Here is a 144,179-nt window from a genome sequence, read left to right on the forward strand (position 1 = left end):
TATTTCTATAGAAAATTTTGTTAAAATTTTATTTCTATAGAAAATTTTGTTAAAATTTTATTTCTGTAAACAATTTTGTTAAAATTTTATTTCTAAAGAAAATTTTGTCAAAATTTTATTTCTATAAAAATTTTTTTGAACATTTTATTTCTATAAAAAATTTTGTTAAAATTTTATTTCTATAGAAAATTTTGTCAAAATTTTATGTCTATAGAAAATTTTGTCAAACTGTATTATATACGTATTTGATCGATCTTTTTATACCCTCCACCATAGGATGGGGGGTATATTAACTTTGTCATTCCGTTTGTAACACATCGAAATATTGCTCTAAGACCCCATAAAGTATATATATTCTGGGTCGTGGTGAAATTCTGAGTCGATCTGAGCATGTCCGTCCGTCCGTCCGTCCGTCCGTCCGTCCGTCCGTCCGTCCGTCCGTCCGTCTGTTGAAATCACGCTAACTTCCGAACGAAACAAGCTATCGACTTGAAACTTGGCACAAGTAGTTGTTATTGATGTAGGTCAGATGGTATTGCAAATGGGCCATATCGGTCCACTTTAACGTATAGCCCCCATATAAACGGACCCCCAAATTTGGCTTGCGAGGCCTCTAAGAGAAGCAAATTTCATCCGATCTGGCTGAAATTTGGTACATGGTGTTAGTATATGGTCTCGAACAACCATGCAAAAATTGGTCCACATCGGTCCATAATTATATATAGCCCCCATATAAACCGATCCCCCGATTTGGCTTGCAAGGCCTCTGAGAGAAGCAAATTTCATCCAATCCGACTGAAATTTGGTACATAGTGCTAGTATATGGTCTCTAACAACCATGCAAAAATTGGTCCAGATCGGTCCATAATTATATATAGCCCCCATATAAACCGATCCACGATTTGGTTTGCGAAGCCTCTAAGAGAAGCAAATTTCATCCGATCCGGCTGAAATTTGGTACATGGTGTTAGTATATGATCTCTAAGAACCGTGCGAAAATTGGTCCACATCGGTCCATAATTATATATAGCCCCCATATAAACCGATCCCCCGATTTGGCTTGCGAGGCCTCTAAGAGATGCAAACTTCATCCGATTCGGCTGAAATTTGGTACATGGTGTTAGTATATGGTCTCTAACAACCATGCAAAAGTTGGTCCACATCGGTCCATAATTATATATAGCCCCCATATAAGCCGATCACCAGATTTGACCTCCGGAGCCTCTTGGAAGACCAAAATTCATCTGATTCAGTTGAAATTTGGTACGTGGTGTTAATATATTGCCTCAAACTCCCATGCAAAAATTGGTCGAAATCGGTCCATAATTATATATAGCCCCCATATAAACCGATCCCCAGATTTGACCTCCGGAGCCCCTTGGAAGAGCAAAATTCATCCGATTCGGTTGAAATTTGGTACGTGATGTTAGTATATGGTATCCAACAACCATGCAGGAATTGGTTCATATCAGTCCATAATTATATATAGCACCCATATAAGCCGTTCCCCAGAGTTGACCTCCGGTGCCTTTTGGAGAAGCAAAATTCATCCGATCTGGTTGAAATTTTGTACGTAGTTAGTATATTATATTTAACAACCATGTTAAAAGTGGTCCATATCAGTCCATAATCATATATAGCCCCCATATAAACCGATCCCGAGATTTGGTTTTGGAGCCTCTTGGAGGAGCAAATTTCGTCCGAGTCAGTTGAAATTTAGTACATTGTGCTAGTATATGGCCGTTAACAACCATGCCTAACTAGATCCACATCGGTCTATAGTTATATATAGCCCTCAGATAAATCGATCCCCAATCACACAAAAATTGGTCCATATCAATATTTGTATATAGCCCCCATATAAGCGACCCCGATATTTCAATTCTGGCTCCCTACGTACCGTGCAAAAGTCCATATCGATTCGTAATTATTTGTAGACTTACCTACACATACTTTTTTTTGTCTAATCTATACCACGTATGGACTAACACACAATTTAGAAACTATTTAAGCTATCACAACCCAAGTAATTCGATTGTGGCTGACAGTCTTTCGTAGAAGTTTCTACGCAATCCGTGGTGGAGGGTACATAAGATTCGGCCTGGCCGAACTTACGGCCGTTTATACTTGTTTGATTTAATAAATACCACGTATGGGTTTACATACAATTTAGAAGGCGGTGTTACGAGGTTTTAAGATACCTTGCCATCGGCAAGCGTTACCGCAACTTAAGTAATTCGATTGTGGATGGCAGTGTTTAGAAGATGTTTCTACGCAATCCATGGTGGAGGGTACATAAGCTTCGGCCTGGCCGAACTTACGGCCATATATACTTGTTTGTCTTCACATAAAACCACGTGCCACTTCTGAATAAATAAATTAACACAAAACAGTAAAACCGTATTCTCCGTCCATTCCATGAAACAATCAACACACCACTGACGCGCAAAATGAAAATCGTGTGTACCTGCTCAATGTTTTTATAAAATTCTTTTCGCTGCAAAAAGTTAAAAAATTAAATGGTCACGAAAAATATGTAAATGGTCTTTATAGCCATGTAATCGGATGAAATATGCCACTCATATAGGTTACGCAAGCCAAATCTGGGGGTCCGTTTATATGGGGGCTATACGTAAAAGTGGACCATTTTCAATAACATTCGACCTACATCAATAACAACTACTTGTGCCAAGTTTCAAGTCGATAGCTTCTTTCGTTCGGAAGTTAGCGTGATTTCAACAGACGGACGGACGGACGGACATGCTTAGATCGACTCAGAATTTCACCATGACCCAGAATATATATACTTTATGGGGTATTAGAGCAATATTTCGATGTGTTACAAACGGAATGACAAAGTTAATATACCCCCCATCCTATGGTGGAGGGTATAAAAATTACAAACATGTATGGAACTGACATGGTAAATGCAACATTTGGTATGATGCAATCCTATCTTCCTAAAGTTTATTGTCTTTGGTTACGGTATCCGTTGCCACGTTTATCCCCATTGAAATATGCGTCCTAAGTAGGACAATAAATTTGCACAATATTATACACAAACTTCATTACTATAAAGAAAATGTTATCAAATGAAAGTTTATAAAGTTTGTCTTAAAACTTCACTTCTTTAAATTTGTGTGTAGGATTCTCGTTTAAGGAATCTGGATTTGAAGCCGCCTGTTACCCAGAAGTCAAAACATGAGATCAGTCTATATCAAGATCCCAAATCGACCGACAATCGATTTATGTGGTTGCTATATCGGAACCCATCTTCTAACTGCTGCTTTCAGACACAACCCGAATGTGTTTGAGTTTTTCAAATTCAGGATGATGGCGCAATTATTGCCGGCTATACTTTGTTTAGTCGGAAATCGATATTTGGATGTGTTACAAACGAAATGGCAAACTTATTACACCCCCTTTACCATTCGATACCAAAATCCTTCAAAGAAGGTCGAAATCTTTACATCCAAGTAAACTTTTTTAGTGTATCATGGAATTAGTTACAGCCAAAAACAATGGAAGATGAAGATGGGAAAATGGCAGCAGAGGATATCAAACCATTGACGGCGTTCGATGCAAACGTGTCGTTTATGGTTTTTTGTTCCACAAATTAAACTAAGAATAAAAAGAAATTTATATCAGGGAATGACGTAGAACAATCGGCCAAAAGTTTCTCATTATTATTTACACAAAATTTAACATCATTTGTGAGTTTTTAACAAAAAATATTGCAAATTAAAAATGAACGAACGTGTATGTATCGAACACCGTAAATGCAAATTTTGGTATGACGTCGCCCATTTTCCAATCTTCCTTTTCTATTGTTTTTGGTTACAGCATATGAAAAGCCTAATATTGGCTTAGGTAATTCCCAAAAATAGTAACAATGAACTAATAAGTGTGGTTAAAATGGTCATGATTTTGCGCCAATGATTTTGTTCTTTTGCTTTTAGTTAATTTTTTATCCACCACCATAGAATGTTGATGGGGGGTATAATATGATTGTCATTCCGTTTGTAACACATCAAAATATCGATTTCCGACTATATAAAGTGTATATATTCTACATCAGGGAGTAATTCTAAGACGATATAATAATGCCCGTCTGTCCATCTGTTGTAATCACGCTACGGCCTTCAATAATGGCGGTATCATCTTGAAATTTGTCACAGATTCGTTTTTGTTTTGAAGCAGGTCAAGTTCGATGGGCTATATTGGTCCAGGTTTTGATATAGCCCCCATATAAAATGACCTACCGATTTGGGGTCTAGGAGTTATAGAAACCGAAGTTTTTATCTAATTTGCCTGAAAGAGGTACCATAGCGAGGTGTGCTGAAAATGGGGATTAGAGGTCCATGTTTTGGTATAGACCCCATATAGATCTCCCGATTTTATTTCCTGGGCTTATAGAAACTGTGGTTTTTATCCGATTTACATGAAATTCAAAACCTAGAGGTATTTAGGGTCCATAAATAAGTACGCCGAATATGGTGCGTATTTGTGCACGTTTTGATATAACCCCCATATAATTTTATTTCTTGGGCTTGTAAAAATCGTAGTTTTTATCCAATTTGTCTGAAATTAGAAACTTAGCGGTATTTTAGGACCATAAAGAGGTGTGCCGAAAATGGTGAGTATCGATCCATGTTTTGTTATATATAGACGGATCTCTCGATTTGACTTCTTGGGCTTCTAGAACCCTAGTTTTTATCCAATTTGCTTGACATTGGAAATGTGGAGGTTTTTAGGAGTATAAATAGGTTTACCGAATATATTGTGCATCGGTACAGGTTTTGATATGGCCCCTGTATAACATGGTCTTTCGATTTGGGGTCTAGATTTTGTAGGTTTTTCAGGCCCACAATTAGGTGTGCTGAAGATGGTGTGTATCGCTCCATGTTTATACCCTAAACCACATAGTGGTCAGGGTATAATAAGTTTGATCGGCCAAAAAATGTGCCTACGAGAAATATTGATTTTAGACCCCATAAAATATATACCGATCGACTCAGAATCACCTCCTGTGTCGATCTAGCACTTGGTGTCCGTCTGTCCATGTATTTGTTGTTCACAGGATTCCGGTCGCAATTATTATATATTTTTATGAAATTTGGTACAGGGAGTTTTTGGGCACAAGGACGAACGCTATTGAATTTGGAAGAAATCGGATCAAATTTAGATATAGCTCCCATATATATGTATTGCCCGATTTCGACAAATGGGGTCACATTGCGCGATTTTTCAAACGGATCGTCACCAAATTTGGCAAAAGGTAATCTTTTCCATCGCCCTTCAAGTCTGCAAAATTTCAATTTCAATTCCAAATCGGTTCAGATTTAGATATAGCTCCCATATATATGTACCGCCCGATTTTTCTAAATTTGGCCATAAAACCATTATTTATCAACCGATCTTACCCAAATTTGGCTAAATGTAGTCTTATATAGCACTTACTATATGTGCAAAAAATCATCGAAATCGGTTCAGATTTAGATATAGCTCCCATTTATATGTATAGCCCGATTTTCCCAAATTTGCCCATAGAAACCTTATTTATTAACCGATCTTACTAAAAGTTGGCTTGATCCAGTCCTCTATAGTACTAACTATATGTGCAAAATTTCATCGAAATCGGTTCAGATGTAGATATAGCTCCCATATATGTATCACCTGATTTTGAAAAATTTGCCCCTAATAACCTTATGTTTGACCATAATGGCCTCATTTCTTAACTGATCTTACTCAAATTTTTCACAAGGTAACATTTTGTGGTATTAATCAAACCCCCAAAATATTATGCAAATTGGTTCAGATTTACATATAGCTTCCATATATATGCATCGCTCGATTTTCCCAAATTTGGCCATAGTACTCTTATTTATTAACCAATGTTACTCAAATTTCAAATTTTGATGTACTAGCCGATCGTATTTATACTAAAGGTGTGCACGTGACCCGAAATTGTCGTGACTCACGAAAATTTTTGTGACTCACGCGTGAGTCGTGAGTCACGCTGGCGGCAACGGTGTGAGAGTGCGTGAGCGTGATTAACCAACCAAATGTCGTGCGTGAGCGTGAGTCACGAAACTAATATCTTCGTGAGTTTGCGTGAGTACGAATTTCGGAAAAACACGCCCACGAAAATAATCCCGCTGACGAACATAAAATGCTTACGATTTGAATTCATTTATAATTTTAGTGATATCCTAGGCGGTAAGATTTTTATAGCGCAAACTCATGTTTTGAGACAGTTTCTAAAGGTAAATCACTCATAAAATTATTCGTGAGTCACGAAGTTTTTCGTGAGTCACAATATTTTTCGTGAGTCACAATATTTTTCGTGAGTCACGACATTTAAAAGATTTTCGTGTGTGAGTACAAATTTTCTTTTCGTGAGCGTGAGTCCTACCAAAAAATATCGTGCGTGAGTGTGCGTGAATAAGATTTCTCCGTCGTGAGTGTGCGGGAGCGTGAGCAAAATATTACTCACGTGCACAACTCTAATTTATACGTACTTGTAATTTTATTTCTATAGAGATTTAACAAAAAACAAGTATATACGGCCGTAAGTTCGGCCAGGCCGAAGCTTATGTACCCTCCATCATGGATTGCGTAGAAACTTCTCCTAAACACTGACATCCACAATCGAATTACTTAAGTTGCGGTAACGCTTGCCGATGGCAAGGTATCTTAAAACCTCCTAACACCATCTTCTAAATTGTATATAAGTCCATACGTGGTATATATTAAATTAAAAAAGATCGATCCAATACGTATATAATTCAGTTTGACGAAGTAGACATAAAATTTTTACAAAATTTTCTACAGAAATAAAATTTTAACAGAATTTTCTATAGAAATAAAATTTTCACAAAATTTTCTATAGAAATAAAAATTTTGACAAAATTTTCTATAGAAAGAAAATTTTGACAAAACTTTCTACAGAAATAATATTTTAACAAAATTTTCTATAGAAATAAACTTTTGACAAAATTTTCTATAGAAATAAAATCTTGGTAGGTTATTTCTGGCTCGAGTGGCAACCTGATTATGAACCGAATAAAATTTGAACAAAATTTTCTATAGAAATAAAATTTTGATAAAATTTTCTATAGAAATACAATTTTGACAATGATGAAAATTTTATTATGAACCGAATAAAATTTTAACAAAATTTTCTCTAGAAATAAAATTTTGACAAAATTTTCTATAGAAAAAAATTTTTGACAAAATTTTCTATAGAAATAAAATTTTGGTAGATTATTTTTGGCTCTAGTGGCAACCATGATTATGAACCGATATGGACCAATTTTTGTGTGATTGGACCAATTTTGGTATGGTTGTTAGCGACCATATACTAACACCACGTGCCTAATTTGAACCGGATCGGATGAATTTTGCTCCTCCATGAGGCTCCGCAGGTCAAATCTGGAGAATGTTTTATATGGGGGCTATATATAATTATGGACCGATATGGACCAATTCTGGCACGGTTGTTAAAGATCATATACTATCACCATGTTCCAAATTACAACCGGATTGGATGAAATTTACTTCTCTTTGAGGCTCCGCAAGCCAAATCTGGGGATCGGTTTATATGGGGGCTATATATAATTATGGACCGATGTGGACCAATTTTTGCATGATTGTTAGAGACCATATACCAACACCATGTACCAAATTTCAGCCGGATCGGATGAAATATGCTTCTCTTAGAGGCTCCACAAGCCACATCTGGGGATCGGTTTATACGGGGGCTATATATAATTAAAGACCGATATGGACCAATTCTGGCACGGTTGTTAAAGATCATATACTATCACCATGTTCCAAATTACAACCGGATTGGATGAAATTTACTTCGCTTTGAGGCTCCGCAAGCCAAATGTGGGGATCGGTTTATATGGGGGCTATATATAATTATGGACCGATGTGGACCAATTTTTGCATGGTTGTTAGAGACCATATACCAACACCATGTACCAAATTTCAGCCGGATCGGATGAAATTTGCTTCTCTTTTAGGCTCCGCAAGCCAAATCTGGGGATCGGTTTATATGGGGGCTACATATAATTATGGACCGATGTGGACCAATTTTTGCATGATTGTTAGAGACCATATACCAACACCATATACCAAATTTCAGCCGGATCGGATGAAATTTGCTTCTCTTTTAGGCTCCGCAAGCCAAATCTGGGGATCGGTTTATATGGGGACTATATATGGGGACCGATGCGGACCAATTTTTGCATGGTTGTTAGAGACCATATACCAACACCATATGCCAAATTTCAGCCGGATCGGATGAAATATGCTTCTGTTAGAGGCTCCACAAACCAAATCTGAGGGTCCCTTTATATGGGGGCTATACGTAAAACTGGACCGATATGGCCCATTTTCAATACCATCCGACCTACATCGATAACAACTACTTGTGCCAAGTTTCAAGTCGATAGCTTGTTTCGTTCGGAAGTTGGCGTGATTTCAACAGACGGACGGACGGACGGACATGCTTAGATCGACTCAGAATTTCACCACGACCCAGAATATATATACTTTATGGGGTCTTAGAGCAATATTTCGATGTGTTACAAACGGAATGACAAAGTTAATATACCCCCATCCTATGATGGAGGGTATAAAAAATACTATTTTTGGTAGAATTCTACCAACTGTGGCAACCGTGGTGGTAATACAAATTGATTTTCTAGGTTATATACGTTGCATTTTCACATTTAAAGATAATAAAGTACTTAGAACCATTTTGTAAAATTTGTTTAAATTTAACAAAAATATTGTAGGGAACATTTTTGGGAATGTATGGGAAAGTAGGGAACTTTTTTGTCCTTGTAGGGTAATCCGAATATTTTCCCTGCCAACACTGACTATGAGCTATAGTCAGATTGAGACAAAGCACCTGTAAACATCTACCCCTTAATTTTCTTAAATATGCAACTGCGGTTTATCTCCCAGTCCTATATCAATGTTACCCCACAAATGCTTATGTTTACTGATTCAGTAGTGGTGGTTTAGGGTATGATATAGTCGGCCCCGCCCGACTTTCTACTTTACTTACTTGTTTTATAATACAATCAACGATGCATCAACTACTGCGTTGGAAATTTATTTAAGGAAAAATCCTTCCCATTTCGTAGCTGGTGAACTAAAAAACATTTACTGAAATTTTATAAGTTTTCCTTTAGCTAAGTTAATTTTCGTTGTGGATACGAAAACTAAACTATATTACAGTAATTTTTTTTAACTATGTGGAAGTTAAAATGGTCTTTAAATTTACAAGACACTTTTTTTCTATGTACACAGAAAAAAATTTCACGAAAATTTTTCCAATTAAAATTTTAATTGAGTTTTATAAAATATTCAATTAAAAATTTAATTGATTCAACAAATATTTTAATTGAAACAAAAATCAATCACGAAAATTAATAGTATCAATTAATTTTTTAATTGACCATCAATTAATTTATTAATTGATACTATCATTTCTGTGATTGAAGACATTTCAATTAAAAAATTAATTGGATCAATTAATTTCGTGATTGAATCAGAAAAAAATATGTTTGTGTGTAGTTAAAAAGTCAAGTCATAAAATTTTCCTGGTTTTACCAACGCTTTGTGGAAATCTCACAACGTGGAGTATAATTTAGTTAAATTTTCTGTGTGGAGAGCACATAAGATTCGGCCTGGCCGAACTTACGGCCGTATATACTTCTTTTTTATTGGCGAGTGTATTGTATTTAATTAAAAGACCTGTAGTAACCCAGTCCATCCTACCTAAGCAATCTCATTCTTACATCATACTTCTTTTGAATTCTGCTTTTTCCATTTCAATTCCTAGTTTTACGTCTTACATCAGGCAAAGTCAAACCATTGTGCTTGGAAAACCAGCATCTTGTGAAAAACTTCTAACAACATTTAAAGACAAAGCAACTTACCACTTTAGGCATTCACGCAAAATCCCCAGTGATTTGTATTTTCTTCATGTCTCCCAAAATCAAAGCAAAAACTCTAAACCATATTTGTGTGAATTAAACCACAGCACCACCCAAAACAACAAGGAAAACAAACAACCAACTCCATTTCACAATTCCTTCGACGATGGTGATATTTTTGGTGTTTGATGTATTCGGAATTCTATTCAATGCACATTCCATCTATCCAGTGTGCTGACATACATGTCCTCTGGCTACTGGTTACATAATCGTTTTTTAGTTTGGGCATTTTTCTTTTGCCAACTGACGCGGGGGAAAAAAGGTAAAATTAACAATTCAGCCGTGACCAATAGAACAGCTAGTTGTTTTAATTCATCGAGAAGAAAGAAGCACTGTTCGTTCTATGCCTTCCATTCATCCATATTAATTGTTGTCTTGGGCAGTGGGTCAATAGGGAAAACATGATTTGGCCGAACATGTCAAGCTAAAATATTTAGTTTTGCCGTTAGCTTGTAGCACTTGCCTTAAATGGGCAAATATAGGTGAACCAATCATTCGCTGCGATACACTTAGATCAAAGCAATTCTCAAAACAAGTGGAGAATAGACATTGTCGGGTGGTGTCAATTATTTGATTCCCTACACTCCAAAAAAAAATTATTACTTAGCTCCAAAATTTTGACATTCACGTGGCTTTTTCAAAAGAAAAGTATTTTTTTTTTCACTTTCCTTTATGGATATCTTAAAAAAGTTATTCACGAACAGATAAATGCGAGTTGCAATCACTGTTGCCACAGTTGGTAGAATTCTACCAGATATACACCAAACCTAGCATATCTTATTATGGACCTAAAATACTTCTTGACATCACTTTTCAGAAACATCAGATAAAAATAGAAGCGTGTATATGGTAAAGAAGTCAAATCAGAGGGGTCGATTTATATGTGGGACCGATATATCCTATCTTCGAATTTTATTTGCCTGCGAATTTCAGCACAATATCTTCATATTGAAGGCCGCGGTATGATAACAACAGATAGCCAGCCAGAGTGACAAAGAGACGGACATCATCGGATCGTCTTAGAATTTCAACCTGATCAAAAATATATATGCATTATATAATATTTCGATGTATTACAATATTACTATAGCCCTATAACCATCCTATGTTATAGTGGTGGGCATAATATACAGGGAATTAGTTAAGAAAACCATTTCCTAAATTTTGACGGGGACCAAGTTTTTTAACTGGGAGAAAAACAGTTTTATTAAGGACCGCAACATCTACAACATGACAAAATGATTTTCATCAAGATCATACATAGCAAATGACAACCATTAGCACTATGTTCATTGGTCGAGCATGATTACGATGAAAATTCTACATCATTCACAGTCAAAACGGTCCAATCATATTATTATCCCCTTTGAATGGATGATGGCAGCCATGTTTCTTCTCAGAGCGTAGGCTGTGTTGTAGTCTATTTTAATTTGTATTTAATGTTAATTAACGGTCAATTCACACACAGTAAACATTGCAAATGATGTGGTTACTGCAAATGGAGTATAAACTATAACCCATTGTTAATATCCTATAATTTTCTTCACAAATATATATCGTAAGTTGGCATCGCAACATGTACATATTGCAAATGCATACCTATGATGTACAATAACGTAAATCCATCACGGGATAATTGACTCACAATACAGCCTTTGAAATGATCACGTTTGTGTCTTAAGTCTTTCGTTTTACCAAAGCAAAAACAGCAGCACCAATGGCAGACACAAACTTTTGAGATTTGTAAAGATAGTACTTTACGATTATTTTAATTTTCCATGATTTTTTAGTAAATAAATTAAACAATAAAATTATACTTAAATGTATTTCTCTGTAGCTCACAATGGTCGTTATTTAAATTCAGTAATAATAGCACTTAACCCAAAAGACTTACAGGTAAATATATTCCAAACTGCGACAAGTATTGCCAATCAATTTGAATAACTTTGCATAAAATAGAGGGGCTTAAAGGCTTGTAAGAATCTAAGCCAAAGGAAAAAACGTGACCAACATTACATAAATATCAGAATAATTTTCGTAACTTCAATTTGATTCTTTGCCTGTGACTAGAACACAAACGTTAGAGAGTTTTCATTTTTATTTCCAACTTTAGTTTGTTGCCTCCTGGCCACAGAATTCCCGATTTTTGTGTTGGTTTGTTTTGAATTTGTTAGCTGTTAATGTGAAAAGGTGGATGATGTACTTTTTTGTGCTTAGTGGTATTCAGGTGTATAGGCAATTTGCATATGGATTTAAGGCAAAACGACGTTATAATGATATCTGGAATTGAAACACCAAATGCTTGAAATAACAAAACAAAACACTTGAAAAAAGTGTTTGATAGACAGGGTGGCTATATTGAATTGTTCATTGAATTGTTCATTTGCGTCAAGAAAGGCCAGATTTGATCACAATCCCAGCTGCAGTGGGCTGAACATATCGCTAGAACGTTTGCAACACACATTGAAAAGTGAGCTTGGATTAAAGCCACTGGAGTTCCAAAAATTGCAAGAGCTCACCGAGGCACAAAAAAATTAGACTTAGGATTTGTTAGAGTTAAGAGTTGTTTCGCTTGCACGAGAGTGACCACATGCAAAAAAAAAAATAATTCTTTCCTCCCAAACGAAATTTTAGACAAACAAAGTTCGTTTCTCATTTTCTTTTTGCTGTAAGGAAGTTTAGTTTGAAGAGAAGTATATACTTTTTGTAATAAACGTTTATTTTTTTCCAGGATGTAAAAACAATTTCATAAAGACTAACTCAAAAAACAATCTTTTCTGGCTAATTGCATTTTCCCTCACATCTTTGTTACTTCCATGAGGTTAGCACCTTTTTCTGTAATATAAACAATGTAGAAGAAATTATTCGATTTAAAATTTTTTTTAATTTTACCTTTCGCCTGGACGGAGAATCGAACCGCGGACCATCCAATTTGTAAGCCAACACACTATCCACTGAGCTATGTAGCAGTTAGCCATATATGTTATATTTATATAGCATAGCTTGCGGCGCCCACGAGCCGGTTAAACATACATTATTTAACACAAACATACATTTAGTTGGGCACCGTGGAGCTGCTACGTCTGCCTTGCATGCCAAGGGTCGTGGGTTCGATCCCTGCTTCGACCGAACACGAAAGAGTTTTCTTTGTTGTTTTTTTTTACATATATTCCGAAAAGATATTCAACATTACATACTACTATATTAAATTTTTACTATGAACTGTAAAATGTGTCTTATTAAAGACTTAAAGTCAGAAAAGAACAGTGCTTGATATAAACGAAATGGGAAAAAGTATTTTTGCACCAATAACACGGTGCAAAAATATTTTTTTTTATTGAAAAAATAAAAATTTTGCAACAAACGATTTTTTTGGGTGATAAAGTTTAAAAATTTCGAAGCAATTCAAAAAACTCCAACAAAAGAAAAACGTTTTCGGTACACGTTTTCCAAACGTTACTTTTCTTTGCGTGCAGTTGCCGAATTTGCTTTTGTCCGATGTGAAGCTATTCTAAACGGAGCAGTTAATGAAAAAAGACGTCAGCAGAATACTGACACTTTCAATTGGCCACAAAAACTCAAGTGCCGTCGCTCATAGTCATCACCCGTGGGTTCAAAATAAATGCCGTATATTATCCTTAAAATGTTCTTAGGGCAGTATTGAAACCATGAGCAGACAAACCTCGCAGCCTCAGACCATGGACATTCCAACAACAATCACACTCAGCACGCGTTAAACAATTTGGCTTAAAAAGGGGGTTCCTTATACCGCACAATGGTCACCAAAATCTCCCATTCTAAATCCGTTGGACTTTTGCGCATGGGGAATTTTGGAAAGTAAGGTTTCGATCGTCTCAAGAACCGGAAATGGACCAAAATATCGAATCGTGTGATGGATTTGTCAGCATATTTTTTCTATTTGCTATACGACGAAGCTGCATACAACACATCGCCTCTTGTACCATGTTGTTCAACCAAACACTTGTCCTGAGGCACTATTTGCGCAGCTTTTATCGAATCAGGTCTCTTGAATGTTTTTATATCCTGAACCAATCTTTGGAATAGGGTTTTATAATATGGTGCATATATTTGGAACATCCGGAAATATTGCTCAGGTAACTCCTTGTCCGACGGAGTCCACACATTTTTGATTTTAGTTCAATGAGTTGCCCCTTCAGACGACGGCGCCTGGTTTGAAGCTTGCCCGCATAGTTCGGTACGTAAGATGATCTCCCTATTTCTGCAGATTCTCTTGCTCTAGATGAACAACCACATGCTCTCATTTGATTTTCTCACTGTTATGTTATCTTCCCGTCCTTCGTGAAATTTATTTTATACTAGCGTAACCCGGCCCGCTTCGCTGCGCCTTCCGAAGCGTATTTGGAGGAACATTTTGCGATAACTTAGTCAACTATATCCTTCGTGCTGAAAACAAATTCGAAAAGATTTGAATTCTTTTAAACAAATCGGACTACTTGATTTTTCGTTTATAGGTACAAATACGGCGGGAGAGGGTGTACTTTCTTCTATATTTCTTGTGAATTTTAAGTGTGGTTTGTCAAGGAAAGGTATCCTTCTCCTCAACATATCTGAAAATTAAGCATTATATTATAATAACATACAAAGAATTACTGTTTCCCATCCAATAAATCGGAAAAGGCAAAAGTAGTAAAAAATTTTACCACATTAACATTTGGAAAATAATTCACCCTCTACGTTGGCTGCCAATTTCATGTAAATTTAAGTTCTTTTAAAAAGAAGTCTAGCAGAAGCCTGTGCAAAAATCATAAAATTATGTACCGAGTTCCCATTTACGGACAACCCTCTACTTTCAACTTAAGAAAAAAAAAACGGACAAAAGGGAACCCTCTCTTTACTAATAGGAAGTCTGGAAGAAAGAAGCCTGTGCAAAAATCATAAAATTATATGCCGAGTTCCCATTTACGGACAACCCTCCACTTTCAATTTAAGAGAAAAAACCGACAAAAGGGAACTCTCTCCCCACCTTCGCTCCACTCTGACCTGATATCGGACTATCACGTACCCTATATTAATTTCGCAACTACTCAATGGTCCCTATAAATTCTATCGAAGTAAATCGACAAAGTTTATTTCAATTTTCCCCTTCCCCAACCAGATATCGAAAAATCATATATTAATTTAAAAATCATGTATAAATTTCATCACCTCCTCCCACGTTCCCTGTAAATTTCAAGTAGATCGGAGATGTTTAATTTTTGCTCTATTGTTTTAAAGGGACGTCACTTTCCCCGATACAATATCGACAAACACCGTAGTGAATAGCACCCCTAACCTTCCCTGAAAATTCTTGAAACTTTCCTTAAAGTGTGGGGCAATGAAGGTTGCCTCTTCATTTATAACCTTTTCCCCCGCTTCCTTTGTAAATTTCAAGAAAACTTAAATTTTTTTATATTTCATGTTAGCCTGATACCGAAACAGGCAATTGACGTCCAAATGCATTATATTTAATTATACAATTATTTTTCGAGCTTTATGGACAGATATAGATTAAGGAACATGGTTAATAGAGCCATTTTTTTTGCAGTTTTAGAGGAGGACCTCCTCCCCGACCCCGTATCTTTTGTAAACGTCCCAGAAAATGTCAAGCAAATTATAAGCCTAAAGGGGCGGCCTCTCTTCCGTCCAAAAATCACAAAATCAGGTATCAACTATTACGGTTGACAGAGGTTACGATCTCTCCCCAGTCCTCTGTAAATTTCAAGTAACTCGGTAAAGTTTAATTGTTTCTCTGTATGTACTTAAGAGAAGCGGATGTCTCCCTATGCCCTTTTATTTTTATTAAAAAATCAGGAACCTGATATAAATTTCATAACCTCACCCATTTTTCCGTAAAATTTCAGTCGGGGGAGTTTAGTTTTGTTTTCACGGTACTTTACAAAAAAGTCGGGCAAAGGGGTGGCCCCCCTCCCCGACCAAATATCGAAAAATAATGTAGCGGATTTTTGTCTAGATGCCAAACCCAACATTCAATGAAAATTTCATGCAAATCGCATAATTTTGTTCCAAGTTTCAAAAAGTAAGGCAAGGGGGAGGTCCCCCTCCCCGTCCGCATATGAAATCATCAGGTACCCCATATTAATTCCATAACCTCACCGCATGTTCTCTTTAAATCTCAGATAATTTAGAGAATTTTAGTTTTTTCACTGTACTTTAAAAAAAGTCGAACAAAGGGGAGGTCCCCCTCCGCCACCAAATATCGAAATATAAAGTAGCGGATCTTTGTCTAGTTGCCAACCCCAACCTTCAATGAAAATTTCAAGCAAATCGGTCAACTTTGGTCCAATTTTCAAAAAGTCCGACAAGGGGGAGGTCCCCCTCCGCGACCAGGTGTCAAAAAATGAGCTACCCTATTTTCACCACATGAACGTCCCCTACGATCTCTGAAAGTAAATCGGTTCAGCCGTTTCGGAGCCAACTCGGTTCATACAAACAAACAAACAAACATAGATTGAATTTTATATATATAGATTCTTCTTCTCTTTGTCTCTCTTCCCTGACAAAATGTTTCAAAAATTACGAAAATGTTTGATTCATTTTTATAAAAAAGAAAAATACACAAAAATAAAAATGACGGGCTAATCAGACAGATAATTTAGATGTTAAAAAATGTAATGTGTCGGATATAGAAAACAAACATAAACTGCCAAAAATTAGGGCGGCCGGAATTTTAAATAACCACTACCATACAACAGATGACAGGAATAGCTGGACAGTTACGAAAATTGTTTCTATAGATATAAAATGGTGAAACATCGATTTATAAATGGTCTATCAGTTATGGACACTAGAGGCCAGGGTTGATAAAGTTGACACTTTTGTGCTTTTTTGATACATTTCGACTGCCAAAAGCACCGTGGCACGACCGCGAGTCATTTGGTTCTTTCTCATCACAATTACTCTATATAGAGTTATTCTGCCCTAAATGTGAACGTTTCTCACATATAAACTCAACTCTATAAATTATAAAAAAAAAAAACGGACATTGAAGAAATGTACATATTCTCAAATTAGGATATCACAGGATCTCAACATTTTTGAGAGGAATATTGTCTATACCACATTCGTTTGGTAGATTTTGCAAAGGGGTACTTCTTTGTGACAAAATTTTCTATAGAAATAAAATTTTGAAAAAAAAAAATAAATTCTATAGAAGTTTTTGATATTTTCTATAGAAATAATATTTTGACAAAATTTTCTATAGAAATTAAATGTTTATAAAACTTCTATAGAAATTAGAGGTGTGCACGTGACACGAAATTGTCGTGACTCACGAAAATTTTCGTGACTCACGCGTGAGTCGTGAGTCACGCTCATGGCAACGGCGTGAGTGTGCGTGAGCGTGATTAACATACCAAAATGTCGTGCGTGAGCGTGAGTCACGAAAATATTATCTTCGTGAGTTTGCGTGAGTAAAGATTTACGCTCACGAAAATAATCCCGCTCACCGACATAAAACGCTTAAGACTTATATTCATTTACAATTTTAGTGACACCTGGGATGTTAAGAGTGTAATAACGCTCTCGATTTTAATAATGCTCATGTTTTCAGACACGTCGCTAAGGTAAATTACTCAAAAAATTGTTCGTGAGTCACGACATTTTTCGTGAGTCACGATATTTTTCGTGAGTCACGGTATTTTCGTGAGTCACGACATTTTCGTGCGTGAGTGTGCGTGAGTACACATTTTCTTTTCGTGAGTGTGCGTGAACGTGAGTCCTACCAAACAATATCGTGCGTGAGTGTGCGTGAGTAAGATTTTTCCATCGTGAGTGTGCGTGAGCGTGAGTAAAATACTACTCACGTGCACACCTCTAATAGAAATAAGATTTTGACATAATTTTCTATAGAAATAAAATGTTTACAAAATTTTCTTAGAAGTAAAAGTTTGATATACTTTCCTATAGAAATAAAATGTTGACAACGTTTTCTACAGAAATAAAATTTTGTAAAATAAGATTTTTTTAGAATTTTTTTTTTTAGAAAAAATTGTCCAAATCGGACTAAATTTTAATATACGTATACTTTTACAATAGTCTTTAAATTTGATATTATATAATTTTAGCACATTTTGGCTTCGAAAAGTACATTTTTAATACATTTTTAGTACTTTTTCGTAAACATAATTTATCATCCCTGTTAGTGGCCATGGCAGAGGTTTAATTTAAAATTACAGCTTTCAAGGACATCGGGAGTATTTGGAGATTTCTTAAGTAATTATCTCCATATACAAAATACGGATCTCAAATAACTCTAAATTCAAAATTTCTGACAAATCTTATAAAGATTTTAGACTGGGAAAAACTTCCTAAAACAAATCGGAAGATGGGTTTATATGTAGGTGCTATATCACAAAATTGTCCGGTATGGCCCATCTTCGAACTCGACATGCCTGCCAAAAAAATTAGAACGTTAGGTTCTACTGCTATATTGTCTTAAAATTTTACCTTTATCAAGAGTACATATATGGTCAAAAATCGATATTTTAATATGTTAACAAGTATATACGGCCGTAAGTTCGGCCTGGCCGAAGCTTATGTACCCTCCATCATGGATTTCGTAGAAACTTCATCTAAACACTGCCATCTAAACACGGCTCCGGAGGTCAAATCTGGAGAATGTTTTATATGGGGGCTATATATAATTATGGACCGATATGGACCAATTCTGGCACGGTTGTTAAAGATCATATACTAACACCATGATCCAAATTACAACCGGATTGGATGAAATTTGCTTCTCTTGGAGACTTCGCAAGCCAAAAATGGGTATCGGTTTATATGGGGGCTATATATAATTATGAACCGATGTGGAGCAATTTTTTCATGGTTGTTAGAGACCACACCCTCAGAAAAAATCGCTTCTCTAACATATGTTCCAAACATATTTTGCAGGAAGCACATATATTAGTGGATACTGCCGAAACATTAATATGTTTGTTTTATGTGAACATATATGTTGTGAAGCATTTTGAGCCCAAAAATATTATATGCTTGGAAGAATTTTCCCCAAAGAAAATTGTGCTTATTCCCTCACATAATTTTCACTTCCACGAATTTTTTTAGTTCTTGGCACCTTTTTCTGTAATACAAATAATGTTGAAGAAATTATTCAATTTTATAATTTTACTTTTCGCCTGGACTGAGAATCGAACCGGGAACCATGCAATTTGTAAGCCAACACACTACCACTGGGCTACGTAGCTGTTATAGTTACCAATAGACAATTACCGTTATAAGTTACATTTATATAGCATAGTTTGCAGCGCCCACCAGCCGATGCAAACAAAACATTATATTTGTTGGCCACTTGGAGCAGTGGTTAGCATGTCCGCCTGGCAATCAAAAGGTCCTGGGTTCAATCCTTACTCCGACCGAACACCAATTTCTTTTAATTTTTGTATTTATATTTTTATATTATTAAATGAAATTTTTACAATGAAACTTCGAAATGTGTGTTATTAAAGATTTACAGTCAGAAAAGAACAGTGCTTGATATAAACGAAATGGACTGAGCTTTTGGATAATTTATTTTTTTTTATTGCAAAAATAACAATTTTGTAGCAAAAAACTGTTTTTGGTATAAAAGCTTGAAATGTTGGAAGGAATTCAAAAACTCTAACAAAAGAAGAACGTGGAGTCGAGTATAAACATACATAAATAATTTTATAATATACACATAAATTTAATTAGCCGTGAACAGTTTTTTACTAGCATTTAACACCAATTTAAATGCATTTAAAACTTATCGTGTTTTGTACTTAATTTCATTTTTATACCCTCCACCATAGGATGGGGGGTATATTAACTTTGTCATTCCGTTTGTAACACATCGAAATATTGCTCTAAGACCCCATAAAGTATATATATTCTGGGTCGTGGTGAAATTCTGAGTCGATCTGAGCATGTCCGTCCGTCCGTCCGTCCGTCCGTCCGTCCGTCCGTCCGTCCGTCCGTCCGTCCGTCCGTCCGTCCGTCTGTTGAAATCACGCTAACTTCCGAACGAAACAAGCTATCGACTTGAAACTTGGCACAAGTAGTTGTTATTGATGTAGGTCAGATGGTATTGCAAATGGGCCATATCGGTCCACTTTAACGTATAGCCCCCATATAAACGGACCCCCAAATTTGGCTTGCGAGGCCTCTAAGAGAAGCAAATTTCATCCGATCTGGCTGAAATTTGGTACATGGTGTTAGTATATGGTCTCGAACAACCATGCAAAAATTGGTCCACATCGGTCCATAATTATATATAGCCCCCATATAAACCGATCCCCCGATTTGGCTTGCAAGGCCTCTGAGAGAAGCAAATTTCATCCAATCCGACTGAAATTTGGTACATAGTGCTAGTATATGGTCTCTAACAACCATGCAAAAATTGGTCCAGATCGGTCCATAATTATATATAGCCCCCATATAAACCGATCCACGATTTGGTTTGCGAAGCCTCTAAGAGAAGCAAATTTCATCCGATCCGGCTGAAATTTGGTACATGGTGTTAGTATATGATCTCTAAGAACCGTGCGAAAATTGGTCCACATCGGTCCATAATTATATATAGCCCCCATATAAACCGATCCCCCGATTTGGCTTGCGAGGCCTCTAAGAGATGCAAACTTCATCCGATTCGGCTGAAATTTGGTACATGGTGTTAGTATATGGTCTCTAACAACCATGCAAAAGTTGGTCCACATCGGTCCATAATTATATATAGCCCCCATATAAGCCGATCACCAGATTTGACCTCCGGAGCCTCTTGGAAGACCAAAATTCATCTGATTCAGTTGAAATTTGGTACGTGGTGTTAATATATTGCCTCAAACTCCCATGCAAAAATTGGTCGAAATCGGTCCATAATTATATATAGCCCCCATATAAACCGATCCCCAGATTTGACCTCCGGAGCCCCTTGGAAGAGCAAAATTCATCCGATTCGGTTGAAATTTGGTACGTGATGTTAGTATATGGTATCCAACAACCATGCAGGAATTGGTTCATATCAGTCCATAATTATATATAGCACCCATATAAGCCGTTCCCCAGAGTTGACCTCCGGTGCCTTTTGGAGAAGCAAAATTCATCCGATCTGGTTGAAATTTTGTACGTAGTTAGTATATTATATTTAACAACCATGTTAAAAGTGGTCCATATCAGTCCATAATCATATATAGCCCCCATATAAACCGATCCCGAGATTTGGTTTTGGAGCCTCTTGGAGGAGCAAATTTCGTCCGAGTCAGTTGAAATTTAGTACATTGTGCTAGTATATGGCCGTTAACAACCATGCCTAACTAGATCCACATCGGTCTATAGTTATATATAGCCCTCAGATAAATCGATCCCCAATCACACAAAAATTGGTCCATATCAATATTTGTATATAGCCCCCATATAAGCGACCCCGATATTTCAATTCTGGCTCCCTACGTACCGTGCAAAAGTCCATATCGATTCGTAATTATTTGTAGACTTACCTACACATACTTTTTTTTGTCTAATCTATACCACGTATGGACTAACACACAATTTAGAAACTATTTAAGCTATCACAACCCAAGTAATTCGATTGTGGCTGACAGTCTTTCGTAGAAGTTTCTACGCAATCCGTGGTGGAGGGTACATAAGATTCGGCCTGGCCGAACTTACGGCCGTTTATACTTGTTACCCTTAAGCCGGTATTAAGTTGGCATTATCGTTCTAAAATGACCCTGTTTTGCCTTTTACTTTTCTTTAATAATTCATTTTAAAGAAAATAACCTTTTTCAATTTTTTTAGCAAAACTGGAACTTAATGCCCGCTTCCGAATGTCTATTCTCTTTACACGAGTATTCAAATTAAATAACATTTAGACTTTCCGAAACAACATACAAGCAGTTTCACAGAAATTGCTCTCTTTTGATTCTCTCGCTGTGTTATGTTGATATCTTTCGTCAACCCTCCCGGTTTCCATCTCTATTTCTTTCTCTATACTCTCCCTCTCTCTCTCTGTCGCTCTCTGAATAAAATATCACAACATATATATGTTTACTCGAAATTTGTAAATTTATATATGTTTCCATTCACACATATTATTTTTATGAAACATTCATGCCCCAAACATAATATATTCTAACATATTAACATATGTGTCCCAAACATTTAGTGTTAGTTTAGGAACATTACATGTTTGCACTTAAATATATTGTGTTTAAAAATTGTGCCCGAAACACATTTTGTTTATATCGGAACATATGAAAAACATATTTTTCTAACAGTGCATATACCAAATTTCAGGTGGATCGGATGAAATTTGCTTCTCTTTGAGGCTCCGCAACCCAAATCTGGGGATCGGTTTATATGGGCGCCATATATAATTATGGACCGATGTGGACCAATTTGTGCACGGTTGTTAGAGACCATATACCAACACCATGTACCAAACTTCAGCCGGATCGGATGAAATTTGCTTCTCTTTTAGGCTCCGCAAGCCAAATCTGGGGATCGGTTTATATGGGGGCTATATATAATTATGGACCGATGTGGACCAATTTTTGCATGGTTGTTAGAGACCATATACCAACACCATATACCAAATTTCATTCTATGCTTCTGCTAGAGGCTCCACAAGCCAAATCTGAGGGTAACTTTATATGGGGGCTATACGTAAAAGTGGACCGATATGGCCCATTTTCAATACCATCCGACCTACATCGATAACAACTACTTGTGCCAAGTTTCAAGTCGATAGCTTGTTTCGTTCGGAAGTTAGCGTGATTTCAACAGACGGACGGACGGACGGACATGCTTAGATCGACTCAGAATTTCACCACCATCCAGAATATATATACGTTATGGGGTCTTAGAGCAATATTTCGATGTGTTACAAACGGAATGACAAAGTTAATTTACCCCCATCCTATGATGGAGGGTATAAAAATGGACAATACAATTGAACTATTCGGCCCGTATTCTAGTAAAACCTACTTTTTATATTAACGTGAAATTTCACCCATATAAATACACTTTGAATGGTCTGAAATCCATTACTTCGTTTTTCATTGTCCGATTAAAAACCCTAATTGAATCTAATTTGTCGAAATATTTTTTTAGTTACTAAAATAGGAAGTGTTTTTCAGTTTGTTTTGCCGGAGTCGGAGTCGAGCGAAATTTCTACGACTCCGGCTCCAGCAAAATCTTCAGACTCCGACTCCAAGACTCCGGCTCCGATTCCACAGCCCTGCTCTCCACCATAGATTGCGTACAAATACTACCATTCACAATCGCATTACTTCGGTTATGGTAACTATTGCCCATTGAAAGATATCGTAAAAAATACATGGTTGATAGAAGGTGTAGCAATTTCAACCGGATCTGATGAATTTTGATAATCAAAGAAGTCTATCAGGCTACTTGTGTAAAGTTTCAAGCGGATAGCCCGTTTCGTTCGGAGGTTATCATGATTTCAACAGAAATATGGACGAACATCACTAGATCGAATATATAAACTTTATGGAGTCTAAGACTAATACTTCGATGCGCTAAAGAACGGAATGACAAAGTTTATGTACAACCCAGGGCAGGGATCCGGAGCGGTCCATTTTTTTCGCTCCGCTCCGGAGAAAAAAAAATCGCTCCGCTCCTCGCTCCGCTCCGAGAAAAAAAAATCGCTCCGCTCCGCTCCACGCTCCGCTCCGCTCCTCTTCGAGAAAAATCGGGCGGTACATATATATGGGAGCTATAGCTAAATCTGGGAAAATCGGGCGATACATATATATGAGAGCTATATCTAAATCTGAACCGATTTGGATGAAATTTTGCAGACTTGAAGGGCGATGAAAAAGATTACCTTTTGCCAAATTTGGCGACGATCCGTTTGAAAAAAAGCACAGCGTGACCCCATTTGTCGAAATCGGGCGATACATATATATGGGAGCTATATCTAAATTTGATCCGATTTCTTCCAAATTCAATAGCGTTCGTCGTTGTGCCCAAAAACTCCCTGTACCAAATTTCATCAAAATCGGTTAATAATTGCCACCGAAATCCTGTGAACAACAAATACATGGACAGACGGACGGACGGACACCAAGCGCTAGATCGACTCAGGAGGTGATTCTGAGTCGATCGGTATATATTTTATGGGGTCTAAAATCAATATTTCTGGTAGGCACATTTTTTGGCAGATCAAATTTATTATACCCTAACCACTATGTGGTTTAGGGTATAATGACTTTAAAACAATGTGTTGAAACATTTTATTAATTTTGAAGATTTTTTCAGAAATATTAAATCCATTTTGATTTCATTAAAACGAAATTTTCATTCATGTTAGGATACACATTTTTATGTCGAATCACTTAGCTATAAGGACAAACTGACTTCATTGAAAAGTTTAGAGACTTTTAGACAAGGAAAAAACTTTATATCAGAGAAATACGTCTTCTATTCTAAGCAAAATTCGTATTCGTATTTTAAGCATGTGAAATATTTGGCCTCCCGACAATATTCTTTGCGGTGCACCATCTACTATTTAATATGTGATAGAAACCAAATTTATGAAAATGGACCAAAATGGACCAAATTTAAAAATTAGAAATCTTTTGGACCAATTTTGGTCCGATCGGACCAAAACGGCAACGCTGATTGGAATTGAAAGTCTATACACAGAGTAGAAGTAACTACTCTCCGAAAGTTTTTTTTTTTGTTTTGCAACAGACGTAGAGAAAAGGTTTTGTAATATTTGATGATTTGACTTAAAAATGGGTATCTTAACATGAAACAAAAAATTTATAGGCTAAGGTCAATTTGACTTTAATAATTCAGAAAAATTCTTTAAATTTAATGAAATTGTCTTTAAATTTGTTGTCTTTTTGCATATTGACTACAAAGCAAAAAATCTTTCAAATATAGGACATGTTTTTCAAAACTTTATTTTAAAGAAGTTTTTTACTTCAAACATAGCATAATTTCTACTGGAAGTCGAGTCCTAATTTGGAAAATAAAGTTGCCGTTAACTCGTTTTTAAAGGACTTTGATAGCATATGAAGAAAAAAAGCTGAGAAAGCGAAAAATTAAAATTTGCTTCCTAGAAGCAAGTACACAAAACCTAAATTTAAAAGAGAATTGTGTTTTAAAAGTGTCCTTGCTTGTATTCTCCGCTTCTTTGGCTCGGAATCAATACCAAATTTTTTAAAGTAAAGACAAAATCTTTGGAACCGAGTATGCTTTTTTTCAGTGTATGTTTGCAACAACCTCCATCGAAATCAGTCCGTGGTATACCTACGAATATTCTTACTCAGATCTAGTGTTACCTAATTTCGCTTTTTTCCCCTTTATTGTAAAAATACATTTTTGAACAGCGTTTTTAAGAAATGTTCGTTCTCAAAAACGTAGATAACATACAATAATAAAATCAAGTCATTAGTTTTCAATGTGAGAAAAAATTAAAATGAATGTATATGCGCATATTTTTCAACCAAAATTGAAACTATCCATAATTTTAATTAAATTTTCGAGAACTAATATCAGAAATAAGAGAATGCTAGGGTATAGTACAATAGTAAAGCAAATATGAATGTCCTTACACTGAAAAAACGCATGCCCGGTTCCAAAGATTTTGTCTTTACTTTAACAGTTTGGGTATTAATTCCGAGCCAAAGAAGCGGAGAATACAAGTAGGGATACTTTAAAGACGCAATTCTCTTTTAAATTTGGGGGTTATGTACTTGCTTCTAGGAAGCAAATGCTAATTTTTAATTTTTTTAGATTTTTTTCGTCAGTTGTTATCAAAATCCTTTAAAAACGAGTTAACGACAATTTTATTTTCCATATTAAGACTCGACTTCCAGTAGAAATTATGCTATGTTTCAAGTAACAAGCGTCTTTAATATAAAGTGTTGAAAAACTTGTCTTATTTTTTAACGATTTTTTGCTTTGTAGGCAAGATGCAAAAAGGAAACAAATTTAAATACAATTTTATTAATTTTAAAGAATTTTTCTTAATTATTAAAGTCACGTTGACCTTACCTCAAAAATTTTATCTTTCATGTTATGATACACATTTTTAAGTAAAATCACTTTATTATAAGGACATTACAACTTCATTCAAAAGTTTATTGACTTTTGGACAAGGAAAAAAACTTTATTTTAGAGAAATGCGTCTTCCATGTTAAGCAAAATTTGTATTCTTATTCTAAGGACATGAAATCTTTGACTTCACGACAATATTTTTTTCAGTGTAGAAAACTAAAAAATTAAATATAAATAAGATTGTTTAATTGCATTTATTTGGCGTTCCTTACAAACATCTTTGTAGTAATACGGGATGAAATTGATCGAAAGTACTGTTGTTACTTTTACAACACATACTAGAGATATATTTTGACATTTGCCGTTTTTGAAAACAATTACTAAAAAACACTTTGTGTTTTCCCCAATGTACGTACGTACAAAAATACATATCGTACATTTTAAACGTTTACTCACACTACGCTAAGTACTAAGTAATTTCAAAGTTACACATTTCATTCAAGTAATATTTTATTCGGAGCGGAGCGGTTTTTCATTTGGAAACCGCTCCGCTCCCGCTCCGCTCCGGATTTTAGAAATGCCGCTCCCGCTCCGCTCCCGCTCCGGCAAAAAAAGGGCTTGCTCCGCTCCGCTCCACGCTCCGCTCCACGCTCCGCTCCACGCTCCGCTCCACGCTCCGCTCCGCTCCGCTCCGCTCCGGATCCCTGACCCAGGGTATAACAATTGGCGCCAAATAATGACCATATTTATTGTGCAGTAGTTCATTATTACTCTTTTTTTTTAATAATACGAAAATTAACTTTTGCCTTAACTTACGTTGAACTTATTTTTATGGCCATTGAGTGTTATAACTGAAGTATAAGGAAATGGCATTGAACGGTCAAAAAAATTGAAAAGTCAAAAAAATAAATTCCAAATCGTGGCAGTTTTTAGATCATTCAAACGGTTCAACAACGCAATAAATATTATGTTACAATGTGCTTTTGAGGTTACTAATGCTTTTATTTTTTGAGATTGTTACTGAAATTACTTAATGCGTATCCTACAATAGACGCCATAGAGACGCTCAAGAAGTGAAATCTGGATATAGGACTATACCTACAAAGGTACATGCCCTCTTCTTATTCTCGTTTCCAGATGATATCTCTTATCGTTCAAAGTTAGCGTCTTTTTTTTATAAATATATAATCTATGGCATTTGACAATATTTCCATTTTTTACGACAATGAAAAAATCCTCTGTGGTACGGTCCATATTGCAGAAAAAGAGTGATAAATTGAAATGAACTTATCATTATTTCCACGCAAGTACCTATAAAACACAACGATTTTAAATAATTGTTTTATGTGTGGTCTTCATTGAAATTACTCCTGTTAGAATTCATGAATTCAATAATTATTCTATACCTCAACATCAATATGTTTATGCTGTTGTTGATGTTCTCTCAAAATCACATATTTTATTCCAAGTTATTTTTCAAGTCAAGACTGTTAAATGAAAGTATACACATTCATATATCACTTATCGATTGAATGATACGGCTGTCCACACTTGTGGCTTGAAACAAAAGACTTAAGAAACAAACATTATGGGTGGTAAATTGTCAATACTAATGACTTCAAATGCAAACTTGTTTGCAAAGTCATTTCGCTTGAGAATGTGTTCGCTTAAATGCCTAAGATTGAGTTTCTTCTCTGCAATTTTTCAATAATCACAACCGCACGCACCTGTTGTCTATTCTTTATCTTACATCATCGATTGACAAAAAAAAACAATAAAACTCCAAGGGAAAGCTACATTGAGGAAATTATAGACGGGAAATGTGGTTATGTCATTTAATTATGTAGCTAAAAATTCTTGTTTACATCACAGTAAAGTTATGCAGGTTTTTATTGCTTCTTGAAGTTTATTTGTTTGTTGCTCACCGCTTCTTATGAAATTATGAATAAGTCTCTGTTGGTTATATATTTTCTCAACTTTGAAAAAAGTTGATGTGTACATAGACACATATGTACATATTTCCAATTATTTTATATTTTACTTGCTTCTGGGATAATTTTGTAGTTTTTAATTGCTTCCACTTTTTTCTTTTTTTTTTAATTTTACGTTTGTATATTGCGTAATACTATTGAAAATTTCTTAAATGAGTGGTACTTCAAATATCCCAGTTAAAATATTGGTAACTCAATGTGAAAATCTGAATATTTAAAAAGTTTTCATTGGCTTCATTCACTCAAAAAAAGGGGCGCTAATGCCAACTTAACTTTATTTAACTTCATGAAAATTAGATTTTAAATTTTGCCCAATGTGGGTAAATACTCTTTAAATTTTTGCTAACTTTAATGACGTGAAGTAAAAATGAGAAATAAAGTTTTATACAAATGTGGTACACAATTTTACTAAAAAGTAAAAATGTTCATATTCTCCTAAAATGGGAGAATTTTACTAAAATTGAGTTCATAAGTCTCTTAAATGAGTAAATTTTTCTAAAATTTGACCTGTTTTAGTATAGCGATAAAAAACATTTTAAAAATTTTTAAATCCAAATTTTTCACACTGTGGAACAGGGTTTTATAAGTTAGTGTATATGTTTGCAACACCCAGAAGGAGACGAGATAGATACATGGTGTCTTTGGCAAAAATTCTTAGGGTGGGCTCCTGAGTCGATATAGCCATGTCCGTCTGTCCGTCCGTCTGTCCGTCCGTCCGTCTGTCTGTGAACACATTTTTGTGATCAAAGTCTAGGTCGCAGTTTTAGTCCAATCGACTTCAAATTTGGCACAAGTTTCTGTTTTGGTTCAGAATAGAACCCTATTGATTTTGGAAGAAATCGGTACAGATTTAGATATAGCTCCCATATATATCTTTCGCCCGATATGCACTTATATGGATCCAGAAGCCAGAGTTTTACCCTGATTTGCTTGAAATTTTGCACCAGGAGAACAATAAGTACTATAGTCAGGTGTGTCAAATTTGAGTGAAATCGGTTCAGATTTAGATATAGCTCCCATATATATCTTTCGTCCGATTTGAACTTATATGGCCTTAAAAGCCAGAGTTTTGCTCTGATTTGCTTCAAATTTTGCACAAGGAGTACGTTTAATAGCATCATTAAGTATACCAAATTTCATTGAAGTCGGTTCAGATTTAGATATAGCTCTCATATATATTTTTTGTCTGATTTTTACCTATATGGCAAAAAAAGCCAGAGTTTTATCCTGATTTGCTTCAAATTTTGCGCCAAAATATTTGGCTGCCCGAAATTTTGAGAAAATACGATTATAAATAGGTCAATTATGACCAGATCGGTGATAAATATATATGGCAGCTATGTCTAAATCTGAACCGATTTTTTTCAATACACTAAAAAAACAGTGAACCCATTTCCATTGCAAAATGAACTAAACTGTAGTAATATTGACCATGATTTAGCCCTTAAGATTTTTTTCAACTTGTCTAGTTTATAATTCTCTTAAATTGTAGTTCATCTATAACATTGTATTTTAGTTCATTTTTACAACACCATAAGATTTATATACCCCTACCAAGTTAAAAAGTCAATATTATTTTGGTTTACTTGCTTATTTTGTGGGAAACCCGATAATAAAAATTGGTTTACAGTCTCTTTAAAATGTCGACAACTAAACTATTTTTAAATCAATCTTTCCACAGTACAGAGAAATTAAATAATTAAAGGAACAACAAATCGTTTTATAATTATGAAAATGTTCATACATTAAAATTTAACTTTCTTTAAGCAAAAGTACTTTATTATAAAAAATTATGATGAAAGTTCTTAATACAATGTTTTTTGTGAATAAAAATTATGACCACGTGGAACAGAGAGTAGTTCATTTGAACTCACTGTTTGGACATTTTGACTTATCCTTTTTTATTCATCGTAGGTAATTTTTTCACATATCTTGCTGGAAAAAAATGGAAGCAATAATGAAAATTGTTAAAAATTTACACCATGTAATGAAATATAATTTTTTAATCCTTCATTTTAGCTTGTAACTTACCATATTTAGGGGCATTTTATCAAATGGTGTAAGGAATTCAACTTTTCTTTGGAAAACGTATCTCATAAAAGTTGTACCTGAAACAATTAGAGAAATAATGAAGTATTCTATATAAACTCATAAAACTGTGTTGTTATCGATGTGAAGGATATAATAAAATAAATATTCTAGTTGAAAGAAAGACAAAGTTTTAATATAAAACTTACCAATTCTCGATTAAATTGTACGCTGAGGGGAAATATAAAAAGTTGTCCAAATTTATTTGGGTTACTCTGAAATTAAATATATATTTTTTACATTAATTAAAATTATTAAATAGGTTTCCAAAAAATCTAATGAAAAAAATAATAATAATATCCATAAAAATATTATGGTTAAAAGAAAGTTAAGGAATCCTTACCAATTCACTATTAAATTACAAGCAAAGGAGTACTAAAAATTTTTCCAAATTTTTAAGGGGTTATTCTGAAATTAAATATTTGTTTTTTACATTAAAAATATAACATTGGTTTCCAAAAAATTTGATTAAAGAAATACTAACATAAGGTATTAAAAACCTGTAATTTTGATGATAAAAAGGTCATAAAAACGTAAATATTCTAGTTGAAAGAAAGCCAATTTTTAGCAAAACTTACCAATTCTCTATTTTTATACCCACCACCATAGGATGGGGGGTATATTAACTTTGTCATTCCGTTTGTAACACATCGAAATATTGCTCTAAGACCCCATAAAGTATATATATTCTGGGTCGTGGTGAAATTCTGAGTCGATCTGAGCATGTCCGTCCGTCCGTCCGTCCGTCCGTCCGTCCGTCCGTCTGTTGAAATCACGCTAACTTCCGAACGAAACAAGCTATCGACTTGAAACTTGGCACAAGTAGTTGTTATTGATGTAGGTCGGATGGTATTGCAAATGGGCCATATCGGTCCACTTTTACGTATAGCCCCCATATAAACGGACCCCAAAATTTGGCTTGCGAGGCCTCTAAGAGAAGCAAATTTCATCCGATCCGGCTGAAATTTGGTACATGGTGTTAGTATATGGTTTCTAACAACCACGCAAAAATTGGTCCACATCGGACCATAATTATATATAGCCCCCATTTAAACCGATCCCCCGATTTGGCTTGCGAGGCCCCTAAGAGAAGCAAATTTCATCCGATCCGACTGAAATTTGGTACATGGTGTCAATATATGGTCTCTAACAACCATGCAAAAATTGGTCCACATCGGTCTATAATTATATATAGCCCCCATATAAACCGATCCCCCGATTTGGCTTGCGAGGCCTCTAAGAGAAGCAAATTTCATCCGATCCGGCTGAAATTTGGTACATGGTGTTACTATATGGTCTCTAACAACCATGCAAAAATTGGTCTACATCGGTCCATAATTATATATAGCCCCCATATAAACCGATCTCCCGATTTGGCTTGCGAGGCCGCTAAGAGAAGCAAATTTCATCCGATCCGGCTGAAATTTTGTACGTGATGTTAGTATATGGTCTATAACAACCATGCGAAAATTGGTCCACATCGGTTCATAATTATATATAGCCCCCATATAAACCGATCACCAGATTTGACCTCCGGAACCTCTTGGAAGACCAAAATTCATCTGATTCAGTTGAAATTTGGTATGTGGTGTTAATATATGGCCTCAAACTCCCATGCAAAAAATGGTCGATATCGGTCCATAATTATATATAGGCCCCATATAAACCGATCCCCAGATTTGACCTCCAGAGCCCCTTGGAAGAGCAAAATTCTTGCCATTCGGTTGAAATTTGGTACGTGATGTTAGTATATGGTATCCAACAACCATGCAGGAATTGGTTCCTATCAGTCCATAATTATATATAGCTCCCATATAAACCGATCCCCAGATTTGACCTCCGGTGCCTTTTGGAGAAGCAAAATTCATCCGATCTGCTTGAAATTTGGTACGTGGTGGTAATATATATTCAACAACCATGTCAAAAGTGGTCCATATCAGTCCATAATCGTACATAGCCCCATATAAACCTATCCCGAGATTTGGTTTTGGAACCTCTTGGAGGAGCAAATTTCATCCGAGTGAGTTGAAATTTGGTACATTGTGCTAGTATATGGTCGTTAACAACCATGCCTAACTAGGTCCATATCGGTCTATAGTTATATATGGCCCTCAGATAAATCGATCCCCAATCACACAAAAATTGGTCCATATCAAGTTCATAATTGTATACAGCCCCCATATAAGCGACCCCCATATTTCAATTCTGGCTCTCTACGTACAAAAAGTCCATATCGATTCGTAATTATTTGTAGACTTAACTATATATAACTTTTTTGTCTAATATATACCATGTATGGACTAAATCACAGTCTTTCGTAGAAATTTCTACGCAATCCATGGTGGTGGGTACATAAGATTCGGCCTGGCCGAACTTGCAGCCGTATGTACTTGTTTAAATTCATTTGTATCCATCTGGAGTTGCTCTGAAATTAAATATTGCTTTTACAACAAAGAAAAACATTAAACTGGTTTCCAAAAAAAAATAATTAACAAATAATAATATACATAAAAAATATTATTTTTAAAAGAAAGCCATATTAAAAAAATACTTACCAATTTATGACTAAACTGTTCGCTGAGATATAACAAAAATTTTCCAAATTCATCTGGAATTGAATATTACTTTTTTTACATTGAATAATGAACATTTCAATACATATTTAATTTCAACATATTTTACTAAATATTCTTAATAACTTTTTTTCTAAACTACCGATAAAATATTAATAACTTTCATTTAAAAGGTTTAATAAACAAACACCAATATATGTCTCAAAAATCCAAAATATTCATGCCTTTATATTCCCTTGTTGCATACCTGCTTAAAAGATGCAACAACCCACGCCAACGCCAACTGTACAACTGAAGCATGCCAAACAAAATCAAGCAAAGCCAAGACATCCCTACAACAACAAAAACACATGTGCCTTTATTGAAAACAAGACCTCATCCAGCCAAAAACCATCAACGAATAACAAACACACACACACACAAACCACTAAATGAACAAAAATAAAAACAACCCCACGCTCATGTATACAAAACAAAACTCAAGTAACATCATCTTTACATTTATCACATTCCACTATGCCGATAAAGATCTCTGTACTATGCATTAGTTCATCGCATCTGCTGACAATTTACTCTAAGAATAATATTCGTAAAGGCCTACCAGTTTATGAACGATGAAACGTTTAACTTAAAATTTGCAAAATTTTCATGAAATGTTATCTACCATTTTTGACGAAAATGTCTATAAATTTAATTACATGTGAACTAAAAATATTTCATTGGGTAATTTTTTACCAACAATTATTAACTATAGGAATTGTCAGTAAGAAATTGCTATCCACTTTCAAGTTAATTTTTCGTAAAAAAATATTTTCTCATACAAAAAAATCTTATAGTAAATTGCACTTATTATTTAGAAAATACTTTACATTTCACAAGTAGTTTTATAGCATGACAAACGAATTTTTAACTACCAGTTAAGAAATTTTTTAAGGAAATTTCCATCGTATTTTGAACTAAACGTTTGCTACTTAGAATTTGTAAAATTTCCTTTCGAGTAGTTAATTTTCGTTGAAAATACGAAAAATGAACTAAAATTCTGGAAAATTCTTGTAATAAATTATTGTAAAAATCTTCTTAAATTTACGAGACACTTTTTTTCTGTGTAGCGATTGTCTTTGAGCCAATGTAATCCTCTGTGTCAAATTTGAGGACGATCAGACTTAGACTGCGAGCTGTACTTTGCACACAAAATTACATATACACTGAAAAAACAGTGAACCCTTTTCCATTGCAAAATGAACTAAACTGTAGTAATATTGACCATGATTTAGCCCTTAAGATTTTTTTCAACTTGTCTAGTTTATAATTCTCTTAAATTTTAGTTAATCTATAACATTGTATTTTAGTTCATTTTTACAACACCATAAGATTTATATACCCCTACCAAGTTAAAAAGTCAGTATTATTTTGGTTTACCTGCTTATTTTTTGGGAAACCCGATAATAAAAAGTGGTTAACAGTCTCTTTAAAATGTCGACGACTAAACTATTTTTAAATCAATCATTCCACAGTACAGAGAAATTAAATAATTAAAGGAACAACAACCCGTTTTACTATTATGAAAATTTTCATACATTAAAATTCAACTTTCTTTAAGCAAAAGTACTTTATTATAAAAACTTATGATGAGAGTTCTTAATACAATGTTTTTGTGAATAAAAATTATGACCACGTGGAACAAGAAAGTAGTTTATTTTAACTCGCTATTTGGACATTTTGACTTTTCCTTAGTTTTTTATTCATCGTTAGTATATTCACATATCTTGCTGAAAAAATGGAAGGAATAATGAAAATTGTTAAAAATTAACATGTAATAAAATATAATTTTTAATCTCTTTAAATTAGCTTGTAACTTACCATATTTGGGGGCATTTTATTAAATGGTGTAAGGAATTCAACTTTTCTTAGATAAACGTACCTCATAAAGTTTGTACCTGAAACAATTAGAGAAATAATGAATTAAGTAATATATTAACTCATAAAACTGTGTTGTTATCGATGTGAAGGACATAATACAATAAATATTCTTGTCAAAAGAAAGCCAAAGTTTTAATATAAAACTTACCAATTCTCTATTAAATTGTACGCTGAGGTTAAAAAGTTATCGAAATTCATTTGGGGATACTCTGAAATTAAATATTTATTTTTTACATTAAATAGAAAGCATCAAATTGGTTTCCAAAAAATCTAACTAAAGAAATAATATGCATAAAAAAACTAAATATTCTGGTGAAAAGAATGTTAAAGAAAGCTTACCAATTCATAAAAATGTTTCCAAATTGTTATTCTGAAATTAAATATTTGTTTTTTACAATAAAAATATTAAATTTGTTTCCAAAAATATTTGATTATTATAATACTAAAATAAGGTATTAAAAACATGTAATTTTGATAATAAAAAGGTCATACAAATTTAAATATTCTAGTGAAAAGAAAGCCAAATTTTAAAAGAAAACTTACCACTTCTCTATTAAATTATACGCTGAGGAGGAATATAAAAATATGCTCGAATCCATCTTGGGGTTGCTCTGAAATTAAATATTTTTTTACAACAAAGAAAAACATTAAACTAGTTTAAAAAAATAATAATAATTAGCAAATAATGATATAAATAAAAAATATCATTTTTAAAAGAAAACCACATTTTAAAAAGAATACTTACCAATTTATGATTAAACTATATGCTGAGGTGTAACAAAAATTTTCCAAAAATATTTGATTAAAGTAATACTAAAATAAGGTATTAAAAACCTGTAATTTTTGACAATAAAAATAAAAATGTCATTAAAACGTAAATATTCTAGTGAGAAGAAAGCCAATTTTTAAAAGAAAACTTACTACTTCTCTATTAAATTATACGCTGAGGAGAAATATAAAAATTTGCCCGAATCCATCTGGGGTTGCTCTTAACTTAGATATTTTTTTACAACAAAGAAAAACATGAAACTTGTTAAAAAAAAATAACAATAATAATTAGCAAATAATAATATACATAAAGAATATTATTTTTTAAAAGAAAACCACATTGAAAAAGAACTCTTACCTATTTATCATTAAACTATACGCTGAGGTGTAACAAACAATTTTCCAAATTCATCTGGAGTTACTCTGAAATTGAATATTTATCTTTTACATTGAATAATAAAAATTAAATTAGATAAAACATTTCAATATACTTTCCATTTCAGCATTTTTTTCCTAAATATTGAACATTCTTAATAAATTTTTTCTAAGCTACCGATCATCACTTCGCCATCGTACATCTCATCGCTAAAATATTAATAACTTTCATTTCAAAGTTTTAATAAACAAACACCAATATATGTCTAAAAAACCAAAATATTCCATACCTTTATATTCCCTTGTTACATACTTGCAAAAAAGATGCAACAGCCCACGCCAACGCCAACTATACAACTGAAGCATGCCAAACAAAACCAAGCAAAACCAAAACATTCCTACAACAACAAAAACACATGTGCCTTCATTGAAAACAACACCTCATCCAGACAAATAAACCATTCGCCAATAATAAACACACACACAAACCACTGAAAGAACAAAAACAACCCCACGCTCAGATATACATAACATCCCAATCACTCGCTACCATTTCTCATTATTGCATTGCATGCTCTCACTCTCAAAAAAAAAAAATTCAAGTAACATCATCTTTACATTAAACATATTCCACTTTGACGAGAAAGATCTCTGTACTATGCATTAGTTCATCGCATCTGTCCACAATTTACTCTAAAAACAATACTCTTAAATGCATATCAGTATAAGAACGATGAAACGTTTAACTTAAAATTAGCAAAAACTTCATGAAATGATATCTGCCCATTTTTGACGAAAATGTCTATAAATTTAATTACATGTGAACTAAAAATATTTCATTGGGAAATTTTTGACCAACAATTATTAACCATAGGAATTGTCAGTAAGAAATTGCTATCCACTTTCAAGTTCATTTTTCGTAAAAAAATATTTTCTCATACATAAAAATCTTATAGTAAATTGCACTTATTATTTAGAAAATACTTTACATTTCACAAGTAGTTTTATAGCATGACAAACGAATTTTTAACTACCAGTTAAGAAATTTTTTAAGGAAATGTCCATCGTATTTTGTAGGCCATGAACTAAACGATTGCTACTTAGAATTTGTAAAATTTCCTTTCGAGTAGTTAATTTTCGTTGAAGATACGCAAAATGAACTAAAATTCTGGAAAATTCTTGTAATAAATTATTGTAAAAATCTTCTTAAATTTACGAGACACTTTTTTTCTGTGTACAGACAGATGTACGGTCAGACAGACATCGCTAAATCGACTCAGAATTTAATTCTAAGACGATCGGTATACTAAATGATGGGTCTCAGACTTTTCCTTCTTGGCGTTACATACAAATGCACAAACTTATTATACCCTGTACCACAGTAGTGGTGAAGGGTATAATAAAAGCTCTTGACGAGTGCTATAAATGCAAGTGGTTGCTACTATTGTACACAGGGGCTACTGTGCAATACTTACTCTACATTTTGGTTTTTGTCTCGGCTTCAATTCAAACTTTATCTTCATGCACATTATGTGTATAGTATGGTCGGCTTTACCTGTGATGACACTTTTCGTATCTGTCTAATATAGAAACTCAGTCTCCTCCATGGATTCTCTAAGTTTCTTAAAATTTCTGTATTCAAGTAGATGCAAAAGGAAAATGTATCGATTTTATTTATATAAATATAAATTTACTTCCTAGATCCCTTCAAAAGTACTATAATAACCTCTGGATTACAGACAGTTTTAAATGTCATCATCGGCCAGATTTCCCATTAGATCGATTATATTAGTTATCACCCACAATAATGGGTGACAACTTACCGCATTACATTGCCCATTTCTCTTGGTTTTAGTTTTAAAAAAAGTTTGCTGACATCAATTTGGACCGCTTGTGAAATTTGACTTCTAATTTCTTTCTTTCTGCTTTCAACTAAAGATTACGAAAATTGGCTAATGATCTGCAGAAAAAATGATGGTAGTAAGAAAAAACAACGCTCTCTCTAAGACCACTCTGATACATGATGAGAAACGGAACTGTGTATAATTATGGGAACGTGCTGATACTCTAAACAAGACTCAACATTTTGGGGTATGTGAATAAATGAGATAATCAAAAAAAAAAAAACAAGTATATACGGCCGTAAGTTCGGCCAGGCCGAAGCTTATGTACCCTCCATCATGGATTGCGTAGAAACTTCTAAACACTGCCACCCACAATCGAATTACTTAAGTTGCGGTAACGCTTGCCGATGGCAAGGTATCTTAAAACCTCCTAACACCATCTTCTAAATTGTATGTAAGTCCATACGTGGTATATATTAAATCAAACAAGTATAAACGGCCGTAAGTTCGGCCAGGCCGAATCTTATGTACCCTCCACCACGGATTGCGTAGAAACTTCTACGAAAGACTGTCAGCCACAATCGAATTACTTGGGTTGTGATAGCTTAAATAGTTTCTAAATTGTGTGTTAGTCCATACGTGGTATAGATTAGACAAAAAAAAGTATGTGTAGGTAAGTCTACAAATAATTACGAATCGATATGGACTTTTGCACGGTACGTAGGGAGCCAGAATTGAAATATCGGGGTCGCTTATATGGGGGCTATATACAAATATTGATATGGACCAATTTTTGTGTGATTGGGGATCGATTTATCTGAGGGCTATATATAACTATAGACCGATGTGGATCTAGTTAGGCATGGTTGTTAACGGCCATATACTAGCACAATGTACTAAATTTCAACTGACTCGGACGAAATTTGCTCCTCCAAGAGGCTCCAAAACCAAATCTCGGGATCGGTTTATATGGGGGCTATATATGATTATGGACTGATATGGACCACTTTTAACATGGTTGTTAAATATAATATACTAACTACGTACAAAATTTCAACCAGATCGGATGAATTTTGCTTCTCCAAAAGGCACCGGAGGTCAACTCTGGGGAACGGCTTATATGGGTGCTATATATAATTATGGACTGATATGAACCAATTCCTGCATGGTTGTTGGATACCATATACTAACATCACGTACCAAATTTCAACCGAATCGGATGAATTTTGCTCTTCCAAGGGGCTCCGGAGGTCAAATCTGGGGATCGGTTTATATGGGGGCTATATATAATTATGGACCGATTTCGACCAATTTTTGCATGGGAGTTTGAGGCAATATATTAACACCACGTACCAAATTTCAACTGAATCAGATGAATTTTGGTCTTCCAAGAGGCTCCGGAGGTCAAATCTGGTGATCGGCTTATATGGGGGCTATATATAATTATGGACCGATGTGGACCAACTTTTGCATGGTTGTTAGAGACCATATACTAACACCATGTACCAAATTTCAGCCGAATCGGATGAAGTTTGCATCTCTTAGAGGCCTCGCAAGCCAAATCGGGGGATCGGTTTATATGGGGGCTATATATAATTATGGACCGATGTGGACCAATTTTCGCACGGTTCTTAGAGATCATATACTAACACCATGTACCAAATTTCAGCCGGATCGGATGAAATTTGCTTCTCTTAGAGGCTTCGCAAACCAAATCGTGGATCGGTTTATATGGGGGCTATATATAATTATGGACCGATCTGGACCAATTTTTGCATGGTTGTTAGAGACCATATACTAGCACTATGTACCAAATTTCAGTCGGATTGGATGAAATTTGCTTCTCTCAGAGGCCTTGCAAGCCAAATCGGGGGATCGGTTTATATGGGGGCTATATATAATTATGGACCGATGTGGACCAATTTTTGCATGGTTGTTCGAGACCATATACTAACACCATGTACCAAATTTCAGCCAGATCGGATGAAATTTGCTTCTCTTAGAGGCCTCGCAAGCCAAATTTGGGGGTCCGTTTATATGGGGGCTATACGTTAAAGTGGACCGATATGGCCCATTTGCAATACCATCTGACCTACATCAATAACAACTACTTGTGCCAAGTTTCAAGTCGATAGCTTGTTTCGTTCGGAAGTTAGCGTGATTTCAACAGACGGACGGACGGACGGACGGACGGACGGACGGACGGACATGCTCAGATCGACTCAGAATTTCACCACGACCCAGAATATATATACTTTATGGGGTCTTAGAGCAATATTTCGATGTGTTACAAACGGAATGACAAAGTTAATATACCCCCCATCCTATGGTGGAGGGTATAAAAAGATCGATCCAATACGTATATAATTCAGTTTGACAAAGTAGACATAAAATTTTGACAAAATTTTCTACAGAAATAAAATTTTAACAAAATTTTCTATAGAAATAAAATTTTCACAAAATTTTCTATAGAAATAGAAATGTTCACAAAATTTTCTATAGAAAGAAAATTTTGAAAAAAATGTCTACAGAAATAAAATTTTAACAAAATTTTCTATGGAAATAAACTTTTGACAAAATTTTCTATAGAAATAAAATCTTGGTAGATTATTTTTGGCGAGTGGCAACCATGATTATGAACCGAATAAAATTTGAACAAAATTTTCTATAGAAATAAAATTTTGACAATGATGAAAATTTTATTATGAACCGAATAAAATTTTAACAAAATTTTCTCTAGAAATAAAATTTTGACAAAATTTTCTATAGACATAAAATTTTGGTAGATTATTTTTGGCTCTAGTGGCAACCATGATTATGAACCGATATAGACCAATTTTTGTGTGATTGGACCAATTTTGGTATGGTTGTTGGCGACCATATACTAACACCACGTTCCTAATTTGAACCGGATCGGATGAATTTTGCTCCTCCAAGAGGCTCCGGAGGTCAAATCTGGAGAACGTTTTATATGGGGGCTATATATAATTATGGACCGATGTGGACTAATTTTTGCACGGTTGCTAGAGACCATATACCAATACCATATACCAAATTTCAGCCGGATCGGATGCAATTTGCTTCTCTTTGAGGCTTCGCAAGCCAAATCTGGAGATCGGTTTATATGGGGGCTATATATAATTATGGACCGATGTGGACCAATTTTTGCATGATTGTTAGAGACCATATACCAACACCATGTACCAAATTTCAGCCGGATCGGATGAAATATGCTTCTCTTAGAGGCTCCACAAGCCAAATCTGGGGATCGGTTTATATGGGGGCTATATATAATTATGGACCGATGTCGACCAATTTTTGCATGATTGTTAGAGACCATATACTAACACCATGTACCAAATTTCAGCCGGATCGGATTAAATATGCTTCTCTTAGAGGCTCCACAAGCCAAATCTGGGGATCGGTTTATATGGGGGCTATATATAATTATGGACCGATATGGACCAATTTTTGCGTGGTTGTTAGAGACCATATACCAACACCATGTTCCAAATTTCAGCCGGATCGGATGAAATATGCTTCTGTTAGAGGCTCCACAAACCAAATCTGAGGATCGGTTTATATGGGGGCTATATATAATTATGGACCGATATCGACCAATTTTTGCATGGTTGTTAGAGACCATATACCAACACCATGTACCAAATTTCAGCCGGATCGGATGAAATATGCTTCTGTTAGAGGCTCCACAAGCCAAATCTGAGGGTCCCTTTATATGGGGGCTATACGTAAAAGTGGACCGATATGGCCCATTTTCAATACCATCCGACCTACATCGATAACAACTACTTGTGCCAAGTTTCGAGTCGATAGCTTGTTTCGTTCGGAAGTTAGCGTGATTTCAACAGACGGACGGACGGACGGACGGACGGACGGACGGACGGACGGACGGACGGACGGACGGACGGACGGACGGACATGCTTAGATCGACTCAGAATTTCACCACGACCCAGAATATATATACTTTATGGGGTCTTAGAGCAATATTTCGATGTGTTACAAACGGAATGACAAAGTTAATATACCCCCATCCTATGATGGAGGGTATAAAAAAAGACAACGATGTTTCTGCTTTCAATTATAATCGTTAGTTATAAATTTAATTGAGGTGAATATTCCATATTTTTGTGAAGAAACAAGGAGAGTCGGGGATAAGTTATAAATGTGCCAATGACCAAGGCCGTAGCCAGGATTTTAATTCGGGGGGGGTTCAACTTAAACAAGTATAAACGGCCGTAAGTTCGGCCAGGCCGAATCTTATGTACCCTCCACCACGGATTGCGTAGAAACTTCTACGAAAGACTGTCAGCCACAATCGAATTACTTGGGTTGTGATAGCTTAAATAGTTTCTAAATTGTGTGTTAGTCCATACGTGGTATAGATTAGACAAAAAAAAGTATGTGTAGGTAAGTCTACAAATAATTACGAATCGATATGGACTTTTGCACGGTACGTAGGGAGCCAGAATTGAAATATCGGGGTCGCTTATATGGGGGCTATATACAAATATTGATATGGACCAATTTTTGTGTGATTGGGGATCGATTTATCTGAGGGCTATATATAACTATAGACCGATGTGGATCTAGTTAGGCATGGTTGTTAACGGCCATATACTAGCACAATGTACTAAATTTCAACTGACTCGGACGAAATTTGCTCCTCCAAGAGGCTCCAAAACCAAATCTCGGGATCGGTTTATATGGGGGCTATATATGATTATGGACTGATATGGACCACTTTTAACATGGTTGTTAAATATAATATACTAACTACGTACAAAATTTCAACCAGATCGGATGAATTTTGCTTCTCCAAAAGGCACCGGAGGTCAACTCTGGGGAACGGCTTATATGGGTGCTATATATAATTATGGACTGATATGAACCAATTCCTGCATGGTTGTTGGATACCATATACTAACATCACGTACCAAATTTCAACCGAATCGGATGAATTTTGCTCTTCCAAGGGGCTCCGGAGGTCAAATCTGGGGATCGGTTTATATGGGGGCTATATATAATTATGGACCGATTTCGACCAATTTTTGCATGGGAGTTTGAGGCAATATATTAACACCACGTACCAAATTTCAACTGAATCAGATGAATTTTGGTCTTCCAAGAGGCTCCGGAGGTCAAATCTGGTGATCGGCTTATATGGGGGCTATATATAATTATGGACCGATGTGGACCAACTTTTGCATGGTTGTTAGAGACCATATACTAACACCATGTACCAAATTTCAGCCGAATCGGATGAAGTTTGCATCTCTTAGAGGCCTCGCAAGCCAAATCGGGGGATCGGTTTATATGGGGGCTATATATAATTATGGACCGATGTGGACCAATTTTCGCACGGTTCTTAGAGATCATATACTAACACCATGTACCAAATTTCAGCCGGATCGGATGAAATTTGCTTCTCTTAGAGGCTTCGCAAACCAAATCGTGGATCGGTTTATATGGGGGCTATATATAATTATGGACCGATCTGGACCAATTTTTGCATGGTTGTTAGAGACCATATACTAGCACTATGTACCAAATTTCAGTCGGATTGGATGAAATTTGCTTCTCTCAGAGGCCTTGCAAGCCAAATCGGGGGATCGGTTTATATGGGGGCTATATATAATTATGGACCGATGTGGACCAATTTTTGCATGGTTGTTCGAGACCATATACTAACACCATGTACCAAATTTCAGCCAGATCGGATGAAATTTGCTTCTCTTAGAGGCCTCGCAAGCCAAATTTGGGGGTCCGTTTATATGGGGGCTATACGTTAAAGTGGACCGATATGGCCCATTTGCAATACCATCTGACCTACATCAATAACAACTACTTGTGCCAAGTTTCAAGTCGATAGCTTGTTTCGTTCGGAAGTTAGCGTGATTTCAACAGACGGACGGACGGACGGACGGACGGACGGACGGACGGACGGACGGACGGACGGACGGACATGCTCAGATCGACTCAGAATTTCACCACGACCCAGAATATATATACTTTATGGGGTCTTAGAGCAATATTTCGATGTGTTACAAACGGAATGACAAAGTTAATATACCCCCCATCCTATGGTGGAGGGTATAAAAAAAAATATTCATATAATCTCATGTGTAGAAAATTTTATTTATGCATAGGTATGCATACAATATTTTTATACCCACCACCATAGAATGGTGACGGGGGTATAATAAGTTTGTCATGTGTTACAAACACATCGAAATATCGATTTCCGACTATATAAAGTATATATATTATTGATCAGGGAGAAATTCTAAGACGATATAACGATGTCCGTCTGTCTGTTGTAATCACGCTACAGTATTCACTAATGAAGCAATCGTGCTGAAATTTAGCACAAACTCGTCTTTTGTCTGCAGGCAGGTCAAGTTCGAAGATGGGCTATATCGGTCCAGGTTTTGATATAGTCCCCATATAAACCGACCTCCCGATTTGGGGTCTTGGGCTTATAGAAATCGTAGTTTTTATCCAATTTGCCTGAAATTTGAAATCTAGAGGTATTTTATGACCATAAGGAGGTGTGCCAAAAATGGTGAGTATCGGTCCATGTTTTGGTATAGCCCCCATATAGACCGATCTTCCGATTTTACTTCTTGGGCTTATAGAAACCGCAGTTTTTATTCAATTTACCTGAAATTGGAAATCTAGAGGTATTGTAGGACCAAAAATACGTGTGCCAAAAATTGTGAGTATCGGTCCATGTTTTGATATGGTCCCCATATAAAACGACCTCCCGGTTTGGGGTCGTTGGCTTATAGAAACCGTAGTTCTTATCCTATTTGCCTGAAATTGGAAATCTAGAGGTATTGGAGGACCACAAATACGTGTGCCAAAAATTGTGAGTATCGGTCCATGTTTTGGTATAGCCCCCATATAGACCGATCTTCCGATTTTACTTCTTGGGCTTATAGAAACAGCTGTTTTATTCAATTTACCTGAAATTGGAAATCTAGAGGTATTGTAGGACCAAAAATACGTGTGTCAAAAATTGTGAGTATCGGTCCATGTTTTGGTATGGTCCCCATATAAAACGACCTCCCGGTTTGGGGTCGTTGGCTTATAGAAACCGTAGTTCTTATCCTATTTGCCTGAAATTGGAAATCTAGAAGTATTTTAGGACTATAAAGAGGTGTGCCAAAAATGGTGAGTATAGGTCCATGTTTTGGTATAGCCCCCATATAGACCGATCTCCCGATTTTACTTCTTGGGCTTATAGAAACCGCAGTTTTTATTCAATTTACCTGAAATTGGAAATCTAGAGGTATTGTAGGACCACAAATACTTGTGCCAAAAATTGTGAGTATAGGTCCATATTTTGGTATAGCCCCATATAGACCGATCTCCCGATTTTACTTCTTGGGCTTATAGAAACCGCAGTTTTTATTAAATTTACCGAAAATTGGAAATCTAGAGGTATTGTAAGACCACAAATACGTGTGCCAAAAATTGTGAGTATCGGTCCATGTTTTGGTATGGTCCCCATATTAAACGACCTCCCGATTTGGGGTCTTGGGCTTATAGAAGCCGTAGTTTTTATCTAATTTGTCTGAAATTGGAAATCTAGAGGTATTTTCGGGTCATAAAGAGGTGTGCCGAAAACGGTGAGTATCGGTCCATATTTTAGTATAGCCCCCATAAGAACGATCTCCCGATTTAACTCCTTGGGTTTCTAGAAACCGTAGTTTTTATCTGATTTGCCTGAAATTGTAAATATTATGGTATTTTAGGCTCACAAAAACGTGTATCGGATTAAGTTTTTATCGGTCCATTTGGTAATGCCTCCATATAAACAGACTTCACTTCTTCAGGGTGTAGAAGGCGCACTGATCATGAAAATTGGTTGAAACTCAATGTAAAATTTCCAGATTTTACTTCTACAGATTTAAGATTTCAAATCAAGACGTTATTTTATAATTTTCTTGCACACTTACAAGAGATGTTAATGATTCCTCTAAAACTCAAACAAAAATGGTTCTTATAAAACCAGAATCTGATATAGTCCTCATAGGTGAAATCTTTAAATTTATCTTCCGGAAGTGTCCTCAAGCCCTGCTGAAATTTCAAAGGAAACCCTAATATTTGGTTCATGGTGGTGGGTATTTAAGATTCGGCCCGGCCGAACTTACTGCTGTATATACTTGTTATAATATTAAATTGAGCCGACGGGCTTTTTGGCCAGCAAATAAATGAATGACTTCTTCAGTCGGCACATTTATTCGGCGATGAACCGACATTAATGCCAATCCTTTGAGTCTACTCTCGCTAGTCGAATTTCTAAGATACGTCTTTAATCTCTTCATTGTTGAAAATGAACGTTCGGATGAGCACGTAGTAACTGCAGGGATGGAAAATGCAGTTCTATAGTACTTTTTTCAAACCTTTTTCACCCCGGTCAGTACCATAGTACCCCCGCGAATGATTTAGTACCTTTTGTGTATACATTTTTGAGTCGATATCAGATTTATGGTACAATAGCTTTGACAAAATATTTTAATATTTTGAGAAATTACAAATTACAAATATGGCAAAACAGACCATGTGGGAAAAAAAATCTATTTCGTAAAAGACATAGTCAAAAACAGGATTTTATTGAACTTCAAAAATGTTTTAGTCGAAAAACGAATGCGATTCTACATTATCGATTTTTTATTTCGGTAGAAAATGTTGTCAAAATTTTATTTCTATATAGAATTTTTGCAAAATTTTATTTTTATAGAAAATTTTGTCAAAATTTTATTTCAATTGAAAATTTTGTAAAAGATTTATTTCTATAGGAAATTTTTGCAAAATTTTATTTCTATAGAAAAAATTTTGCAAAATTTTTTTTTCTATAGATTTTTTTTTGCAAAATTTTATTTCTTTAGAAAATTTTTGCAAAATTTTATTTATATAAAAAATTTTGCCAAAATTTTATTTTCTTTAAAATTCAGTCTCTTGACAATAATATTCCAGTGAAATTTTTGTTGAAATTTAGTAAAATGTACCTTTCCGATCAAAACCTACCTTTTTTGTACTTTCCTAAAAATTGTATTTTCCATCCCTGAGTAACTGGCAAAGTGACCAAAATTTTTAAAAGAATATGCACGTTTGGAAATATCTCTTTATTGCTTCCATCGCTAAATTAGGCAGGTTCTTTTCGCAGGTTTTGCCCCATTTCATTTACACATGTGTGTTTGGGTGTTTCGTTGTTGTTCTATGGCCAAACAAAGCGAGTCATGTTCACAAAAAGAACAACAAACACACATAAAAAGCAGAAATACATTTTCCAAAAATGAAATTTGTGGTGCGAAAACAAAAAAATTTGTTATTTTCGACCGTCGTTTGACGGACTTTTCAACTAGTATTCTATGATTTGTGCAAGTTTTATAGGTAAGCGTTTTTCAAAATAAAACCTCCAGCTTTTCTTCAACATCTTCGAAAAGATTTTTCTATGCAGCTAAAAATATATATTTATTTATATAAAAATATTCATTCATTTCGGGGGGGGTTTGATCCCCCTCATCCCCCCCCCTGAATACGGCCTTGCCAATGACCTTTTAAGTTTATATATTGTACATGGAATTTTAAGGAAAACAGAAAAATATCATCTAATTCATTTAAAATCTTAAATGAATTTCGAAAAACTTCGTTGAGTTTTCCAATTATTTTTATACCCTAAACCACATAATGGCCAATAATAAATTTGATCTGCCAAAAAATGTGCCTACTAGAAATATTGAATTTAGACCCCATAAAATATATACCGATCGACTCAGAATCACCTCCTGAGTCTATCTATATATAGCATCCATATATATATATATATGTATCGCCCGATTTTCCCAAATTTGGCCATAAAACCTTTATTTATTAACCAATTTTACTCAAATTTCAAATTTTGAGGTATTAGCCGATCGTATTTAGACTTACAAGAAGCTCTTAGATAAATATATTTCCCGATTTTCACAACTTAGGATTTAAACTAATTGAGCGATTTCATCTTTTCTAATAATGGAATCTATATTAGTGGCATACTAACTCTGTAGATGCAGAATCAGCTATAGCTCCTAATGTCAGACATTTTTGTTCAGGTTGTGATAAAGCCCTTAATTTTTTCAATTATGGAAATACGCTTTATCTCCCAAAGCTATTTCAATGATACGCAACAAATATTTATGTTGACTAATTAGATGTGGTTTAGGGTATGATATATTCGGCCCGCCTGACTTTCTACTTTACTTACATGTTTTAATCAAACACCAATACTGCAGAAATTTCACACATGGTTTTAGTGGAATTATTTCCTTTTTTATGAAACACAACTAAGGAAAGTATAAAGTCGGGCGTGCTGACCAATTTATACACTGAAAACAATATTTACATGATATTAAAGATTACACAATCTAAATATTAGGATGGGGAATTTACAAAATATTAATGTCCTTAAAATAACGAAATTTTAATTAAAATAAAGTTTATAATCTTTGCTTCAAATTTTTTTCATTAAGTTTAGGACACAAATTTTGTAAATTTGCGTCCCTCCGTTAAAGTCGCATATCTTTGGACCAATGCTAATTTTCCTTAAAGTAAAGTAACACATTTTTGATTTAAAGAAATTGGCCTTAAATTAATTGAAATATTGAAACTTTAGATTTAAGATAATAACGCTTCAAATATAGGCTAAGACTTAGTTTGAGGATAAAGCGTCTTTGGTTTAAAGTTTTTTTTTTTTTTGAATTAAGAAAACATTTTTTACTTTGAAGTATCCGTTATAATTTGGATTGGAACTGGCATATGTTTGTACGTGAGTATCTTTATTAATAAAACGCGAAAAGAGAATTTAAATTTGATAAATGAGGTCTGTATCCTAATTTTAATTTTATTGGTCCTAGATTTAAAGCCAAAAAATTTATTTATTTTAAAGAAGCCACATCTTTGGCTCGGAGCCACCGTGGTGTAATGGTTAGCATGCCCGCCTTGCATACACAAGGTCGTGGGTTCGATTCCTGCTTCGACCGAACACCAAAAAGTTTTTCAGCGGTGGATTATCCCACCTCAGTAATGCTGGTGACATTTCTGAGGGTTTCAAAACTTCTCTAAGTGGTTTCACTGCAATGTGGAACGCCGGTCGGACTCGGCTATAAAAAGGAGGCATATATATGGGAGCTATATCTAAATCTGAACCGATTCTGATGAAATTTTCCAGATTTGGTTGATACCACAGAAGGTTAGCTTGTGCTAAATTAGAGTAAGATCGGGTACTAAATAAGGCTTCTATGGTCAGAAATAAAGTTATAAGGAGTACATTTTTCAAAAACGGGCGATGCATATATATGGAAGCTATATCTAAATCTGAACCGATTTGGATTATATTTTGCAGGTTTTGTTGATATTACAGGAGATTAATTTGTGCTAAATTTGAGTAATCGGGCGCTACATATATATGGGAGCTATATCTACATCTGAACCGATTTGGATGATATTTTGCACATATAGTCAGTACTAAAGAACATTAGAGTAAGTCAAATTTGAGTGAGATCGGTTGATAAATAAGGCTTTTATGGCCAAATTTGTGAAAATCGAGCAATACATATATATGGGAGCTATAACCAAATCTGAACCGATTTCGATGATTTTGTGCACATATAATAAGTGCTTTAGAAAATTAAATTTGGCCAACTATGAGTCAGATCGGTTGATAAATAAAGGACTTATGGCCTAATTTGGGAAAAATCGGGCGTACATATATATGGGAGCTATGTCTAAATCTGAACCGATTTCGATGAAATTTGGCACACTTAAAGGGTGGTCAATTGGATTACTTTATGGCAATTTTGACGCCGATCAATCTGTAAATGAACGAAATCTGACCCCATTTGTCGAAATCGGGCGATAAAGGGTGATACGGTCAAAATTTGGTCAATATAAACTTGACGTATTTCTTTCAATTTTGCATTTAAAAACCCTGAACACCCCACATTTTGAAGGTGTGTGTGTGTAGAATGTTGCTCCTATCTTGATTTTGGAATTCATTCTTCAGTTGTCAAAATGCCGTCCAAGCAAGAAGAGCAGCGTATCAAAAGTTTGCTCGCGCATCGCAAAGCTGCCAAAATCGCTAAAATTTGCCAAATCAACCGTTACAAATGTAATTAAAGTGTTTGGGGAACGTTTGTCGACAGCCAGGAAGTCTGGATCGGGGGGAAATCGAAAACCGGAAGCCGCTGAGACGACAAAGAGAGTTGCCGGTAGTTTCAAGCGAAACCCTAACCTCTCTCTCTCCGATATGCCGGAAATAAGCTGGGTGTATTGTCTACAACCGTGCATCGAGCCAAAAAACGAGCCGGACTATCGACTTACAAGAAGGTAGTGACTCCAAATCGCGATGATAAACAAAATACGACGGTCAAAGCGCGATCCCGGAGGCTGTACACGACGATGCTGACGAAGTTTGACTGCGTGGTAATAGACGACGAAACCTACGTCAAAGCCGACTACAAGCAGCTTCCGGGACAGGAGTTTTATACGGCAAAAGGAAGGGGAAAGGTAGCAGATATTTTCAAGCACATAAAACTGTCAAAGTTCGCAAAGAAATATCTGGTTTGGCAAGCCATCTGTACCTGTGGCTTGAAAAGCAGCATTTTCATAGCTTCCGGGACTGTCAACCAAGAAATTTACGTGAAAGAGTGTTTGAATAAACGTCTGCTGCCTTTCCTGAAGAAACACGGTTGTTCCGTACTGTTTTGGCCGGATTTGGCATCTTGCCATTACGGTAAAAAGGCCATGGAGTGGTACGCCGCCAACAACGTGCAGGTGGTTCCCAAGGACAAGAACCCTCCCAACACGCCAGAGCTGCGCCCAATTGAGAAATACTGGGCGGAACCTAAAGAAGACAAAAAAATGCTAAGGACGAGCAGCAGTTCAAGGTAAACTGGCTTTCTGCGGCGAAGAAGGTGGACAAGGTGGCTGTACAAAATCTGATGGCAGGTGTCAAGCGTGAGGCCCGACAATTCGGATTTGGAAAAGCGAAAGCCTAACTGAATATTTTTCCTGAATTTTATACTAATTGAACTTGAAAAAGAAATTTAATTTGATTTTTTAAATAAACGATTTCACCGATTTACACGCGTTTTCCCTTGACCAAATTTTGACCGTATCACCCTTTACATATATATGGGAGCTATATCTAAATTTATTCCGCTTTCTTCCAAATTCAATAGCATTCGTCTCTGTACACTGAAAAAAATATTGTCGTGAGGTCAAAGATTTCATGTCTTTAAAATACGAATGCAAATTTTGCTTACCATAGAAGACGCATTTCTCTAATATAAAGTTTTTTTCCTTGTCCAAAAGTCGATAAGCTTTTCAATGAAGTCGTATTGTCTTTATAATTAAGTGATTACACTTAAAAATGTGTATCATAACATGAAAGAAAAAATGTTTTGGCTAAGGTCAACTTGACTTTAATAATTCAGAAAAATTCTTTAAATTTAATGAAATTGTCTTTAAATTTGTTGTCTTTTTGCATCTTGACTACAAAGCAAAAAATCGTTCAAATATAGGACATGTTTTTCAATACTTTATTTTAAAGACGTTTTTTACTTGAAACTTAGCATAATTTCTACTGGAAGTCGAGTCTTAATTTGGAAAATAAAGTTGTCGTTAACTCGTTTTTAGAGGAATTTAATAACATATGAAGAAAAAAAGCTGAAGAAATAAAAAATTAAAATTTGCTTCCTACACACAAAAAAATTTTACGAAAATTTTTTCAATTAAAATTTTAATTGAGTTTTAAAAAATATTCAATTAAAAATTTAATTGATTCAACAAAATTTTTTAATTGAAACAAAAATCAATCACAAAAATAATAGTATCAATTAATTTTTTAATTGGACCAATTAACTTTTTAATTGACCTTCAATTAATTTTTTAATTGATACTATCATTTCTGTGATTGAAGACATTTCAATTAAAAATTAATTGGATCAATTAATTTCGTGATTGAATCAGAAAAAAAATTTTTGTGTGTAGAAGCAAGTACATAAAACCCAAATTTAAAAGAGAATTGTATCTTAAAAGTATCCTTACTTGTATTCTCCGCTTCTTTGGCTCGGAATCAATACCAAAATTTTCAAAATAAAGACAAAATCTTTGGAACCGGGCATGCTTTTTTTTCAGTGTACCAAAGAACCGCCACATACCAAATTTCATCAAAATTGGTTAATAATTGCGACCGGAATCCTGCGAACAACAAATACATGGACGGACGGACAGACACCAAGCGCTAGATCGACTGAGGAGGTGATTCTGAGTCGATCGGTATATATTTTATGGGGTCTAAAATCAATATTTCTGGTATGCACATTTTTTGGCAGTTCAAAGTTATTATACCCTGACCACTATGTGGTTTAGGGTATAATAATAATAATTTTGTCTAATAACTTTTCTTGAATTTGTTGAAAATTATTTACTTATTTTTGTGAAATCGGCGTGACATCTGCGTTTCTAATACAGTTTAGTTCAAAATTTTCTAAAATTTATGTAATTTTTCTAAAATTAACAAAAAAATTTCTTTCCTAGTGGGTTCACTGTTTTTTCAGTGCAATATGATCTGTTCTTGGCCTGTCGCAGAAGCAATCATCCAAAGGATTATGAAATTACCAATACCAGATTACGATTTCCCTACTCAGTTTTTTATATATTGTGAACAATAGCTCCCTATTACATGCTTGATAATTCTTTCAACTCAAAGTGTTCGTTTTAATGAGTTACTCACGTTTTTTTATCTATTTTTAAACTCTGTCCCACCTTAGAGTGTCCAGCAGGATGGGAGATAGTAACGAGTGCATAACATCACATCTTCAATGGCAAAACATCATGTGAATAGCCTCCTGGTTCAGTTTCGAAGTGGATGATGACAACAACCTGGAACACGGAGAGACAGGCCATCCTCAGCATACAAAGTAGAGGGCTTGGCCATGATAACATTTCATGGAGTTTCTTATGGAGATATGATATATTTGGTCTGACTTAGTTAACAACTATGTGTGGTCACTAGAAAACTCTGAATGTTGCAAAACTTGTTACCCTCAATGGGATATGCGTGAGAGCCACAAAACCACAATGTCAGAATTTATCCAAAATGGCAGAAGAGGGTGGTGGATGTCTGACGTGGAAGAAGAATGAAGGTAGTAGTGTGACCACATTTAACCAAGCTGAGATTCACACTTGTGTGACCGACCGACCGTACGATAGACAGACGAACATTATATAGTTTAGTTTAGTTACCCAAAAGCCTATAAAATTGTTTAGTTTTTTATTTTGATAACAAAGTGGGTAAGTGGTGGTAGAGAAAACCAGACGGATACCAAATTCCAGAACTATGACAGTATGGAAACTATGTTCGTTTGTGCAAGCCACAGAATATCATACTTGGCAGCGTCAGCACTGAATAACGATAAAGGATCAAAATAATGAAAAGGAAACCTGTCACAGTGTAACATAGAACAAAATCTACACATCGTTCTTCTTAACTGCTAGTAATTAAAAATTAATTTCGATATGAATATGGAGTTTTTATTGCCACAATTTCCTTTTTTCTCTCATATATAGTAGAAATCATCATTACACTTGTCTTTGCTGGGAGTGCTGCCAATTGGGCTAGTTTTGTGATTGCTGTCTTGGTGTCATAAATTATCAGAAAATTACTTGTTACTTTTAAATGAAAAATAATTCGTTAATCTAACAATGTTGACTACACACAAAAAAATTTTTTTTTTTGATTCAATCACCAAATTAATTGATCCAATTAATTTTTTAATTGAAATGTCTTCAATCACGAAAATGATAGTATCAATCACAGTTTTAATTGGGCATAGAAAAAATTCTTGATTAAAAAATTAATTGATTTTTTTCAGCAAATTTCAATTAATTTTTTAATTGATTCAATTAAAAATTTAATTGATGTTGATTGCAAAACTCAATTAATTTATTAATTAAAAAAGGTAACTATGTTTACTACTTTCTGAATTGGCTTAGAGTTTTTATTTGGATTAACAAATGATTGTTTGAAATACATTTTTAATTAAAATTTAAAAAAAAATAGCACTTTTTTAACTGAATTAGTCTTCCGAACTTGATTAAAAAGTTAATTGTATCAATTAATTTATTAATTGAAAAAATTTTCAACTTCAATTAACTTTTTAATTGGAAATATTTTGGTGATATTTTTTTCTGTGTATCTTCTGGTCTGTATTTTTTTTTCAATAGGTAGCTCATCTGATTCTCCTACACTGAAACAAAATAATGCTCGGTTCTAAAGATTTTGTCTTTGCACTAATGAGCCAAAAAAAGAGGAGAATTGAAGTAAGGACACATTTAAGACAAAATTCTCTTTTAAATTTGAGTTTTGCGTACTTGATTCTAGGAAACAAATTTCAATTCATTATTTTTTCCAGCTTTTTTCTTCATGTGCCAACAAAGTCCATTAAAAAAGTTTGAATGTCTATTTAAATTTCCAAATTCAGACTCAACTACAAGTGAAAATTATACTATGTTTCAAGTAAAAAACTAATTGAAAATAAAGTGTTAGAAACCCATTCCTATTTTTAAACGCCGCACAGAAAAAAAAATCACGAAAATTTTTTCAATTAAAATTTTAATTGAGTTTTAAAAAATATTCAATTAAAAATTTAATTGAATCAACAATTTTTTTTTAATTGAAACAAAAATCAATCACAAAAATTAATAGTATCAATTAATATTTTAATTGGATCAATTAATTTTTTAATTGATACTATCATTTCTGTGATTGAACACATTTCAATTAAAAAATTAATTGGATCAATTAATTTCGTGATTGAATCAGAGATTTTTTTTGTGCGGTTTATAGTCAAAATGCAAAAAAGTAAACAATACTAGAGACGATTTCATTCACACAGAGAAGAAATGTGATTGTCACAATCATATTCGAAGAGCTATTTTTGCGGCTACCATGTAACATTTTCACCTGTAACCATGTTGGCTCAGTGAACATGGTTCTAAGAAAAATGAAATTGTCCTAATCTAAAATGTTATTATATCGTCAAAAATGTTTTTCTTCCAGTTAAAAGAACATGGTCACAACCTAAAACGTTTTGATCTTTATGAAAAACTTTTTTCGTCGTCGAAGAAAGGACGCCACTTGAGAAAACAAAACACAAAAAAAAATAAATAAAGTTATATTTATTTGTTTTATTTATTTATAAACTAATTTATTGTTTATTTGCATTTATAATGTCGTGCAAGCAATTATCACATATTTATACACACTCTACACCCAGAGAAGGAATATGATCACCTCAAACATGTTTCAACAGCAAAATGTTATTTTTGTATGGTGACCATGTAACATGTTTATCACTAAAATATCATTTTCTCGTCAAATATAACCTGCTTGCCGAAATCAGATACATGATTTCCGAGAAATTAACATGGTTGCGAAAACCATGTTACATGGTCACCACCCAAAAATAACATTTTGCTCTTAAAATATGTTTGAGGTGATAATATTCCTTCTCTGGGTGTATTTTGGATCAATTGCAACAATAAGTAATCATTCCATATTTACTTCGTGTCCATCAAATGTACAAAAGCAGACATCATGTAACTGCAAATAAAAATAAATTATACTATAAAGCAAAATGCTTCCCTTTTTGCGTTCACATAAAACCACGACTATATTATACCCTGTACCACGTTGTAGATCCACATTTTCGACACCATAGTAGATCCGTCGAATGTGTTGGGTGCTATATATTGTATGCTATATCTATATATATAAAATTCAATCTATGTTTGTTTATTTGTTTGTTTGTTTGTTTGTTTGTTTGTTTGTTTGTATGACGTTCATGTGGTGAAAATAGGGTACCTCATTTTTTGACACCTGGTCGCGGAGGGGGACCTCCCCTTTGTCGGACTTTTTGAAAATTGGACCAAAGTTGACCGATTTGCTTGAAAATTTCATTGAAGGTTGGGGTTGGCAACTAGACAAAGATCCGCTACTTTATATTTCGATATTTGGTGGCGGAGGGGGACCTCCCCTTTGTTCGACTTTTTTTTAAAGTACAGTGAAAAAACTAAAATTCTCTAAATTATCTGAGATTTAAAGAGAACATGCGGTGAGGTTATGGAATTATTATGGGGTACCTGATGATTTCATATGCGGATGGGGAGGGGACCTCCCCCTTGCCTTACTTTTTGAAACTTGGAACAAAATTATGCGATTTGCATGAAATTTTCATTGAATGTTGGGGTTGGCATCTAGACAAAAATCCGCTACATTATTTGTCGATATTTGGTCGGGGAGGGGGCCACCCCTTTGCCCGACTTTTTTTAAAGTACAGTGAAAACAAAACTAAACTCCCCCGACTGAAATTTTACGGAAAAATGGGTGAGGTTATGAAATTTATATCAGGTTCCTGATTTTTTAATAAAAATAAAAGGGCATAGGGAGACATCCGCTTCTCTTAAGTACATACAGAGAAACAATTAAACTTTACCGAGTTACTTGAAATTTACAGAGGACTGGGGAGAGATCGTAACCCCTGTCAACCGTAATAGTTGATACCTGATTTTGTGATTTTTGGACGGAAGAGAGGCCGCCCCTTTAGGCTTATAATTTGCTTGACATTTTCTGGGACGTTTACAAAAGATACGCTTTTCGACATTTGGTCGGGGAGGTGGTCCACCTCTAAAACTGAAAAAAAATGGCTCTATTAACCATGTTCCTTAATCTATATCTGTCCATAAAGCTCGAAAAATAATTGTATAATTAGATATAATGCATTTGGACGTCAATTGCCTGTTTCGGTATCAGGCTAACATGAAATATAAAAAATTTAAGTTTTCTTGAAATTTACAAAGGAAGCGGGGGAAAAGGTTATAAATGAAAAGGCAACCTTCAATGCCCCACACTTGAAGGAAAGTTTCAAGAATTTTCAGGGAAGGTTAGGGTGCTATTCACTACGGTGTTTGTCGATATTGTATCGGGGAAAGTGACGTCCCTTTAAAACAATAGAGCAAAAATTAAACATCTCCGATCTACTTGAAATTTACAGGGAACGTGGGAGGAGGTGATGAAATTTATACATGATTTTTAAATTAATATATGATTTTTCGATATCTGGTTGGGGAAGGGGAAAATTGAAATAAACTTTGTCGATTTACTTGGATAGAATTTATAGGGAGTAGTTGCGAAATTAATATAGGGTACGTGATAGTCCGATATCAGGTCAGAGTGGAGCGAAGGTGGGGAGAGAGTTCCCTTTTGTCGGTTTTTTCTCTTAAATTAAAAGTGGAGGGTTGTCCGTAAATGGGAACTCGATATATAATTTTATGATTTTTGCACAGGCTTCTTTCTTCCAGACTTCTTACACAGATAAAAATAAGTTTGAGAACCAATAACTTTTGTTGGAAAACCAATAACAAAATTTGTTAATTTTCCTGCAACAAACTAAGTTGTACTTTTAATAACCATTATTACAAAAAAGTTGTTAGCAATCGTTACCATCAGAAGGCAACAATTAATTTGTGTTCTCAATAACATAATTTGTAAGTAATTTGTTGAGCATCCAACAGTTCAAAATATTTGTTGTTGAACGTTACTTTTAATCCTCAACAAAAATTTTTGAATTTGAACGAAAAAATTTGTATGTGGTTTGTTGCAGTCTATCAATGACCTGTAACAAATTTATTGGTGTATTGACAAAAAATTAAATTGAAATTGACAGAATTATTGCACCAAAATTGCAAAATTGCCGGAACAATTTTGGAGATATTTTGTTAAGTACACACAGAGAATGAATATGACAAAATGCTATTTTTGGACGGGGAACATGTAACATTTTTGTGTCGAAAATCCTATACTCAGTTTTGTAAATGTATGACGATTTTAAATTTGAGTAGTCCAGGGTCTAGCAAGCATTTTGACAACTTTTTGCCCAGTGATATATATTCTAGTTAATTAGAATTGTAATAACTCTAATCCCGATATTAATACGGTTTTATTAATTATCTCATACAACAAACACATTTAACTACCAAATTTAAAAAATATAAATTTTTTACAGGCATTTATAAATGCTTTTCTGTATTCTCTGATGAATGAGCTCTTTGCTTGCTATCATACACGTGCATGTGCTCATACTCATTTTGTTCTAACGGTATTCTTCGCATACTTCTTTTAACTTTCGTACATGTTTTCAACGATGTGCGCGTATCCAGTCTTGTATTTTTATACCCTCCATCATAGGATGGGGGTATATTAACTTTGTCATTCCGTTTGTAACACATCGAAATATTGCTCTAAGACCCCATAAAGTATATATATTCTGGGTCGTGGTGAAATTCTGAGTCGATCTAAGCATGTCCGTCCGTCCGTCCGTCCGTCCGTCCGTCCGTCCGTCTGTTGAAATCACGCTAACTTCCGAACGAAACAAGCTATCGACTCGAAACTTGGCACAAGTAGTTGTTATCGATGTAGGTCGGATGGTATTGAAAATGGGCCATATCGGTCCACTTTTACGTATAGCCCCCATATAAAGGGACCCTCAGATTTGGCTTGTGGAGCCTCTAACAGAAGCATATTTCATCCGATCCGGCTGAAATTTGGTACATGGTGTTGGTATATGGTCTCTAACAACCATGCAAAAATTGGTCGATATCGGTCCATAATTATATATAGCCCCCATATAAACCGATCCTCAGATTTGGTTTGTGGAGCCTCTAACAGAAGCATATTTCATCCGATCCGGCTGAAATTTGGTACATGGTGTTGGTATATGGTCTCTAACAACCATGCAAAAATTGGTCCATATCGGTCCATAATTATATATAGCCCCCATATAAACCGATCCCCAGATTTGGCTTGTGGAGCCTCTAAGAGAAGCATATTTAATCCGATCCGGCTGAAATTTGGTACATGGTGTTAGTATATGGTCTCTAACAATCATGCAAAAATTGGTCGACATCGGTCCATAATTATATATAGCCCCCATATAAACCGATCCCCAGATTTGGCTTGTGGAGCCTCTAAGAGAAGCATATTTCATCCGATCCGGCTGAAATTTGGTACATGGTGTTGGTATATGGTCTCTAACAATCATGCAAAAATTGGTCCACATCGGTCCATAATTATATATAGCCCCCATATAAACCGATCTCCAGATTTGGCTTGCGAAGCCTCAAAGAGAAGCAAATTGCATCCGATCCGGCTGAAATTTGGTATATGGTATTGGTATATGGTCTCTAGCAACCGTGCAAAAATTAGTCCACATCGGTCCATAATTATATATAGCCCCCATATAAAACGTTCTCCAGATTTGACCTCCGGAGCCTCTTGGAGGAGCAAAATTCATCCGATCCGGTTCAAATTAGGAACGTGGTGTTAGTATATGGTCGCCAACAACCATACCAAAATTGGTCCAATCACACAAAAATTGGTCTATATCGGTTCATAATCATGGTTGCCACTAGAGCCAAAAATAATCTACCAAAATTTTATTTCTATAGAAAATTTTGTCAAAATTTTATTTCTAGAGAAAATTTTGTTAAAATTTTATTCGGTTCATAATAAAATTTTCATCATTGTCAAAATTTTATTTCTATAGAAAATTTTGTTCAAATTTTATTCGGTTCATAATCATGGTTGCCACTCGCCAAAAATAATCTACCAAGATTTTATTTCTATAGAAAATTTTGTTAAAATTTTATTTCTGTAGACATTTTTTCAAAATTTTCTTTCTATAGAAAATTTTGTGAACATTTCTATTTCTATAGAAAATTTTGTGAAAATTTTATTTCTATAGAAAATTTTGTTAAAATTTTATTTCTGTAGAAAATTTTGTCAAAATTTTATGTCTACTTTGTCAAACTGAATTATATACGTATTGGATCGATCTTTTTTGATTTAATATATACCACGTATGGACTTACATACAATTTAGAAGATGGTGTTAGGAGGTTTTAAGATACCTTGCCATCGGCAAGCGTTACCGCAACTTAAGTAATTCGATTGTGGGTGGCAGTGTTTAGAAGTTTCTACACCCTCAAAAAAAATCGCTTCTTTAACATATGTTCCAAACATATTTTGCAGGAAGCACATATATTATTGCATACTGCCGAAACATTAATATGTTTGTTTTATGTGAACATATTATATGTTTGGAAGCATTTTGAGCCAAAAATATTATATGCTTGGAAGAATTTTTCCCAAACACGATTGTGCTCATTCCCTAACATACTCGTAATTTTCACTTCCACGAAATTTTATAGTTATTGGCACCTTTTTCTGTAATACAAATAATGTTGAAGAAATTATTCACTTTTATAAATTTTTAAAATTTTACCTTTCGCCTGCACGGAGAATCGAACCGAGGACCATACAGTTTATAAGCCAACACACTATCCACTGGGCTACGTAGCTGTTATAGTCACCAGTAGATAATTATCGTTTTAAGCTACATTTATATAGCATAGTTTGCAGCGCCCACGAGCCCATGCAAACATAACATTATTTAACAGAAACATACATTTGTTTGCCACGTGGAGCAGTGGTTAGCATGTCTGCCTTACATGCAAAGGGTCGTGGGTTCAACCCCTGCTCCGACCGAACATTTTTTTTGTTTTTTTTTTTTTTTTTTAATTTACACATTTATATTTATACTATATTAATTTTTTTTAAATGAAACTTCGAAATGTGCGTTATTAAAGATTTATAGTCAGTAACAGTGCTTGATATAAACGAAATTGACTGATTTTTGGATAAAATATTATTTTTTATTGCAAAAATAACAATCTTGTAATAAAAAACTGTTTTTGTACAAAACTTTAAAATTTGGAAGGACTTCAAAAACTAACAAAAGAAGAACGTGGAGTCGAGTATAAACATACATACATAATTTTATAATATAAACATAAATTTATTTGGGAGTGAACAGTTTTTTACTAGCATTTAACACCATCGCTCTAAAATTCCTTTTATTTTTCTTTAATAATTCATTTTAAAGAAAATAAACTTTTTAAATTGTTTTAGCTGTAAAACTCGAACTTAATGCCCGCTTTTATATTTGATGGTGTCCGTCAACTCCTCGTGGACTAGTTTTTAATAAAGAGGAACTAAAGTTTGTTTTTTTACATTTTAGTGTGTAATTTTTCACTATTTCCTCCTTATTTCATTTTACTGTCCCAACTCTAAAAAGAGTATAGTGCCCTTTCGTTATTTTTATGAAGACCCCTGATTTCTTTTAACGAACCAAGAAAAAAATTGTGCCCATAATGCCAAAATGATAAACCCAACGCACGTCCACACATACATAAAATGCTGCTCTCAAGGCGAAAACATATGCTGTTTGTTTTTCAAATGTCTATTCTCTTGGTTCCTAATGTCTATTCTCTTTATTCAAATTAAATAATATTTAGACTTAAACATATCAAATTTTTGGCCTTATCATAAAACAGTTTTCCGAAACAACATACAAGCGGTTTCACAGAAATTGTTCTCTTTTGACTCTTTTGCTGTGTTATATTGATATCTTTCGTCAACTCTCCCGGTTTCCATCTCTATTTCTCTCTATACTCTCTCTGTCGCTTTGAATAAAATATCACAACATATGTATGTTTAGTCGAAATTTGTAAATTTATATATGTTTGTATTCACACATATGATTTTTATGAAACATTCATGCCACAAACATAATATATTCTAACATATTAACATAGATGTCCCAAACATTTAGTGTTAGTTTAGGAACATTACATGTTTGCACTTAAATATATTGTGTTTAAAAATTGTGCCCGAAACACATTTTGTTTATATCGGAACATATGAAAAACATATTTTTCTAACAGTGTACGCAATCCATGATGGAGGGTACATAAGCTTCGGCCTGGCCGAACTTACGGCCGTATATACTTGTTGTTTTTGTTTTCATATCGATAGCAGTCAACTAATTTCGCAACAAAACAATTTGTTGAAAATTCAGAATATTGCTATTATTTCCTCTGTCAAGCATCTACAAACACATTTCAACAACAAATGTCTCATATTCAATAGACAAATTTGTTGAGCATCAGCAGATTTTACATACAAATAAAGTTGTTAATATTTATTTGCAGTTATTTTTTTGTGTGTATTAGTAAAGAGAGGGTTCCCTTTTGTCCGTTTTTTTTCTTAAGTTGAAAGTAGAGGGTTGTCCGTAAATGGGAACTCGGTACATAGTTTTATGATTTTTGCGCAGGCTTCTGCCAGACTTCTTTTTAGTAAAGAACTTAAATTTACAGTAATTCTTCGTATGTTATTATAATATAATGCTTAATTTTCAGATATGTTGAGGAGAAGGATACCTTTCCTTGACAAACCACACTTAAAATTCACAAGAAATATAGAAGAAGGTACACCCTCTCCCGCCGTATTTGTACCTATAAACGAAAAATCAAGTAGTCCGATTTGTTTAAAAGAATTCAAATCTTTTCGAATTTGTTTTCAGCACGAAGGATATAGTTGACTAAGTTAACGCAAAATGTTCCTCCAAATACGCTTCGGAAGGCGCAGCGAAGCGGGCCGGGTTACGCTAGTGCTATATAAATGTAACTTATAGCGATAATTGTCTACTGGTGACTATAACAGCTACGTAGCCCAGTGTATAGTGTGTTGGCTGACAAATTGCATGGTTCCCGGTTCGATTCTCCGTCCAGGCGAAAGGTAAAATTTATAAAATTTAATAATTTCTTCAAAGTTATTTGTATTACAGAAAAAGGTGCCAAGAACTAAAAAATTTCGTGGAAGTGAAAATTATGTGTGGGAATGAGCACAATCTTCTTTGGGGAAAATTCTTTCAAGCATATAATATTTTTGGGCTCAAAATGCTTCCAAACATATAATATGTTCACATAAAACAAACATATTAATGTTTCGGCAGTATCCAATAATATATGTGCTTCCTGCAAAATATGTTTGGAACATATGTTAGAGAAGCGATTTTTTCTGAGGGTGTGGCTAAGAAGTTTCCGAACCGCCCTCGTAGATATATCTAAATCATAGATTCATTGGGGAAGATTATAGTATGCACCAGCGTTGCCAATTTAGCTATTTTCCCGCTAGATTTGGTTTTTTTTTTTGAAGTCGTTTAGCGGGAAAAAAATGAATTTAGCTTTTAGCTTTTTTTTTGGCTTTTTATCGTGATGCCAAAGAGTTCATGTCCTTAAAATACGAACACGAATTTTGGTTATAATAGCATTTGTGAATTTCTCTTATGTAAACTTTTTTCCTTGTCCAAAAACCGATAAAGTTGTTTTGTCCTTATAGTTAAGTGATTCAACTTAAAAATGGTTATCTTTACATGAAAGAAGGCTAGGGACAATTCTAAAAAAGTCTTAAAATTAAAGAAAAAGTCTTTAAATTTGTGGAGTTTTTGTATCTTGACCATAAATCAAAAAGCGGTAAAAAATAGAAGATGTTTTTCAACGCTTTATTTTAAAAACGTACACTGTTAGAAAAATATGTTTTTCATATGTTCCGATATAAACAAAATGTGTTTCGGGCACAATTTTTAAACACAATATATTTAAGTGCAAACATGTAATGTTCCTAAACTAACACTAAATGTTTGGGACATCTATGTTAATATGTTAGAATATATTATGTTTGTGGCATGAATGTTTCATAAAAATCATATGTGTGAATACAAACATATATAAATTTACAAATTTCGACTAAACATACATATGTTGTGATATTTTATTCAAAGCGACAGAGAGAGTATAGAGAGAAATAGAGATGGAAACCGGGAGAGTTGACGAAAGATATCAATATAACACAGCAAAAGAGTCAAAAGAGAACAATTTCTGTGAAACCGCTTGTATGTTGTTTCGGAAAACTGTTTTATGATAAGGCCAAAAATTTGATATGTTTAAGTCTAAATATTATTTAATTTGAATAAAGAGAATAGACATTAGGAACCAAGAGAATAGACATTTGAAAAACAAACAGCATATGTTTTCGCCTTGAGAGCAGCATTTTATGTATGTGTGGACGTGCGTTGGGTTTATCATTTTGGCATTATGGGCACAATTTTTTTCTTGGTTCGTTAAAAGAAATCAGGGGTCTTCATAAAAATAACGAAAGGGCACTATACTCTTTTTAGAGTTGGGACAGTAAAATGAAATAAGGAGGAAATAGTGAAAAATTACACACTAAAATGTAAAAAAACAAACTTTAGTTCCTCTTTATTAAAAACTAGTCCACGAGGAGTTGACGGACACCATCAAATATAAAAGCGGGCATTAAGTTCGAGTTTTACAGCTAAAACAATTTAAAAAGTTTATTTTCTTTAAAATGAATTATTAAAGAAAAATAAAAGGAATTTTAGAGCGATGGTGTTAAATGCTAGTAAAAAACTGTTCACTCCCAAATAAATTTATGTTTATATTATAAAATTATGTATGTATGTTTATACTCGACTCCACGTTCTTCTTTTGTTAGTTTTTGAAGTCCTTCCAAATTTTAAAGTTTTGTACAAAAACAGTTTTTTATTACAAGATTGTTATTTTTGCAATAAAAAATAATATTTTATCCAAAAATCAGTCAATTTCGTTTATATCAAGCACTGTTACTGACTATAAATCTTTAATAACGCACATTTCGAAGTTTCATTTAAAAAAAATTAATATAGTATAAATATAAATGTGTAAATTAAAAAAAAAAAAAAAAAACAAAAAAAATGTTCGGTCGGAGCAGGGGTTGAACCCACGACCCTTTGCATGTAAGGCAGACATGCTAACCACTGCTCCACGTGGCAAACAAATGTATGTTTCTGTTAAATAATGTTATGTTTGCATGGGCTCGTGGGCGCTGCAAACTATGCTATATAAATGTAGCTTAAAACGATAATTATCTACTGGTGACTATAACAGCTACGTAGCCCAGTGGATAGTGTGTTGGCTTATAAACTGTATGGTCCTCGGTTCGATTCTCCGTGCAGGCGAAAGGTAAAATTTTAAAAATTTATAAAAGTGAATAATTTCTTCAACATTATTTGTATTACAGAAAAAGGTGCCAATAACTATAAAATTTCGTGGAAGTGAAAATTACGAGTATGTTAGGGAATGAGCACAATCGTGTTTGGGAAAAATTCTTCCAAGCATATAATATTTTTGGCTCAAAATGCTTCCAAACATATAATATGTTCACATAAAACAAACATATTAATGTTTCGGCAGTATGCAATAATATATGTGCTTCCTGCAAAATATGTTTGGAACATATGTTAAAGAAGCGATTTTTTTTGAGGGTGTATACATAGAATAATTTCTACTTGAAGTCGAGTCAGAAAAATTCTTTAAATTTAATGAAGTTGTCATTAAATTTTCGTTCAAAAATAGGACACGTTTTTCAACATTTTATTTTAAAGACGTTGTTTACTAGAAACATAGCATAATTTCTACATAGCATAATTTGTCTTTAACTTGTTTTTAAAGGACTTTAATAGCATATAAATTAAAATTTGCTTCCCAGAATCAAGTACACAAACCCCTAATTTAAAAGAAAATTGTCTCTTAAAAGTATCTTTATTTGAATTCTCCCCTTCTTTGGCTCGGAATCAATACCAAAATTGTTAAAGTAAAGACATTCATTATACCCTGCGCCACACTGTGGAACAGGGTATTATAAGTTAGTGCATATGTTTGTAACACCCAGAAGGAGACGAGATAGACACATGGTGTCTTTGGCAATAATGCTCAGGGTGGGTCCCTGAGTCGATATAACCATGTCCGTCTGTCCGTCCGTTCGTCCGTCCGTCCGTCCGTCCGTCTGTCTGTTAACACATTTTTGTGATCAAAGTCTAGGTCGCACTTTAAGTCCAATCGCCTTCAAATTTGGCACATGTTCCTAATTTGGGTCAGAACCCTATTGATTTTGGAAGAAATCGGTTCAGATTTAGACATATATATCTTTCGCCCGATATGCACTAATATGGACCCAGCAGCCAGAGTTTTATACCGATTTGCTTGAAATTTTGTACAAACATAACACTTAGTCGTATAGTCATGTGTGCAAAATTTGATTGAAATCGGTTCAGATTTAGATATAGCTCCCATATATATCTTTCGCCCGATATGGACTTATCTGGCCCCAGAAGCCAGATTTTTTGCCGAATTTGTTTGAAATTGTGCACTAGGAGTACAATTAGTAGTATAGTCAAGTGTGAAAAATTTGATTGAAATCGGTTCAGATTTAGATATATCTCCCATATATATCTTTCACCCGATATGGACTAATATGGTCCCAAAAGCCAGAGTTTTGGCCCAATTTGGGTGAAATTTTGCACAGGGAGTAGATTTAGCATTGTAGCTATGCGTGTCAAATTTGGTTGAAATCGATTCAGATTTAGATATAGCTCCCATATATATCTTTCGTCCGATATACACTTATATGGACCCAGAAGCCAGAGTTTTATCCCGATTAGCTTGAAATTTTGTACAAGGAGTACAATTGGTAGTATAGTCATGTGTGCCAAATTTGATTGAAATCGGGTCAGATTTAGATATAGCTTCCATATATATTTTTCGCCCGATGTGGACTTATATGGCCCCAGAAGCCAGAGTTTTGACTCAATTTGGTTGAAATTGTGCACTAGGAGTACAATTTGTAATATAGTCATGTGTGCCAAATTTGATTGAAATCGGTTCAGATTTAGATATAGCTCCCATATATATGTTTTTCTGATTTCGACAAAAATGGTCAAAATACCAACATTTTCCTTGTTAAATCGCCACTGCTTAGTCGAAAAGTTGTAAAAATTACTATAATTTTCCTAAACTTCTAATACATATATATCGAGCGATAAATCATAAATAAACTTTTGCGAAGTTTCCTTAAAATTGCTTCAGATTTAAATGTTTTCCATATTTGTATACCCTTCACCACTACTGTGGTACAGGGTATAATAAGTTTGTGCATTTGTATGTAACGCCAAGAAGGAGTAATCATAGACCAACCTTTTAGTATACGGATCGTCTTAGAATTAAATTCTGAGTCGATTTAGCGATGTCCGTCTGTCTGTCTGTCTGTTGATGTATTTTTGTGTGCAAAGTACAGCTCGCAGCTTTAGTCCGATTGTCCTAAAATTTGGTATAGGGTCCTGTTTCGGCTCAAAGACGATCCCTGTTGATTTGGTTGATCGGTTCAGATTTAGATATAGCTGCCATATATATTTTTCACCGATCTGGTCATAATTGGCGTGTATATCAACCGATCTTCCTCAAATTCCGTACATCCGAATATTTTATGAGTCTCGAAAAACTTGCAAAATATCAGCCAAATCGGTTCAGATTTAGATATAGCTCCCATATATAGCTTTCGTGCGATTTACACTCATTTGCCCACAGAGGCCAATCTTTTGCTCCGATTTAGTTGAAATTTTGCATAGGGAGTAGAATTAGCATTGTAACTATGCGTGCCAAATTTGGTTGAAATCGGTTCAGATTTGGATATATCTCCCATATATAGCTTTCGCCCGATTTACACTCATATGACCATACAGGCCAATTTTTAACTCCGATTTAGTTGAAATTTTGCACAGGGAGTAGAATTAGAATTGTAGCTATGCGTGCCAAATTTGGTTGACATCGGTTCAGATTTAGATATAGTTCCCATATATATGTTTTTCTGATTTCGACAAAAATGGTCAAAATACCAACATTTTCCTTGTTAAATCGCCACTGCTTAGTCGAAAAGTTGTAAAAATGACTCTAATTTTCCTAAACTTCTAATACATATATATCGAGCTATAAATCATAAATATACTTTTCGAAGTTTCCTTAAAATTTCTTCAGATTTAAATGTTTCCCATATTTATACCCTTCACCACTACTGTGGTACAGGCTATAATAAGTTTGTGCATTTGTATGTAACGCCAAGAAATAATTGTCATCTTTTAGTATACCGATCGGCTTAGAATTAAATTCTGAGTCGATTTAGCGATGTCCGTCTGTCTGTCTGTCTGTCTGTCTGTCTGTCTGTCTGTCTGTCTGTCCGTCTGTATATGTAATTTTGTGCACAAAGTACAGGTCGCAGTTTAAGTCCGATCGTCTTCAAATTTGACATAACGTCTTTCTTCGGGTAGAAGACAATCGCTATTGATTTTGGAAAAAATCGGTTCAGATTTAGATATAGCTGCCATATATAGTTACCACCGATTTGATCATAATTCACGTATTTATGAACCGACGTTCTTCAAATTTTGTACATCTGAATGTTTTGTCAGTCCCGTAAAAACTGCCAAATATTAGCTAAATCGGTTCAGATTTAGATATAGCTCCCATATATATCATTCGCCAGATTTGGAGTAATATGCAGAGGGAGTAGAATTGAACTTGAAACTTTGCACAGGCAGTAGAATTAAGGTTCTGCATATGCGTGTTTAATTTGGTTGAAATCGGTTCAGATTTTGATATAGCTCCCATATATATATTTCGCCCGATTTTCGGTCATATGACCACAGAGGTCAAAGTTTTTATCCGATTTACGTGAAATTTTGCACAGGGAGTAGATTCAACATAGTAACTACGCATGTGAAATTTGATTGCAGTCGGTTCAGATTTCGATATAGATTCCATATATATGTTTTTCCTATTTAGGCAAAACTGGCCGAAATACCTACATTTTCCTTATCAAATCGCCACTGCTAAGTCGAAAACTTATCAAAATGACTCAAATTTTCCTACTACTCTATTACACATCTATCGGCCGATAAATCATAAATACACTTTTGCGAAGTTGCCTCAAAATTGGTTCATATTTCCACCTCACCGCATTAGCCGACTTAAATGTAAAATCTATAAGTATTGCAGAACTCTGTACAGATATGCTCAGATATATAGAATATATGTGTATGGATTCATATAGCATCCAACACATGGACGGATTTGATATGGTATCGAAAATGTGGACTTACAAAGTGGTGAAGGGTATAATATAGTCGGCCCGCCCGACTTTAGACTTTCCTTACTTGTTTTTTACTAAAATTGTGTTCCACCCTAGCGCATTAGCCAACTTAAATTTTGAGTCTAAAGATTTTGTAAAAGTCTATAAAATTCTGTCCAAATCGAGTGATATTTAAATGTATGTATTTGGGACAAACCTTTATATATAGCACCCAACACATTTGACGGATGTGATATGGTATCGAAAATTTAGATCTACAAAGTGGTGCAGGGTATAATATAGTCGGCCCCGCCCGACTTTAGACTTTCCTTACTGGTTTTAACTTAAAGAAGGGCCACCTTTTTCTGGGTGCTTTTTAGCCAAATCTTTTCGGTGACTATATATTTTATGAAATCACATGAAATTCGAATAATATCAAATAATCCACAATGAAGAGGTTTTTCAATTTGATCCATATTGGTGGGTATTTAAATTGTGCTCGGCTATACTTTCGACTACATATGCCTGTTATATCCGCCCACTGAAAAGTTCCCATATTATACTGAAGATGGATCATTTGATACCAACTTCCAACCCAAATATTTTGTTTCCTCCTTATGCACCAAATCACTGTCTGTACGACTTTAGGGATCATTAAACATAGTCAATAACACTAAATGCCATGTAAAAATCACAATGAATGGCTTCGCGACAAACACCCATTTTTTACAACGCAACTGCTCATCTAGAAAGTAGCCCAAAGACAATAGCAAAAGACCTACAGTATGGCAAAAACCATAAAAATACTTTTAAAAACAAATTTGTTTTTTTTTTACTGTAGCGACGTTCTTGTCTTTTTCCCATATATTTTGGAAGCTTTTCCAGCTAAAGACAATGCAAAAAGGCGATACCAAAAGTAAACACCGCACCCCTTACTAGCATCTAGCAGAGATAGATAGAGACCATTTTGTTCTCGCAAAAATGACTTTGACTTTTACAATTTGTATAATTTCTTTAGCCATTTTATGGTATTTGTCTTAAAGAAAATATTACTGACCTATTAAACAGAAACTATGGTTCTATGTTCCCATCCTCAGGGACGCTATAGAGTGTGGATGGACAGACAAACGTGTATCCCATTGATAATTTTTGTATTCATTTTCTGTTTGGGCTATGACCCAAACATCTTTTGTCGTTGATTGGCGAGATTCACAATAAATTTACGCATCCAAAAGTTAAGCTATAGGAGCAGCCGGCAGCTGTTGGCAATTTGGTGTTCAGTCTTATATGAATAGTGTGGTGAGTGTTTACTTTAGCGACTGCGCCTGCGCAAAACGCCTGTAAACATTTAGACACGGCACAGGTTCATAAAAGGTTACCTGGCCATGGAGGTAAATATGAAATCTTAAAAATGTCATCAAATGTTCTGTGATGAAAGCCATTAAAGTGCCTGAAAACGAATGGATATATTAATGAGCTTTTGGAAAATGTGGTGAAAGAATTTTTCATAGAAATGCTTGTCTTCTTATATATGGTCAAACAAAGCTAAATTGTTTTTGGATTTTTTTTAAGACTTGACATGTGAAAAATTTGCATAGATTACTGGAAAAGACTGTAGTTAGTAGACTTAGTAGAGTTGAGTAAAATAGTATGAATTGCAGTAATTAAAATAATTTTTTGTTTAAATTTCAAATATTTCATAGAATTCAGAATTGGAATAGAATAAGTCCGGGGGATTTTTTCTATCCACCATGTTGATATGGGAAATATTTAGATTATTATTTTTATATGTCTTAGTGGAAGAATTTTTGTTAAAACTCACTCTAAATGTAAATCCTTTATAGTTGAGATTCCAGGAAGAAATTTAGGAAGTTGTTCTCAAAGCACAACTTTAAAAGCACTTCCAAAATGTCCTCCCAAAGATGTTCTTTATTTTAACTATGCAGGAAGTTCTTTTTAATTCAATTTTTATAACTCGCTTTTTTCACATTTTGAATGGGTAATTTGAAATTTTTTTGATTCAAAAAGGCTAAAAACTGAATAAGAAGTAATAAAATTATACCAATTATGTAAATTTTGTCCGAAAAAAATGTTTATGTGAAGTTTTGAAAATATTTGAGGTCAAACGTTTTAGACAAGTGTTGAAATGCATTGAAAAACAAAATCATAAAAATTATTTATTTGGCGAAATCTCACAACCTTTTTTAATTCACGTCCAAAACAGTGAATTCAGATCGCACCTTGAGAAGTGATGCAAAATTTTGGCGCTGTCGTCCTGAAATTTGGCACAGATTCGTCTTTTGTCTGCACGCAGGCCAAGTTCGAAGATGGGCTATATCGGTCCCCATATAAACCGATCCCCCGATTTGTGGTCTTGGGCTTCTAGAAACCGTAGTTTTTATTCGATTTGCTAAAATTGAAAATATAGAGGTATTTTAGGTGTGCTGAAAATGGTGTGTATCGGTCCATGTTTTGTTATAGCCCCCATATAGCCCAATCTCCTGATTTGACTTCTTGGTCTTCTAGACACCGTAGCTTTTATCCGATTTGACTGAAATTGGAAATCTGGAGATATTTTGGGTCTACACATAAGTACGCCGAATATGGTTTGTATCGGTTCATATTTTCGTATTTACCTCATATAGACCGATCTCCAGTTTTGACCTCTTATTTGCAATTTGCCTGAAATTCAAAATCAAGAGATATTTTGGGTCCACACATAAATAAGCCGAATATGGGGCGTATCGATCGATTTTGATATACCCCACATATAGACCGATCTACCGATTTGACTTCGAGACACCGCAGTGTTTATCCGATTTGCCGGAAATTCAAAATTTAGAGGTATATTCGGTCCGAAAATAGGTGTAGCGAATATGACATAGCTCCCATGTGTTAAGTCTACCGATTTCTATGTTGGTATGTATGATTGTTGTTTGGCAGAGTATCTGTCATCAAATTCATCTGATATTCTATGTTTTCAAGTAACCTGACGAAGAGTTTTCTACATTGAAAAAAGTAAACTGGAAGAATGAACTACCTCGTACGAAAAATGAACTAAATTGTACTCCACATTTTGAGATTTCCCCAAAACTCTGTTCACGAAATTACATCCACTCATAGAAGAAACAATTAATTAAAAGTAAAGAAGAGAATCATTGGCGCCAAAGCATGATCATTTTAAGCATACAATAGTTTATTCTTACTCATTTGAAAATGTTCTTTTTCTTTTGTTCATAATGAACTAACGTGAATTCATTGAACTTTATACCCACGTCTAGTTAATAAAATGTTTGAGACACACCTAAAAAATAGTTAAATTTCATTAAGTTGTGGAAAATTTCGTAAAAAATAGTAAAACTTAACTACAAACAAATACTTTTTTTCCAATAAAAATAAGTTACATTCAGTGATAGTTTAACTAAGGATTTTTTTCTGTGTAAGGGAACAATTAAATTTTGATTCAATTTTGATTTGGTGGTGCGTATTTAAGATTAGGATAGGCTGAACTTAAGTCCGTATATACTTGTTTTTGCTGGAATAGATCGTTATGAAATGGGTTATGGGTTCAATCCCAGTTTCAACCGAACACCAAAAAGTTTTTCGGCCAAACATTTAATGTCCTTAAAATACGAATGCGAGTTTTCCTTAGTATATAAGGTATACAGTTTTTCTGATATATAAACCACAAATTTTTCAATCAAGTCGTATTGTCTCCATAGTTAAATGATTCGACTTACATCTAGGTATCTTTACATGAAAGAAAATTTTGTTTGACTAAGGTAATCTTGGCTTTAATAATTCTGAAAAATTCTTCAAAATTAATGAAATTTTCTTTAAGTTTGTTGGCGTTGTGCATATTGACTACAAAACTATCAAAGTGTCACCGTAATGGAGAACTCGGTTTGGACTCGGCTATCAACAGAAGGTCCCTTGTTATTGAGCTAAACAAAGAATCGGAGAGCACTTATTGATAGAGAGAAGTTCACCACATATGGCACCATAATGGACTGAATAACAGGTTGGCTGATAAGTCCCCGGTCTAACAAAGAAAAACACATTTTTTTTGTCAAAATTCGTTTTTATTATTCAACATAGTTCCCTTCAAGAGCGATACAACGATTATAACGACCTTCCAATTTTTTGATACCATTCTGGTAGTAGTCCTTCGGTTTTGCCTCAAGATAGGCCTCAGTTTCGGCTATCACCTCTTCATTGCGAGCATCCTTTTGAGGTCTGAGAACAAGAAAAAGTCGCTGGGGACCAGATCTGGAGAATACGGTGGGTTGGGAAGCAATTCGAAGCCCAATTCATGAATTTTTGCCATCGTTCTCAATGACTTGTGGCACGGTGCGTTGTCTTGGTGGAACAACACTTTTTTCTTCTTCATATGGGACCGTTTTGCCGCGATTTCGACCTTCTCAAGATAATCGATAAAAATTATTCCATGCGCATCCCAAAAAAACAGAGGCCATTACTTTGCCAGCGGACTTTTGAGTCTTTCCACGCTTCGGAGACGGTTCACCGGTCGCTGTCCACTCAGCTGACTGTCGATTGGACTCAGGAGTGTAGTGATGGAGCCATGTTTCATCCATTGTCTCCTATCGACGGAAAAACTCGGATGTATTATGAGATAACAGCTGCAAACACCGCTCAGAATTATCAACACGTTGTTGTTTTTGGTCAAATGTGAGCTCGCGCGGCACCCATTTTGCACAGAGCTTCCGCATATCCAAATATTGATGAATGATATGACCAACACGTTCCTTTGATATCTGTAAGGCATCTGCTATCTCGATCAACTTCATTTTACGGTCATTCAAAATCATTTTGTGGATTTTTTTATGTTTTCGTCGGTAACCACCTCTTTCGGGCGTCCACTGCGTTCACCGTCTTCCGTGCTCATTTCACCACGCTTGAATTTTGCATACCAATCAATTATTGTTGATTTCCCTGGGGCAGAGTCCGGAAACTCATTATCAAGCCAAGTTTTTCCCTTCAGAAAACAGTATTTTATCAAAACACGAAATTCCTTTTTTTCATTTTTTTCACAACTCGCCCCATTTCAAATTCGATTCTATATAAATTCCTTGCAGAAAAATTATTAAAATTTAAATTTTCAAATTAAATATCATTTATTCAGTACTTAGTAGGATTTCTATACAAAACGTCAATGATAATGTATGCATTTGATCAGCGGCATTATGTTGAAGTAGAAATAAAAAAATAAATTGGCATTATGACAACATTAGAATAAAAGTGGCTTCCAAACATGCAACATGATTTACGGGTGTTGAATGAAACACATGGACACCATCGGCAGCTGCTGCCTTGCCCATGGTCAACAATATACATATAAGTCTATTATGAGTTAAGTTATTTAGCCAATGTGTGCAGCTTCCTAACTTCGTGTCATGAAGTTTGGCTCATTTTGTTACTTCACGTTTTCACGAAAAATAAGAAAAATTCTTAAAAGTTAATCAAGTAAAAATTATGCAGATGTTTAACAGCTGCGTTCCTGTTGCCTCTGCTGTCATACTCACCATATTCATTCAGTCGTTCTTTCATTCAAGTTCGTGTAGTTTTTCAACGACATGATGGCATCTTTGTGCCAGATTTATTATTTTCTATAGGTTCACATATGGGACATCCAACATGGATTTGTCGCAAGGCTTCAAAAATTGTTTATGAATTAAAAATGGTGAGGTATTCTAAGTAATGCCAATTTAGAGGTCTAAATATTGACCGAAGTCTTTAAGGATATGTATTTATTTATTCATTATTAAGCTACAATTAAAATTGATAACTTACAAAAGTTTAATGGCTATGACAACTAAGGTCTTAAGCTCTAAAGGTGTATTTATTACATTTATTCTTTGTATTTATAGATAATATTTATAGATAATTATACAATGATGATATTTAAACATAGTGAGTTTTTGTGTATCTAGCAATCTCAGTACAATAGTTTGTACACTAATAGAAAAAATTGAAAAGGGCACGTTCACAAAAAATCAAAACGGAATGTTCACGATTTCATCCACGGCCGTTCACGATTTCATGAACGGCATTCATTTTTCTTTGGCCATGAAAAGCCTTAAAATGATCGTTAGACTTTGTCATGGTAACTCCGCCGTTGGTGCAATGTGCCAAGGCGACTGTTAACGAGTATCGTGCAGGAAACACAGGTTCGAGTCACGGTAGCGGAAATCTTTTTTAATTTCGTTTATAAATTGGTAACCATTACGTTTTCAGATCATGAACGCTGGTTTATGTTTTGACAACGTACACCATACGTTTTTACATTTTTACGTTGTCAGGTTGACCCCATCTGTTCTCAGTTTGACAACACATGTGTGCTGATTCACTTTCATGAACGGATCGTTTCGATTTTTCATGATTTTTTCTATGGGTGTACGACCGCCTTGCATACACTGAAAAAACCATGTCCGTTTCCAAAGCTGTTGTCTTTAATCTAATGATTTGGGTATTGATTCCTAGCCAAAGAAGCGGACAATTTAAGTAAAGATACATGTAAGACATAATATTTTTTTTCAAATTTGAGTTTTCCTTCATGTGCTACCAAAGTCCTTTAAAAACGTGCAAATTCAGACTTTACACTGCAAAAATATTTATATGATATTAAAAATTTCGCATTTTAAATTTTAGGATGCGCAATCTACAAACTATTAAGGACAAATTTCTTGAAAATAATGCAATTTTAATTGAAATAAAGTTTATAATCTTTGCCTAAAAAATTCGTTTTTATTAAATATATAGGGCACACATTTTGGAAACTTGCGTCCCTCCTTTAAAGTCGCACGTCTTCGAACTAAGTAAAATTTTCCTTAAAGTAAAGAAACACATTTTTGATTTAAAGAAATCGTCCTTAAATTAACTATAATATTGAATCTTGAAATATAGGCTAAAGGGTGATACGGTCAAAATTTGGTCAATATAAACTTGACGTATTACTTTCAATTTTGCATTTAAAAAACCTGAACACCCCTCATTTTGAAGGTGTGTGTGTGTAGAATGTTGCTTCTATTTTGATTTTGGAATTCACTCTTCAGTTGTCAAAATGCCGTCCAAGCAAGAAGAGCAGCGTATCAAAATTTTGATCGCGCATCGCGAAAATCCGAGCTACTCGCACGCAAAGCTGGCAAAATCGCTAAAAGTTGCCAAATCAACCGTTACAAATGTAATTAAAGTGTTTGGGGAACGTTTGTCGACAGCCAGGAAGTCTGGATCGGGGGGAAATCGAAAACCGGAAGCCGCTGAGATGACAAAGAGAGTTGCAGGTAGTTTCAAGCGAAGCCCTAACCTCTCTCTCCGAGATGCCGCAAATAAGCTGGGTTTAATTTGATTTTTAATTTGATTTTTTAAATAAACAATTTCACCGATTTACACCCTTTAAGACATATTTTGAGGATTTTGTATCTTTGGTTTAAAGCTTTTTTTTCGAATTAAGAAAACATTTTTACTTTGAAGTATCCGTTTTAATATGGATTTTTACACTGGTATTTGTTTGTACCTTGCTAACTTTATTAACATACCACGAGATCTGAACCCTAATTTTAATTTTATTGATCCTAGATTTAAAGCGATAGGCCGCTAAAAATATCTTTATGTCAGAAATTATAGTATCAATCACCAAAGTCAATTAAAAAACTAATTGATACTATTAATTTTTGTGATTGATTTTTGTTTTAGTTTGTTGAATCAATTATATTTTTAATTGAATATTTTTGAAAATTCAATAAAAAATTTAACTGGAAATATTTTGGTGAAAATTCTATCTGTGTAATGGGTAATTTTAATTTTGTTAATAAAATGTTACAAAAAATTCAAAATTTTTCGGAAACATGCTGGACCCTTTCCAGAAAAATAGCGAACTTTTGGAAGGTCAAACGTTTCAGACTAGCGTTAGAATGAATTAAAAATCATAAAAAAAATTAAAAATTATATATTTGGCAAAATATCAATAAATAGTTTAGTTCACAACCAAAACTCTGAATTCAGATCACACCTTATCACGCTTCTGCGCCAAATTTGCACAACTTCCGGATCCAGAAAGAACATTTTCACTACGTTTTTGACGACGCTTTTTTGCGTCATATCCTTTGAGAGACATAACGGCTGCAACAGATGCGGCTACGTATTTTCATAATTACATCAGCCGCTTTGGGGCTCCGTTCCAAGTAACCAGTGATCGGGGACAACATATTATTATCATACAATAACAACGATGGCTTACCATCCACAGGCAAATGGCATAGTAGAAAGATGTCATTGACAATTAAAAGCGGCCATTGTGCCAAGTGGGAAACAAGATAAGTGGTACGATGCGCTGCATGTTTTATTACTTGGTTTGAGATCTGTTTCCAAGGAAGCTCTGCAGGCATCCCCAGCAGAAATGGTCTATGGACAGAACTTAAGATTGCCGGGGAAATGGTCTTGCCGAATTCGCGCGTTTATATTCTAAAAGAGTTAAGAAGTTGCAAATTGGTGCTTGTGCATGTAGAACAGAAAAGATCATTGCAGTACCCATATTAAGGACCTTATAGGTTTAATAGAAAAAAATCAGAAATATTTTGTTGTAGATGTTAAAGAAAAGAATTTCAGCATCTCAATAGATCGGTTGAAAGCAGCAATGGTGGAGGCGGCTAAATCTGGAAATAAAGATGATATTGGCGGAAATAAGAAGCGGGTAACTTTCAATTTCCTATGAACAAGATTCTCCTGGCGGGAGAGAACATTACAAAAATTATAATTTGAATTCTTCGCAGTTGCTTTCGTTATAAAATAATTTTATTTTTTTCACATGAATTGTCATTCATCAATAAAATATGTATATTCGAGTAAGAAACTTGAGTCTTAACGAATAATAATTTTGGCCTCTACAATAACATAATTTCTATTTCGATTTCCTTTTGCGACATAAAGATGTCTCTAATGCATTTAGCAAATGTTTTAATGCAAGTCTGCAGTAGTTCTCTTTTGGGTGATAGGATTTTTTTGGATAAAAGTGAGGCAACTATGTTAAACTGAAAATTATGGAAAAAATAAAGTTTAAAACATTTATGAAATTTTTCGTTATAATAATCAATTGCATTTTCCCAATAGAATTTTGTTCTAAACATCTCAAAAAGTACAAACATTTTTCTAAAACGGTTTCACCACGGCTTCTAGTTACTATCCAAATTACATTGAAATTATACACTTACTTCTAGGATTTCAGAAAACTCAATATTACAAGAGTAGTCTAAAAGTTGAAATGTAGTGCTGAATATGGTTGACATTGGTCCATGTTTGATATCAGGTATATTCAAAAGTACCTGCTCTATTTGGTGTTGTTATACCCTGCACCGCACTGTGGAACAGGGTATTATAAGTTAGTGCATATGTTTGCAACACCCAGAAGGAGACGAGATAGACACATGGTGTCTTTGGCAAAAATGCTCAGGGTGGGCTCCTGAGTCGATATAGTCCGTCTGTCCGTGAACACATTTTTGTAATCAAAGTCTAGGTCGCAGTTGTAGTCCAATCGACACAAATTTGACACAAGTATGTGTTTTGACTCAGAATAGAACCCTATTGATGTTGGAAGAAATCGGTTCAGATTTAGATATAGCTCCCATGTATATATTTCGCCCGATATGGACTTATATGGTCCCAGAAGCCAGAGTTTGACCCTAATATGCTTATAATTTTGCACAAGAAGAACAATTAGTACTGTAGTCAAGTGTGCCAAATTTTATTGAAATCGATTCAGATTTAGATATAGCTTCCATATATATCTTTCGCCCGATATGGACTAATACGGTCCCAGAAGCCAGAGTTTTACGCCAATTTAGTTGGAATTTTGCACTAGGAGTACAATTAGTAGTGTAGTCAAATGTGCCAAATTTAATTGAAATCGGTTCAGATTTAGATATAGCTCCCATATATATCGTTCGCCCGATTTACAGTCGTATGACCACAGAGGCCAATTTTTTGCTCCGATTTAGTTGAAATTTTGCACAGGGTATAGAATTAGCATTGTAGCTATGCGTGCCAAATTTGGTTGAAATCGGTTCAGATTTAGATATAGCTCCCATATATATGTTTCTCTGATTTCGACAAAAATGATCAAAATACCAACATTTTCCTTGTCAAATCGCCACTGCTTAGTCGAAAAGTTGTAAAAATGACTCTAATTTTCCTAAACTTCTAATACATATATATCGAGCGATAAATCATAAATAAACTTTTTCGAAGTTTCCTTAAAATTGCTTCAGATTTAAATGTTTCCCATATTTTTTTACTAACATTGTGTTTCACCCTAGTGCATTTGCCGACTTAAATTTTGAGTCTATAGATTTTGTAGAAGTCTACACTCATAGAAAAAATTATGCACGGCGTGCTCATTTCAAAGCGATTCATTCATGAAAGTGAATCAACACACATGTGGTGTCAAACGGAGAACAGGCGGTGTCAATCTGACAACGATAAAATGACACCATGCGTTGTCGAAATAACAACCATCGTTCACGATCTGAAAACATTGTGGTTACGAATTAATAAACAAAATTAAAAAAGATATCCGCTACCGTGACTCGAACCTGTGTTTTCTGCACTATACGCGTTAACACTGGCCTTAGCACATTGCACCACCGAGTTAGTTGCCATAATAACGCCTAACGATTATTTTAAGACTTTTCATGGCCAAAGAAAAAACGAATGCCGTTCATGAAATCGTGAACCCCGTGGACGAAATTGTGAACATTCCGTTTTGATTATTTTGTGAACGTTTCCGTTTCATTTTGTCACCGTCCGTTCACGACTAGGGAACGTAGTTTTTTCTATTAGTGTATCAAATTCTGTCCAGATCGAGTGATATTTAAATGTATGTATTTGGGACAAACCTTTATATACAGCCCCCAACACATGTTGCGTATCGAAAATTTAGATCTACAAAGTGGTGGAAGGTATAATATAGTCGGCCCCGCCCGTCTTTAGTCTTTCCTTATTTGTTAGTTTTTCGTCATTTCATTGCACCTGCGTTAACAACATCTTCTGATAAAGTGCGGCTTGACTGAGATTTGAATTTGTAGTATGTCTATGAGCAAATAAGTCCTAATTTATTATCGATTTTAATATATTTTTTTGCCTTTAACCAATATTCTAACTAACTTTCTTCTGACAAAAAACAAAACTCTTCATTCAGTGTCTATATTTGACTGGGGTATAATCTCTCCTTTCCAACGCCGTTTATAAAATGTCCATGTAAAGTCCCATATATCAAAAGAAAAAAAAACAAAATATTATTGTGAAGAGGAAATTTGATGTTACATCGTAATCAATTATGTTTTCAAGAGAGAAAAGAAAAAACGACGCAAAAATTGAAAACAATATTAGCTCATAACAAGTTGCCATTAAGACTGACATCCGATGAATGGACAAAGAATTCTGCGTCGGATATTAACGAAAAACAACATTAACTAAAGAAACTGGCCAACAACAAACCATTAACAATTTTTCGTTTGATAGGAATGGTATGATGAAAATCTTAGCAAAACTTGTCTTAACTGTTCAGTCGTACGAGTTACGTAAATTGCGTTCTTCCTTTATATTGCCGATATCATCTTAGGGCAACAATGTTGCTTTATCCGAAATCAAATAAAAGAAACATTTTTCCAATGCTACTTAATCACCGCACATTCGATTCAGTTATTTAGATTTATATCGTATATTTCTCTAATTTTAATCCTTATTATCCCCAATAATAATTCAATGATTCAAGATTTTAGGAGTGTTATTCAATTTTGGTAATAGTTATAAAAGATAATATGGAATCGACTCTACTTTTCGGCAAGGAAAATGGGAAATTTTGTAAATGTTAAAAAAATTAAGAAAATGTAAGGGAACTGCACAGAAAAACATATCACCAAAATATTTCCGATTAAAAAGTTGATTGAAGCTGAAAACTTTTTCAATTAAAAAATTAATTAATAATATAAACCTTCTCAGTCAATGATTGATTTTTTTTTAATTTTCAATAAAAAAAATTAATTGGTACAACTAACTTTTTAATCAAACTCGGAAGAGTAGGACAGTTAAAAAAATATGGATATTTTTTTTTTTTAAATTTTTAATTATTTTTTTTTTATACCTTCCACCATAGGATGGGGGTATATTAACTTTGTCATTTCGTTTGTAACACATCGAAATATTGCTCTAAGACCCCATAAAGTATATATATTCTGGGTCGTGGTGAAATTCTGAGTCGATCTGAGCAAGTCCGGCCGTCCGTCCGTCTGTTGAAATCACGCTAACTTCCGAACGAAACAAGCTATCGACTTGAAACTTGGCACAAGTAGTTGTTTTTGATGTAGGTCGGATGGTATTGAAAATGGGCCATATCGGTCCACTTTTACGTATAGCCCCCATATAAACGGACCCCCAAATTTGGCTTGCGATTGCTCTAAGAGAAACAAATTTCACCCGATCCGGCTGAAATTTGGTACATATTGTTAGTATATGGTCTCTAACAACCATGCAAAAATTGGTCCATATCGGTCCATAATTACATATATAGCCCCCATATAAGCCGATCCCCAGATTTGACCTCCGGAGCCTCTTAGGGGAGCAAAATTCATCCGATCCGGTTGAAATTGGGTACGTGGTGTTAGTATATGGTATCTAAAAACCATGCAAGAATTGGTCCATATCGGTCCATAATTATATATAACCCCCATATAAATCGATCCCCAGATTTGACCTCCGGTGCCTCTTAGAGGAGCACAATTCATCCGATCCGGTTGAAATTTGGTACGTGGTGGTAGTATATGATATTTAACAATCATGCCAAAAGTGGTCCATATCAGTCCATAATCATATATAGCCCCCATATAAACCGATACCGAGCTTTGGTTTTGGAGCCTCCGAGTCAGTTTGGTACATTGTGCTAGTATATTATGTACCGATATGGACCAATTTTTGCATGGTTGTTAGAGACCATATATTAATACCATTTACCAAATTCCAGACGGATCTGATGAAATTTGCTTCTCTTAGAGGCTCCGAAAGCCAAATCGGGGGATCGGTTTATATGGGGGCTATATATAATTATGGACCGGTGTGGACAAATGTTTGCATGGTTGTTAGAGACCATATACTAATACTTTGTACCAAATTTCAGCCAGATCGGATAAAATTTGCTTCTCTTAGAGGGTCTGCAAGCCAAATTTGGGGGTCCGTTTATATGGGTAGCACTCAGTGATAAGATAGAAGTTCACCAATGTGGTATCACAATGGACTGAATAGTCTAAGTGAGCCTGATACATCGGGCTGCCACCTAACCTAACCTAACCTATGCTCTTTTATACAATTGCATTAAAATTGCTCTAGCTTTATATTTCCCATAGTTTTTACTAACATTGTGTTTCATCCCTGGGAGATTTTGTAGAAGAACAAAAAAAATTGTCTCCAAATTGGTTAATATATAAATATTTAAATATTTATTAAATATAACAAATTTGAAGGAGTTGAGATGGTACCACAAATTTTGGTCTACATAGTGGTGAAGGGTATAATATAGTCGGCCCCGACCGAATTTAGACTTTACTTACTTGTTTATAAATAAAATATACACTGAAAAAAATATTTATATGATATTAAAGATTACGCAACCTAAATTTTAGGATGCAAAATTTACAAAATATTAAGGACAAATTTCTTTAAAATAATGAAATTTTAATTAAAATAAAGTTTATAATCTTTGCTTCAAAAATTGTTTTCATTAAATTTAGGACACAGATTTTGTAAATTTGCGTCCCTCCGTTAAAGTCGCATGTCTTTGAATTAAGGCTAATTTTCCTTAAAGTAAAGAAACACATAGCGGGCATGCTAACCATTGCACCACCGTGGTGCAATGGTTAGCATGCCCGCCTTGCATGCACAAGGTCGTGGGTTCGATTCCTGCTACGACCGAACACCAAAAAGTTTTTCAGCGGTGGATTATCCAACCTCAGTAATACTGGTGACATTTCTGAGGGTTTCAAAGCTTCTCTAAGTGGTTTCACTGGAATGTGGAACGCCGTTCGGACTCGGCTATAAAAAGGAGGTCCCTTGTCATTGAGCTTAACATGGAATCGGGCAGCACTCAGTGATAAGAGAGAAGTTCACCACTGTGGTATCACAATGGACTGAATAGTCTAAGTGAGCCTGATACATCGGGCTGCCACATAACCTAACCTAAACACATTTTCATATAAAGAAATTGTCCTTAAATTAACTGAAATATTGAAACTTTAGATTTAAGATAAAAACGCTTCAAATATAGGCTAAGACTTATTTTGAGGATTTCGCGTCTTTGGTTTAACGCGTTTATGGAATTAAGAAAATTTTTTTTAATATGAAGTATCCGTTATAATTTGGATTTTTAAACTGGCATTTGTTTGTACGTGAGTACCTTTATTAATAAACCGCGAAAAGAGCATGAAAATTTGATAAATGAGATCTGTATCTTATTTTTAATTTCATTGATCCTAGATTTAAAGCCAGATATGTCGCTAAAAAATTTCTTTATTTTAAAGAAGCCGCATCTTTGGCTCGGAATCAATACCAAAATCCTTAAGGGAAGGTCAAAATCTTTGGATCCAAGTAACCTTTTTTTTGTTTGTAATTATAACAAAACAGCCGGTGAAAAAGTGTGTTAATTTCATATATTTTTGAATATTTTTTTGAAAGGTCCAATATTTCATCGAAGTAATTACACGCAGAGAAGAAACATGATTGTAACAATCATATTCGAAGAGCAAAATAATATGATATGGGCTGTTTTTGCGGAGACCATGTAACATTTTCACCTGCAACCATGTTGGCTCAGTGAACATGGTTATACGAAAAATATAATTGTCCTCATCTAAAATGTTATTATATTGATAAAAAGAATTTTGTTTGAATGAAAATTCAATGGTCACGATTTAAAATGTTATGGTATTCTTTCAAAATGTTTTTCTTCCAGTTAAAAGAACATGGTCAAAACCTAAAATGTGTTGATCTTTATAAAAAAACTTTTTTCATCGTCGAAAAAAGGACGCCACTTGAGAAAAGAAAACACAAAATTAACTTTATTTATTTGTTTTTAATTATTTATAAACTAATTCATTGTTTATTTGTATTTATAATGCCGTTCAAGCAAACATCATATATTTTTACACACTCTATTTTATTTCAATTTCAACAATAAGTAATTATTTCATATTTACATCGTACCCGTCAAATGTACAAACGCAGACATCATGTAACTGCAAATAAAAACAAGTATATACGGCCGTAAGTTCGGCCAGGCCGAAGCTTATGTACCCTCCACCATGGATTGCGTAGAAACTTCTACTGAAGAGTATCATCCACAATGGAATTACTTGGGTTGCGGTAACACTTGCCGTTGGCAAGGTATCTTAAAACTTCCTAACACCGTATTAATCTAAAAAAGGCCGATTAAATACGTATATAATTAAGTTTAAAGTTTCTATAGAAATACAATTTTGACAACATTTTCTATAGAAGTAAAATTTGGAAAAAAATTTATAAAGAAATAAAATAAAAATAAAATTTTGACAAAATTTTCTATAGAAATAACATTTTGACAATGTTTTCTATAAAAATAAAATTTTGGTAAATTATTTTTGGCTCGAGTGGCAACCATGATTATGAACCGATATGGACCAATATTTGTGTGATTGGGGATCGGCTATATATAACAATAGACCGATATGGACCAATTTTGGCATGGTTATTAGCGGCCTTATACTAACACCACGTTGCAAATTTCAACCGGATGAATTTTGCTCCTCCAAGAGGCTCCGGAGATCAAATCTGGGAACGGTTTATATGGGGGCTTTATATAATTATGGGCCGATATAGACCAATTCTTGCGAGTTTGTTAGAGACCACATTCTAACACCATGTTCCAAATTTCAACCGGATCGGATGAATTTTGCTCCTCCAAGGGGCTCCGGAGAACAAATCGGGGGATCGATTTATATGGGGGCTATATATAATTATGGACCGATATGGACCAATTCTTGCGTGGTTGTTAGAGACCATATACTAACACCACGTACCAAATTTCAACCGGATCGGATGAATTTTGCTTCTCTAAGAGGCTCCGGAGGTCAAATCTGGGGATCGGCTTATATGGGGGCTATATATAATTATGGACCGATTTGGACCAATTTTGGCATGCTTGTTAGAGACAATATACTAACACCACGTACCGAATTTCAACCGGATCGGATGAATTTTGCTCCTCTAAGAGGCTCCGGAGGTCAAATCTGGGGATCGGCTTATATGGAGGCTATATATAATTATGGACCGATATGGACCAATTTTTGCATGGTTGGTAGAGACGATATACCAACACCATGTACCAAATTTCAGCCGGATCGGATGAAATTTGCTTCTCTTAGAGCAATCGCAAGCCAAATTTGAGGGTCCTTTTATATGGGATCTATACGTAAAAGTGGACCGATATGGCCCATTTGCAATACCATTCGACCTACATCAATAACAACTACTTGTGCCAAGTTTCAAGTCGATAGCTTGTTTCGTTCGGAAGTTAGCGTGATTTCAACAGACGGACGGACGGACATGCTCAGATCGACTCAGAATTTCACCACGACCCAGAATATATGTATACTTTATGGGGTCTTAGAGCAATATTTCGATGTGTTACAAACGGAATGACAAAGTTAATATACCCCCATCCTATGGTGGAGGGTATAATAAATGATACCATTTTCACTTAACACAAAACAGTAAATCCGTATTCTCCGTCCATTCCAAGAAACAATCAACACACGACTGACACGCAAAATTAAAATCGTGTGTACCTGCTCAATGTTTTTATAAAATCCTTTTCGCTGCAACGAAATTAAAAAAATAAAAAATAAATGGTCACGAAAACAATATACATGGTAATTATCGCCATATAATGGTTCTAGACATGTCTATACGTAACCTATAAAAATACTTTTTTCCCTGCAAAAAAGTAAAAAATTGAATGTTCAGGTACATGATTTTCCCGACCTTGTAATGGTTTCAAATTCTATCATTTAAATAATAGAACATGTTTGCGGTATCTGAGAACCAATTAAATGCTTATTGCCAACATATACTTTTCTCCGCTCGAAAGTTATTTTTACAAAGACAAAATACATGGTTTTCGCGACAATTACCTACTCTAGATAAGCATTAAGTGGATGCGGCAACCATGTCCAAACATGTTTTTTCTGTGCGTGTATATGCACTTGTATGCGCAGCAAAGTGGTAATGATAACCTAACCAAAGTTTTGTGCTTCTAGAAGCGCTGAAATTCATACAATGAAGAAGCGCATTTAAGTGGGACATTTCCTCATAAATTCATCGGTGAATTCATCGCAAGGTAAGCGCTGATTGACTTCCCTTACAAAGCTACTGGAATTTCAGCAGGTTTTTTGCTGGGTTAGTATGTTTTGAGAAAGTGAACTAAAACAGGGGACAAAACTATACACAAATGAAGTTCGTGTATCCCATAAAATAGTTCAGAATTTCTTAATAGTTATAAATTTTACCAATAATGCGACCATCTTGAACTTTGTATGACATTTTTACAATATTGAACTCCAATTTTGTGAAAAAAATAAATATGCGAAAAATATTTACTTATTCTTCGCTCCGTTCCAGATTCCTTGGTTACCCAGCAAAAACTAGGTAACCACATCTCATTACAATTGGCATTACCAGGAGTACAACTGTCATTACACGTTGCATTACATTGCGGTGAGTTATAATGACTAACTTGTAATGACAAAAAAACAAGTATATACAGCAGTAAGTTCGGCCGGGCCGAATCTTAAATACCCACCACCATGAACCAAATATTAGGGTTTCCTTTGAAATTTCAGGAGGGCTTGAGGACACTTCCCGAAGATAAATTTAAAGATTTCACCTATGAGGACTATATCAGATTCTGGATTTATAAGATCATTTTTGTTTGAGTTTTAGAGGAATCATTAACATCTCTTGTAAGTGTGCAAGAAAATTATAAAATATCGTCTTGATTTGAAATATTAAATCTGTAGAAGTAAAATCTGGAAATTTTACATTGAGTTTCAAGCAATTTCCATGGTCAGTGCGCCTTCTACACCCTCAAGAAGTGAAGTCGGTCTATGTTATATGGAGGCATTACCAAATTGACCGATAAAAACTTAATCCGATACACGTTTTTGTGAGGCTAAAATACCAGAATATTTACAATTTCAGGCAAATCAGATAAAACCTACGGATTCTAGAAACCCAAGGGATTAAATCGGGTAATCGTTCTTATGGGGGCTATACTAAAATATGGACTGATACTCACCGTTTTCGGCACACCTCTTTATGACCCGAAAATACCTCTGGATTTCCAATTTCAGGCAAATAGGATAAAAACTTCGGATTCTAGAAGCCCAAGAAGTAAAATCGGGAAATCGGTCTATATGGGGGCTATACCAAAATATGGACCGATACTCACCATTTTCGACACACCTCTTTATGGTCCTAAAATACCTCTAGATTTCCAATTTCAGACAAATTGGATAAAAACTACGGTTTCTATAAGCCCAAGACCCCAAATCGGGAGGTCGTTTTATATGGGGACCATACAAAAACATGGACCGATACTCACAATTTTTGGCACACGTATTTGTGGTCCTACAATACCTCTAAATTTCCAATTTCAGGTAAATTGAATAAAAACTGCGGTTTCTATAAGCCAAAGAAGTAAACTCGGGAGATCGGTCTATATGGGGGCTATACCAAAATATGGACCGATACTCACAATTTTTGGCACACGTATTTGTGGTCCTACAATACCTCTAGGTTTCCAATTTCAGGTAAATTGAATAAAAACTGCGATTTCTATAAGCCCAAGAAGTAAAATCGGGAGATCGGTCTATATGGGGGCTATACCAAAATATGGACCGATACTCACAATTTTTGGCAAACGTATTTTTGGTCCTACAATACCTCTAGATTTCCAATTCCAGGTAAATTGAATGAAAACTGCGGTTTCTATAAGCCCAAGAATTCAAATCGGGAGATCGGTCTATATGGGGGCTATACCAAAACGTGGACCGATACTCACCATTTTTGGCACACCTCTTTATGGTCATAAAATACCTCCAGATTTCAAATTTCAGGCAAATTGGATAAAAACTACGATTTCTATAAGCCCAACACCCCAAATCGGGAGGTCGGTTTATATGGGGACTATATCAAAACCTAGACCGATATAGCCCATCTTCGAACTTGACCTGCCTGCAGACAAAAGACGAGTTTGTGCAAAATTTGATCACGATTGCTTCATTAATGAAGACTGTAGCGTGATTACAACAGACAGACAGACAGACAGACAGACGGACATCGTTATATCGTCTTAGAATTTCTCCCTGATCAAGAATATATATACTTTATATAGGCGGAAATCGATATTTCGATGTGTTACAAACGGAATGACAAACTTATTATACCCCCGTCACCATTCTATGGTGGTGGGTATAAAAATACTACTCGGTAATTTTCGAATTGCTATTCTCAAATTTTTATGCAGTTGGCTGTTAATGACTTAATAAAATAAAATAAATGTTGGTACCATTAGGTATAATTATTCACATAATTGAGTTTTTACTTAAAAATCAAAGAGAATATGTAATGCAACGGTAATTCTGAACATTTTTCCGTTAAGAAATTTTTATCACAAATATCTCATAATAATTGTGCTTTAAATTAATGCTTTAACATATTATGTTTTAAATAAATGCTTCATTCACATTACACTTCCAAAATGCACTTAAACTAGATTTCAAATGCCATTTGCCTTATAAAAAAGGGACTTAAAATCCATTTTTAGTAGATTTCGAACCTAATGTGTATTGACTATTGGATATATTATAACGTAATTCACGAATCCAAATCCCTTAAACAACCTACATTTATTTATATTTTAAGTGTGAAATTAATTTGCGTGTAATCTTATTTAGATGATTTATTAAATTTTTTCTTTCGTTTCTATTCAAGTAGTGCTCCTATGAAAGCATTACTCGCCATATTTTGATCCATTGTAATTGATCCAATATTTTCGAGATTTGGTTGCTTGAGATAATAAGAGGCTATTTTGCAAATTTTGGTGTATCTACGAATAAGTGATTACATGTTAGGTCATTATATGCTCTAAAAGCACTACTTATTTCATGGCCCAAAAGTATGCCTGGAGAGAAGTCCTTTCCTCCTAGGACATGCGTATGTAAATGTAATCCGGAGCGATGCCAATTAATAAGTGGTTATTAATTTTTAAATAGGCTTACATGCAAGATTACCGGGTAATGAGAGTTTTTGCTGGGTATACCAACACATGCACCGATACACACCATTCTGCATTCGATCTATATGAAGCTATACCACCACATGAAATGAACACACATCTAGGTATAAATTTTCAGGAAAATCGGATAAAACCTGCGTCTTCCAGATGGATACACAGAATATTCGGCCCATCATATTTTGGTCTTAAAATACCTCTAGATTTCGAATTTCAGGCAAATCTGGTAAAAACTACGGTTCCTCGAAGCCCAAGATCCCAAATCGGGCGGTCAGTTTATATGGAGGCTTTAGCAAAAAAAAAAAAAAAAAACACGAACCTGTGCCAAATTTCACAACCTTAGCGCAATTATTGATGGCTGTAGCGTGATTACAACATACACACAGACGGACATGGATAACCAGCAAAAAAAGCGTCGCCAAAAAAGTAGTGAAAATGTTCTTTTTGGATCCGGAAGTGGTGCAAAATTGGCGCAGAAGCGATGATTTTAACATGGGCTTGTCATAGGACGGATGTCCACCACTTCAACAGCCGTTGCAGTGAATTTGCATCACTTCTTAAGGTGTGGTGCGAATCCAGAGATATGGATGTGAATAAAGAACTTTTATGATATTTTGACGAATAAATAATTTTTAAATTTTTTTTATGATTTTTAATGTATTATAACGCTAGTCTGGAACGTTTGACATGAAATATTTTCAAAAATTCGCAATTATTCTAGAAAGAATTTAGAATTTTTTTCGGCAAAATTTAAATAATTTTCACTATTTTATTAATTTTTAATCCGTTTTTAACCCATTTGAAACAACAAAACTTCAAATTTCCCATTCAAAATATGAAAAAAGCGAGTTATAAAAAATTGACTCAAATGAACTTCCTGTGCAGTTAAAATAAAGAACATCTTTGGGAGGACATTTTTGGAAGTGCTTTTAAAGTTGTGCCTTAAGAAGAACTTCCAAATTTTTTTGCTGGGTGGTAATAGAATTTCTCCCTGAAATTGATATTTCAATGTGTTACAAACAGAATGGTTAACGTATTATACCCCCATCACCATTCCATAGGTACAAAAATTCAATATTGACAGACATTTTTTTGCCAAAATATTTTCTAAGGCTAAATTAAATTCATAAAATTGCAGCAAAATTGCAGACAAAAACAAGTAAGGAAAGTCTAAAGTCGAGCGGGGCCGACTATATTATACCCTGCACCACTTTGTAGATCTAAATTTTCGATACCATATCACATCCGTCAAATGTGTTGGGTGCTATATATAAAGGTTTGTCCCAAATACATACATTTAAATATCACTCGATTTGGACAGAATTTGATAGACTTTTACAAAATCTATAGACTCAAAATTTAAGTTGGCTAATGCACTAGGGTGGAACACAATTTTAGTAAAAATCTGAAGCAATTTTAAGGAAACTTCGCAAAAGTTTATTTATGATTTATCGCTCGATATATATGTATTAGAAGTTTAGGAAAATTAGAGTCATTTTTACAACTTTTCGACTAAGCAGTGGCGATTTAACAAGGAAAATGTTGGTATTTTGACCATTTTTGTTGGAACCAGAAAAACATATATATGGGAGCTATATCTAAATCTGAACCGATTTCAATAAAATTGGGCACACTTTACTATATTACTAATTGTACTACTAGTGCAAAATTTCAACCAAATTCGGCCAAAAATCTGGCTTCTGGGGCCATATAAGTCCATATCGGGCGAAAGATATATGGGAGCTATATCTAAATCTGAACTGATTTCAATCAAATTTTGCACACTTGACTATACGACTAGGTGTTATGTTTGTACAAAGTTTCAAGCAAATCGGTATAAAACTCTGGCTGCTGGGTCCATATTAGTGCATATCGGGCGAAAGATATATATGGGAGCTATATCTAAATCTGAACCGATTTCTTCCAAAATCAACAGGGTTCTATTCTGACCCAAATTAGGAACATGTGCCAAATTTGAAGGCAATTGGACTTAAATTGCGACCTAGACTTTGATCACAAAAATGTGTTCACAGACAGACGGACGGACGGACGGACAGACGGACATGGTTATATCGACTCAGGGACCCACCCTGAGCATTATTGCCAAAGACACCATGCGTCTATCTCGTCTCCTTCTGGGTGTTACAAACATATGCACTAACTTATAATACCCTGTTCCACAGTGTGGCGCAGGGTATAAAAAACATTCATTGAGTGGAGATGTTCAGCTGAAAGTTTTTTATGTATTCCTCTGAATATTGAAGGTGCAAGTTATTGAAAGTCTTTGGATGACGTTGCTATAGCATTACTTCCTCTGATTTTAGTATAGTAAAGTAGCATCATCGCCAAGAATAATTCATTAAGCAACTATTCCCATTGATATTATGCCACACAGAGATATATACCTCCAATGGCAAAAACCATGAATGGGTGGGTGGCATAGAGCACGATGTAAAGTTTATCCTCTTATGGGCATTATTTATAAATGATTTATACAATTTGGGTTCGTAATTTTAATTGCTGCTAAGATTTATTATATTCGTGGGCTTTCTAATTAATATTTTGGCTTAACTGAATATGAATTGAAGACCTATTAACCTTTTGGTTAAATATTTATTTCGTTAAAATAATTGGACATAATAATTGGCAATTATTTGCTTTTGTTAGCCCATAGCATAAGCTCTTCTTCTTCTCCTTTTGTCTTTGTATTCGGCAAGAAGAGAATAAATGTCAATTAATGGAACTACCATTGTACACACTAAAAAAAATTTTCAGATTCAATCACGAAATTAATTGATCCAATTTATTTTTTAATTGAAATGTCTTCAATCACAGAAATGATATTATCAATTAAAAATTAATTGAAAGTCAATTAAAAAATTAATTGATCCAATTAAAATATTAATTGGTACTATTAATTTTTGTGATTGATTTTTGTTTCAATTAAAAAATTGGTTGATTCAATTAAATTTTTAATTGAGTATTTTTTAAAACTCAATTAAAATTTTAATTGGAAAATTTTTCGTGAAATTTTTTCCTGTGCAGTGGTCGGTTCTGAATGGACTTAGCGCCAAAAATACTTCCAGTATAGGTATCATTGTGAAACTTCGGCCACAGCTTTATAATTATGTCAGAACTATTTAATGATAAAATGGAATTGATTAATGGCGTTTTGGTATAGCCCCCTATATAGACCGATCTCTCGATTTTACTTCTTGGGCATCTAGAAACTGCACTTTCTATCCGAATTAGCTGAAAATTGAAATCTAAAGGTATTTTAGGACCACAAATAGGTGTGAAGAAAATGATGAAGGATATAGACCGATCTTCCGATTTTATTCATTGGGCTTTTAGAAAACGTACTTTCTATCCGATTTGCTTAAAATTTAAAATTTAGATGTATTTTAAGATCACAAATAGGTGTAACGGAAATGAGGTGAATCAGCCCATGTGTTGGTAGAGCCCACATATAGACCGATCTCCCGATTTTACTCCAAGGGCAATAGTTTTTTCCGATTTTCATCAAATTGCAAATCTTGTGGTATTTTATATTTATATAAAGTCATTGTAAAAGAAGATTATTTTGAAAATTCGCCTTATTTTCATCGATATATTTTGAACCACTTAACTTATCACATATCCAATAATACATGTTTGTTCGTCATCTCAATACCTTTCATGCAAGTTCAAACAACGATATAATCGGACATTTCTAGCTCGAGTTATAATTTGTTTAGTGAAAAAAAGTCAGAAAACTAAAAATAACGGGATATCTCAAAAACTGTTCCATAACCTTCATTTTCGAATTCAGCAGATCAAAATACATAAGAAAACTCATCAAATGTACATTTTCAGTGTAAACTAGTTTTAACAAACACCACACAAAAATTCATATTTGTATATAAAAAAGAAGACCACTTCGGTATTAGGGCGATAGCACAAAGAGGGACAAAAGAAAGCAGCTGATTTTATCAATTTAGAATCTTGAAATATTAAATACTTAACTACAAAAAATTCCATTGGAGACTTCAGGGGGGAACACAACTAAAACTCTAGTTAAAATTTACAAATATGGACGAACGAACACGTAACAATGAGACTGAAAATTTGATAATAAATTTAAAAAAGTTGTACACATTGTTGTTATTTTAAAATATAGTTAACACCATTTATTTCAATATTTATTTCGATTTATTTCGATAGAAGTTTTTTTTTCTTTTGTTTTATTTATTTTAAGTTACACTTCATTTTATACTTTTTAACACTGCAAAATTCACCTGCTTACGTGCTCTCTCTCTTTGAAGCCGTTCTTAAAGATTACAGAAGGAATAAAACAAAAACAAATTTGAATTTTAAAATCTTGTTTGCATAAGAAACAGTGTTGCCACACTTTTTGACAAACTTCTAATTTTGATTTTTTATTTTTGGCCAATTGGATCGACCACTGTGCATTGGTTATTAGAAAACGAAAGACTTAAGACACATACACACAACCATATATACTGATCTATAAATTCTTTCGCTATTACGATAAACAATATGTACAATATGTTTCAGAAACATTGTCGTAAGAATAAATATTTCATGTCCTTAAAAGACGAATGCCATATTTGCATAGCTTTCTAAGCTATTTTCATTTCGCTGATGTCCAAAAATAGATAAAAGCGTCCAAAAATAGATGACGTGTCACAGTGGGGTATTTGCACACCAAACTGTGTATTAACTCACATTTATACCCTAAACCATATAGTGGTCAGGGTATAATAAGTTTTATCTGCCAAAAAATGTGCCTACCAGAAATATTGATTTTAGACCCCATAAAATATGTATATACCGATCGACTCAGAATCACCTCCTGAGTCGATCTAGCGCTTGGTGTCCGTCCGTCTTTCCATGTATTTGTTGTTCAGAGGATTCCGGTCGCAATTATTAACCGATTTTGATGAAATTTGGTACAAGGAGTTTTTTGGGCACAAGGACGAACGCTATTTAATTTGGAAAAATCGGATCGAATTTAGGTATAACTCCCATATATATGAATCGCCCGATTTCGACAAATGGGCTCACGTTGCGCTTTTTTTTTCAAACGGATCGTCACCAAATCGGTTCAGATTTAAAGGGTGATACGGGTAATTTGGTCAATATAAACTTGACGTATTTCTTTCAATTTTGCATTTAAAAAACCGGAACACCCCTCATTTTGAAGGTGTGTGTGTGTGAATGTTGCTCCTATTTTGATTTTGGAATTCACTCTTCAGTTGTCAAAATGCCGTCCACGCAAGAAGAGCACCGTATCAAAATTTTGCTTGCGCATCGCGAAAATCCGAGCTACTCGCACGCAAAGCTGTGCGAGTAGCTCGTTACAAATGTAATTAAAGTGTTTGGGGAACGTTTGTCGACAGCCAGGAAGTCTGGATCGGGGGGAAATCGAAAACCGGAAGCCGCTGAGACGACAAAGAGGGTTGCCGGTAGTTTCAAGCGAAACCCTAACCTCTCTCTCCGAGATGCCGCAAATAAGCTGGGTGTATCGTCTACAACCGTGCATCGAGCCAAAAAACGAGCCGGACTATCGACTTACAAGAAGGTAGTGACTCCAAATCGCGATGATAAACAAAATACGACGGCCAAAGCGCGATCCCGGAGGCTGTACACGACGATGCTGACAAAGTTTGACTGCGTGGTAATGGACAACGAAACCTACGTCAAAGCCGACTACAGGCAGCTTCCGGGACAGGAGTTTTATACGACAAAAGGAAGGGGAAAGGTAGCAGATATTTTCAAGCACATAAAACTGTCAAAGTTCGCAAAGAAATATCTGGTTTGGCAAGCCATCTGTACCTGTGGCAGCATTTTCATAGCTTCCGGGACTGTCAACCAAGAAATTTACGTGAAAGAGTGTTTGAATAAACGTCTGCTGCCTTTCCTGAAGAAACACGGTTGTTCCGTACTGTTTTGGCCTGATTTGGCATGTTGTCATTACGGTAAAAAGCCCATGGAGTGGTACGCCGCCAACAACGTGCAGGTGGTTCCCAAGGACAGGAACCCTCCCAACACGCCAGAGCTCCGCCCAATTGAGAAATACTGGGCTATTGTCAAGCGGAACCTAAAGAAGACCAAAAAACTGCTAAGGACGAGAAGCAGTTCAAGGCAAACTGGCTTTCTGCGGCGAAGAAGGTGGACAAGGTGGCTGTACAAAATCTGATGTCAGGTGTCAAGCGTGAGGCCCGGCAATTCGGATTTGGAAAAGCGAAAGCCTAACTGAATATTTTTCCTGAATTTTATACCAATTGAACTTGAAAAACAAATTTAATTTGATTTTTTAAATAAACGATTTCACCGATTTACACGCGTTTTCCCTTGACCAAAATTTGACCGTATCACCCTTTAGATATAGCTCTCATATATATGTATCGCCCGATTTTCCCAAATTTGGCCACAAACCCTTTATTTATCAACCGATCTTACTCAAAGTTGGCTAAATGTAATCTTCTAGGGCACTAACTATATGTGCAAAATTTCATCGAAATCGGTTCAGATTGAGATATGGCTCCCATATATATAGCCCGATTTTCCCAAAATTGGCCATAGAAACCTTATTTATTAACCGATCTTACTCAAAGTTGGCTAGATCCAGTCCTCTATAGTACTAACTATATGTGCAAAATTTCATCGAAATCGGTTTAGATGTAGATATAGCTCCCATATATGTATCGCCCGATTTTGAAAAATTCGCCCCTAATAACCTTATGTTTGATAATACAGGCCTCATTTCTTAACTGATCTTACTCAAATCTTGCACAAGGTAACCTTTTGTGGTATTAATAAAACCTGCAAAATATTATGCAAATTGGTTCAAATTTAGATATAGCTTCCATATATATGCATCGCTCGATTTTCCCAAATTTGGCCATAGTACTCTTATTTATTAACCAATGTTACTCAAATTTCAAACTGTGATGTACTGGCCGATCGTATTTATACGTACTTGTAGCTCTTACATAAGAATATTGCCCGGTTCCAAAGATTTTGTCTTTACTTTAAAAATTTTGGTATTGATTTCGAGCTAAAAAAGCGGAGAATACAAGTAAGGATACTTTAAGACACAATTCTCTTTTGAATTTGGATTTGTGTACTTGCTTCTAGGAAGCAAATTTTAATTTTTCGCTTTTTCAGTTTTTTTTCTTCATATGCTATCAAAGTCCTTTAAAAACGAGTTGACGACAACTTTATTTGCCAAATTAAGACTCGACTTGACCATCGTAATAAATTTAATTACGAGGTTATTATTCTCGGCTACAAAATATAATAAACATTGTAGTCAGTTCAATTACGACCGTAATTAAAATCATCATATATTTTAAAAACTAATGTATTTGGATTGATTACAGTATCATTTAAATGTCATGACAAATTCCAATTACCTTTCTACTCAACAGAAATATCCAATTATTTGAAACGAATTTTACGACGACTTTACAATTTTGTTAATTGGATTCATGATTTTTGTAATAAGCTGAAAATCAAATACAAAAATAATTGAAATCACAATGTTTATATTTGATTCAAATATTCACTTTTTTCTGTGTAGATATCGGGCGACAGATATATATGGGAGTCATATCTAAAACTGAACCTATTTCTTCCAAAACCAATAGGGTTCTATTCTGACCCAAAACATATTCTTGTGCCAAATTTGAAATCGATTGGGCTAAAATTGCGACCAAGACTTTGATCACAAAAATGTTTTCACAGACAGACGGACTCAGGGACAAGCCCCGAGCAATATTGCCAAAGACACCATATGTCTATCTCGTCTCCCTCATGGTATTGCAAACATATGCACTAACTCATAATACCCTATTCCACAGTGTGGCGCAGGATATAAAAACGATGAATTTACCCACATATTTTTCATTGGTTTTAGTTTATGCGTTTGTTTTGATCGTGATATTTGCATATGTCTTCTATATTTGTTATTGTTGTTATAATGCAGTTTTGTGATGAGAACATGCACTCAGAAAAGTTTACTCGAATTCAAAGTTTTTGACCTTCCCTCAAGGATTTTGGTATTTAATCAAATATCCTGCGTTTTTAATATAAAGTAATTTTTTGGAAGTTAAAGTCTAGGCTCTGTAAATTTGAAACTAGGATGCAGATCTCATTTATCGAATTTTCGTCCACTGTTTGCGACATAACAATACATATATGTTATTCATGTATAAAAAAAAACTGAAATTCAGTTTCAAAATCCACATTACAACAGATATTTCAAAGCAAAAATGTTTTCTGAATTTAAAACAAAGATTCAAAATCCTCCAAATAAGTATAAGCCTATTTTGGAGTTTCTTATTTTTAATCCAAAGATTCAATAACATAGCTAATAAAAAAACTATTCCTTTAAATCATTTATTTCTTTATATTAAGGGAAATTGTCCTTACTTCAAGGACCTACAACTTTGACGGAGGGACGAATTTCAAGGATTCGTGTACTAAATTTAAATAAACTAATTTTTATTTTATTTTTAAGTAAAGGTTATGAATTTTCTTTTAATTAAAATCTCTGCGTTTCCTAACATTAAACTTGCATACTCATTAATTCAAATTCAATATTTTCTTCATTGTAGTTCAGTTTGATCGCTACAGGGTTACTAGAGTTTGTTCTCCCTCTTTACTTTGTTGTATTACATATTAGCCATCTTGTACATATAGGTGAGGTATATATAACTCTTAGCAGCGTTTAACCAAACGTAGTAGAAGTGCTTCCCATTCCAAAAACTAAACAGTTTATTCAAAATTTCAGAGACATTGGATGAGTAATAGGCGATATAAACTCAAATCGGGCGATTATTTATACGGGTGCTGTTTGTAAACATTATCCAATCTCTTTGGAAATCGGTTGCTTCCTTGGATTAATATACAGTTTGGGTATCAAATACCCCACTGTGCGTCTTTCAAGAATTTATTTAGGGATATTATTCACATGAAAAATGGCAAATTTTATACTTGAAAGCGAGTTCGAATTGTCGCGTTTAGCACGTTTATGAAGGTCTTTAATAGATCTGACTTTAAATAAAGAATCAAATAGATCTATAGTCTGACCCTGTAACATCTTAGCGACTGCACTGAAAAAATATTGCCGTGTGGCCAACGATATCGTATCAAAAATTCTTCAAAATTAGTGAAATCATTTTTAAATTTGATTGTACCTTGACTCAAAGCAAAAAAGCACTCGCAAAGGCGTTTCAAACTTATCATAATTTCTATTTGAAGCCGAGTCTGAATTTGGAAACTTAAGTTGTCGTTAACACGTTTTTCAATGACTTTGATAGCACATGAAAAAAAGCTGAAAACACGAATAAATTAAAATTTCTTTCATACACTGAAAAAAATATTTACGTGATATTAAAATCTTTTTAGGATGCGAAATTTACAAAATATTAAGGACAAATTTCTTTAAAATAATGAAATTTTAATTAAAACAAAGTTTATAATCTTTGCTTCAAACATTTCTTCCATTAAATTTAGGACAAAAAATTTGTAAATATGCGTCCCTCCGTTAAAGTCACATGTCTTTGAACTAATGCAAATTTTCCTTAAAGTAAAAAAAACATTTTTGATTTAAAAAAATTGTCCTTAAATTAACTGACATATTGAAACTTTAGATTTAAGATAAAAACGCTTCAAATATAGGCTAAGGCTATGGTCACACTAGGCAAATATTTGACCAAAATGAGTGTCAAACATTTTCCAGAACCATTTTTCAAATATCTGAATACGGTTTTTTGGAACATAATTCTACAACGATGTTATATATCCAATATGAGCTAAATATGTTTGTTGGTTTGGCTGTGGCGACGGATTCATTTTTGATTTCTGTCAAATATTTGCCCAGTGTGACCATAGCATAAGACTTATTTTGAGGATTTAGCGTCTTTGGTTTAAATTTTTTTTTTGGAATTAAGAAAACATTTTTTACTTTGAAATATCTGTTATACACAGAAAAAAATATCACCAAAATATTTCCAATTAAAAAGTTAATTGAAGTTGAAAATGTTTTCAATTAATAAATTAATTGATACAATTAACTTTTTAATCATGATAGAAACATTAAGTTAATTACGTCAATGATTGAAAATTTTAAAATTTTTAATTAAAAAATTAATTGATACAATTAACTTTTTAATCAAATTCGGAAAAAAAGTGCTGATTTTTTTTTTAATTATACCCTGCGCCACACTGTGGAACAGGGTATTATAAGTTAGTGCATATGTTTGTAACACCCAGAAGGAGACGAGATAGACACATGATGTCTTTGGCAATAATTCTCAGGGTGGGTCCCTGAGTCGATATAACCATGTCCGTCTGTCCGTCCGTCCGTCCGTCTGTCTGTGAACACATTTTTGTGATCAAAGTCTAGGTCGCAATTTAAGTCCAAACGCCTTCAAATTTGGCACATGTTCCTGATTTGGGTCAGAATAGAACCCTATTGATTTTGGAAGAAATCGATTCAGATTTAGATATAGCTCCCATATATATCTTTCGCCCGGTATGGACTTATATGGCCCCAGAAGCCAGATTTTTGGCGGAATTTGGTTGAAATTTTGCACTAGGAGTACAATTAGTAGTATAGTCAAGTGTGCAAAATGTGATTGAAATCGGTTCAGATTTAGATATAGCTCCCATATATATCTTTCGCCCGATATGGACTAATATGGTGCTACAATCCAAAGTTTTGGCCCAATTTGGTTGTAATTTTGCACAGGGAGTAGATTTAGCATTTTAGCTATGCGTGCCAAATTTGGTTGAAATCGATTCAGATTTAGATATAGCTCTCATATATATCCTTCGCCCGATATGCACTTATATGGACCCAGAAGCCAGAGTTTTATCCCGATTAGCTTGAAATTTTGCACAAGGAGTACAATTGGTAGTATAGTCATGTGTGCCAAATTTGATTGAAATCGGTTCAGATTTAGATATAGCTTCCATATATATTTTTCGCCCGATATGGACTTATATGGCTCCAGAAGCCAGAGTTTTGGCCCAATTTGGTTGAAATTTTGCACTAGGTGTACAATTAGTAATATAGTCATGTGTGCCAAATTTGATTGAAATCGGTTCAGGTTTAGATATAGCTCCCATATATATGTTTTTCTGATGATCCAAAATGGTCAAAATACCAACATTTTCCTTGTTAAATCGCCACTGCTTAGTCGAAAAGTTGTAAAAATGACTCTAATTTTCCTAAACTTCTAATACATATATATCGAGCGATAAATCATAAATAAACTTTTGCGCAGTTTCCTTAAAATTGCTTCAGATTTAAATGTTTCCCATATTTTTTTTACTAAAATTGTGTTCCACCCTAGTGCATTAGCCCACTTAAATTTTGAGTCTATAGATTTTGTAAAAGTCTATCAAATTCTGTCCACATCGAGTGATATTTAAATGTATGTATTTGGGACAAACCTTTATATATAGCACCCAACACATTTGACGGATGTGATATGGTATCGAAAATTTAGATCTACAAAGTGGTGCAGGGTATAATATAGTCGGCCCCGCCCGACTTTAGACTTTCCGTACTTGTTTTTAATTAAAAATGTATTTCAAACAATCATTTGTTAATCCAAAAAAAAACTCAAAGCCAATTCAGAAAGTAATTAAAAATAGTTACCTTTTTGAATTAATAAATTAATTGAGTTTTGCAATCAACATCAATTAAATTTTTAATTGAATCAATTAAAAAATTAATTGAAATTTGCTGAAAAAATCAATTAATTTTTTAATCAAGAATTTTTTCTATGCCCAATTAAAACTGTGATTGATACTATTATTTTCGTAATTGAAGACATTTTAATTAAAAAATTAATTGGATCAATTAATTTGGTGATTGAATCAGAAGAAAATTTTTGTGTGTAATTTGGATTTTTAAACTGGCATTTGTTTGTACGCGAGTACCTTTATTAATAAATCTCGAAAATAGATTTAAAGCCAGATAGGTCGCTAAAAAATTTCTTTATTTTAAAGAAGCCGCATCTTTGGCTCGGAATCAATACCAAAATCCTTAAGAGAAGGTCAAACTCTTTGGATCCAAGTAAACTTTTTTTGAGTGTAGAATCAAGTATTCATAACTCAAATGTAAAAGGTACATAACATACATACATCGAAATGTATCCTTACTTCAAACCTCCGAATCTTTCGATCGGAATCAATACCAAGGTCATTGGTGTAAAGACAAAATCCTTGAAATCGGGCATCCTTTTTTTAGTGTGAAAGATGAAATTTTCCTTCAATGCTTAAGCAAGAAATTTAGGTTTGCTCTAGATCTAAAATAAACGTGGTTACTATAGCTGAAGGATCTGATGTAGTCTTTTTCTAGGAAATTTTTTAATTTAACCTGGAAAATTATACCTCTTGTTGCGTCTCTCTTAAGGGAAAGTCACACGGAAATCGTTTACATTAAAAATTCGGTCTCAAATGTAAAAATGAAATAGGTAAAAATCCAAAATTTAATTTTACTGCAGTACTTACGGCTGTATAAACTTGCTATTATTTGTTCATTTGAGTACTCTGGATATAGAAAGGGGTCTTCCCACTGCTAGCCTACATACACACAAAAAAATAACTGGAAATAAATATTAACAACTTTATTTGTATGTAAAATCTGCTGATGCTCAACAAATTTGTCTATTGAATATCAGGCATTTGTTGTTGAAATGTGTTTGTAGATGCTTGACAGAGGAAATAATAGAAATATTCTGAATTTTCAACAAATTATTTTGTTGCGAAAATAGTTGACTGCTATCGATATGAAAACAAAAATACAAGACTGGTTACGCGCACATCGAGAACATGTACGAAAGCTAAAAGAAGTATGCGAAGAATACCGTTAGAACAAAATGAGTATGAGCACATGCACGTGTATGAGAGCTCATTCATCAGAGAATACAGAAAAGCATTTATAAATGTCTGTGAGAAATTTATATTTTTCAATTTGGTGGTTTCTTAAATGTGTTTGTTGTATGAGATAATTAATAAAACCATATTAATATCGGGATTAGAGTTATTACAATTCTAATTAACTAGAATATATATATATATCACTGGGCAAAAAGTTGTCAAAATTCTTGCTATACCCTGGACTACTCAAATTTAAAATCGTCATACATTTACGAAACTGAGTATAGGATTTTCGACACAACAATGTTACATGTTCCCCGTCCAAAAATATAATTTTGGTCATATTCCTTCTCTGTGTATACTTAACAAAATATCTCCAAAATTGTTCCGGCCATTTTGGTTCAATAATTCTGTCAATTTCAATTTAAGTTTTTGCCAATACACCAATAAATTTGTTACAGGTCATTGATAGACTTCAACAAACCACATACAAATTTTTTCATTCAAATTCAAAAATATTTGTTGAGGATTAAACGTAACGTTCAACAACAAATATTTTGTACTGTTGGATGCTCAACAAATTACTTACAAATTATGTTACTGAGAATACAAATTATTTGTTGCCTTCTGATGGTAACGATTGCTAACAATTTTTTTGTAATAATGGTTATTAAAAGTACAAATTAGTTTGTTGCAGGAAAATTAACAAATTTTGTTATTGGTTTTCCAACAAAAGTTATTGGTTCTCAAACTTATTTTTATCTGTGTATATACACCCTCAAAAAAAATCGCTTCTTTAACATATGTTCCAAACATATTTTGCAGGAAGCACATATATTATTGCATACTGCCGAAACATTAATATGTTTGTTTTATGTGAACATATTATATGTTTGGAAGCATTTTGAGCCAAAAATATTATATGCTTGGAAGAATTTTTCCCAAACACGATTGTGCTCATTCCCTAACATACTCGTAATTTTCACTTCCACGAAATTTTTTACTTATTGGCTCCTTTCTCTGTAATACAAATAATGTTGAAGAAATTATTCACTTTTATAAATTTTTTAAATTTTACCTTTCGCCTGCACGGAGAATCGAACCGAGGACCATACAGTTTGTAAGCCAACACACTATCCACTGGGCTACGTAGCTGTTATAGTCACCAGTAGATAATTATCGTTTTAAGTTACATTTATATAGCATAGTTTGCAGCGCCCACGAGCCCATGAAACATAACATTATTTAACAGAAACATACATTTGTTTGCCACGTGGAGCAGTGGTTAGCATGTCTGCCTTGCATGCAAAGGGTCGTGGGTTCAATCCCTGCTCCGACCGAACATTTTTTTTCTTTTTTTTTTTTTTTTAATTTACACATTTATATTTATACTATATTAATTTTTTTAAATGAAACATCGAAATGTGCGTTATTAAAGATTTATAGTCAGTAACAGTGCTTGATATAAACGAAATTGAATGATTTTTGGATAAAATATTATTTTTTATTGCAAAAATAACAATCTTGTAATAAAAAACTGTTTTTGTACAAAACTTTAAAATTTGGAAGGAATTCAAAAAGTAACAAAAGAAGAACGTGGAGTCGAGTATAAACATACATACATAATTTTATAATATAAAAATAAATTTATTTAGGAGTGAACAGTTTTTTACTAGCATTTAACACCATCGCTCTAAAATTCCTTTTATTTTTCTTTAATAATTCATTTTAAAGAAAATAAACTTTTTAAATTGTTTTAGCTGTAAAAGTCGAACTTAATGCCCGCTTTTATATTTGATGGTGTCCGTCAACTCCTCGTGGACTAGTTTTTAATAAAGAGAAACTAAACTTTGTTTTTTTACATTTTACTGTGTAATTTTTCACTATTTCCTCCTTATTTCATTTTACCGTCCCAACTCTAAAAAGAGTATAGTGCCCTTTCGTTATTTTTATGAAGACCCCTGATTTCTTTTAACGAACCAAGAAAAAAATAATGCCAAAATGATAAACAAAACACATGTCCACACATACATAAAATGCTGCTCTCAAGGCGAAAACATAAGCTGTTTGTTTTTCAAATGTCTATTCTCTTGGTTCAGAATATATATTCTCTTTATTCAAATTAATTAATATTTAGACTTAAACATATCAAATTTTTGGCCTTACCATAAAACAGTTTTCGAAGCAACATACAAGCGGTTTCACAGAAATTGTTCTCTTTTGACTCTTTTGCTGTGTTATATTGATATCTTTCGTCAACTCTCCCGGTTTCCATCTCTATTTCTCTCTATACTCTCTCTGTCGCTTTGAATAAAATATCACAACATATGCATGTTTAGTTGAAATTTGTAAATTTATATATGTTTGTATTCACACATATGATTTTTATGAAACATTCATGCCCCAAACATAATATATTCTAACATATTAACATAGATGTCCCAAACATTTAGTGTTAGTTTAGGAACATTACATGTTCGCACTTAAATATATTGTGGTTTAAAATCGTGCCCGAAACACATTTTGTTTATATCGGAACATATGAAAAACATATTTTTCTAACAGTGTAAGAACAAGATGTGTGAATTAAGCACTCCGGGTTTCAAAGATATAAATCGAGCATGTATAATTGCCAAAAACGAATTAAACTTGTTTCTGCTTCCTTCATTGAGCAATACAGACACTGTCGTAGCAAGTCTAGAGATATCCAAATGCAAATACTGGGTATCTTCGGTCTACATGGGACATGCTAGGGAGATGCCTCCATGTGCCGTTAAGACCTTAGTTGAGGAGTCACTGAAAACAAAGAAAAAAACTCTTTATGGGATGCGATGCAAATGCACTTCATAGTATTTGGGGAAGTAGTGCTACTAATGCAAGGGGAGAGTCGCTAATAGTGTTTATTTTGCGTACTAACCTGGTAGTTTGCAATAAGGGAGATGCACCAACCTTAGTCACCAAAAACAGGCAAGATGTGTTGGACGTCACATTGGCCTCTCCGGAACTGAATGATAAGATATCTGAGTGGCAAGTTTTGAGGGAAGATAGCTTCTCAGGTCATTGCTACATCAGTTTCAGATTGGCTGTTCGTACATCAAATACCATATTTCCGCCAAATGTTAGGAAAGCTGATTGGAATAGGTATAGGGAATCGTTCAATTTGATGATACCGGAAATGCCGGAGACAAATATGAGCACTGTGCAATATATCGATCACGTAGCGGAGAGGATTACTAAGGCCTTCAACATCTCACTGAAAGCTGCATGCCCTAGAGGGAAGCCAAGGGGGAAAATCGACCACCATGGTGGTCTACGGAGTTAAGTAATATGAGGAAATCCTGCAGGCAGCTCTTTAACAAAGAAAAGTCCACCAGAGCTCCTGAGGATTGGGACGCTTACAAGAAGAATCTGAGAGGATACAAGCGAGAACTGAGAAAGGCTCAGCACAAATCTTGGAATGTTTACTGGCAGTATTGAGAATACGTCCGAGGCTTCCAGACTACGGAAGGTACTAGCATCCACTAACTCCGCTCCAATTGGACAACGTCCAGTGAGGAGACGCTGGAGGTACTATTGGACACACGTTTTCCTGGATATCAGACGGTTGAACCATGTTCTGGCGTTGCCACAGTGGCTCAGCGGTCATTTCCTATCGAAGAAATTGTATCGGAATCTAGAATAAAATGGGCGTTAAATAGCTTTGGGCCATTCAAATCCCCCGGACCTGATAGAATTACTCCGGCGGAGTTACAAGCAGTGACTGAAAGAATTATCCCCTGGTTGACGGTGATATATAAAGGATGTATAAACTTAGCATATATTCCAGAAAAGTGGAGGGAAACAAAAGTCGTTTCCATACCTAAAGCGGGAAAGCCCCTCACTCGAGGGCGAAGGATTTCCGACCAATCAGCTTATCCTCATTTCTACTTCTCTCCAGAGACAGAGGATGATAGACATTTATCTTCAAGTTTGCTCTCGAAACGACAGCATGCATAGTCGAAGGGCAGGTCTACTGAGACCGCTTTGCATAAACTAGTCAGCAAGCGAAGGGCAGTTCTACTGAGACCGCTTTGCATGAACTAGACATCGAGGGGGCATTCAATAACGTCCATCCGAGCTCTATATTAAACGGACTGGCAACTCTGAATGTAGATCCAGGTATACTTAGGCTGCTAGACGAACTGCTAATGAGGAGAGGTATTTCGGCCACACTAGGAAGAGCAAACATACAAAGGTAAACAGAGGCACTCCCCAAAGAGGAGTTCTATCACCTCTTGTTTGGAATGATGCTATAAACAACCTTCTGGTTTCCCTAGAAAAAGAAAGGATACAAGTGGTGGCATATGCAGATAATGTGGCTCTAGCAGTCAGGGGAAAATTGCCATCCACAATCAGAGATGTTATACAGAGAGCCCTCCGGATGACTCAGAAATGGACGAAAGAGAATGGTCTTGGAGTAAATCCTGCAAAGACAGAATTAGTCATGTACTGCAAATATCGCAAAACTACCACGGTTAAGCCCATATCCGTAGGGGTATTGAAATTCCCTTTGGTGAGTGTGCAAAATACCTTGGCGTTATTCTGGACAGGTAGCTGAACTATAAGCTTAATATTGAAGAAAGAGCGAGAACAGCCACGATAGCTTTGTACTCGTTCAAAAAGGCAATAGGGAAAAAAGTGGCGACTAAAACCGAAAATATTGGCTATACACAGCAGTCGTTAGACCTATAATGCTATATGGTGTTGTAGACTGGTGGCCGGCACTTCAGCAACCGACAGGTTTAGATAAAGTTCAGCGTGTGGCGTGCTTCTGTATCTCAGGCGCATTCAGTAAGACAGGAACAGATTCCCTTAATGTTATGCTGCATCTATTGCCTTTAGACATTTTGGCCAAACAGTCAGCTGCAACAACGGCTGTGTGGTTGCGCGAACTATCTCTGTGGTCGGGAAAAATGTACGGTCATAGTTCGGTCCTCAAAATAATGTCAAATGTGCCTAACGTAGTGGATTACATTCTGGCGAAACCATTTTTCGACAAAAAGTTTGAAACTCTAATTCCCAACAGTGAGGCGTGGTGTACACAGACCCCGGGGAATAAAAGATATATAGATTTCTACACTGATGGCTCCAAATTGGATGGACAAGTTGGTTTCGGAGTATATTCGAAAGACCTGGAACTTCGAATAGCGAAAAGATTACCTAATCACTGTATTGTCTTTCAGGCTGAAATATTAGCAATAAGAGAGGTGGCGAATTGGCTGAGAAGTAATGTTCCAAAAAATGTTGGCATTAATATATACTCAGACAGTCAACCTGCAATAAAATCCTTGGACTTTGTGTTCCTTAACTCGAAAACGGCAATCGACTGCCGCAAATCTCTCAACGAGATGGGCGAGCAGTACAATATTCACCTAATATGGGTGCTTGGCCTAGGAACATACCGGGAAACTGCGAAGCAAATGAATTAGCAAGGTTAGGAACTACCTTACATATTCCAAGGGACCTATATCTGTTGGTATGTATTTGGCTACCTGCAAGCTCTTACTGCGTGAGAAGGCTGTCATGGTGGCAAATGTTCGATGGGAGAAAATAATAGTGAAGGTTCAGTGGTTAAAACTAGAAGTGCCCATATGTAATAGGTACTTTTAGTTAAATGTGGAATCACAATGGACTGAATAGTCTAAGTGAGCCTGAAACTTAATCGGGCTGCCACTTTGACCTAACCTAACCTACCGCTAGCCTAAAAGCTTGTTTGCGTAGTCCGGACAGCAAGATCATCCCTGATTCTGGGGATTCTCTTGCAATCTCTCATTGGCCTTATTCGCTGAGTTCGGATTTTAGAAAAATAGCTTTAAAAGCATATTTCTTTCTGCAATTCTCTCATGAGTTTACTTGAATGGACCGGATGAATAAATGAAATTAAATTGAATGAAACATAAAAAAAATAGAAAAAAAAATGTAAAACCAAATCACTGTTGATGTGAATTTAACGCTATGTTATTATACCCTCCACCATAGGATGAGGGGTATATTAACTTTGTCATTCCGTTTGTAACACATCGAAATATTGCTCTAAGACCCCATAAAGTATATATATTCTGGGTCGTGGTGAAATTCTGAATCGATCTGAGCATGTCCGTCCGTCTGTTGAAATCACGCTGACTTCCGAACGAAACAAGCTATCGACTTGAAACTTGGCACAAGTAGTTGTTATTGATGTAGGTCGGATGGTATTGCAAATGGGCCATATCGGTCCACTTTTACGTATAGCCCCCATATAAACGGACCCACAAATTTGGCTTGCGAGGCCTCTAAGAGAAGCAAATTTCATCCGATCCGGCTGAAATTTGGTACATGCTGTTAGTATATGGTTTCTAACAACCATGCAAAAATTGATCCATATCGGTCCATAATTATATATAGCCCCGATATAAACCGATCCACCGATTTGGCTTGCGGAGCCACTAAGAGAAGCAAATTTCATCGGATCCGGCTGAAATTTGGTACATGGTGTTAGTATAGGGTCTCTAACAACCATGCAAAAATTGGTTCACATCGGTCCATAATTATATATAGCCCCCATATAAACCGATACCCCGATTTGGCTTGCAGAGCCTCTAAGAGAAGCAAATTTCATCGGATCTTGCTGAAATTTGGTACATGGTGTTAGTATATTGTCTCTAACAACCATGCAAAAAGTGGTCCATATCGGTCCATAATTATATATAGCCCCCATATAAACCGATCACCAGATTTGACCTCCGGAGCCTCTTAGAAGACCAAAATTCATATGATTCAGTTGAAATTTGGTACGTGATGTTAATATATGGCCTCAAACACCCATGCAGAAATTGGTCGATATCAGTCCATAATTATATATAGGCCCCATATAAACCGATCCCCAGATTTGACCTCCGGAGCCCCTTGGAAGAGCAAAATTCTTCCCATTCGGTTGAAATTTGGTACGTGATGTTATTATATGGTATCCAACAACCATGCAGGAATTGGTTCCTATCAGTCCATAATTATATATAGCTTCCATATAAACCGATACCCAGATTTGACCTCCGGTGCCTTTTGGAGAAGCAAAATTCATCCAATCTGGTTGAAATTTGGTACGTGGTGGTAGTATAGGAATTGGTTCCTATCAGTCCATAATAATATATAGCTCCCATATAAACCGATCCCCAGATTTGACCTCCGGTGCTTTTTGGAGAAGCAAAATTCATCCGATCTGGTTCAAATTTGGTACGTGGTGGTAGCATATGATATTTAACAACCATGTGAGTTGAATTTTGTGGATGACAGTCTTTCGTAGAAGTTTCTACGCAATCCATGGTGGAGGGTACATAAGATTCGGCCTGGCCGAACTTATGGCCATATATACTTGTTTATTGTTAAAACGTTTTATTGGAAAATTGCATATGGAATTATGCCCCTAATTATAAAACCTTGCCTTGTAAACAATTAATGCCCATATACAAAATGATTTGTCGAACAATTTGTCGAAGAATTTATATGATTAATTTTATATTTTCGAATACAAAAATTTACGTTTATGAAGTATAAAAGAAATTAGAAGACTATGACCATCTATTGTAGTCGACACTCACAAAAGTTTATTTGAATTTCGATTGAATAGATTAACATCGTCACTTACAAAATATTCGTATTGGTATATTCGAACTTCAATCTGGCACATTGTCAAGTAAATCAAAATTTACAATGATAATTTACGCAGACACACATGTCAAGTTAATGGGTGTACAAATTATTCCCATATCATCATATTGGTCACTTCACTTTATCTGGCTATTCTTCTTTCTGTTGCCTTCTTCCCTCAAACAACATTTTGTTTAAGTCTAATGCCATCAGTTGCCATCATTTATAGTAAGATTGAGTGCAATAATCCATCGAATGAATATAACGATCCATAGAAATATGTTTATGCCGAGAATCAGAGAAAAATTGCTACGATGACATGATGAAAATTGAATTGTAACTTTTCTAATAGAAATGTTAAAGAAAACTTTTATGGTAAACTATTTTCTAGAAAATCAGCGCAGAAGTTTGTCCTGTTAAGGTAGTAGGTGATAAACCTGGACAGCTTATTTCTACGCATTTCCTTATAACGAAATACAATATATATTTTCAGTCAAACAAAAGACTTAAGGCACAAATACACATGACTCAGCGTTGCCAATTTAGCTTTTTTCCCGCTAGATTTGGCTTTTTTTGAAGACGTTTAGCGGGAAAAAAATGCATTTAGCTTTTAGCTTTTTTTCTGGCTTTTTTTCATGACCCTTTTAGCTATTTTTGGCTTTTTTATTTTCGACATGTTCCTATTGAAATATGGATAAAACTTCGTTTTTATCTAAGCCTTGCTGCCTGAATAAGGGTTTTCACATGTTTCAAATCTCAATTGAAACATTAATAATTATTCCAGCCATTATGCGGGCATTTTTGCAGCAAATACACCTTGTGGTAAAGTTCTTGCCTCGTATTCATAAAAGTTATCGTACTTTAAATCTACTATTACCATGCAAATTCCTTATATAAACTGTCAGTAAATTATTAGGAATATTAGCATTTGACTCGTTTATCCTTTTTATGTTACTTTAATATTCTAAAGTTATTATGATACTACTAAATTAAAATAGTAGATGTGAATTGCTTTGTACACTGAAAAAATATTGTCGTGAGGCCAAAGATATCATGTCCTTAAAATACGAACGCGAATTTTGGTTATAATAGCATTTGTGAATTTCTCTTATATAAACTGTTTTCCTTGTCCAAAAGCCGATAAAGTCGTTTTGTCCTTATAGTTAAGTGATTCAACTTAAAAATGGGTATCTTTTCATGAAAGAAGGCTAGGGTCAATTCTAAAAAATTCTTTAAATTAATAGTCTTTAAATTTGTGGAGTTTTTGTATCTTGACCACAAACCAAAATAACGTTAAAAAATAGAAGAGGGTTTTAAACATTTTATTTTAAAAACGTATACATAAAATTATTTCTACTTAAAGTCGAGTCTGAATTTGAAAATTTAAGTTTTCGTTAGCACGTTTTTAAAGCACTGTGATAGCTCATGAAGAAAAAGCTGAGAAAACGAATAAATTCAAATTTGACTCGGAATCAATACAAAAATCATTAGTGTACAAAATCTTTGGAACCGAACATAGAAATAATTAAGGAAATAAAGTTTTGAATGTGGTATTATTTTTTTTAACACCAAAAAATGCAATAAAAAATTCGTAGTGATAGGATCAAAACAAATCTGCTATTTATTAATGGGATGGATTTACATTTACAAAAATTGGACAACAATAGGTTTGGGAAAATTTCGAATAAAAGTTATTCATTATAAACTTGCAAGACAGTTAAAATGGGTTTTATTCTCTTGGGTAAAATTAAGAGAAGTGTACACGTTCACGAATTTATCATTAATTCAGTTAAAACAAAATATATAGATATTTTCTAATGTATCGAGTACGCCAACAGAGCTAATATGATTTAGAATTTCTTACAGTCTCACAGAAATGGAATTAAATTGAATACAATTAAAATAATATGCATTTTAAGTGAAATAAAGCCTTTAAGTTTGTTAAATTTCAATCAAAAATGTGACTTTTGATACAAAAAAATTTAGCTTTTTTTCTAGCTATTTTTTTTAAATTTTTTAGCTTTTTTTGGCTAGTTTTTTGGACAAATCTAGCGGTTTTTGGTGAAACAATTCTGGCAACGCTGCCAGTATTGCTGAGGTGGGATAATCCATCGCTTAAAAACTTTTTGGTGTTCGGTCGCAGCAGGAATCGAACCCACGACCTTGTGTATGCAAGGCGGGTGCTAACCATTGCACCGCGGTGGCTCCCAACAATGTAGAAGAAATTATCCGATTTTTAAATATTGTTGTTTTTGATTTCAGCTTAAAACCATGCATTGACAAAATGTTTATGAATTGTAATTAAATTGCCAACTAGTCTCTACTAAAGCCTTTATGGCGCAGAGACAAACATTTCTTTGTAATTTTTAGTTATTGAATAAAATAAATAAATAAAAAAAGTATGCTTGTCAAATTTATTTGGGCAAAGCCCTATAGACTGCAAGATGGTTGGATGTACAGCTGTTTCGGAATTACCACATTCCTCATATTTTTGTAATAAACGAATTTTTTTGGTGATAAAAGTTTAAAATTTTCGAAGAAATACAAAAAAACCTAACAAACGGAAAAACGTTTTCTGTACACGTTTTCCAAACATTTTTTTTCTTTGCGTACACCTCGGAATAAACGGGAATTTCGCTAGTCGAAAATTTCATTGCGGAGCAAAGATTTTTTCATTGGGTGTGTGTATAGTCCCCGCAACCATTTTATGCGGCCGGACTCTTAGTTGGGTTTTTTTTAGTGTGTGAAAACGAAAAAGAATAATATGAGCTGGTGATTTGATAATTGTTTTTGGGAGGTAAGTCATGTACTGAAATCCAAAATCTACATTCCGAAAAACTGGAGGTGTTCTAGATCGGGTTTGATGTAGCCCCACATAAACCACCTTCCTTTTGCCCGGCTTTATGAAAATTCGATCAAAGTTCTACGATTTGCTTGAAATTTTTAGGGAATGATTGGGGGTGGCGTCCAGACAAAGATCCGCTCTTTTATTTGGTTTGGGAGCGGAACCTCCCTCTTGGAGTAGCAAAAACGTAAACCTTTTCGATTTTCTTGAACTTCATCTAGTCGTGTAGGGAGATAACCTCCATGCCCAACTTTTTGAAAAATGAACATTTTTCGATTTTCTTGAAGTTACTATGGACCGTAAAGGATATTAAATTTACCGGTATGTTGAAGAGACGGATACCTCCCCTTGACAATTTCCGCTTGAATGTTACAGTACATACACTGAAAAAGCTTTCCCGATTCCAAAGATTTTGTTTTTACACTAAAGACTTTGGTATTGTTTACAGAGTGCAACACAAAAATTCCAAACAAAAAGTCACTTATCACAGCCGACTCGACGCGAGGAGAAAAGTAATATCTGATTTTTCCTAGATTGGTTGGCGTTCGTTTTTATGAGCCTCTTAAGTTTTTTTCGCCAAATTCGTTTATATATGACTCATTGTGGTGGGTATTTACGGTCTTTTATTCTTGTTAAATGTGAGAAATGACAAATGTCCCTTAAAAACTATTTTTTTGGATTCAATCACGATATTAATTGATCCAATTAATTTTTATTGAAACTCCCAGCAAAAAAAGAGCTTCCAAAAACGTAGTTTGGATTCCCAATCTGTGATCCGGAAGTAGTGCAAACATGGATCATTTATTTTATATTACATGGGCTTGTTATAGGACGGAAGTACTCCCTTTTTGTATCCTTTGCATAGCTTTAGAAGTTGTGCCCTGGTAGTTCATTTGAATGAAGAAATTTAAAAAGCAAAATAAAGATTTTTTCAACCAATTTCACTTTTTCATCCATATTTTTTATTACACTGTTATTTTCCTATTATCTAATTTTTACAATTTGAAAAAAATTTTCGCTCCGACTAGGGGTTGAACCTGTGTTTGTTGGCACCATAACGGAACGTCTTAGCACATCCAACCACAAATGCCATTGAACACAAAGCGTCGAAACGTCAATTATAATGTTTGTAATATGATCGTAATACGACACTAAGGAATAGAATGTTATTCCTTAGTGTCGTATTACGACTGCTTCTCGAGATGTTCGTTATTAATATAAATTAAAAAATAAGAAACGCAGGTTCAATCTCACCAACGGCAATCCTTTCATCAAATATTTTTATACATTTTTTTTATGCTATACATCGTTGTTATTTTTTTTTTATTTTCGGCACATATTTTCGTATTTTTCCCATTAAAAATCAACAAAAAATAAGTATATACGGCCGGGCCGAAGCTTATGTACCCTCCACCATGGATTGCTTAGAAACTGAAGACTGTCATCCACAATCGAATTACTTGGGTTGCGGTAACACTTGCCGATGGCAAGGTATCTTAAAACTTCCTAACACCGTAATAAAGGGTGATTCTTTTGAGGTTAGGATTTTCATGCATTAGTATTTGACAGATCACGTGGGATTTCAGACATGATGTCAAAGAGAAAGATGCTCAGTATGCTTTGACATTTCATCATGAATAGACTTACTAACGAGCAACGCTTGCAAATCATTGAATTTTATTACCAAAATCAGTGTTCGGTTCGAAATGTGTTTATCGACAAATTTTGTTCAGCGATGAGGCTCATTTCTGGTTGAATGGCTACGTAAATAAGCAAAATTGCCGCATTTGGAGTGAAGAGCAACCAGAAGCCGTTCAAGAACTGCCCATGCATCCCGAAAAATGCACTGTTTGGTGTGGTTTGTACGCTGGTGGATTCATTGGACCGTATTTTTTCAAAGATGCTGTTGGACGCAACGTTACGGTGAATGGCGATCGCTATCGTTCGATGCTAACAAACTTTTTGTTGCCAAAAATGGAAGAACTGAACTTGGTTGACATGTGGTTTCAACAAGATGGCGCTACATGCCACACAGCTCGCGATTCTATGGCCATTTTGAGGGAAAACTTCGGAGAACAATTCATCTCAAGAAATGGACCGGTAAGTTGGCCACCAAGATCATGCGATTTGACGCCTTTAGACTATTTTTTGTGGGGCTACGTCAAGTCTAAAGTCTACAGAAATAAGCCAGCAACTATTCCAGCTTTGGAAGACAACATTTCCGAAGAAATTCGGGCTATTCCGGCCGAAATGCTCGAAAAAGTTGCCCAAAATTGGACTTTCCGAATGGGCCACCTAAGACGCAGCCGCGGTCAACATTTAAATGAAATTATCTTCAAAAAGTAAATGTCATGGACCAATCTAACGTTTCAAATAAAGAACCGATGAGATTTTGCCAATTTTATGCGTTTTTTAAAAAAAAAAAGTTATCAAGCTCTTAACAAATCACCCTTTATATACCACATAGTCCATACGTGGCATATATTAAACTAAAAAAGGCCGATTAAATACGTATATAATTAAGTTTAAAGTTTCTATAGAAATAAAATTTTGACAAAATAAAATTTTGACAACATTTTCTATAGAAGTAAAATTTGGAAAAATTTTTCTATAGAAATAAAATTTGGAAAAAATTCTCTATAGAAATAAAATTTGGGAAAAATTTTCTATAGAAATAAAATTTTGACAAAATTTTCTATAGAAATAAAATTTTGACAAAACTTTCTATAGAAATAAAATTTTGACAAAATTTTCTATAGAAATAAAATTTTGACAAAATTTTCTATAGAAACAAAATTTTGACAAAATTTTCTATAGAAATAACATTTTGACAATGTTTTCTATAAAAATAAAATTTTGGTAGATTATTTTTGGCTCGAGCGGCAACCATGAACCGATAAGGTCCAATTTTTGTGTGATTGGGGATCGCCTATATATAACTATAGACCGATACGAACCAATTTTGGCATGGTTATTAGCGGCCTTATACTAACACCACGTTGCAAATTTCAACCGGATCGAATGAATTTTGCTCCTCTAAGAGGCTCCGGAGATCAAATCTGGGGAACGGTTTATATGGGGGCTATATATAATTATGGACCGATATCGACCAATTCTTGCGAGTTTGTTGGAGACCACATTCTAACACCACGTTCCAAATTTCAACTGGATCGGATGAATTTTGCTCCTCCAAGAGGCTCCGGAGGACTAATCTGGGGATCGATTTATATGGGGGCTATATATAATTATAGACCGATATGGACCAATTCTCGCATGGTTGTTAGAGACCATACATTAACACCATGTAACAAATTTCAGCCGGATCGGATGAAATTTGCTTCTCTTAGAGCAATCGCAAGCCAAATTTGGGGGTCCGTTCATATGGGGGCTATACGTAAAAGTGGACCGATATGGCCCATTTTCAGTACCATCCGACCTACATCAATAACAACTACTTGTGCCAAGTTTCAAGTCGATAGCTTGTTTCGTTCGGAAGTTAGGGTGATTTCAACAGACGGACATGCTCAGATCGACTCAGAATTTCACCACGACCCAGAATATATATACTTTATGGGGTCTTAGAGCAATATTTCGATGTGTTACAAACGGAATGACAAAGGTAATATACCCCCATCCTATGGTGGAGGGTATAAAAAAATTAAAAATTCTCGTAATAGTTGTTTTTGATTTCAGCTTAAAACTGGTTTTAAGCTGAAATCAAACAAAATCATCAACAACATGATTGAATAATAAACCAACAATAACAAAACAAAACGAAATTCTCGCAATTTTCAAAAGATCTTCCATGGAAGCGAAAACGGCACAGATTCAAATCCCAGCGGGGATGACATTAATTTGTATTATTATTACGTTTTTTTTACTTTTTTATTATTTTTTTTTTTTTTGTGAAATTTAATTGTCCAAATCTTAAAGTTGCACTTAATATAGCCTAATTGTGTACTTTCTAATACTTGTCCAAAAGGACTGTAGAAAGGAAGTAGAAAAAATGCGCTTTAGAAGAAATGTTTGTGGACTTGTTCAAAGGGACTGCATCGGAAGTGGAAAAAATCATTGGGGTTCCCACGATGCGCTTTAGAAGAAATGTTTGCGGACTTATCCAAAAGGTCTGCATCGGAAGTTGAAAACAAGTATATTCAGCAGTAAGTTCGGCCGGGCCGAATCTTAAATACCCACCATCATGAATTAAATATTAGAGTTTCCATTAAAATTTCAGGGTGGATTGAGGACAGATCAAGCAGAGTAGTTCAACTTGTACACTTCACGAAGATAAATTTAAAGATTTTACCAACGAAGACTATATCAGATTCTGGATTTATAAGAACCATTTTTGTTTGAGTTTTAGAGGAATCATTAACATCTCTTGTAAGTGTGCAAGAAAATTATACAATAACGTCTTGATGTGAAATCTTAAATCGGTTGATTTTTACCCGAGAAGTAAAATCTAGAAATTTCAAGCAATTTTCATGATCAGTGCGCCTTATATACCTTCATGGAGTGAAATCGGCCTATATGGAGGCATTTCCAAATGGACCGATAAGAACTTAATACGATACATGTTTTTGTGAGCCTAAAATACCAGAATATTTAAAATTTCAGGCAAATCGGATAACAAATACGGTTTCTAGAAACCCAAGGAGTTGAATCGGGAGATCGTTCTTATGGGGGATATACTAAAATATGGACCGATACTCACCGTTTTCGGCACACCTCTTTATGGCCCGAAAATACCACAAGATTTCCAATTTCAGGCGAATTGGATAAAAACTACGGTTTCTATAAGCCCAAGAAGTAAATTCGGGAAATCGGTCTATATGGGGGCTATACCAAAACATGAACCGATACTCACCATTTTTGGCACACCACTTTATGGTCATAATATACATCTAGATTTCAAATTTCAGTTGAATTGGATAAAAACTACGATTTCTATAAGCCAAAGACCCCAAATCGGGAGGCTATAGTCCATCTTCGAACTTGACCTGCCTGCAGACGAAAGACGAGTTTGTGCAAAAATTCAGCACGATTGCTTCATTATTGAAGACTGTAGCGTGATTACAAAAAACGGACACGGCTGTATCGTCTTAGAATTTCTCCCTGATCAAGAATATATATACTATATATAGTCGGAAATCATCGATATTTCGATTTGTTACAAACGGAATGACAAACTTATTATACCCCCGTCACCATTCTATGGTGGTGGGTATAAAAATCGATGGCGGATTCTGGGATGCGCTTTAAGAGAAGTGTTTGTGGAACAACTTCCAATTTTTTTACTGGGCTGCTTCATTCACAGACATGATAGTATCACTCACTATTTATTAAACAATTTAGTTGGCCCAACTGTTTTCACTAATTTGTTCGTTTTTGAGTGTGTCTGGAGATCAATTTTTCCCCTAATTTAAATAGTTAAATAGATTATAGGAGTCTATTGAAATGAAACCAAAAAACGCATGGATACCTCATAAATGTCCATAAAAGTTGAAGTTAATTTCAAACACGCAATCTTTCATAACATCATTCATAAATTCATCCATGTCATTTATGTCTGTAGCATTTCCTCCATCATCTAATGTTTGATGGTCTAAACATCATATTCCGCGTACCACAATGTCATTGACATTTCCTGGTTAGACTATATTTTCACAATTAACAAAAATGGTAAGTAAATGCAAACATCCCCAAATGTACAAATTAATTTGACTAAAATCGTTTTAAACAAAACCATTGGAGGGGTCAAAATGCAAGACGATGTTGCGTGTGAACGAATTTTTCTTAAAGCTATTCCTGGCAAAATTTCAACCAGAAGTTAAACTACTTCTACGTCCGTTAATGCTCTTCAGCATTATGCGGCATTTTTACGCATTAAATTTCAGTTTTTAAAAGCATTGCGTAAAAACTCGATTTACATAAAGGTGGTTAAATCGTGACAATATTAATGGAAAACTGTGAAATAATGATGTGGTTGGTTGGTCATAGTAAACATAGATCGTGCTACTTTATATGACTTGTTCGTCAATAAAGCCGAGGTTTCTGTGATCTTGTGTGTCTCTTAAGGATTTTGGTGTTGATTCCAAGCCAAAGATCCGGCTTCTGTAAAATAAATAATTTTTTTAGCGACCTACCTGGCTTTAAATCTAGGATCAATAAAATTAAAATTAGGATTCAGATCTCATTTATCGAATTTTCAATTTTCTTTTCGCGGTATATTAATAAAGCTATCCACGTACAAGCAAATGCCAGTTTAAAAATCCAAATTATAGCGGATACCTCAAAGTAAAAATGTTTTCTTAATTCAAAAAAAAAAAAAAAAAAAAAAAAAAAAAACTTTAAACCAAATTTGCTAAATCCTCAAAATAAGCCTTAGCCTATATTTGAAGCTTTTTTGTCTTAAATCTAGGGAGCCACCGTGGTGCAATTGTTAGCATGCCCGCCTTGCATACACAAGGTCGTGGGTTCGGTGGATTATCCCACCTCAGTAATGTTGGTGACATTTCTGCACTGAAAAAAAAGCATGCCCGGTTCCACAGATTTCGTCTTTACTTTAAAAATTTTGGTATTGATTCTGAGCCAAAGAAGCAGAGAATACAAGTAAGGATACTTTTAAGACACAATTCTCTTTTAAATTTAGGTTTTGTGTACTTGCTTCTAGGAAGCAAATTTTAATTTTTCGCTTTCTCAGCTTTTTTTCTTCATATGTTATCAAAGTCCTTCAAAAACGAGTTAACGACAACTTTATTTTCCAACTTAAGACTTGACTTCCAGTAGAAATTATTGCATGTTTCAAGTAAAAAAAGTCTTTAAAATAAAGTGTTGGAAAACATGTCCTATATTTGAACGATTTTTTGCTTTGTAGTCAAGATGCAAAAAGACAACAAATTTAAAGACAATTTCATTAAATTTAAAGAATTTTTCTGAATTATTAAAGTCCAGTTGACCTTATCCCAAACATTTTTTCTTTCATGTTATGATACCCAATTTCAAGTGAAATCACTTAATTATAAGGACTATACGACTTCATTGAAAAGTTTATCGGCTTTTGGACAAGGAAAAAAACTTTATATTAGAGAAATGCGTCTTCTATGCTAAGCAAAATTTGCATTCGTATTTCAAAGACATGAACTCTTTGACTTCAGGACAATATTTTTTTCAGTGTGAGTGCTTCAAAACTTCTCTAAGTGGTTTCACTGCAATGTGGAACGCCGTTCGGACTCGGCCATAAAAAGGAGGTCCTTTGTCATTGAGCTTAACATAGAATCTGGCAGCACTCGGTGATAAGAGAGAAGTTCACCACTGTGGTATCACAAAGGACTGAATAGTCTAAGTGAACCTGAAATATCGGGCTGCCACTATACCTAACCTAACCTAAATCTAAAGATTCAATATTCCAGTTAATTTAAGGACGATTTCTTTTAATCAAAAATGTGTTTCTTTATTGTAAGGAAAATTTTCCTTAGTTCAAAGACATGCGACTTTAACGGAGGGACGCAAATTTACAAAATTTGTGTTCCAAATTTAATTTTAAAAAAATGAAGTAAATTTAAGTAAAAAAAAAGTTTGAAGTAGAGATTATATACTTTGTTTTAATTAAAATGTCATTAGTTTAAAGAAGTTTGTCGTTAATATTTTGTAAATTGCGCATCCTAAAATTTAGGTTGCATAATCTTTAATTTTGAGTAGTATTTAAAATGTTGATTTAAGTAACTGTATAAGGCCTTTGTAAGGCTTAGTTAAATTAAATTAATATTACGTAAATATTTTTTCAGTGTAGATCTTTAACATAGCGCCACAAAAAAATAGTCTAAAGATGTTAAATCGCACGATCTAGACGGCCAATTGACCGATCCCGAACATGAAAAAAAATGTTCACGGAACTGGCCTCTGAATTTCTCCATTGATAAGCGTGTTGTGTGGCATGTGGTACCGTCTTGTGCAAACCACTTGTCAAGTCAAATAACATAAGAAATGTGACAGAAAGTAGAACAAAAAATAAAAATAAATAAATATAATATAATATTCACCGATCCCCCGATTTGGCTTTCGGAGCCTCTAAGAGAAGCAAATTTCATCCGATCCGGCTGACATTTGGTACATTGTGTTAGTATATGGTCTTTAAGAACCATGCAAAAATTGGTCCATATCAGTCCATAATTATATATAGCCCCCGTATAAACCGATCCCTAGATTTGGCTTGCGGAGCCTCTAAGAGAAGCAAATTTCATCCTATCCGGCTGAAATTTGGTACATGGTTTTAGTATATGGTCTCTAATAACCATGCAAAAATTGGTCAACATCGGTGCATAATTATATATATCTCCATATAAACCGATCGCCAGATTTGACCTCCGGAGCCTCTTGGAAGACCAAAATTCATCTGATTCAGTTGATATTTGGTACGTGGTGTTAATATATGGCATCAAACACCCATGCAAAAATTGGTCGAAATCGGTCCATAATTATGTATAGCCCCCATATAAACCGATCCCCAGATTTGACCTCCAGCCCCTTGGGAGAGCAAAATTCTTCCCATTCGGTTGAAATTTGGTACGTGATGTTAGTATATGGTATCCAACAACCATGCATCAATTGGTTCATATCAGTCCATAATTATATATAGCCCCCATATAAACCGATCCCCAGATTTGACCTCCGGTGCCTTGTGGAGAAACAAAATTCATCCGATCTGGTTGAAATTTGGTACGTGGTGGTACAACCATGCCAAAAGTGGTCCATATCAGTCCATAATCATATATAGCCCCCATATAAACCGATCCCGAGATTTGGTTTTGGAGCCTCTTGGAGGAGTAAATTTCCTCCGAGTCAGTTGAAATTTGGTACATTGTGCTAGTATATGGCCGTTAACAACCATGCCTACAGACGGACGGACGGACATGCTTAGATCGACTCAGAATTTCACCACGACCCAGAATATATATACTTTATGGGGTCTTAGAGCAATAGTTCGTTGTGTTACAAACGGAATGACAAAGTTAATATGCCCCCATCCTATGGTGGAGGGTATAAAAATGCGTTTTACAGTTGATGACATTACATGGAAATTGGAAATAGTGGAATAATAAACTAATATTTCAAGGCCAGTCGATGATGTTGATTCTTAATAAATATATTTAATATATTAATAGAACGTGTATTTTATTGAAGAAAAATTGCTTATACAAATATATAAAATTGTATTAAAAAACGAAGATAAGTAGTTCTAAGTTTGAAGTAGAAAGTTTTACCACAAATATGTAAGATTTGTCCAAATGAATGAAAAAAGTTCAATAAAATCATTCCATATATGAATTCAATTCAGTTAAATTTTTTCATTCTGTAGTATAAGGGTACATAAATATAGGAAAGTGTTAACTAATATATGGAATGCATTTTACCTAATTTCAACGAAAATCACATCGTTCAAAAAAATAAAAATGTCTTTGACGCTATACGAAGTTCAACTTTCTTCACAATGAGTTCATTTTAACTTAAAGAAGGGGTCACTTTTTTCTGGGTGTATGTTAACTGAAATTAATTAAGCTCTTGAACTATATTCTATTTTTCAATTTTGTTACCTTTGCTGATTTTCGTTTGGAAAATGTCGTGAGTCTCGTGAATCACGTGAATTGTCGTAAATCGTGCGTGAGCGTGAGTCTTTAAAAGTTGTTCGTGCGTCGGTACTGGTTTTCATTTCGTGTGTTGAACTCCGTTCCCCAACCTTTTAGTTTATTATTAACTTTTGATTATTTTGAATTATAATTGAATTATAACGTTAACTATTGAATTGCCAATATACCATTTATGAATTATTATTATCGATACTAAGCTTTTACTCAAAATGAATTAATTGTTGTAAGTTGTAAACAGGGATCCGGAGCGGAGCGGAGCAAGCCCTTTTTTTGCCGGAGCGGGAGCGGAGCGGGAGCGGCATTTCTAAAATCCGGAGCGGAGCGGGAGCGGAGCGGTTTCCAAATGAAAAACCGCTCCGCTCCGAATAAAATATTACTTGAATGAAATGTGTAACTTTGAAATTACACTGTGTAGGTAATTTCAAATTTAGCTAGTACTTAGCGTAGTGTGAGTAAACGTTTAAAATGTACGATATGTATTTTTGTACGTACGTACGTGTTTTTTAGTAATTGTTTTCAAAAACGGCAAATGTCAAAATATATATCTAGTATGTGTTGTAAAAGTAACAACAGTACTTTCGATCAATTTCATCCCGTATTACTACAAAGATGTTTGTAATGAACGTCAAATAAATGCAATTAAACGATCTTATTTATATTTAATTTTTTAGTTTTCTACACTGAAAAAAATATTGTCGTGAAATCAAAGATTCCATGTCCTTAGAATAAGAATGCAAATTTTGCTTAACATGGAAGACGCATTTCTCTAAAATAAAGTTTTTTTTCTTGTCCAAAAGGCAATAAACTTTTGAATGAAGTTGTAATGTCCTTATAATTAAGTGATTTTACTTAAAAATGTGTATCATAACATGAAAGATAAAATTTTTGAGGTAAGGTCAACGTGACTTTAATAATTAAGAAAAATTCTTTAAAATTAATAAAATTGTCTTTAAATTTGTTTCCTTTTTGCATCTTGCCTACAAAGCAAAAAATCGTTAAAAAATAAGACATGTTTTTCAACACTTTATTTTAAAGACGCTTTTTACTTGAAACATAGCATAATTTCTACTGGAAGTCGAGTCTTACGGCCATTTTCATGTAGCTCCGTTAGGCTTTAACTGCCAGTTAACAGAAAGAAAAATGGAAATATCTCTTCTCCGGTTAACTTTAACTGAAAAATTTTCAGCAGTTAAGTTTCTAACTGGCATATGGAATATATACGCAAGGTGACAGATATGTAGATATCACGGTTTAAAAGTTCGTTAGCTAACGTAGCACTAACGGAGCTTCATGAAAATGGGGGTTAATATGAAAAAAAAACTCGTTAACTCGTTTTTAAAGGATTTTGATAACAACTGACGAAAAAATCTAAAAAAATGAAAAATTAACATTTGCTTCCTAGAAGCAAGTACATAACCCCCAAATTTAAAAGAGAATTACGTCTTTAAAGTATTCTTACTTGTATTCTCCGCTTCTTTGGCTCGGAATTAATACCCAAACTGTTAAAGTAAAGACAAAATCTTTGGAACCGGACATGCTTTTTTTCATTCACATTTGCTTTACTATTGTACTATATCCTAGCATTCTCTTATTTCTGATATTGGTTCTCGAAAATTTAATTAAAATTATGGATAGTTTCAATGTTGGTTGAAAAATGTGCGCATATACATTATACAATAAAGGGGAAAAAAGCGAAATTAGGTAACACTAGATCTGAGTAAGAATATTCGTAGGTATACCACGGACTGATGTCGATGGAGGTTGTTGCAAACATAAACATATACACACACATTACAAATATAACAAAACCTCTTCCCTACGTCTGTTGCAAAACAAAAAAAAAACTTTCGGAGAGTAGTTACTTCTACTCTGTGTATAGACTTTCAATTCCAATCAGCGTTGCCGTTTTGGTCCGATCGGACCAAAATTGGTCCAAAAGATTTCTAATTTTTAAATTTGGTCCGATGGTCAGACCAAACAAAATTTGGTCCATTTTGGTCCATTTTCATAAATTTGGTTTCTATCACATATTAAATAGTAGATGGTGCACCGCAAAGGATATTGTCGGGAGGCCAAATATTTCACATGCTTAAAATACGAATACGAATTTTGCTTAGAATAGAAGACGTATTTCTCTGAAAAAAAGTTTTTCCTTGTCTAAAAGTCTCTAAACTTTTCAATGAAGTCTGTTTGTCCTTATAGCTAAGTGATTCGACCAGAGAATGAAGCCGACCCATTTTTGTCGGCGGCGGCTGACATTAAATTTTTGCATCCGGCGGCGGCGGCTTGACGGCTAAGCCGATATAATTAAGTCTCTTCGGCGGCGGACAATTATCCATTATAAAATCAATTTGAAGTTATTCGAATGGTTATGAGATTAGTTGTACAACCAATCTTACAATCTAATTTACATTTCATTCAAATTTTCTGAGGTAAATTTTTGCAAAATTATTATAACACTTTGAAATAGATTGATTGGGGGTGAAAGGCTCAAAATTTTGACTAAAATTACTACAATTATTAATAAAGTTTTTTGATTTAAACTAATATTTTTGATTAATTGGCGGCTAAATTTGAGTCGAGATGAGCCGACATATTCGGCGGCGGCGTCGACTGGCAAAAAATGGCCGGCGGCGACTGAAATCGGCGGCGGGACTCGGCGGCTTCATTCTCTGGATTCGACATAAAAATGTGTATCCTAACATGAATGAAAATTTCGTTTTAATGAAGACAAAATGGATTTAATATTTCTGAAAAAATCTTCAAAATTAATAAAATATTTCAACACATTGTTTTAAAGTCATTATACCCTAAACCACATAGTGGTTAGGGTACACTGAAAAAAAAGCATACTCGGTTCCAAAGATTTTGTCTTTACTTTAAAAAATTTGGTATTGATTCCGAGCCAAAGAAGCGGAGAATACAAGTAAGGATACTTTTAAGACACAATTCTCTTTTAAATTTAGGTTTTGTGTACATGCTTCTAGGACGCCCATTTTAATTTTTCGCTTTCTCAGCTTTTTTTCTTCATATGCTATCAAAGTCCTTTAAAAACGAGTTAATGGCAACTTTATTTTCCAAATTAAGACTCGACTTCCAGTAGAAATTATGCTATGTTTGAAGTAAAAACCTTCTTTAAAATAAAGTTTTGAAAAACATGTCGTATATTTGAACGATTTTTTGCTTTGTAGTCAAGATGCAAAAAGATAACAAATTTAAAGATAATTTCATTAAATTTAAAGAATTTTTCTGAATTATTAAAGTCAAGTTGACCTTAGCCTATAAATTTTTTCTTTCATGATAAGATACCCATTTTTAAGTCAAATCACTTAATTATAAGGACAATATGACTTCATTGAAAAGTTTATCGACTTTTGGACAAGGAAAATAACTTTATTTTAGAGAAATGCGTCTTCTATGCTAAGCAAAATTTGTATTCGTATTTTAAAGACATGAAATCTTTGACCTCACGACAATATTTTTTTCAGTGTATAATAAGTTTGATCTGCCAAAAAATGTGCCTACAAGAAATATTGATTTTAGACCCCATAAGATATATACCGATCGACCTAACATAGTGGTTAGGGTATAATAAGTTTGATCTGCCAAAAAATGTGCCTACAAGAATATTGATTCTAGACCCCATAAAATATATACCGATCGACTCAGAATCACCTCCTAAGTCGATCTAGCGCATGGCGTCCATCCGTCCATCCGTCCGTCTGTCCATGTATTTGTTGTTCACAGGATTTCGGTCGCAATTTTTAACCGACTTTGATGAAATTTGGTACAGGGAGTTTTTTTGGGCACAAGGACGAACGTTATTGAATTTGGAAGAAATCGGATCAAATTTAGGTATAGCTCCCATATATATGTATTGCCCGATTTTGACGAATGGGGTTACGTTGCACTTTTCAAATTTAGCACAAAATAATCTTCTGTATCACCCTTTAAGTCTGAAAATTTCATCGAAATCGGTTCAGATTTAGATATAGGTCCCATATATATGTATCGCCCGATTTTGTCAAATTAGGTCATAAAACCCTTATTTAACAACCGATCTTACTCAAAGTTGGCGAAATGTAATCTTCTATAGCACTAACTATATGTGCAAAAAATCATCGAAATCGGTTCAGATTTAGCTATAGCTCCCATATATGTACCGCCCGATTTTTCTAAATAAAATAAAACTCAATTGAACAAATAATACAATGTTTGTACTATAATTTTCTCGAAGAGGAGCGGAGCGGAGCGTGGAGCGGAGCGTAGCGATTTTTTTTTTCTCGGAGCGGAGCGAGGAGCGGAGCGGTTTTTTTTTCTCCGGAGCGGGAGCGGAGCGGAGCGAAAAAAATGGACCGCTCCGGATCCCTGGTTGTAAACCATTATGTCTGACAGATACTTTTTTTGTAAAACTTCACTTGTGCTTCGTAACTGCCCTTGGTAAGCTGTCGTCATCCCAGAAAAACTCAAACACTGTAATATGATTGCAGTAGATGGATTTTCAATGTGATAAGGCATATAGGTACACGACCTTTAGTTCAAAGTCCGATATACTCATCCACCTGTCGAAGAGTGTAATTAGAGAGACACGTCTGTCTCCAAATCATGTAATAGGGTATTTTTTGTGTACATGTTACCGTTTCTTCTTATCGGATTGAATCGCACGTAAATTACGAACTAGTGGTTATGGTTGGTAGAGAACATCAACATGTTTCGATTTTACTTGTCCTCTTGATTTTACATCCAAATTATAAACACGCACTTGAACAGTTGCACTTGCGCATAAGCACACTCCCATTACAACGGCAGAAATCACAAGAGATTTGACTAACGCACATTGGGAAGCAATCTGGTTATACGATGTTGCAGTGGCCCACAAAACATTGATAGTTTCATCAACAGTTGTGATAACCTGGGTAGTGTGGCAGTATGTGTCCGTCTGTCGTACCACCTAACGGTCATTCTATGAAGAAGCTTCTCGTTACCAGCACCTCTGAGGGAAGTCATTGGCCGAATCAAATAATCAAAAGCAAGATTACAACCGTAAAGTTTTTTTATCAGTATCGCATTGTATGCAATCCCCTCTTGTGCGTTTCACGTTTCTGGTTGCTTGCTCATAAGCGAAAACAAATTGCATTCATGAGGATTTCAAAATAAGCGAATATATTTCAATATTTTTTTCAAGTGAATCTTATTTCGAAAAAAGCCATAGGTAAATAGGGCTCTTGATTGTAGATGGATTGCTTGCAACACTCAAAAAAAGGTTTACTTGAAATCAAAGATATCGCCCTTCCTTTAAGAATTTTGGTATTGACTCCGATCAGACCGCTTTCTTCAACTAAAGACATTTTTAGGAAGCTACCTACACCCAGAAAAAAGTGACCCCTTCTTTAAGTTAAAATGAACTCATTGTGAAGAAAGTTGAACTTCGTATAGCGCCAAAGACATTTTTATTTGTTTGAACGATGTGATTTTCGTAGAAATTAGGTATAAGGCACTCCATATATTAGTTAACATTTTCCTATATTTATGTACCACTATACTACAGAATGAAAAAATTTAACTGATTTGAATTCATATATGGAATGATTTTATTGAAATTTTTTCATTCATTTGGACAAATCTTTCATTCATTTGGACAAATCTCATAATTAGAACTGCTTACCTTCGTTTTTAAATACAATTTTATTTATTTATATAAGCAATTTTATCTTCAATAAAAGACATGTTTTATTAATATATTGAATATATTTATTAGTAATCAACAGCATCGACTGTCCTTGAAATATTAGTTTATTATTGCACTATTTCCAATTTCCATGTGATATTATCAACTGTAAAACGCACTTTTTCTTCTTCTTCTTGTACTTTACACCTACAAATATAAAAAATCATAAACCATTTTTGTTACAAAAGGTTAGCGTCACTGAATATTACCTGATAATTGAAGATTCCAAAATGAAGATAAATGAAAGTGTTGTTATACAATTATTATTCGAGCTTTATGGACAGATATAGATTAAGGAACATGGTTAATAGAGCCATTGAAAAGAAAACGCCAGATACAAATCTATACACGCCTGGACTGTACATGTTTCGGTTCGAATAATAATTGTATAATTAGATATAATGCATTTGGACGTCAATTGCCTGTTTCGGTATCAGGCTAACATGTAATATAATAAGCAACGATGAGCCCGTCGTAAAACTAGGAAAAACACGACTAATGTACGCGTTAGAATTGTTGTTGTATCCTGGAAACCAGTTTCTGTTAATTGTCATATGTTGTAGTTGACTGTAGAAACAATAAGCATTGTTCGACTGTTCACCACTTAGGTGAATTCTAACAAATTAGCTTTCTAAAAATAAATTTCGTGTTGTTGCATTACTATGTAACAAAACGAAATAAAAATAAGATTAAGGGACTTGTAAGTTATATGAAAAGATGATGTACAGTGGGAGAAAAGATGATTCAATTTGTAAGAGGAAATTTCCCAAATGTTTTCTCCATAAGGAGTTAGCATAAAGGGCCCAAAATTGAGTTATCTCTCCCAGCCAGATCTATACTAAAGGCTGTGGAAAGGTTCATTCGCCCGAACCGAAACATGTACAGTCCAGGCGTGTATAGATTTGTATCTGGCGTTTTCTTTTCAATGGCTCTATTAACCATGTTCCTTAATCTATATCTGTCCATAAAGCTCGAATAATAATTGTATAATTAGATATAATGCATTTGGACGTCAATTGCCTGTTTCGGTATCAGGCTAACATGTAATATGAAAGTGTTGTTATTCTGCTGGTGTTTTCTTTCTTTATACACCACCACGAACATTGATAGATTTGTTTTCAAAAAACGAAAATTATTTAAAATAACAAATATTTTATATATTTTATTTGTTATTTATTATATTATTTTACCATATTATTTTTTAACAATCTCTCCGTATACCACAACAACGCGATTCCAACTAAAAAAACAACCCACGCGCAAACATATCGATTACACCCACGCGCAAACGCATCGATTACGATGACAGGTATCGATTACAGGTAGACAATAGAAATATAGGAAAATTTCCTATATTCTAATAAGTGTGTTTCCTTAAGTTTTGAAAGGATTGCATACTTCTTAGTACGAATGAACTAAAATATTTTTCTATGCCAAGTGTTGTTCGTATGTATGAAAACCTTTCTATTACAAAGGAAGTCGCAATTATCATTTTATAAGAAATTTTACTAATTTTGAGGAAACTTGGTTTTAGTTCGGATTTTGTTTATTATTACGAATGCTTTGTTATCGGTGAATAAAATTTTCTTGTTCAGTAGTAAATTCTTATACCCAGCGAAGAAAACTGTATGAGTAAAATTCCATGCCTTATTCTAGTTAATGAACTATTCCTAATTGCTTACAGTTTAGGACTTTTTTACTGAAACAAGTAAATTTTATTATTTCTCACAAAAATTTAACTTAATGGTAATAAAATGGATACACCATATTAATGAACATTTTTTCCTTTAGTTTCGAAGGCAGTTTTTTCTGGGTGTAGCTAATTTTAAATTTATAGAGTCTATATGTAGACTCAATAAAATTAAAATGTAACGTACAAATAAACATCAGTTTAAAAATCCAAATTATAACAGATACTTCAAAGCAACACATACACTCAAAAAAAAGTGAACTCTCTATTTCACTAAAGCCATATTAACTTTATATTAGTTCATAGAATCATTATGTTTGGAAAAAGTTTATTTTAGTCAAATAATTTTTTGCGTATGTTAGTTAAATGAACTAAAAAACGGGAAAAAGCTATACACAAATAAAGCATAAAGATTTCCTAATTTCGTATTTCTTACAAAATAGTTCATTATTTCTATAAATTTGTAAATTTTACCTAAAATGTGTCCATCATGAACTTCGTATGTCACTAAAGACATTCTTGCAATTTTGAACTCCAAGATTTATCTTAAAACTGCAAAATTTTCTTTAACTACTGAAAAAATTTAGTTATGTCTAATAAATTTTCTTGAATTTGTCGAAAAATATTTACTTATTTTTGCCATATCGGAGTGATGCCAGCGCTTGTAATACCGTTTAGTTAAAATTTTCTAAAAAAGTTCCAAATTTTCTAAAATTAATCGAAAGTTATCTTTCCTGGTGGGTTCACTGTTTTTTCAGTGTAGTTGTTTAATATGCAATCCGCTCTTGTGCGTTTCACGTTTCTCGTTGCTGAACGAAAACAAATTTCATTCATAAGGACTTCAAATTTATTGTCTATATGTAGATACTATAAATATAAAATTAGGATGCAAATGTCATTTACCGAATTTTCTTTCGTTCTTTGCATATCGCAAAGCAAATGTGTATGTACATAAAGGGTGATTTGTTAAGAGCTTGATAACTTTTTTTTTTAAAAAAACGCATAAAATTTGCAAAATCTCATCGGTTCTTTATTTGAAACGTTAGATTGGTCCATGACATTTACTTTTTGAAGATAATTTCATTTAAATGTTGACCGCGGCTGCGTCTTAGGTGGTCCATTCGGAAAGTCCAATTTTGGGCAACTTTTTCGAGCATTTCGGCCGGAATAGCCCGAATTTCTTCGGAAATGTTGTCTTCCAAAGCTGGAATAGTTGCTGGCTTATTTCTGTAGACTTTAGACTTGACGTAGCCCCACAAAAAATAGTCTAAAGGCGTCAAATCGCATGATCTTGGTGGCCAACTTACCGGTCCATTTCTTGAGATGAATTGTTCTCCGAAGTTTTCCCTCAAAATGGCCATAGAATCGCGAGCTGTGTGGCATGTAGCGCCATCTTGTTGAAACCACATGTCAACCAAGTTCAGTTCTTCCATTTTTGGCAACAAAAAGTTTGTTAGCATCGAACGATAGCGATCGCCATTCACCGTAACGTTGCGTCCAACAGCATCTTTGAAAAAATACGGTCCAATGATTCCACCAGCGTACAAACCACACCAAACAGTGCATTTTTCGGGATGCATGGGCAGTTCTTGAACGGCTTCTGGTTGCTCTTCACTCCAAATGCGGCAATTTTGCTTATTTACGTAGCCATTCAACCAGAAATGAGCCTCATCGCTGAACAAAATTTGTCGATAAAAAAGCGGATTTTCTGCCAACTTTTCTAGGGCCCATTCACTGAAAATTCGACGTTGTGGCAGATCGTAAGTCTATTCATGATGAAATGTCAAAGCATACTGAGCATCTTTCTCTTTGACACCATGTCTGAAATCCCACGTGATCTGTCAAATACTAATGCATGAAAATCCTAACCTCAAAAGAATCACCCTTTATAAGTTTAAAAATCCAAATTATACAGATACTTCAAACCAGAACATAGTTGCTTAATTTCAAAACAAGTACAGTCGAATCTCTGTTTAACGAATACTCCATTTAGCGAAAATCCAATTTAACGAACTTCCAAATTCATTACATTTACCCCCATTTTCATGAAGCTCCGTTTTTGCTACGTTAGCTAACGAACTTTTAAACCGCACTATGGACACATATTTCATGTTGCTGAAAATTTTTCATATAAAGTTAATCGAAAAGAAGATATTTGCAATCTACTTTCTGCTAACTGGCAGTTAGAGCCTAACTAAGCTACATGAAAATGTGCACTTAGACAATCTTTGGAACACTCAGAAATGCCACCAACATTACTGGGAGGGGACAATCCACCACTGAGAATCTTGTTGGTATTCGGTTGAAAATGGGATTAAGTCCTCTGGCGCAAGGTGGGCATTCTAAATATAGCACCACGGTGGCAGCTCACAGAGGTTAGATACTACTGTGGGCAAAAAATAGTAAGCCACTTTAATATATATTTAGCGTGGCTTCTGACTGTTCACTTAACGCAAGTGGAAACTTGAAATTGATTTGACAAAATAACTAAATAATATTGAAATTATTGTCATAGAATGAATTTAATATGTTTATACCCTAAATCACATAGTGGTCAGGGTATAATAAGTTTGATCGGCCAAAAAATGTGCCTAACAGAAATATTGATTTTAGACCCCATAAAATATATACCGATCGACTCAGAATCACCTCCTGAGTCGATCTAGCGCTTGGTGTCCGTCCGTCTGTCCATGTATTTGTTGTTCACAGGATTCCGGTCGCAATTATTGACCGATTTTGATGAAATTTGGTACAGGGAGTTTTTTGGGAACAAGGACGAACGCTATTGATTTTGGAAGAATCGGATCAAATTTAGATATAGCTCCTATATATATGTATCGCCCGATTTCGACAAATGGGGTCACGTTGCGCTTTTTTTTTTCAAACGGATCGTCACCAAATTTGGCAAAAGGTAATCTTTTTCATCGCCCTTCAAGTCTGCAAAATTTCATCCAAATCGGTTCAGAGTTAGATATAGCACTCATATAGATGTATCGCCCGATTTTCCCAAATTTGGCCACAAAACCTTTATTTATCAACCGATCATACTCAAAGTTGGCTAAATATAATCTTCTATAGCACTAACTATATGTGCAAAAAATCATCGAAATCGGTTCAGATTTAGCTATAGCTCCCATATATATGTACCGCCCGATTTTTCTAAATTTGGCCATAAAACCCTTATTTATCAACCGATCTTACCTAAGTTTGGCTAAATGTAGTCTTCTATAGCACTAACTATATGTGCAAAAAGTCATCGAAATCGTTTCAGATTTAGATATAGCTCCCATATATATGTATAGCCCGATTTTCCCAAATTTGGCCATAGAACCCTTATTTATTAACCGATCTTACTAAAAGTTGGCTAGATCCAGTCCTCTATAGTACTAACTATATGTGCAAAATTTCATCGAAATCGGTTCAGATGTAGATATAGCTCCCATATATGTATCGCCCGATTTTGAAAAATTCGCCCTTATAACCTTATGTTTGACCATACAGGCCTCATTTCGTAACTGATCTTACTCAAATCTTGCACAAGGTAACCTTTTGTGGTATTAATCAAACCCGCAAAATATTGTGCAAATTGGTTCAAATTTAGATATAGCTTCCATATATATGCATCGCTCGATTTTCCCAAATTTGGCCATAGTACTCTTATTTATTAACCAATGTTACTCAAATTTCAAATTTTGATGTACTAGCCGATCGTACTTATACGTACTTGTAGCTCTTACATAAAAATATTGCTCGATTTTTACAAAATTGTATTTATTACCAACACTATTTTAACGATTTTCTCTTTTTTAATAATGGGCTCAATATTAGTGGCATACTAAATCCGTAGGCGCAATATCAACACAGCCAGTGTTGTTAGAAGTAGGGGAAATTCCCTACATGTAGGGTTTTTCTAATATTTAGCGTCTTGTAGGGACGTAGGACATTTTCACTCAACACATTTTGTAATAATTTTAACATTTTGTTGGCTCTAGAGGAGGAAATTAGAAGCCGGCCAGGCTTGATCTTTAACAATGTGTGGTACACTTTATTCCTGTAGAAAATTTTGTCAACATTTGATTTCTATAGAACATTTTGTCAAAATTGTATTTCTATAGAAATTTTTCTCAAAATATTATTTCTATAAAAAATTTTCTAAAAATTTTATTTCTGTGGAATTTTTTCTCAAAATTTTATTACTATAGAATTTATTGTCAAAATTTTATTTCTATAGAAAAATTTCTCACAAAAATTTGTTTATAAATAGAAACTTTTTCCAAAATTTTATTTTTATAGAGATTTAACAAAAAAGATTACTAATTTGGGTAGAATTCTACCAACTGTGGCAACAGTGGTGGTAATACAAATTTATATTCTAAGTTATATACGTTGCATATTCATGTTTTAAGATAATAAAGTACTTAGAACCATTTTTGTTTTGTAAAATTTTTTAAATTTAACGAAAAATATTGTAGGGAAAATTGTTTGGGAATGTATTGGAAAGTGGGTAACTTTTTTTGTCCTTGTAGAGTAAACCGAACATTTTCCCTGGCAACATTGACTATGGGCTATAGTCAGATTGACACAAAGCACCCATGGACATGTACCCCTTAATTTTCTTAAATATGCAACTGCGGTTTATCTCCCAGACCTATATGTTACCCCACAAATGCTTATGATTACTAATTCTGTAATGGTGGTTTAGGGTATGATATAGTCGGCCCCGCACGACTTTCTACTTTACTTACTTGTTTACAATTAAAAAATATCGCAGAACGGAAATTTTGTGATTTCCGATTCCGAATATTGGAAGACGGTTCAGTATTTTTATACCCTAAACCACATAGTGGTCAGGGTATAATAACTTTGATCTGATTTTAGACACCATAAAATATATACCAATCGACTCAGAATCACCTCCTGAGTCGATCTAGCCCTTGGTGTCCGTCCGTCCATGTATTTGTTGTTCGCAGGATTCTGGTCGCAATTATTAACCGATTTTGATGAAATTTGGTATATGGCTCTTTTTTGTCACAAGGACGAACGCTATTGAAATCGGACCACATTTAGATATAGCTCCCATATATAACAGGTTGGCTGATAAGTCCCCGGTCTAACAAAGAAAAACACAATTTTTGGTCAAAATTCGTTTTTATTATTCAACATAGTTCCCTTCAAAAGCGATACAACGGTTATAACGACCTTCCAATTTTTTGATACCATTTTGGTAGTACTCCTTCGGTTTTGCCTCAAAACAGGCCTCAGTTTCGGCGATAACCTCTTCATTGCAGCCAAACTTTTTCCCTGCGAGCATCCTTTTGAGGTCTGAGAACAAGAAAAAGTCGCTGGGGGCCAGATCTGGAGAATGCGGCGGTTGGGGAAGCAATTCGAAGCCCAATTCATGAATTTTTGCCATCGTTCTCAATGACTTATGGCACGGTGCGTTGTCTTGGTGGAACAACACTTTTTTCTTCTTCATATGGGGCCGTTTTGCCTCGATTTCGACCTTCAAACGCTCCAATAACGCCATATAATAGTCACTGTTGATGTTTTTTTTCCCTTCTCAAGATAATCGATAAAAATTATTCCATGCGCATCCCAAAAAAACAGAGGCCATTACTTTGCCAGTGGACTATTGAGTCTTTCCACGCTTCGGAGACGGTTCACCGGTCGCCGTCCACCCAGCCGACTGTCGATTGGACTCAGGAGTGTAGTGATGGAGCCATGTTTCATCCATGGTCACATATCGACGCAAAAACTCGGGTGTATTATGAGTTAACAGCTGCAAACACCGCTCAGAATCATCAACACGTTGTTGTTTTTGGTCAAATGTGAGCTCGCGCGGCACTCATTTTGCACAGAGATTCCGCATATCCAAATATTGATGAATGGTTTGACCAACATGTTTCTTTGATATCTTTAAGGCCTCTGCTATCTCGATCAACTTCATTTTACGGTCATTAAAAATCATTTGGTGGATTTTTTTAATGTTTTCGTCGGTAACCACCTCTTTCGGGCGTCCACTGCGTTCACCGTCCTCCGTGCTCATTTGACCACGCTTGAATTTTGCATACCAATCAATTATTGTTGATTTCCCTGGGGCAGAGTACGGAAACTCATTATCAAGCCAAGTTTTTGCTTCCACCGTATTTTTTCCCTTCAGAAAAGAGTATTTTATCAAAACACGAAATTCCTTTTTCCATTTTTTTCACAATAACAAAAGTTGCTTCACAAAAGACGCTCTATCTCACAAACTAATTGACTTACAGACGTCAAATTTTGACACGAATCATTTGAAGGTTGGTACTATATAAAAATAATATGCATTTAATACTAGCGACGCCATCTATGTGACAGACCGGGGACTTATCAGCCAACCTGTTAATAGATCCCATATGTCATCAACATTGGGCCCAGATGCCATGATTGTACAATCGTCTGCTGATGATACAAACTCGACGCCGTCTGGTGGGTGTGGAATAGAGGATAGGTAGAGGTTAAACAGTGCCGGAGATATCACCCCATCCTGGGGAACTCCCTGTTTCACTCTACGGGGTCTTGATTTCCTATCCCTAAATCCCACATACGACTGGCGCCCGCACAGATATTTAGTAACCAAACGCTTGTTTCCTGCCGGTAGGGACGTGTTCTCGAAGTCCTCGCAAAGTCTGGCAAGTTCGACCGTATCGAATGCCTTCGATAGGTCAAGCGCCACGAGGACATGGCTTGGGCTGATTGAGTCCCCTATTTATAAATGCTGAAATGGCATGCAAAGCCGTTGTCGTACTGTGTACTTTGCGGAATCAATGTTGATGATTAGCAGCTGGAAAATTCTCCACAAGGCTGAGGAGGAGTAGTGCCACAATTGTCTTGGCTACTGGCGAAAGAAGGGATATCGATCTGTACGATTCACCCTTGCCTGGTTTCAGTAGTGGAATCATCCTACCCTTTTTCCGGACATCAGGTATAATGAGCGACTCTAAGGACAAATTGAGGAGTCTGGTCAAGTTCTCAACTCCCAGTATTCCCAGATGCTTCAGCATTAGCATAGAGATTCCGTCAGGGCCCAGCTCTTTGGATAGTTTCGCGCTGTTGAGACCACGGATGCGACGAATGGCTCTCCTTTTCGCTCTATCACTCTCGGTTTTGCTCGACAAACAGTCGGTTGAATAATGTGGCGCACCTCTTCGGATCAGTCACTGTCACGTCGCCAAAGGTGACTGAAATACCATCATCCTTAGTAGCGGGGTTATAGAGCGCTCTCACTGTTGACCACAATTTACCTGTTCCTGTGCCTAGGTTACATTGCTTCAGGTGCTCTAACCAAGTGTTCCGCTTGTGCTCGTCGACTATATTAACTACTAACATCTAGATTCAGTTCCCCGATTCTAGGATCAGCAGGGTTAGCACGACGGCATTCATCACGCTCGTCTGCGAGTCCTTCGGCTGGGAAATTGGGCCTCACTTGGGCAATTCGACCAATTTTTTCGTGGTAATTAGAGAGCCAGAAGTGAAATATGGGGGTCGTTTTATATGGGAGCTTTATATAATTATGAACCGATATGGACCAATTTTTGCGTGTAAAAGAACTAACTTTAGCCGCATGTGATTAAATTTGGTTATCCAGAAGGCTCAAGAAGTAAAATCTGGGGATCGTTTTATATGGGGCTAAATACACTGAAAACAAAGCGTGCCCGGTTGGAAAGATTTTGTCTTTACACCAATGATATTGTATTGCTTCCGAGCCAAAGAAGCGAAGAATTGAAGTAAGGGTAACATTAAGACACAATTCTCTTTTAAATTTTTAAATTCTAGGAAACAAATTTTAATGCTTTAGTTTTTATCCGCTTTTTTCTTTAACAATTTAAATTTCAAAATTCAGACTCGACTTCAAGTAGAAATTATGCTATGCAAGTAAAAACGTCTTTGAAATAACGGGTTCAAAAACATGTCCTATTTTTAAACGTTTTTTTTTTTTTTGTTTTGTGGTCAAGACACAGAAGGTGCACAGAAAAAAATTTCCGTAGTTAAACTAACACTAAATTTAACTTATTTTTATTGGTAAAAATTATTTGCTTGTAGTTTAATTTTATTGTTTTTATCGAAATTTTCCACAGCTTAATGAAATCTTACTTTTTTTAAGTATGTCTCAAAAAGTTTATGAACTAAACGTGAGTATAAAGTTCAATGGCCGTGCACATAAGTTCAATATGAACTAAAACAAATGAACATTTTCGTACGATTCCCAAAAATAGTAAGAATGAACTACTGTATGGTTAAAATGGTCATGATTTGGCGCCAATGATTTCTTCTATAAGATAATGTAATTTCGTGAACTGCAGTTCAAAAGTACAACAGGGCATTAAAATTTCCTGGTTTTAACAACGCTTTGTGGAAATCTCAAAATGTGGAGTAAAATTTAGTTCAATTCTTTCTATAAAACAGTTCACTTTTTTTCGGCTATTTCATTAATTGTGAAGAATTTTTCTGCATTATTAAAGACAAGTTGATCTTAGTCAAACAAAATGTTCTTTCATATGAAGACGCCCATTTTAAAATCGATTCACTTAACTATAAGGACAAAACGACATCAACGACGACTATAAGGACAAAACGACTTCACAATTTCATAAACGGCTATGAAAAGTCGTTAGACGTTCTAATGGCAACTTCGTCGGTGGTGCAATTTGCTAAGGCGACTGTTAACTAGGCTTGCCAGATGACCGGGATTCGCCTGGATTGTCCCGGAATTTCGTCTTCAGGAAGTGTCCCGAATCTTTCACAAAATTTGCCAAAAATCCCGGAATTTCAATTACTCAAGGCATATGTTTTCATTTTTTCCCATTTCTTAGAAAAGGAAACGATTTGAAATGAAATCGCTTTCAAAAATATTTTTATACCCTCCACCATTGGATGGGGGCATATTAACTTTGTCATTCCGTTTGTAACACATCGAAATATTGCTCTAAGACTCCATAAAGTATATATATTCTGGGTCGTGGTGAAATTCTGAGTCGATCTGAGCATGTCCATCCGTCCGTTTGTCTGTTGAAATCACGCTAACTTGCGAACGAAACAAGCTATCGACTTGAAACTTGGCGCAAGTAGTTGTTATTAATGTAGGTCAGATGGTATTGCAAATGAACCATATCGGTCCACTTTTACGTATAGCCCCCATATAAACGGCCCCCAAATTTGGCTTGCTGCTCCTCTAAGAGAAGCAAATTTCATCCGATCCGGCTGAAATTGGGTGCATGGTGTTGGTATATGGTCTCTAACAACCATGCAAAAATTGGTCCATATCGGTCCATAATTATATATAGTCCCCATATAAACCGATCCCCAGATTTGGCTTGCAGAGCCTCTAAGAGAAGCAAATTTCATCCGATCCAGCTGAAATTGGGTACATGCTGTTGGTATATGGTCTCTAACAACCATGCAAAAATTGGTCCACATCGGTCCATAATTATATATAGCCCCCATATAAACCGATCACCAGATTTGACCTCCGGAGCCTCTTGGAAGACCAAAATTCATCGGATTCTGTTGAAATTTGGTACGTGCTGTTAATATATGGCCTCAAACACCAATGCAAAAAGTGGTCGAAATCGGTCCATAATTATATATAGCCCCCATATAAACCGATCCCCAGATTTGACCTCCGGAGCCCCTTGGAAGAGCAAAATTCGTCCGATTCGGTTGAAATTTGGTACGTGGTGGTAGTATATGATATTTAACAACCATGCCAAAAGTGGTCCATATCAGTCCATAATCATATATAGCCCCCATATAAACCGATCCCGAGATTCGGTTTTGGAGCCACTTGGAGGAGCAAATTTCATCCGAGTCAGTTGAAATTTGGTACATTGTGCTAGTATATGGCCGTTAGCAACCATGCCTAACTTGGTCCATATCGGTCTATAGTTATATATAGCCCTCAGATAAATCGATCCCCAATCACACAAAAAAAGTTCATAATTGTATATAGCTCACATATAAGCGGCTCTCTACGTACCGTGCAAAAGTCCATATCGATTCGTAATTATTTGTAGACCAAACAATTTTTTTCTGATTCTATCACGAAATTAATTGATCCAATTAATTTTTTAATTGAATTTTCTTCAATCACAGAAATGATAGTATCAATTAAAAAATTAATTGACAGTCAATTAAAAAATTAATTGATCCAATTAAAAAATTAATTGATACTATTAATTTGTGTGATTGATTTTTGTTTCAATTAAAAAATTTGTTGAATCAATTAAATTTTTAATTGAATATTTTTTAAAACTCAATTAAGATTTTAATTGGAAAAATTTGCGTGAAATTTTTTTCTGTGTATACATACCTTTTTTGTCTAATATATACCACGTATGGACTAACTCACAATTTAGAAAACGATTTTAAGAAGTTTTGAGATATCACAACCCAATTAATTCGATTGTGGATGACAGTCTTTCGTAGAAGTTTCTACGCAATCCATGGTGGAGGGTACATAAGATTCGGCCTGGCCGAACTTACAGCCGTATATAATTGTTGGTTTTGGATTTTCATACTTTTTGTCTGTCAGATTTTGTACCACTACATTCAATCTCATCACTATGAGAAATAAATCAAATTACTGTCTTTCGAATCACCAGCTGTCACTTAAGCAGTAAATGTAAAAAAATATTATATATTATTAAAATATTATTTCAAATTCACGTTTTTCTGCGAAATGCATTTTTACAAATTATGTGCCAACGTTTCAAAGTTCAATTGTATCCCTATCACTACCATAGACTCTTTAGTCACACTGTAACAATCCCCAACTTTGATGTGAAATATACACAAAACCATGTCCATGGTGATATCCAAATTCCTAGTATCGAAAGGCACTACAAAAGAAGCAACGATTGTCACCTCAGAGCTTAAGTTTGTTTGCCAAAACCGAAAGTAATATGCCAGTAAATATGAGTTTAGGTTTCTGTCTTAAAAAAAAAAACAAATTTTCCAAAAAATATTTACGTTTGGTATACAATCATCCCAAAATCATCATTGGGAGAAAATTTCAGAGGATCCAACATATTTAGGAATTTAAAAGTCTGCAGACAATAACGACTACGCCATGGCGTTTGTGCAAATTTACCAAGTGATAAAATATTGGCAACTATTTTCGGAAAATATGACTGTTTTTGCTTGTCCCGACAAATCCCGGAATGTACGGCGCAATGTCCCGGATTTCGGCAACCATCATCTGGCAACCCTACTGTTAACCCGTATGGCGCAGACTATCCAGGTTCGAATCACGGTGTCGGTTTTTTATAAATTCGTAAACATTACGTTTTCATATCATAAACGCAGGTTGTTGTTTTGACAACGCATGGTGTCGTTTTATCGTTGTGAGATTAGGTTAGGTTAGGTTAAAGTGGCAGCCCGATTAAGATTCAGGCTCACTTAGACTATTCAGTCCATTGTGATACCACATTAACTAAAAGTACCTATTACATATGGGCACTTCTAGTTTTAATCGCTGAACCTTCTTGATTATTTTTGTTTGTTGAACCAACCAGATTGTTTCAAAAACATTAGCAGACTGCTTAAGTTAACGTTTTCCAGATCCGCCAGTAATCTGTAGCTATATGCTCCTAAAAGTTGCTTGCGCTTTACACAAAATGCAGGACACTCACACACGAGGTGTTTAATTGATTCTTTTTCCTCCGCATCATGACAGCTCATATAATAGTCATTATACTTCGCGCCAATAGTTTTTGCAAAATCGCCTATCAGGCAGCGACCCGTTATAGCAGATATCAGGAGTGATATCTGACGTCTCGAGAACATTAGCATATCTAGTGTGCGGTTTAAGTTGAAATGGGGCCATATTTGCTTGGTGTCGTTACAACCCTTGCAATTCTCCCATCGAACATTTGCCATCATAACAGCCTTCTCACGCAGCATGAGCTTGCAGGTAGCTAGGGGCATACCAACAAATTCTAGTTCCCCTGGAATATGTAAGGTAGTCCCTAGCCTTGCCAACTCATCCGCTTCGCAGTTCCCCGGTATGTTCCTATGGCCAGGCACCCATATTAGATGAATATTGTACTGCTCAGACATCTCATTAAGAGATTTGCGGCAGTCGGTAGCCGTTTTCGAGTTGAGGAGCACAGAGTCCAAGGATTTTATTGCAGGTTGACTGTCTGAGTATATATTAATGCCCACATTTTTTGGAACATTACTTCTCATCCAATTCGCCACCTCTCTTATTGCTAATATTTCAGCCTGAAAAACACTACAGTGATTAGGTAATCTTTTCGCTATTCGAAGTTCCAGATCTTTAGAATATACTCCGAAACCCACTTGTCCATCCAATTTGGAGCCATCAGTGTAGAAATCTATATATTCTTTATTCCCCGGGGTCTGTGTGCACCACGCCTCACTGTTGGGGATTAGAGTCTCAAACTTTTTGTCGAAAAGTGGACTCGCCAAAGTGTAATCCACTAAGTTAGGCACATCTGGCATTATTTTGAGGACAGAACTGTGACCGTAACCTTTTTCCGACCACAGCGATAGTTCGCGCAACCGCACAGCCGTTGTTGCAGCTGACTGTACGCAAAATAAACTCTATTAGCGACTCTCCCCTTGCATTAGTATCACTACTTCCCCATATACTATGATGCGCATTCGCATCGCATCCCATAATGAGTTTCGTCTTTGTTTTCAGTGACTCCTCAACTAAGGTCTTAACGGCACATGGAGGCATCTCCATGTCATGTCCCATATAGACCGAAGATACCCAATATTTGCATTTGGCTATTTCTAAATTGGCAACGACAGTGTCTGCAGTGCACATTGAAGGAAGCAGAAACAAGTTAAGCTCGTTTTTAGCAATTATACAGGCTCGAATTACATCATTACCAGTATACTGCAATAGTTTGAACCCCGGAGTACTTAATTCACATATTTTGTTTCTATAAACATATGGTTCTTGAATAAGAACTATATCTATGTCCCCTTTCATCAGGAGAACTTTTAAGGCAGCACATGCAGCCTTACAATGATGAAGATTTATCTGGAGGATCCGTAGGACCATCGAAATTTACAACAACCGTCACATCAGCCGCTTCAATCGAGTCATTAAGAGTGTTCTCTTCAGAGATCTCGGTGACTCTCGCAATAACCATAGGTTCAACTTTGGTGAGTTCTGAGGCAATAGAAACCTCCTCTCGCATACGGTGTCTATCCATGTCTTTAACTTTGGTATCTCCCTCGACTTCGCAAGAGGATCCGCTTACTTCTGATTCAGACAGAGGCTTGTCCATTTCTGAATCCTTTAGTTGATCGTTTTTATATACCTTAATTTGGATATAATGAAAGCCATAACATACACGGCCCAGGGACATACTTAACGAATATGGCTCTATCTTCTTCTTTCAACAAATCGTGCAGCAATTCAGTTTGCGAAATAAAATCATCCAAAAATTTAAATGTCCCCTTGAATACCTGTAGGTTTTTGCCTACCATAGATATGTCAAACGACGCCATATTGGGAAAACTTTCTACTTCCACAACTTCTTCTTTTACGTTTAAAGTTTTTAAAATGTTCTCAGTTTCTCCAAGTAGTTTCTCAAATTGTAATTTTAAAGTTTTGACCTCTTCTTCATCAACGACTTCATTAATTTCATCTTTCAGAAAATTCAACCGAGCAAACTTGTCTTCTATATACTTCTTAGAGAAAGTTCTATTCACGCTCTTCCTCAAATTATTCTTCAATCTCTCTAACTCATTTATATACTCATTTAAGGACTCCATATAAAATACCAGAATTCAATAGATAATGAATTACAACTATTATTAGGCTTTCTTTTTTTTTTTTTCTTTTTTTAACAACTTTTAAAAATATTCAATTAAACTTAAATACAAATACAATCTATTTCAAAAATCGCATTCACAATGTGAACACGCTCCCTTATATCTATTTGAAATTAACGGATTTTTAAATCGTATATACGCCCTTCATATGAAAAATACAACCCTGGCATATATATGCAAACCGGTTATCGATTACTCAAGTACTTGTATAAAACGTCATATCATCTGACATATTGCCATACATTGATGGACATCTTGAAAGTGCAACAAAATATTTTAGTGAATAATTGCAATATTTTAGAATTAATAAGATATTTAATTAGTGTGTAATTCTATAAATTCATTTTATATTTTTCGTTTTTTTTTTTTCTATAAATAAAATATAAAGAAAGTAAAAAGTTCCAGCCTCTTTGTTTCGCTTTGTTAGTGTTGTGTTATTGTGTTTGTGTTTCAGTGCAATTGGTTTTGTTGACTTTTCTTCGTTGCATCTCGGCCTGAATTACATCAATACGTAACCACATTTCTGATGCTCGGATGCCAGGATGGTGGTGGATCAGCGTTGATAGCTTCTTTGAGGGCTGCAAGTTCCCTTCGCTGACGAACAATTTTGCCACCCCTACGGTGTTTTGGTTTCGTTGTTGGTGGAATTCGAGTCAGTTTTTCCTCACAGGCCCTCTGTTTCCTTTTTAAATACTCTTCCAACGTTAACCTTTTCGGACCAGCGGTTGGTTCCACAGTGCAAGTGTCTTCTACAGGCATGAATTTTTGTGTTGGCAGGATCGCCATGTAATGATTTGTGTAATTTTTTTTGCTTTTGTGATGTGCACAAATTTTATGTAAAATTTGATTGGCCTGCCTA

This window comes from Haematobia irritans, chromosome 5 (assembly GCF_050003625.1).
Source record: "Haematobia irritans isolate KBUSLIRL chromosome 5, ASM5000362v1, whole genome shotgun sequence".
NCBI classification, from domain to species: Eukaryota; Metazoa; Arthropoda; class Insecta; order Diptera; family Muscidae; genus Haematobia; species Haematobia irritans.